This window comes from Zootoca vivipara, chromosome 6 (genome assembly GCF_965207765.1).
Source record: "Zootoca vivipara chromosome 6, rZooViv2.hap1.1, whole genome shotgun sequence".
Lineage (NCBI taxonomy): Eukaryota > Metazoa > Chordata > Lepidosauria > Squamata > Lacertidae > Zootoca > Zootoca vivipara.
Window position 1 is genome coordinate 95193147 of NC_142589.1, and position 141676 is coordinate 95334822.

At 46.2% G+C, this 141676-nt stretch overlaps 6 protein-coding genes across 10 annotated transcripts in view; 3 read left to right on the forward strand and 3 right to left on the reverse strand.

Moving 5' to 3' along the window:
- Positions 1-5293: 5293 nt before the first annotated feature.
- Positions 5294-39502, reverse strand: ANKRD24 (ankyrin repeat domain 24). The gene is made up of 20 exons (XM_088673092.1): positions 39434-39502; positions 33571-33701; positions 33023-33111; positions 31706-31770; positions 31036-31093; positions 29419-29489; positions 27921-28027; positions 27534-27721; positions 26417-26445; positions 26205-26297; positions 23690-23800; positions 22664-22771; positions 20270-20308; positions 19387-19479; positions 18053-18125; positions 16132-16253; positions 13808-15325; positions 12663-12827; positions 9884-9949; positions 5294-7880 (listed from the first exon to the last, which is right to left on the reverse strand). Exons 1-20 carry the CDS (start codon positions 39500-39502, stop codon positions 7803-7805), a joined length of 3273 nt encoding a protein of 1090 aa, XP_088529218.1. The 3' UTR covers positions 5294-7802.
- Positions 39503-46031: 6529 nt separating this feature from the next.
- SIRT6 (sirtuin 6) lies at positions 46032-59676 on the forward strand. 2 transcript variants are annotated; one of them, XM_088673094.1, is made up of 8 exons: positions 46032-46195; positions 47812-47939; positions 48118-48300; positions 49501-49560; positions 50216-50311; positions 51700-51780; positions 53138-53261; positions 58896-59676. In XM_088673094.1, the coding sequence occupies exons 1-8, from the start codon at positions 46130-46132 to the stop codon at positions 59010-59012; spliced, it is 855 nt and encodes a 284-aa protein (XP_088529220.1). In that variant the 5' UTR covers positions 46032-46129; the 3' UTR covers positions 59013-59676. The 2 variants fall into 2 exon arrangements, with proteins under 2 accessions (XP_088529220.1, XP_034972902.1); XM_035117011.3 differs by having other exon boundaries at positions 58952-59676.
- Positions 59677-71751: 12075 nt separating this feature from the next.
- LOC132592243 (vomeronasal type-2 receptor 26-like) lies at positions 71752-78831 on the reverse strand. The gene is made up of 4 exons (XM_088673095.1): positions 78044-78831; positions 75412-75630; positions 74491-74617; positions 71752-73393 (listed from the first exon to the last, which is right to left on the reverse strand). Exons 1-4 carry the CDS (start codon positions 78668-78670, stop codon positions 72486-72488), a joined length of 1881 nt encoding a protein of 626 aa, XP_088529221.1. The 5' UTR covers positions 78671-78831; the 3' UTR covers positions 71752-72485.
- An 11196-nt stretch (positions 78832-90027) lies between these two features.
- On the forward strand, positions 90028-103153 carry LOC118085919 (procathepsin L-like). Of its 2 annotated transcripts, none has more exons than XM_035117014.3 (8): positions 90028-90132; positions 91294-91428; positions 92676-92798; positions 97265-97423; positions 100141-100362; positions 102224-102383; positions 102716-102833; positions 102963-103153. In XM_035117014.3, the coding sequence occupies exons 2-8, from the start codon at positions 91300-91302 to the stop codon at positions 103054-103056; spliced, it is 1005 nt and encodes a 334-aa protein (XP_034972905.3). In that variant the 5' UTR covers positions 90028-90132; positions 91294-91299; the 3' UTR covers positions 103057-103153. The 2 variants fall into 2 exon arrangements, with proteins under 2 accessions (XP_034972905.3, XP_060132484.1); XM_060276501.2 differs by lacking the exon at positions 90028-90132 and adding an exon at positions 90310-90417.
- A 6033-nt stretch (positions 103154-109186) lies between these two features.
- LOC118085920 (procathepsin L-like) lies at positions 109187-121814 on the forward strand. 2 transcript variants are annotated; one of them, XM_035117016.3, is made up of 8 exons: positions 109187-109325; positions 110136-110266; positions 111267-111392; positions 112686-112844; positions 113808-114032; positions 117081-117240; positions 118545-118647; positions 121531-121814. In XM_035117016.3, the coding sequence occupies exons 2-8, from the start codon at positions 110138-110140 to the stop codon at positions 121622-121624; spliced, it is 996 nt and encodes a 331-aa protein (XP_034972907.1). In that variant the 5' UTR covers positions 109187-109325; positions 110136-110137; the 3' UTR covers positions 121625-121814. The 2 variants fall into 2 exon arrangements, with proteins under 2 accessions (XP_034972907.1, XP_034972909.1); XM_035117018.3 differs by having other exon boundaries at positions 109222-109325; positions 110106-110266.
- Positions 121815-130578: 8764 nt separating this feature from the next.
- Positions 130579-141676, reverse strand: part of ELAVL1 (ELAV like RNA binding protein 1) — a 25577-nt gene continuing 14479 nt past the window's right edge. For both annotated transcript variants that reach the window (XM_035117020.3, XM_035117019.3), the window contains exons 4-6: positions 140271-140424; positions 139173-139398; positions 130579-132211 (exon numbers count right to left, since the gene is read on the reverse strand). In XM_035117020.3, the coding sequence (XP_034972911.1) occupies positions 131887-132211; positions 139173-139398; positions 140271-140424 (705 nt within the window). In that variant the 3' untranslated portion in view covers positions 130579-131886. The remainder of the gene's footprint in view (positions 132212-139172; positions 139399-140270; positions 140425-141676) is intronic.

The following is a 141676-nucleotide window of genomic DNA, read 5'->3' on the forward strand; positions in this document are numbered from 1 at the left end:
TTTTTTCTTGGGGGGGGGGTAGAGACCGGAGAGGGAATTGCTCACATCCCCAATAAAGAGGAGCAGGTTTGCCGTAGGATAATTTGCAGGAGAGTAAATGCCAGAATTCGCTTCTGACTGATAAGCCAGAATCCCGCAGAGTCAACCAGGTAAACAGGATGTTCGTTCTGACGGCGAGGTGATTCATGAATTAAAAGAAGATTGACGCAGGTGTTTATGGCAATGGAGTCACCGGGGGCCAATAAAAAGCTTGCCCCCCCCAAAAAAAGAACATGAGGCCTCCAAGAATGGGGAAAGGGTCTGTGGAGTTCTCAGCCGGCTCCCAGGTCCTGTTTCGTAACCTAGAATCATAGAATCATAGAGTTGGAAGAGGCCACAAGGGCTATCCAGTCCAACCCCCTGCCAAGCAGGAAACACCATCAAAGCATTCTCAACATATGCCTGTCAAGCCTCTGCTTAAAGACCTCCAAAGAAGGAGACTCCACCACACTCCTTGGCAGCAAATTCCACTGCCGAACAGCTCTTGCTGTCAGGAAGTTCTTCCTAATGTTTAGGTGGAATCTTCTTTCTTGTACTGTAGTTTGAATCCGTTGCTCCGTGTCCGCTTCTCTGGAGCAGCAGAAAACAACCTTTCTCCATCCTCTATATGACATCCTTTGATATATTTGAACATGGCTATCATATCACCCCTTAACCTTCTCTTCTCCAGGCTAAACATACCCAGCTCTGAACCTCAAAGCACATTCTTTCTTGGGCGAATTTAAGAAGACAATGAGAAGATACAGGGGCGTATTTTAAAAAACCTTTAAGGGGGCTAGTTATAAGAAAAAACTGCTCCTTTATCCCTTATAGAGACCCAAGAGCCCGTATAGAGTCCTTATGTAGGTTTTCTATCAGTAGGAGAAAAATAGCAGAGGCCAACCGGAGAATTTTGAGAAGCAAAGCAGCTAGTAAGCCTGATCTTTATTAAACTGTTGCAACAGGGTCTCCCGCTCACCCCACGCAGGAGGGAGGAGGAACCCAAAACATTGGTGTGCAAGCTCTTATATAGACATTTGAAATTGCCCACCCTGTAGCCCAAGACCGCCCCCCCCCAAAAAAAACCATCTTGCAATATATCACAGGAGGCAGGTCTGCAGCAGAAATTGGAGTGTCTGCCGGGATACCTGATCATGCCTTATCAATTGCCTTTTCTGGGTAGCCTGGCCATTCCTTAGAGATGGTAAATAGTTTCTGAATCTCTTATGCAGGCATCCCCAAACTTTGGCCCTCCAGATGTTTTGGACTACAATTCCCATCTTCCCCAACCACTGGTCCTGTTAGCTAGGGATCATGGGAGTTGTAGGCCAAAACATCTGGAGGGCCGCAGTTTGGGGATGCCTGCAAGAGATCATCTAGTACAACCACCTGCAATGCAGGAATCCCAGCTAAAGCACCCCGGACAGACGGCCCCCCAACCTCTGGTTATAAAAGATTCCTGCTTTGCAGGAGGTTGGACTAGATGCCTCATGGGGTCCCTTCCAATTCTACGAATCAATGAAATCATGTCATTATATATTATAATATGTTAAATTGTAATGGAGGTGTAATTTTTTTGTAATTTTCTTTTTTATTATTTTTGTGTATTATTGAAATATTTAATAAAATCTTTTTTTATTTTTTTAAAAAAGAAATCATGTCATTATTATCCATTATTTTCTGCTTGGAGCAGAATTAGTGTCGGGCGCACCCTCTCCTCTCCCATCCCACCCGAACAAAAGCAAATCTCCTTTTTCATAACAGGAAGGAACGCAGAGTCTTGGTCAGTTTTTACTTCTGCAGAAACGGAGGCCTCGGTTGAGGAGAAGACATAAATAAAAGGAATCTGGCTTGGGACTAGTAGGCAATATGAATTCAGAGGAGCCCGTGGCGTTCCCACCCAAAGCCAGACCATCTTCCTTTCCCAAGCCGAGAAGCGAGGAGGTCAAGTCTTCTGGGAATTCTCGTTCCTGGCAGGAAAGGGTCTTTGTGACCTCCATTGTTCCCTGTCCAAATTGGGGGCTGGTGTTGCCAGCAGATAAGGGACGCAAAGAGCCCACAGCTTCTTGGAATTCTGACGTTGGAGCGTGATCGATGGCTCCCGTCGACGGATCGCCACCACTTTCCTGGAAGCCGACACAACACACCTAGCCAAGATCACCCTCTGCCAACTTAAGGACCCGTCGAAGAACAAAGCTGGACACTGGGAGATTCAGGACGGACAAGGGGAAAGGCGTCTAGTTATGGAATCCGAGCCCTCCAACATTTATCCGGTGGAAATAGGGACGTCGTATTCCATCCCCTCCAACATTTCTCACATTAAAATAGGGACGTCCTATTCCATCCCCTCCAACGTTTCTCCTATGAAAAGAGGGACGTCCTATTCCATCCCCTCCAAAATTTCTCCCATGAAAACAGGGACGTCCTATTCCATCCTCTCCAACATTTGTCCCCTGAAAATAGGGATGTCATATTCCATCCCCTCCAATGTTTCTCCCAAGAAAATAAAGGTAAATGGACCCCTGACCGTTAGGTCCAGTCATGGACGATTCTGGGGTTGCGGCGCTCATCTCGCTTTACTGGCCAAGGGAGCTGGCGTACAGCTTCCGGGTCATGTTGCCAGCATGACTAAGCTGCTTTTGGCAAACCAGAGCAGCGCACGGAAACGCTGTTTACCTTCCCGCCGGAGCGGTAGCTATTTATCTACTTGCACGGCATGCTTTCAAACTGCTAGGTGGGCAGGAGCTGGGACCGGGAAACGGGAGCTCACCCCATCACAGGGATTCGAACCACTGACCTTCTGATCGGCAGGCCCTAGGCTCTGTAGTTTAACCCACAGCGCCACCCGTATCCATGAAAATAGGGACGTCCTATTCCATCCCCATTTCTCCCATGACATTTCGGGATCAAATCAGAAGATTTCTCCTGATATACACAATTCTGTTTGCAGTTTTGACTTATAGATGCATTTTGGCAAGTGGTTTTTCCTAACTTGATTTTCACTAATACAGTTGCAATTGAAATTATTAAAAAAAAACCCATTGCAAATCAGGCTGATAATCAAAATTTGTAGACTTTCAGCTGTTTGCAAGGAGCAAACTGAAGTTGCGTTTTCTGCTGAATTTGGGGGAACTGCTCAAATCATTTGCTGTGTTGAGCTATTTCAACGGCTTTCATTCAATTTGATCACTGCAAACAGCTGAAAGTCTACAAATTTTGATAATCAACCCTGATTTGCAATGGAGGTGCAATAGTTTCGATTGCAACTCTACGTGCCTTTTTTGCACACTTTCCCATGATTATAGGCATTTTCAGGACATATTTCTTTTTTCGAGAAAAGTGCGCAACAACATTAGAAGTGTGGATTTCGAAGGCTGCCTGCCTTTCCTTTTGCACATTGCTTTGGAAAGCACAAATTAGGTATTTAGGTCTTTAAATGCAGACAGATTCAAATCCTCAGCCCTGCCTAGCACCAAGTTAGACAGGACTGGAAAACTTTATAATTTGCTCCACCCAGTAGCCCTGAGCCTCCACCTAGTGGCTGTCTGGGAGAGGGCATGTAATTGCAGAATTGGAAAGGGACCCCGTTGGGTCATCTAGTCCAACCCGCTGCAATGCAGGAATCTCAATTAGATCATCCATGACAGGTGTCCATTCAACCTCTGCTTAGAAACCTCTAAGGAAGGAGAGTCCGCCTCCTTCCATCCCACCATCGAACAGCTCCGACTGTCAGAAAGCTCTTCCTGATCTTGAGTCGGACTCTCCTTTCCTGCAACTTGAAGCCACGGGTTCAAGTCCTACCCTCTGGAGCAGAAGAAAACAAATATGCTTGCTCTTCCATGGGACAGACCTTGAGATACTGGAAGGTGGCTCTCCTGCGAAATTTGACATCTTTCCGCAGGGCCTGCAAAATAGAGCTGTTCTGCCAGGCCTTTGTTCGGAGTTCAGCCTGACTTATTTTCTCTTTGTATAAGAACAAGCACGAAGGAGGTTCCCAGCCCAAGTATATTAAAGGTAAAGGGACCCCTGACCGTCCAGTTGCGGACGACTCTGGGGTTGTGGCGCTCATCTCGCTTTACTGGCCGAGGGAGCCGGCGTACAGCTTCCAGGTCATGGGGCCAGCATGACTAAGCCACTTTTGGCGAACCAGAGCAGCGCACGGAAACGGCGTATACCTTCCCGCCAGAGCAGTACCTATTTATCTACTTGCACTGCATGCTTTCAAACTGCTAGGTGGGCAGGACCTGGGACCGAGCAACGGGAGCTCACCCCGTTGCAGGGATTCGAACCGCTGACCTTCCGATCGGCAAGCCCTAGGCCAGGCATCCCCAAACTGCGGCCCTCCAGATGTTTTGGGCTACAACTCCCATGATCCCCAGCTAACAGGACCAATGGTCAGGGATGATGGGAATTGTAGTCCAAAACATCTGGAGGGCCGAAGTTTGGGGGTGCCTGCCCTAGGCTCTGTGGTTTAGGCCACAGCGCCACCTGCACCCCTCCTGTTTAGGCCCTATTTAGGAAAGCTTTTAATGTTTGATGTTTATCATGTTTTTAATATTCTATTTTCACTGAAGAAATGTTGAAGGGGATGGAATAGGACCTTCCTGTTTTCATGGGAGAAGTGTTGGAGGGGATGGGATAAGATGTCCCTCTTTTCATGGGAGAAACGCTGGAGAGGATGGAATAGGACGTCCCTATTTTCATGGGGAAAACATTGGAGGGGATGGAATAGGACGTCCCTATTTTCACAGGAGAAACATTGGAGGGGATGGAATAGGACGTCCCTATTTTCACGGGAGAAACGTTGGAGGGGATGGAATAGGACGTCCCTATTTTCATGGGAGAAATGTTGGAGGGGATGGAATAGGATGTCCCTATTTTCATGGGAGAAATGTTGGAGGGGAAGGAATAGGACATCCCTATTTTCATAGGACCCAGGTGGCACTGTGGGTTAAACCACTGAGCCTAGGGCTTGCTGATCAGAAGGTCGGCGGTTCGGATCCCTGTGATGGGGTGAGCTCCTGTTGCTTGGTCCCAGCTCCTGCCAACCTAGCAGTTCAAAAGCACGCCAAAATGCAAGTAGATAAATAGGACCCGCTACAGTGGGAAGGTAAACGGCGTTTCCATACGCTGCTCTGGTTTGCCAGAAGCGGCTTTGTCATGCTGGCCACATGACCTGGAAGCTATACGCCGGCTCCCTTGGCCAATAATGCGAGATGAGCGTGCAACCCCAGAGTCGGTCATGACTGGACCTAATGGTCAGGGGTCCCTTTATCTTTACCTTTTATTTTCATGGGAGAAGCGTTGGAGGGGATGGAATAGGACATCTGACACCTGAAAGGTGTCTCTCCCAAGCCTACCCCGAGCCATCAATGGGGGGGGGGGGTTAAGAAAAAATTTCCCACACCGGGTACCACCTGACCTTGCTACGCCTCTGGGTCTATGACTCATGGTGCAAGGAGAGCGAAGGAGCAAAGATAGGAAGTCAGCATAGAATAGATGCTTTATTGCCATGGGTGGTAATAAGAGACAAGACAGCAACTCCGTGACTTTCTCAAAAGCTCAGGCCGCCCCCTGCCCATGTTCCCCCCATGCTTGTGACCCCGACTTCTGTCCCCCAGCCATGGCCCAAAGGCTAGATATACAGCTGCCCCGCTCCAAATAGGTTTGGACTCCAAACCGAGTTTATTTCTTTGTCATTTAATGCAAAATTTAAAAAAATCTATGAGGGTCTCCAACTATCCCAACTGTTTGAGTGCACAGGAGCAGAGCCAGGAAAGGAGTTGGCAACCTGAGTAGTAACACCGAACCTGTATTTTACTGACTCCGACAATCCGCCCATTAATCATACAGGAAACGAAACGAAACGGAAACTTTGGGGGTTTCCGAAAAGAAAAGAAAAGCTCAAACGCTCTTGTGGTGTCCTGGTTTTTACTTTTTGAAATATAGCAGCCCTACATTCCCGCCCTAGGCTGTGTGAATCGCACAGTTTAAAAGAAAAGGAGGAGGAAGAGGAAGAGAGAAAGAGAGAGAGAGAGAGAGAGGGAGAAAGAAAGAAAGAAAGAAAGAAAGAAAGAAAGAAAGAAAGAAAGAAAGAAAGAAAGAAAGAAAGAAAGAAAGAAAGAAAGAAAGAAAGAGAGAAAGAGAGAAAGAGAGAAAGAAAGAAAGAAAGAAAGAATTCTGTTTCCAGGAAAGCTCAGCCCTTTCATTTGTACCGTATGCAACTAATCAGTTTCAAATATATTTCCTTGTTTCGTGCACAGTTCCCTTCGCCGTTCCATTTAAACCTCTGGCGTGACCGATCCCGATTTCACTAGTGAGGGAGAGGGCGAAAAGCTACACACGCACACACACACAAACCGCTGGAAATCTTATTTACAGTGCAACGCCAGGTGTGTCTACTCACAAGTAAGCCTCGCTGAATTATTCCATCCCCTCTTTGCCGACCCTGGACAGGTAGGAGGTGCAATATTTCAGCCTCAGTTGCTCTTTCGGCCGCTGAGACTTCAAGAAGGCACCGCTCCTAGGCTTCCTAGCGTGTCTGCTCAGCAATGAGAACTAGTACCTTGCTTTTTAAAAATAAAAACTAAGGGAATTGGGGCTTTTTGTGGCCAAATCATGACATGTTCACAGCCCTGACCTACGCAAGCCAAGATTCCTTCCTTCCTTCCTTTTTCCTTCCTTCTCTTTTTTCTTTCCTTCCCTTTCCTTCCTTCCTTCCTTCTCTTTTTTCTTTTCTTTCCTTCCCTTTCCTTCCTCCCTCCCTCTTCCTTCCTTCCTCTTTCCTTCCTTCCTTCCTCTTTCTTTCTTTCTTTCCTTCCTTCCTTCCTTCCTTCCTTCCTCTTTCCTTCCTTCCTCTTTCTTTCTTTCTTTCTTTCTTTCTTTCTTTCCTTCCTTCCTTCCTTCCTTCCTTCCTTCCTTCCTTCCTTCCTTCCTTCCTTCCTTCCTCTTTCCTTCCTTCCTCTTTCTTTCCTTCCTTCCTTCCTTCCTTCCTTCCTTCCTTCCTTCCTTCCTTCCTTTCCTTCCTTCCTTCCTTCCTTCCTTCCTTTCCTTCATTCCTTCCTCCCTCCCTCCCTCCCTCCCTCCCTTCCTTCTTTCTTTCCAAACCACTTCCCCTCTTTACTCACTCTGACGTCTTTATCCCATTCCTCCCCACCAAAAAGCCCGTATCTGTCCTCCCCACCACACTTGTATTCTCACAACAACCCTGCGAGGTAGGTGGGATTCAGAGAGAGAGTGTGTGTGACTGCCCCAGTGAGCTATGCGACTGAAAGGCTCATTTGAACCCGGTTTCATCGGCCAGAGGCTCTAACCGCTACACGGCGCTGCTGCCCCTGGTGAGAAACGGCCTCTGCCCAAGCATGCAAGCACCTTTCCCATCTGCAGGATGGGCTATCACAGTGACGCGGCAGGCAGACGTTCAACAGGTGCAAAAACAGAAGGGAGATGCAGTGATGGAGGGCTGGTGGATTTCCGCCTGCCGGAATGGCCCATTTAAAGCCTTTGAAGGGGGTGGGGTGGTGCAAAGTGGGGGGGGGCATCGTCTTCCTGGCAGACGCTTCCCGAGGGTAGAAAAGGCAAAGTCCGTGAGGATAGGATAGGGGTTCAGGAAGACTTTTGAGCAGGCGAGGCAGCTTGCGTTCGAGGGGAAGGGAGTCCGGACGCAGGAGACGGGCTGCCCTGCAGGGCTGGTGGCCAGTTGGAGGGAGGGGAAGGGAGCTCTCCAGGTAGCAGTTCTCCAATACGAAAAAAGTTTGGAGTCAGCGGTCCTCTTTTCCCGAATCTCATCTGCCTTGATCCTGGAGTCTTTGCATCTTCAGAATCTGGAAGAGGATTCTCTGAATGTCTTCATCCATGTGTCCCTGGGGAGAGAGAAACTATTAAAATTATTATTATTATTATTATTATTATTATCATCATCATCATCATTATTATTATTAAAATTATTATTGTTGTTATTTAAATTATTATTTAAAGTTATTATTACTATTATTTACAATTAGTATATTATTATTTAAAGTTATTATTATTTAACATTATTATTATTGTTGTTATTTAAAGTTAGTATTTAAAGTTGTTATTATATAACTATTATTATTATTTAACATTATTGTTGTTATATAAAGTTATTATTTAAAGTTATTATTATTTAACATTATTATTATTGTTATTTAAAGTTATTATTATTTAAAATTATTATTATTACTATTATTTAGAATCATTATTATTATTTAAAATTATTGTTATTGTTATTGTTGTTTTTGTTGTTGTTATTATTTTGCATATAATCTCTACACACAGACACATGCTGGAAATCTTATTTACAGTGCAATTCCAGGTGTGTCTACTCACAAGTAAGCCTCGCTGAATTATTCCCCCCACCTTGCCGACCCCGGACAGGTTAGAGCGGGTGCAATATTTCAGCCTCAGTTGCACTTTCGGCTGCTGAGGCTTCGAGAAAGCACCGCTCCCAGGCTTCCTAGTGTTATCTGCTCGGCAATGAGGACTAGCCCCTTGCTTTTTAAAGCAAAGACAAAAACTGGGGGAGTTAAAATCCTTTGCCCTGTGGCTCAACAACCATTGTGGCGTCATGGTTTTTACTTTTTGAAATATGGCAACCCTACATTCCTACCCTGGGTTGTGTGAATTGCAGTGTTACAAAAAGGAGGGGGGGATTCGGTGTCCAGGAAAGCTCAGGCCTGTGATTTGTGTGCAACTAAAGAAGAAGAGAACAGAGGTCCTGAAATATCTTTGATGGCACCCAGGACATTTCCAAGAGCAACTCAAAGGACTCATACTGATCTCACCGGAATCCCTTGGACCTAGACAGGAGGATCCATCCGTTCCAGAAAACCCTTTCGCCCGTTCAAAGGAGGAAGGAGGATGGATGGCGGTTAACAGATTGAGGTTGAATCCTGACAAGACAGGAGGACTGGTTTTGGGGAGACAGGGGGCGGGCAGGTGTGGAGGACCCCCTAGTTCTGAACGGGGCAACTGTGCCCCCTGAAGGACCAGGTGCGCAGCCTGGGAGTCATTTTGGACTCACAGCTGTCCATGGAGGCGTAGGTCAATTCTGTGTCCAGGGCAGCTGTCTACCAGCTCCATCTGGTATACAGGATGAGACCCTCCCTGCCCGCAGACTGTCTGGCCAGAGTGGTGCATGCTCTGGTTATCTCCCGCTTGGACTACTGCAATGCGCTCTACGTGGGGCTAACTTTGAAGGTGACCCAGAAACTGCAACTAATCCAGAACGCGGCAGCTAGACTGGGGACTGGGAGCGGCCACCGAGACCACATAACACCAGTCCTGAAAGACGTACATTGGCTCCTGGAAGTTTCCAAACACAATTCAAAGTGTTGGTGCTGACCTTTGAAACCCTAAATGGCCTAGTATCCCTGAAGGAGCGTCTCCACCTCCATCGTTCAGCCCAGACACCGATGTCCAGCTCCGAGGGCCTTCTGGCAGTTCCCTCCTTGTGAGAAGTGAGGTTCCAGGGAACCAGGCAGAGGGCCTTCTCGGTGGTGGCACCTGCCCTGTGGAACGCCCTCCCATCAGATATCAATGAAATCAGCAACTATCTTATTTCTAAAAGACATCTGAAGGCAGACCTGTTTAGGGAAGTTTTTAATGTTTAATGCTGTATTGTGTTTTTAATATTCAATTGGTAGCCGCCAAGAGTGGCTGGGGAAACCCAGCCAGATGGGTGGGATATAAATAAATTATTATTATTATTATTATCTGTATGGACAAGGTCTCTCGCCAGGTTGTCCTCCAAGCCTCTGCCCGCCCTCATATACCCAGCCCCAACCCCCACAACCTGGCAGGTAAACTCCAGGTAAACTCACCTGGATCCAGGTAAACTCACCTGGATGGCATAGAGAAGGTGTCCCCTGTACAAAGAAACGATATTGCCATGCCGTCGCTCAGTCTCCTGGAAGCAGAGAGGGGAGACTGTCAGAAGGGCTCGGGAGATGGATCCTATTTGGTTGGCATTTAGAGGCGAAATTCCCTGGTTTCAAACAAGGGAACTACGCCCCCCAAGCCATCGTTGTAAAAATTCTAAGGTCTCAAATATAAAATCAATGTTTGTAGGTGCACAAGGTGAAAACATACACGCATAGGTCCAGGAATGAGCATGTTTTTACATGAGTAGAATGTGCCCTTTTATTTAAGATGCATATCTGGGTTCTTTGTGGGGCGTAGGAATTCGTTCACACACACACACCCAAATATAGTCCGGCCCCCCACAAGGTCTGAGGGACAGTGGACTGGCCCCCTGCTGAAAAAGTTTGCTGACCCCTAGTATAGGACGTCCCTATTTTCACGGGAGAAATGTTGGAAGGGATGGAATAGGACGTCCCTATTTTCATGGGAGAAACGTTGGAGGGGATGGAATAGGATGTCCCTATTTTCATGGGAGAAATGTTGGAGGGTTTGGAATAGGACGTCCCTATTTTCATGGGAGAAATGTTGGAGGGTTTGGAATAGGACGTCCCTATTTTCATGGGAGAAACATTGGAGGGGATGGAATAGGATGTCCCTATTTTCATGGGAGAAACATTGGAGGGGATGGAATAGGATGTCCCTATTTTCATGGGAGAATGTTGGAGGGGATGGAATAGGACGTCCCTATTTTCACAGGAGACATGTTGGGGATGGAATAGGACGTCCCTATTTTCATGGGAGAAATGTTGGAGGGTTTGGAATAGGACATCCCTATTTTCACGGGAGAACTGTTGGAGGTGGATGGAGTTATCTGCCCCCTGAGCTGTCTGAAGGTAGCCCTGTATAGGGAAGTTTTTTTTATTAAAAAAATGTTTCATTTTGTTATGTTTTTTATACAGTGGTACCTCGGTTTATGAACACAATTTGTTCCGGAAGTCTGTTCATAAACTGAAGCGTCCATAAACTGAAGCGAACTTTCCCATTGAAAGGAAAATGGATTAATCCGTTCCAGATGGATCCGCGGCGTTCGTAAACCAAAAATTGGTAAACCGAGGTGTTCATAAACCGAGGTTCCACTGTATATATTGGAAGCCACCCAGAGTGGCTGAGGCAACCCAGTTAGATGTTGTTGGGGGGGAGGGTATAAAGAGTAAAATTATCATTATGGAATGGGATGTCCCTATTTTCATGCAAGAAATGTTGGAGGGCATATTTTTGCGACGTGCGTATGATACTTTGGGGGCTATCTCAGGGCTGGGCAATTTAAAAAGTCTTTAAAAAGACCCTAGCTCTGGGTCTTCACCTCCTTGCAAGAGGGGGGTGGGCGGAAGTCAGTTGAAACAGAAAAATAAATATCTTCCTTGCTTTCACTAGATTCTGCCTCCATCCATTCTTCTGTGACTTAGGGGGCACTGGGGAGCTGGGGTACGAAAGCCGACCCCGAATTTTTCCTATAACAGGAGACAGGGGGTGGCGTGTAACGATATTCTGGGAACGTTAGCGAGAGATGAACTCCGCTTGGCTCGCTCCGTAATTAATCCCGTAAACCCAGATTACTTTCCCCAAACACTGACTCATCATGAAGGAATTAATCTGGATCGGCCAGGATTAATTACAGAGCCAAGCCTTTTGGCAAGAGGTCTGGGGGCTGCGACGCACCCAGTGACATCACAAGCAAGGATCCGCCGCATGGATTACTCAGGCAGGCGGCTGAAGCCCGCCGTGTTCTCGTTAAGACTCCGTGCGCCGAATTTCGGGGAAGGAACTGGTCGTTTTCATGACGGGCTAGCCAGCGGAACTCACTGCCACAAGGCGGTCGAGAATGAATGAATGAATGAATCTTTATTTACGTCGGCCATAGCAATAAATCAGCAATACGATATACGAAGAATAGAAAGAAAAAGTCAATTATATAAATACATTTTAGGGTTTTGAATCAATGGTCAAATAGTGGGTCTTATTCTGATTGCCCCAGCTGCAAACCTTGCCGCCTTTGCTGTCCCCTGCTCCTCTTGATCTGCCCAGAGAAAGGACACTGGGGCAGTGGCTGGGCGACCCAGAATGGACAATAAAAGAGGAGTAATAATCTCATTCCTCAAGTATTTAGCCAGAAGGGCATGCGCCACCGATTCGGGACTGCCGTTTCCACGGGGACGTTTTTCATGTGGAATCTGTTGGAATCGTCCCTCAAGTCCAGCCGAGGGCAAGACATTCAATCTTGCGAGAGTCAAAGCACGTCTATATTTTGGAATTGCTCAGTTATGCAGATTGGGGGCCGGAGAGTCAAAATGGGAAGGTGGAAAATAGTCACGCCATGGGCAAAATCTCCTTATTGTGGCCAAGTTGTTCCGACGCTTGATACCATTTAGGCGCTGACAAATTAGACTGTTTGCTTTGCTAAAACCCAAAGTGAGTAGCTGTTGTGGTGATAAACCACAAGAGTGGAATTTTTGATAGACAACTTTAGTCCAGGCACTTTTGGGATCTTGCAGCACGAGGGATATTAGACCGGGGGGATTTGAGTTTGGGCGAAGCCAAGAGTTAAGCGTCCTGCGCCAGATACGTCATTCTACCGAGAGAAGATTAGCCTCTAGGTGCAATGACAGCTGAGAGCTTAGGTGGTGGGGGGTTTAACCCTGCCTAGGGGGTGACCCCCATCGTCCCCTTCCTCAACAAGCCGGCCCCCATAAGATACTCACGGCCAACTGCTGCTCCAGATCTCGGATTCTGCCCTGAAGAGTGGTCACCTCCTGCCGCGACTCCATCTTGGGTGAGGTTGCTTTGGCTGAAGCCTCGCCCGACAGCTCCGAGAGGTCATTCAGGGCTTCCTTGAGCTTGAAGACTTCCTTGGAAAGTTCCGTGATCTGCAGGGCAGCCAAGAGGCAATTTATTCTCCCGGTGCCCGCCCAATTCGACATTTCCCCCTAATAAAAGAGCATCGCAAAACCAACGGGCTTTAGGTGTTTCCTCCTCCGCCCAAGCCCATTTTCCTTTCGTGCTGTGTCTGCCCCGCCCCCACCGACTGCGAATCCATAAACTGCTGCAAATATTTAGCAAGGGTTTTTGGGTGCAACTTTTTGCTGACTTTGGTATGAAAACTGTGCAAAATTGTGTACAGGATATTTGATTTTTCCGTAGTTATAGCCAAAAGCTGCCGCTGTTAGGTTTTCAAAAGCTGTTGATTTAAACTGTTTTTTTAAATGTTAATTTTGATTTCTGCATTTGTGGGCTAGGGAATTGGTTTCGTTGGGGTGTCTGTGTGTATATTTTTCATTCGATTGTATACATTTGTATACACCAACATTGCTAACTGTTTAAATTATGAACCTTTGTGCTTTTATACTGTCAGTTTGCGCTGCAAACCGCCTGAGGCCGGCAAATTTAACAAATAACAATAATAATTCCAGACAGGAAGTGGGAGAAGCCAGGCTGTCATCGCCTCCCCAACCAAAAAAGGCTCACCTGACACTTTCATTGTGAAACAGGGATGTCCCGGCTTTGAGAATTGGGGGGGGGGTGTTGGATGGTGGGTTTTTTAAAAAAATCATTTTATATATATTTCCAAAAATAAAAACAACAATACAAAAAAAATTGACCTACCTCTAGTCCCTTCCTTGATTCTATTGTTTATCAACATACTGCATGCCCATTGTTAAATTTGAAACATATTTAAATTACCTATTATTTGGAATGCTTTGGTTTTGGAACAGACTTCCAGAACTGTATTTGTAAAATTTCAATTTGAAAAACCAACCCAACCAACCAAATAAATAAATATTGGTGGGCTTCTAGAGAAGCCCTCTGATTTTATTTCCCCAACCCAAAGAGATGTTTTTGCCCTCACTTTGCGGTCCTTCTCCTTCACCAGCTTGGCCGAGTCTTCGATGTGCTTGTGCAGCTCTCGGATCCGTTCCGACTCGGCCCGCAGGCCCTGCAGCTGCTTCTCGGCGGCCGCCAGTTGCGCCTCGGCCGCATGCTTCTCGCTTTTCATGAAGAGCGCCTCCCGCTGGACCTGGAAGACCTCCGTGCAAGTGCGCTCGTGCTTGCGCCCCAAATCGGCCAGCTTGGCGCTCAGGGCGTCCGCCTCGCCCTGCAGCCGGGCACGAAGCTCCTCGTGCGCCTCCTTAGAGACGGCTCCCTTGAGCACCACCTCCAACTCCGCCTTGAGCCCCACGGCCTCCTCGTCCTTGGCCTTCAACTCCTGCTCCAGAAGCTTCGACTTGGCCTTCAGCTCCCAGAGGGTGCCCTCCAGCGCCTCCTTGGCCCGGGCGTGCTCAGCGAGGGGCACCGACCCACGCCGGCAGCTCTCCGCCGCCTCCCGCGCTTCCACCAGCTCCTTCAATGTGCCATTGTGGCGCTCCTTCAGCTCCGAGAGGCTCTTTTCCGCCTCGGAGAGGGAGGTCCTCAGCTTGCCCGCCGCGTCCTCCTGCTCCCGCCGAGAGGCCAGCTCCTCCTTGGCAGACCTCAGCTCCTCCGCCAGCGCCTCGCGGCCTTTCCGGAGCTGCTCCGCCTCGGCCTTGGCCGCCTTGCGCTGCCCCTCGAGGGTGTCCAACTGGCTCCGCAGTTTGCCGGCCTCCTCCCTCAGGCTCCGACTCCCTTCCTCTTCCAGCTGGCGGGTCTTCTCTTTCAGCTCCCTCACCTCAGCCTCGGCGGAAGCGCACCTTGCCAGCAGGGCCTCCTTCTCCCTGGAGACCTCATCCAAGGAGGCCTTCCTCTCCTTGTCCTCCTCCACGGAGCAGCCTGCGGCAGCTGCTTCCTCCTGAGCCCTGAGACGTCCCTCCAGATCCTTCATCTTCCGATCTCGCTCCTCGAGGTCCAACCGAGCCTGGTGCAAGGCTATCTTCGTCGTCTCCAGCTCAGTCCGGCAGCTCTCCAGCAGCTCCTTTTCCTCCACAGACAAGATGCCCAGCTCCATCTGTTCCTGAAGGAGCTTCACTTCTGCTAGGGCCGCCTGGTACTTTTCCCGGGTGGTGCTGAGCTCCTTGGCCAGCTCGTCCATCTCCTCCTTCCTGGCTTCCACCTCTGCTCGGCTCCCATCTCCTTCCGTCCCCAAACCGGAGCTTCCCTCCGCCCCCGGCCCACCGCCACCCCGAAGGGCTGGGAAGCTGCTCTTCTCCAGAGCCAGTTTGAGCGCCCGGATTTGCTTCTCGTGGTCGGCCTTCAGCTGCTCGTACGCCTCGGCCGGGATGAGCTTGCAGGACGGCTCGCCAGCTCCGTCGACAGACTTCAGGGCCTCCTGGGCCTCTGTGTGTTGCTCCTTCAAGCGGTCAAACTCGGACCGGAGCGAGTCGTACAGGATGATGGGGATGAAGTCCGCTGAGATGTCGGCGTCGCTCTCATCCTTCTCGTAATTCTCCAGGACCTGCAGGAGATGGGAAGTTAGTAGGCGTGGAGGACTCCCTGGTCCTGAATAGAGTAACTGTGCCCCTGAAGGACCAGCCTGGGAGTCATTTTGGACACACAGCTGTCCATGGAGGCCCAGGGCAATTCTATGTCCAGGGCGGCTGTCTCCCACCTCCATTTGGTATGCAAGCTGAGACCCTCCCTGCCCGCGGACTGTCTGGCCAGAGTGGTGCATGCTCTGGTTATCTCCCACTTGGACTACTGCCATGCGCTCTCTGTGGGGCTACCTTGGAAGGTGACCCGGAAACTGCAACGAATCCAGAACGCGGCAACTAGACTGGGGACTGGGAGTGGCCACCGAGACCACATAAGACCTACATTGGCTCCCAGGATGTTTCTGAGCACAATTCAAAGTGTTGGTGCTGACCTTGAAAGCCCACAACGGCCGCGGCCCAGTAGACCTGAAGGAGCGTCTCCACCCCCATCGTTCAACCCGGACACTGAAGTCCAGATCCGAGGGCCTTCTGGCAGTTCCCTTCCTGCGAGAAGCGAGGTTACAGGGAACCAGGCAGAAGAGGGCCTTCTCGGTGGTGGCGCCCTCCCTGTGGAACCCCCTCCCACCAGATGTCAAAGAAATAAACAGCTATCTGACTTTTAGAAAAAAAACTGAAGGCAGCCCTGTTTAGGGAAGCTTTTTAATGTTTGTAGTTTTATCGTGTTTTTAATATTCTGTTGGGAGCTGCCCAGAGTGGCTGGGGAAACCCAGCCAGATGGGCAGGGTATAACTATGTTGTTGTTGTTGCTGTGAGGGAGCTCTCTGTTTACCTGAATCTTCTCCATCAGCTCCTTGTTCTTCTGGGTCAGGGAATCGACCTGTCCTTGCAAGGACGCCAGGAGTTCCTCAGTGGAGACGCTCAAGCTTTTTTTGGACAGAAGAAGCTCGGCCCCTGTCAAAAGAGCAGCAACTTTAAAGAAAAGTCGACATCCCGTGGCAAGGGAACCAAATCATAAACAAGGGTTCTTGCAGGGCCGGATTTAGATGGAGAGCGGCCCTTGGCTACTCCACTTGTGAGGCCCCTCCGAATCCCCAACCCTCACAACTAGAAGAAAACAGAAGAGAGTTATAGACCAGGCATAGGCAACCTTCGGCCCTCCAGATGTTTTGGACTACAATTCCCTGACCACTGGTCCTGTTAGCTAGGGATCATGGGAGTTGTAGGCCGAAACATCTGGAGGGCCGAAGGTTGCTTGTGCCTGTTATAGACAAAACCGAGTGAAGCCAAGGATGATGGCGGGTATTTAAAATTCTGCAGCTCACAATTTCTCCTCTAAAGGACATTGGAAAATGCCTTTCTTCAAAATTTGTTTCTCTACATTTGTCACCTTCGATGTACAGAATGCTTAGTGCGGACAAGCTCTCTTGAGACATTGTGGCCCTTAGTTCATTTTTAATTCTTTGGAGTCTCGAAAAACTCCTCTCTCCCGAGCCGTTAGTGACCTTGAAACTAAGAAATAGCCGCAAGATTGCTTCCACATTAGGAAAGGCCATCTGATTTTTTTCCCCCTTCTACAGTGGTACCTTGGTTTGCAAATAGTTTGGTTTGCAAACTTTTGGGGGGGGGATTACAACCCATATTTTTGGGACGATGAACAAATTTTGGGGGGAGGCCCCACCGGCAAAAGCGCACCTTGGGTTACAACCTGTTTTGGTTTACGAACGGACCTCCAGAACAGTTTATGGTTATAAACCAAGGTACCACTGTATATCATTTGATCAAGGTCTGTATGAGACAGAGAGGTGGCTTTGTCTCACGTACAGGTTGAAAGTGCCAAAGTTCATCAATAAGTTTCAGGTCAATATCTTCCATCAACAGTTCAACACCTTGCTGAATTTCTTGCTTAGATGCTGTCAGAATAGCAAGAACAGAAAAAAACAATTGTGCAACATCACAGTAGAATCATAGAATCATAGAGTTGGAAGAGACCACAAGGGCCATCCAGTCCAACCCCCTGCCAAGCAGGAAACACCATCAAAGCATTCTTGACATATGCCTGTCAAGCCTCTGCTTAAAGACCTCCAAAGAAGGAGACTCCACCACACTCCCTGGCAGCAAATTCCACTGCTGAACAGCTCTTACTGTCAGGAAGTTCTTCCTAATGTTTAGGTGGAATCTTCTTTCTTGTAGTTTGAATCCGTTGCTCCGTGTCCGCTTCTCTGGAGCAGCAGAAAACAACCTTTCTCCCTCCTCTATATGACATCCTTTCATATATTTGAACATGGCTATCATATCACCCCTTAACCTTCTCTTCTCCAGGCTAAACATACCCAGCTCCCCAAGCCGTTCCTCATAAGGCATTTCTTGCTTAGATGCTGTCAGAATAGCAAGAACAGAAAAACAATTGTGCAACATCACAGTACTTCTTCTTTTTAAATTGGCTTTAAGTGCGTCTAATATAGGAATAAAGGGTTTTATCCTAAACTTATCTCTTGAAGAAAGTATACATAAATCCAGCGCTGGGTCCTTGCAACTCGCTGTGCAACGCATCGCGCTGCAGAGTCCGATTTCGATTAGTCACATTTCACATTTCAAATGAATCCCAATAAATAACAGTAACGCGACAGAACGTAATAGAACATCGCAAACACCTGTTATCTTTGCCAATTCGGCATATTCATATAATATTCAAATAAGGTACTCAAGAGGGGGGGGGAACCGTGATGATTAAATACTAATAACAACCATACCCGGGAATTCGAGGAGGTCTTCCTCTTCGTCTTGCAGGGTTTCGATGCCATAGCTGGTGTTTTCCTTCTCGTTCTGCATGGGGGGGGAAGCAGAAAAATTGGGGTTCAGGCAGCGCCAGATCACTCCCAGCTGTCCATGGAGGAGCAGGTCCATTCTGTCTCCAGGGCGGCTGTCTGCCAGCTCCATCTGGGACGCAGGGTGAGACCCTCCCTGCCCGCGGACTGTCTGGCCAGAGTGGTGCGTGCTCTGGTTATCTCCCACTTGGACTACTGCAATGCGCTCTCCGTCTGGCTACCTTTGACGGTGACCCGGAAACTACAACTAATGCAGAATGCGGCAGCTAGATTGGGGACTGGGAGCGGTCGCTGAGACCACATAACACCGGTCCTGAAAGACCTATATTGGCTCCCAGGACATTTCTGAGCACAAGTCGAAGGGTTGGTGCTGACCTTTAAAGCCCTAAATGGCCTAGTATCCCTGAAGGAGTGTCTCCACCCCCGCCATTCTGCCCGGACACTGAGGTCCACCTCCGAGGGCCTTCTCGTGGTTCCCTCCCTGCGAGAAGCGAGGTTGCAGGGAACCAGGCAGAGGGCCTTCTCGGTGGTGGCTCCCGCCCTGTGGAACACCCTCCCGTCAGATGTCAAGGAAATAAACAACACTCTGACTTTTAGAAGACATCTGAAGGCAGCCCTGTTTAGGGAAGCTTTTAATGTTTGATATTGTATCGTGTTCTTAATATTCTGTTGGGAGCCGGCCAGAGTGGCTGGGGAAACTCAGCCAGATGGGCAGGGTATAAATAATAAATCATTATACAATTAGTAGTAGTAGTAGTAGTAGTAGTAGTAGTAGACCAACGAGGTTCCCTAGCCTGACCAAGACTATCAGGGGTGCTTTCCCCTCTGTAAATCCGGACATCGCGCCTATCCCACCACAGATCTTGGCCCGTAGGGAACAAAGCTCTTCTCGGGGTAAACCCACGAAAATGACGCCCGTTGTTTCCACGAGTTTGCTGTGTATTTCAAACCCAACCGAAACGGGTCCCAATCCACATGGCCTGCGGTACCTCCACAGAGGAGGAGGAGGAGGAGGAGAGGAGTTTGGCTTTGTTATCCCGCTTTATCACTACCCGAAGGAGTCTCAAAGCAGCTAACATTCTCCTTTCCCCTCCTCCCCCACAACAAACACTCTGTGAGGTGAGTGGGGCTGAGAGACTTCAGAGAAGTGTGACTAGACCAAGGTCACCCAGCAGCTGCATGTGGAGGAGCGGAGATCCAAACCCAGTTCCCCAGATTACGAGTCTATCGCTCTTAACCACTACACCACACTGGCTCACAGATGACAGACGGCACCGCAAAGTTTCCAACTCTTTCCGGAGATTTTCCTTTTCCCCTGCTTTCTCCTCCAGCTGCTTCTGAAGCTCCTCCACCTGGTGGGGCACAGAGAGAGAGAGAAATAATAATAATAATAATAATAATAATAATAATAATAATAATAATAATTTATTTGTACCTTGCCCATCTGGCTGAGTCTCCCCAGCCACTCTGGGCGGCTCCCAATCGAGTATTAAAACAGTACAGCAATAAATATTAAAAGTTTCCCTAAACAGGGCTGCCTTCAGATGTCTTTTAAAAATAGGATAGCTGCTTAGTTCCACAGGGTGGGTGCCACTACCGAGAAGGCCCTCTGTTGATTCATTCATTTAAACGTTTAAATATCTTGCCTTTCTCCCAAATCAAAATTCATATTTTTTAATTTTTATTAAAGATTTTATTATATTACAAAATAAACTAATAATCAAAAGGAAATACTTTCAAAATTATTTGATTGCTATTACATAGTATTAGTATTCAATGCAAGGTTCTTTGTCTAACACAACGTAAAATATTTCCTTATCTTACAAAACGTGAAGCGATAGAAGCAAAAAGCCGAAAGCAGAGGTTGGAGGGCCATCTGTCCGGGATGCGTTAGCTGAGATTCCCACATTGCAGGGGGTTGGACTAGATGACCGCTGGGGGTCCCATCCAACTCTACGATTCTAGGATCAGCACGGGGGCAATGGGTTCCCTTTTCTAAGAAACGGCATCTTTTAAACTTAAGCATTTCTCCACCCCTCTCCCCGCCATCTCAATTTGCTGTGGTGTTTAATAAATGCGAATTTTTTTTTGGTCCATTTTAAACCATCCTCGAGTATTATCTCGGGCAGTTAATAGGCTCACCTGCTTCTGCAGAGTATGCAAAGACCCATCGTCCAGTTGCTAACGGAGACACAAAAAAAGGGGGAGATGGGCAGGATTAATACAGCCTTGGAAAATACACACACACACACACACACACACACACACATTTATAATGCTATTTTTTCATATGTACAAAGGGACCCTAACCATGTTTACTGTGACATGAGTCCTACTCAATTCAACAGGGTTTTACAGTTAGGTAAGTGGGGTTTCTTGCAGCCGTATAAGGCTGCCTGCCATCTCCCCATCACAGCTTTTGCTGTTATTCGGACGTGCTCTGCACATGCACTGGCTCCCGGTGGGGTACAGGATCAGGTTTAAGATGTTGGTTTTGACCTTTAAAGCCCTATGCGGCTTAGGACCCTCGTACCTACGGGACTGCCTCTCCCGGTATGCCCCTCAGAGGACATTAAGGTCCACAAATAACAATATTCTGGAGATCCCGAGCCATAAGGTGGCTAGATTGGCCTCTACTAGAGCCAGGGCCTTTTCAGTACTGGCCCCGACTTGGTGGAACACTCTTTCAACGGAGACCAGGGCCCTGCGGGATTTGTCATCTTTCTGCAGGGCCCGCGAGACAGAGCTGTTCCGCCTGGCCTTTGGGTTGGATTCAGCCTGACCCCTGTGTTTTCCTCCCTCGTGGTTTTGATTTATGGACTACTTAAAATGAGGCTGCATTTTAAAATTTAATATTGTATTTTAATCTGTATTTGAATTAATTGTTTTCTTTTCTTTTATGTCTTATTGAAATTTTATTGGTGTTAGCCGCTCTGAGCCTGGTTTTGATTGGGGAGGGTGGGGCATAAATAAATTATTATTATTATTATTATTATTATTATTATTATTATTATTATTATTATTACCCTCGCTCCCAGCATTCATGTGTAAACGTAAGCTACTTACTCATTATGCACCGGCGTTTAATTGTACTGTTTACTATGGGATCCTAATGGGTTATTGAACATTGCTTTATTTCAGGCATCCCCAAACTTCGGCCCTCCAGATGTTTTGGACGACAATTCCCATCTTCCCCGACCATTGGTCCTGTTAGCTAGGGATCATGGGAATTGTAGGCCAAAACATCTGGAGGGCCGCAGTTTGGGGATGCCTGCTTTATTTGATATGAGCTGTTTATTTCAAAGCAATTGTGACCGTTTTTAATATTGGACCAGATTGTCGCTATTAGCGTTTGACGTTTTATCATTACAGTGGAACCTCGGTTTTCGAACGCCATCCGTTCCGGAAGTCCCAAAATGTCCGAAAACTGAGGATCGAAGGGATGGTCGGCAAGTTCAATGGGGGAAATTGAGAAACACGCCTCGGAAGTCAAACATTCCTCTTCCGAGGCGCGTTCGAAAACGGAAATGTTCCTTTCTGGGTTTTCGGCATTCGGCTTCCGAAACCTTCGGCAGCCGAGATGTTCAAAAACCGAGGTTTGACTATTTTTATATGTGTTGGAAGCCGCCCGGAATGGCTGGGGAAACCCAGCCAGATGGGCAGGGTATAAATTTAAATACAGTGGTACCTTGGTTCTCAAACACCTTGGTTCCCAAACGCCAAAAACCCGGAAGGAAGTGTTCTGGTTTTTGAACGTTTTTCAGAAGCCGAACGTCCAATGGGGCTGTCGGCTATTTCTGGGGCGCCTGCACCAATCAGAAGCCGCGCCTTGGTTTCCGAACACTTTGTAAGTCAAACGGACTTCCGGAACGGATTAAGTTTGGCGCTTTTGTTTTTGCCATTTATTTGGCGTTTTTGTTTTTGAGGCTTTTTCATTTCTTTTTGTGACTGTGTGGAACCCAGTTCAGCTACTGATTGATTGATTGATTGATTGTGTGACTGCGGAAATGAATAAAAGCCCCCCGTCCAAACAATGACCGTCAACAGTGCAGGTAAGAAGAAAATAATAATAATTTTAATTGTTATCATCTACAAAACGGTCTTATTTTATGGGACGGCACATTTTGCTTTCATTTTATGGATCAATGGTCTCGTCAGATAGTAAAATTCATCCAAAGAAGGAAATGGTGTCTGAAGAAGTGTGCATGCACACGAAAGCTCATACCTATGCCAAACTTAGTTGGTCTCTAAGGTGCTACTGGAAGGATTTTTTTATTTAGTAAAATTCATGTTAAGTTGCTGTTTTAAGGGTTGTTTTTGAAAGTCTGGAATGGATTAATCCATTTTGCATGACTTTCTATGGGAAAGAAACACGCCTTGGTTTTGGAACGGTTTTGGAACGGACTTCCGGAACGGATTAAGTTTGGGAACCGAGGTACCACTGTGTGTGTGTGTGTGTGCCGTACAGCTGAGGGACGGCACGGGAGACAGATCCCGGGGTTCACCGGGAGCAAGTTCAACCCTGGATCGCCTCACTTTCAGCTTCGACGTCTCTTGCCGCTGCTCCAAGTTTCGGATCTTTTGCAGGAGCTGAGCTCTCTCCTGACGCAGCCGCACAATTTCCTCGTAGGCCTCTTGGTCCTCCTGGGGGTGGGGATGGGAGAGAGAATAACCCAAAGCTGAGCGACGGGGCGCTGGTCCCCTTCCCCACCTTGAGGGTGTTATAGGAATTCTAAGGTCTTTTATATATATTAAAAAATGTTCATAAATGTACAAGGCAAACGCATACATAAGTGTATAAACCATGTGTCTGCAATGGCACAGGAGAGGAATCCTGAAGCGGTTTTGACTCTCCCAAATTGACCTCAAATATTTCTCTGCAAGGAGGAAGGAGATGGGGAAAGCTTTCCAATGGGCTTTGGACTGTAGGGGCTTAAACCTCCTTTTTCAAATACAGTCTGGCAAGTATCTGTGAAGCTGAGCACACTCTCAATATGCCTAAGAAGAGATTCAGGAACTAAGTATTGACCATCACCAAGGAACGGGCAGGCTACCCAGAAAAGGCAATTGATAAGGTATGATCAGATATCCTGGCAGACAGGAGAGAAGCAACACGCTCCCATTTCTGCTGGAGACCACCTCTTTCTGTGATGTATGTATGATGTTTTGGGGGGTGGTCTTGAGCTCCCTTGGTCAGTAAAGCGAGATGACCGCCGCAACCCCAGAGTCGTCATCGAATGGACCTAATGGTCAGGGGTACCTTTACCTTGAGCTATAGGGGATGCAATTTCCAAAGTCTATATAAGAGCTTGCACACCAATGTTCGGGGGTCCTGTCCTCCCTCCCTGCGTGGGGTAAGCGGGGGACCCTGTTGCAACAGTTTAATAAAGATCAGGCTTACTAGCTGCTTTGCTTCTCAGAATTCTCTGCTTGGCCTCTGTTATTTTTCTCCAACCGATAACGAACCTACATAGGGATTCTATATGGGCTCTTGGGTACCCCATAAGAGAAAAGGAGCAGTTTTTTCTTATAACAAGGGCATCGCCACTAGGAGATCCTCACCGTCGGAACCAGAACAGGATGGTCATTGTGGTGGGTCCGGGCCGGCTTGGCGGTGATGACTCGGTTGCCCCGTTCAGCAGGAGCTGGGTTGTGGTCCGGCGGGTGGGCATCCTAATAATAATAATAATAATAATAATACGGTAATAATAATTTATACCCCACCCATCTGGCTGGGTTTCCCCAGCCACTCTGGGCAGCTCCCAACAGAATATTAAAGGTAAAGGGACCCCTGACCATTAGGTCCAGTTGTGACCGACTCTGGGTTGCAGCGCTCATCTTGCGTTATTGGCCAAGGGAGCCGGCGTACAGCTTCCGGGTCATAGAATCATAGAATCATAGAGTTGGAAGAGACCACAAGGGCCATCCAGTCCAACCCCCTGCCAAGCAGGAAACACCATCAAAGCATTCTTGACATATGCCTGTCAAGCCTCTGCTTAAAGACCTCCAAAGAAGGAGACTCCACCACACTCCTTGGTAGCAAATTCCACTGTCGAATAGCTCTTACTGTCAGGAAGTTCTTCCTAATGTTTAGGTGGAATCGTCTTTCTTGAAGTTTGAATCCATTGCTCCGTGTCCGCTTCTCTGGAGCAGCAGAAAACAACCTTTCTCCCTCCTCCATATGACACCTGTTATGTACTGAGCTGAATCCTAGAACAATAGGATTCAGAATCAGCGGGAGCTACCCAATCCAACTCCAGGTGGAAGTGAATCCGCAACCTGATTGGCCTGCTGGAGCAGCCAATCAGGCGGCTGGCAGAAGTGAATCTGCTACCTGATTGGCCTGTAGGAGCAGCCAATCAGGCTGCAGGCAAAAGTCAATCCACAATATAATTGGCCCACAGGTGTAGCCCTGAAGTAGCCAATCACGCAAGGCCCATTGTGTAAATAATGTATATAAGCAGATGGTTTTGGGAAAAGAGCCATTCGTCTTCTCTTCTCCTCCTTGATGACTATGAGCTGAATAAAGAGCATGAAATTCACTCTTGACTCCGAGTATATCACTCCTTAACCTTCTCTTCTCCAGGCTAAACATACCCAGCTCCCTAAGCCGTTCCTCATAAGGCATCATTTCCAAGCCTTTGACCATTTTGGTTGCCCTCTTCTGGACACGTTCCAGCTTGTCAGTATCCTTCTTGAACTGTGGTGCCCAGAACTGGACACAGTACTCCAGGTGAGGTCTGACCAGAGCAGAATACAGTGGTACTATTACTTCCCTAGATCTAGATGCTATACTCCTATTGATGCAGCCCAGAATCGCATTGGCTTTTTTAGCTGCTGCATCACACTGCTGACTCATGTCAAGTTTGTGGTCTACCAAGACTCCTAGATCCTTTTCACATGTACTGCTCTCAAGCCAGGTGTCTCCCATCCTGTATTTGTGCCTTTCATTTTTTCTGCCCAAGTGTAGTACCTTACATTTCATGTGACCAGCATGACTAAGCCACTTCTGGCGAACCAGAGCAGCACACAGAAACGCTGTTTACCTTCCCACTTGGAGCGATACCTATTTATCTACTTGCACTTTGACGTGCTTTCGAACTGCAGGAGCAGGGACCGAGCTACGGGAGCTCACCCTGTGGCGGGGATATTAGAAATATTAGAATATTAGAAGGATGATAAAACATTAAAAACTTCCCTAAACAATGAACTGGTATATATTTAAACTGAAATTCAGTAAGCAGGACTTATACAGTCGTACCTTGGATCTTGAACGCCTTGGCTCCTGAACAAATTGGCTCCCGGATGATCGAAACCCGGAAGTGAGTGTTCCAGTTTTCAAACGTTCTTTCGGAAGCCGAACGTGCTACGCGGCTTCCGATGGGCTGCGGAAGCTTCCTGCAGCCCATCGGAAGCCAAGCTTTGGAAGCCGAACGTTTGGGAAGTCAAACAGACTTCCGGGATGGATTCCGTTCAACTTCCAAGGTACGGCTGTATAACAGGTCTATTTCCCAAACGCCATACACTAGGATAATAATTAGAAAATCATAATATTCTATAACGCAGCTGTGTCCTGACTAAGTGCAGTTTGGGTCACTGGAAAGAGAAAAAGCATAATTGTTCTGAATAAAAAGAGGGGTATCAGTAAGTAGAGGGAAAATAAGACACAACTGAGCAGGTGGTACAATTAATAATAATAATAATAATAATAATAATAATAATAATAATAAACTGCCACCTGCAACCCTCGGTCCTAAATCAAAAGTGACCCAATTTTACGTGGCTGTTGGCTCAATTTCATGTGGGTGGCAAATATGAAAAATGGGGGGGGGGAATCAGGTAGAATCCTAGAATTGTAGACTTGGAACGGACACCCCAGGGGTCATCTAGTCCAACCCCCTGCAATGCAGGAACCTCAGCTGAAGCATCCATGATGATTCGCCCCACCCATTTCCCGCGTGCCACCCTCAACAGAAAAAATGGTTTCCCCCCTCTGCCCTGCACATTTCTTTCCAAGGGGACATACAGCCGGGCCTCATTCTGCATGCCTTGGTTTATTGCCGTTTTTTTCCCCTACCTGGCTGGGGGCACTTCCTGGAGGAGGCGGGGCTTTCCTCTTTCTCGGGCTGCTGTTCTTTCCTTTGGTCAGAGAGTGCCGCGGAGAGGATGTCTGGTTTTTATTTTGAAAAAGAAAGAAATAGATGTAGAAAACGCAAATGAGGCAAGTGAAAAGAATGTGACCTCAGCAACATCGCCCACCATGCAAGGATTGTGGCTTGAAAATGTTACCTGTGAGGATGCGTCGGTTGATTCCTCTTCTGTTGGGAAGTAGGAGGAGAGAGAGAGAGAGAGAGAGAGAGAGAGAGAACACAGATGGAATTCAATTAGATGGTTAGGGAACGAATCACTTGCGAGGTCCAGGGACGTCACCCTGTTAACAACTGAGATGGCTTAGATGCTGTGATACACAGTTACAGACTCACATTTACGTGCATGAAAGGGTTAACCTGAGCCCTGAGCTCAAGTTGCCAAACTGGGTCTGGCTTAGCATGCCCCACCTTTCTCAGTCTTCCCTGCTTCCCGGAACAAGCAAGGAGCCATGCAGCCAGTGGCGGAGCTTCATGCTCTGGCACTGGGGGGGGAGCAGGCGGGGAGGGGCTGGCACACATCCTGGGGGCGTGGCACATCACCTGCAGAGGTGTGGCGCCCAGTGCGGGTGGGGGGGGCAGCTACGATGGTACCCCATCTGGATCGCGCTGCCGGGGATGGTGCGCTCCCCCCGCACTCCTCTTCCTCTACCAGTGCATGCAGCCATGGCTCCCTGCAAGTGAACCAAATCTCTCTAAAAGGAGATTTCACTGCCTGCATCATTGCTAACCCAAATATTATTATTATTATTATTATTATTATTATTATTATTATTATTATTATTTTATACCCCGCCCATCGCCACTCTGGGCGGCCTCCAACAGAAAAATGAAATAAAATAATCTATTAAACATTAAAAGCCTCCCTAAACAGGGCTGCCATATTGCATGACCCCGGGTTTTTTTTTTTGTAGGAAACCAACTACCCCGCCCCCCCTTAAAGTCATTTTGAACCTTTTTCTTCTTTGTTTTATTGCCGGCGAATGGAGACTTGTTTGCTTTGGCATTAGTTCTGGAAACGAGTAAAGCTATTTATATTTGCAAAGCTGAGCATCTGTGATTTATTCTAGCCTAAGCATTTTCACGGGGAGCATTTGTTTAAAGGAAGACGAGGGCGGGTGTAGAGCTAGCCAAGTGTAAACGTGCTTGGAGCCTGTCTCCTCCTTCTGCCTACAGTTCCTCAGGAACGTGCAGACGCAGAGATGGCTTTCGATTCCCATCAGAAAAAGCCCAGTTCAGCGGAGGGAAGGTATCCTTACCGCTGGCCCAGGAGTAGCGCTGGGCAGCTTCCTGCAGGTAGTGCTGGATGAGGGCGTTGCCCACGGCCGCGCCGTAATGTGCCGCGTCGTGACCCGTGGCGTCAACGAGGCCGACCCGCGCCCCGCCGTGGACGAGGACTTCCACCGTCTCCACGCTGCCGTTCTCGCAAGCCACCATCAGGGCTGTTCTGAAGCAAAGACGAGGCCAGTTAAGTGAAGAGGGGCAGCTTTGTTTGGGACAAGCAGCGGGGAGGCGTTGTGGAAAGAGACAGGAACAGCGGAGGGCTTGATCCAGTCTGCTGTCCGGTGCCGCAGGGGGAAATGGAGAGGTGGAGAGGCAAGAGGCAGCCCAATGACACACACACCCCGGCAGAAAAAGGCTCTCACCGTCCACGCTGGTCCCTGGTGTTGACGGCCGCTCCCCGGTGGAGCAGGTACCGGCACAGCTCAGAGTGGCTCATCTTGGCAGCGAGCGTGAGAGGGGTCGCGCCATCCTGCCGCAGGAAAGGAGGTTTGACACAAAGTTAACAGCTAAAACCAGAGAACTTAATGACGACTCTTTCATGGAAACAAAATAAAAAAAACTCCTTCCAGTAGCACCTTAGAGACCAGCTAAGTTTGTCATTTTTTATATGCCTGTTGTCTTTGTCCATGGAGTTTTCTTGGCAGGGATACTGGAGTGGCTTGCCAGTTCCTTCTCCAGGTGGATCACGTTTAGTCAAAACTCTCCACTATGACCTGTCCATCTTGGGTGACCCTGCACGGCATGGCTCATAGCTTCTCTGAGTTGTTCAAGCCCCTTCGCCACGACAAGGCAGTGATCCATGAAGGGAGGCAGTGCAAGACAGGAGTGCCTGGCGTGCTATGGTCCATGGGGTCACGAAGAGTCGGACACGACTAAACAACAACAACAAGTTTGTCATTGGTATGAGCTTTCGTGTGCATGCGCACTTCTTCAGATACACTGAAACAGAAGTCACCAGACTTTTTCCTGTAAGACCAATCAGTTGTTAACAGTCATCCACAGGTTTACCCCACCTATCAGCCAATCCCCCATTCCCACCACCCTTCTGAGTAATACCCCTCCCCACCCTCTCACTATATATAAGGGTCTGGTGACTTCTGTTTCAGTGTATCTGAAGCAGTGTGCATGCACACAAAAGCTCATACCTATGACAAACTTCGGTGGTCTCTAAGGTGCTACTGGAAGGAATTTTTTAAATTTTGTTTCAACTACGGCAGATCAACACGACTACCTACCTGTAACTGTTCCATGGAATAATGGAAGCCTTTTTCCTGGAATGTTTAAATAGCATAATACCAGTGGTACCTTGGTTCTCAAACAACTTGGAACCCAAACACTGCAAACCCGGAAGTAAGTGCTCTGGTTTGCGAACTTTTTTTGAGAGCCAAACATGCTCCGTTTTGAGTGCCACACTTCTGATTTGAGTGTTACACTAAGGTCTGTCTGTCTCTGCTATTTATTTTGTTTTTGCAGCTCTTTTTCATTTTTGTTTTTGTGACTGTGTGCAACCCAGTGTGTGACTGCAGTATATTGTTTATTGCTTTCGTTTTATGGACCGATGGTCTCATTAGATAGTAAAATCCATGCTAAATTGCTGCTTTGGGGTGGTTTTCAAAAGCCTAGAACGGATTAATCCGTTTTGCATTACTTTCTAAGGTAAAGGGCGCCTTGGTTTTGGAACGCTTTGGTTTTGGAACAGACAGAATGGATTAAGTTTGAGAACTGAGGTACCGCTGTATTTGTAAAAACCAAATAAAAATGATTAAAAAGAAAAGAAAACGGTGCGTTCCTGCATCCCTATCCAGCAGCAGGGGAAATAAACACAGAGGGAGGTTTTCGTGAATTTGGATCGGAGGTTACCTTGTCCTTGGTGTTCAAGGGAGCCTTAAAGTCACAAAGGATTTCGAGACAAGAGATGCATCCGTTGACAGCTGCGGGGAAAGAGCAGGGGGAAACAGAGTAAAAGGTAAAGGGACCCCTGACTATTAGGTCCAGTCATGGACGACTCTGGGGTTGCGGTGCTCATCTCGCTTTACTAGCCAAGGGAGCCGGTGTACAGCTTCCAGGTCATGTGGCCAGCATGACAAAGCCGCTTCTGGCGAACCAGAGCAGCGCACGGAAACGCCGTTTACCTTCCCGCCGGAGCGGTACCTATTTATCTACTTGCACTTTGATGTGCTTTCAAACTGCTAGGTTGGCAGGAGCAGAGACCGTACAACGGGAGCTCACCCCGTCGCGGGGATTCAAACCGCCCACCTTCCGATCGGCAAACCCTAAGCTCTGTGGTTTAACCCACAGCGCCACCCCTACTAAGGTGCAAACAAGACGTCTTGCAATTCTTGCAATCGGCAACAGCATGAATTCATCTCATTAAAACCAGGTGTTGGAAATGCAAAGGACTATTCCTTTTCCCCCCTTTTTTTGGTATCTCCCCCCCCAATCTTATTGCCTTATTTTTCTGTGTATAACACTCCCCTGTGTATAAGACGCCCCCTATTTTGGGGGACTCAATATTAAGAAAATGGGCAGAGATTGCCCAGAGTTGATGAGCTTTTAGGGGGGAGGATTGCTCAAAGTTGTTGAGCTTTTGGGGGGGGGACCATTCCCCCTTCCCCCCTCTGCACTACCCGTGTATAAGACGAGCCCTATTTTTCAACATTACTTTAACGGGGGGGGGGGGGATACTCGTCTTACACACGGAAAAAATACTGTATTTTCAACGTGGAAATTGCTCAAATTGGCCGTGTGTTATTTTTGAGATTTTATCTATTGCTGTAATTGCTGTAATCGTGTGTGTTTTTACAATAATAATCTATTATTTATACCCCACCCTTCCAACAGAATATCAAAATACAATAATCTATTAAACTTTGAAAGCTTCTCTAAACAGGGCTGCCTTCAGATGTCCTCTAAAAGTCTGGTAGTTGTTTTCCTCTTTGACATCTGATGGGAGGGCGTTCCACAGGGCAGGCGCCACCACCGAGAAGGCCCTCTGCCTGGTTCCCTGTAATCTCGCTTCTTGCAGGGAGGGAACTGCCAGAAGGCCCTCAGGAGATGGACCCTGGTGTCCGGGGTGGAGATGCTCCTTCAGGTATACTGGAGCATTTAGGGCTTTCAAGGTCATCACCAACACTTTGAATTGTGCTTGGAAACGTCCTGGGAGCCAATGTAAGTCTTTCAAGACTGGTAATATATGGGCAGCCACTCCCAGTCACCAGTCTAGCTGCTGCCATGTTGAGCATGGCTTGAACTAGGGAGAGGCTGTACGCAATAAAATTAGGCAGGCAGGCATGTATGTTCTGAGCTTCGGGTTTGCCCCTGTGAGAACAGGATGATGGACAGGCCATTGGTCTGATCCTGCAGGCAGACTCTTCTGATGGTCTTATCTGAATAAACTCCGCTTGATTTTTTCTCTCTAAAAAAACTGATTTTGCTGTTTCGTAAAGGGATGAACATTTGCTGTGGAAATATACTGACCTGCATGGTGGAGAGCCGTCCGTCCGTGGCTGTCGGCCACGTCCACAGGGCAGGATGCCTGAAAGAGAAAGAGAAAGAGAGGGGGAGAAAGAGAGAGGGAGGGAGGGAGGGATAGAAAGAGTGAGGGGGAGAGAGAAAGAGGGGGGGAGAGAGAGAGAAAGAGAGAAAGAGAGAAAGAGAGAAAGAGAGAAAGAGAGAGAGAGAGAGAGAGAGAAAGAAAGAAAGAAAGAAAGAAAGAAAGAAAGAAAGAAAGAAAGAAAGAAAGAAAGAAAGAAAGAAAGAGGGAGGGAGAGAAAAGAGAAAGGGAGAGGGGAGAGAGAGAATGAAAGAGAGAGAGAGAGAAGAGAAAGAAAGAGAAAGAGAGAAAAGAAATAGAAAGAGAAAGAGAGAAAGATGGAAAGAGAGAAAGAGAGAGAAAGAGAATGAATGAGAGAGAGAGTTAAGCAGTGAAAAGGAGCTGAGCCCCCAATACTACGTGCACCTTCCCGGGAAGAAAACGCCACCCCAACACAGTGGGAAGATGCCCAAGGCGGACCCGGCTGTTGCCTTGCCTCTCCTTGCAAAGCCGTCTTGAAAACCCTAACCCACCCAGTTCAGTTTGGGATTCGGCCAAATTCAGTGCACAGCCGTAGTTGAAAGCTGTGCTTGAAGATGCCGGTGCGAGAGTTACCTGCAACAGCTTGCTCACGCACTGCGGGTGTCCATGCTTAGCCGACAGGTGCAACGCTGTGTAGCCTGCGGAGAAGGAAGGAACGTGAGATCGGGGTTCTCCCCCCCCCCCCGGCACCGACCATTGTCATTATAAGAGGACAAGGGAGGGATTTCACAGTGAGCTCCAGAACCTCTTTCCCCAGAAAAATAGCACTGCGTAAGATGATCACAGAATCTTAACAGTTGGAAGAGAACCGAGGGTCATCCAGCCCAACCCCCTGTAACGATACACGGCTTCAAACCAGACTCGAACCCACAACCCTAAACATATAGGGAGAGGCTGTCCAGGGAAACTGTACCCCTAGCTTTTGCTAAGCAAAATTGCGCTGGCTGACTCTTGAAGGCCAGCGGTGTGGGGCTCGCGGAACTACACGTTTTGATGATGAGAGAAACAATGGAAAGAGTTTTTGTTTGTTTGTTTGTTTGTTTGTTTTTATATATACGCCACCCATCTGGCGAGGTTCCCCCAGCCACTCTGGGTGGCTCCCAACAGAATATTGAAAATATGATAAAACTTCAAACATTGAAAACTTCCCCAAACAGGGCTGCCTTCAGATGTCTTCTAAAAGGCAGGTAGTTGTTTATTTCCTTGACATCTGATGGGAGGGCGTTCCACAGGGCGGGAGCCACCACCGAGAAGGCCCTCTGCCTAGTTCCCTGTAACCTCACTTCTCGCAGGGAGGGAACCGCCAGAAGACCCTCGGAGGTGGACCCCAGCATCCGGGCTGAGCAATGAGGGTGGAGACGCTCCTTCAGGTATACTGGGCCATTTAGGGCTTTCAAGGTCAGCACCAACACTTTGAATTGTGCTCGGAAACGTCCTGGGAGCCAATGCAGGTCTTTCAGAACCAAGATTATTGGTCTCTGCGGCCGCTCCCAGTCCCCAGTCTAGCTGATGCATTCTGGATTAGTTGCAGTTTCCGGGTCACCTTCCAAGGTAGTCCCACGGAGAGCGCATGGCAGTAGTCTAAGTGGGAGATAACCAGAGCATGCACCACTCTGGCCAGACAGTCTGCGGGCATTGAGGGTCTCATCCTGCATACGAGCTGGAGCTGGTAGACAGCCGTCCTGGACACAGAACTGTCCTGCACCTCCATGGACAGCTATGAGTCCAAAATGACCTCCAGGCTACTCACCTGGTCCTTCACAGGCACAGTGACCCCATTCAGGACCAGGGAGTCCCCCACACCCACCCGCCCCCTGTCCCCCCAAAACAGTGCTTCTGTCTTGTCAGGATTCAACCTCAGTAATAACAGGTTTTGCACCATAAACCCACCTGAGCCGTCGGTCGTCATGGCATCCGCTCCATGCGCCAGCATGACTTCCAGGCAATCTGTGTTTCCTTTCGTTGCAGCCAGGTGGAACCTGCGGAACAGACCAATGCTTGATCTGCGATTCCTGCATTGCGAGGGGTTGGACTAGATGACTCAGGAGGGTCCCTTCCGATTCTACAATTCTAGGATTTCCCTGTTAATCTGGGGTTCTCAGGGACGGATGAACCAGTGGTCTAAGCACCCGGCGGATCAAGTTTTTAGAAGCCCCTTTGGCATTGCTTGACAGCAGTGGTTTCCTAGTGGCTAGTGCTTTAGTTTAATTTTAATAAAATGGTTTAGAACTTTGGAACTCCCTGAGATTGATTCTACGACTTTGCAATAGCTCGGTCGGTAGAGCAGGAGACGCTTTGTCTCGGGGTCATGGGTTCGAGACCCATGTCGGGCAAACGTTTCCTGCGTTGCAGGTGGGGTTGGGCCGGATGACCCCACGGGGGCCCCTGACGACGGTGCGATTTCCCGACTCTGCGAAATCCCAGGTATTTGGGCTTACGCCGATTTCCCTTCCGAGTCCAGCTTGGTGGAGACCAGGCTCTTCCGGACGAGGAGGGAGGCGACGCGTTCGGCATCGTTGTATTCCACTGCCTGCAGGAGTTTCTCGTCATTTTTGCTCCAGTCCTGGCTCTGTAAATGCCAAAAAAAAAAAGGAAGAGGAAGAGGGGGGAAAATAGCAAAACGGTCAAGCGCCGTTTGGAGCAACATGCCTAGAATGAGAGGTTTGCGGAACATGCCAAATTTAACAATGGAAAGCGGAGATTGAGAAGAGGCAGATTTTAGGCAGGGCTGGAAACGTTTTGCAGACGATCTAAAGAGTTATTTTAAACATTTAGAAACCGGTTGAAGGGATGGAGGGAAGTCACGAGCTCAGTAGAGCAAAGAATTGTTTATTTGTTTTGTTATTGGCATGCTGAAATATTGTGTTAAAAAAGAAATATATAAAAATCACATTTAAAAAAATAAGTAAACAGGGGGGGCGCAAGGAGGATTCGAACGGAGAACAGCAGTCAAATATGCCTTTGGGAATAAGCAGGAAAGATGCAGGGTGGAATAATTATGTGGTGATATGCAATGCAGTACTATGTGATAATATATAATTATATGATACTCAGCAATATTAGAAAATATGTGGGGAACCAAGCTGTTTGAGGAGCGGTTGAAGGAGCTGGAAATGTTTTTAGCCTGGAAAAGAGGAGACTGAGAGGAGATAGGAGAGCCATCTTCAAATATCTCAAGGGCTGTCCCATGGAGGAGAGAACAAGCTTGTTTCCTTGGGTAGGACTCGAACCCATGGCTTCAAGCGGTAAGGAAGGAGATTCTGACTCAACATCGGGAAGAACTTTCGTAAGTGAGATGGGAGGTGGCAGACTCTCCTTCCTTGGAGGTTTTTAAGCAGAGGTCGGATGGTTGATTTGAGATTCCTGCATTGCAGGGGGTTGGTCTGGATGACCCTCGGGGTCCCTTCCAAGGTGGTTTGTGGCCACACACCACCTTGGCAATCCATGTGAAAAGGCCGCCACGCTTTGCAGAATTGCCCGCGGCTCCTCCTGGCCTCCAGATTGCGGATTAATCGCTCATATTCCCTGTAAATCACCTGGTTTCCACGACAACATCGGTTAATCCAAAAGGACCTGGTTTTCAAAGTGACAAGGTCGCTTGACCTCAGCAGCATGGCAAAAGCTTTCCAAGTAGCCTGAGCAGAGGAATCTCTAAATCAGCTCTTCCCCTCCCATGCACACGCACACCCCTGGGCCGTCTCAGGAACAGTTTCTTCTCTAGAGCGATTTTGGCCTTAAATGGAAAGCCTGGACTTTGAAGTCATCTTACTTTACTTGTTATTTTGTATTATATTTACTGTTTTTAATTGGGTTTTTGTAATTTTGGATTATGCGGAATGCTTTATCAGAGTTGATGTAGCAACCGAGTAATTTCGTTGTTCCCGCAAGGGGACAATGACGATAAATATATCTTTGGGGTGCTGAAATGTTCCCTGTGCTGCGCTACAACTCCCAGCACCCGGCACGGCCAAAAATTAGGGATGAAGGCAGCCAGCGTCCAACACCGGGAGGGTGCCTTGTTGGTTGCTGTTGGCTTAGAGCATCCAAGGATACAGCGATTGCCTCGACTAACACAAATGCTTCCTTGCCCCAAGACAGATTTGAGAGTTTTTTTCTACTTCCCTGCTCGGCTCACGCCCTCCAAGTGCCTCTATTTTCTAAGGAGGGTCCCAGATTCACAGAAGCTGTCCCGGTTTCTGATCTGATCCCAGAATGACCCGCTTTTCCTTAGGACGTCCCTATTTTCACGGGAGAAGTTTTGGAGGGGATGGAATAAAAGGTAAAGGGACCCCTGACCATTAGGTCCAGTCGTGACCGACTCTGGGGTTGCGGCGCTCATCTCGTGTTATTGGCCGAGGGAGCCGGCGTCCAGCTTCCAGGTCATGTGGCCAGCATGACTAAGCCACTTCTGGCAAACCAGAGCAGCACACGGAAACGCCGTTTACCTTCCCGCCAGAGTGGTATCTATTTATCTACTTGCCCTTTGACGTGCTTTCGAACTGCTAGGTTGGCAGGAGCTGGGACAGAGCAACAGGAGCTCACCCCATCGCGGGTATCGAACCGCCAACCTTCTGATCGGCAAGCCCTAGGCTCTGTGGTTTAACCCACAGCGCCACCTGCCTCCCCTCCAAATGTTGGAGGGGATGGAATAGGGGGTCCCTATTAGTCTGCAACTAATCCAGAATGCAGCAGCTAGACTGGTGACTGGGAGCCGCCGCCGAGACCATATAACACTGGTCCTGAAAGACCTACATTGGCTCCCAGTACGTTTCCGAGCACAATTCAAAGGGTTGGTGCTGACCTTGAAAGCCCTAAACGGCCTCAGTCCAGTATACCAGTACCTGGAGGAGCATCTCCACCCCCATCGTTCTGCCCAGACACTGAGGTCCAGCGCTGAGGGCCTTCTGGCGGTTCCCTCCCTGCAAGAAGGGAGGTTACCAGGAGCCAGGCAGAGGACCTTCTCGGTGGCGGCTCCCGCCCTGTGGAACGCCTTCCCATCAGATGTCAAGGAAATGTACAACTACCTAACTTTTAGAAGACATCTGAAGTGGGAAGTTTTTAATCGTGTTTTTAATATTCTGTTGGGAGCCGCCCAGAGTGACTGGAGAAACCCAGCCAGATGGGTGGGGTATAAGCAATAAATTATTATTATTATTATTATTATTATTATTATTATTATTATTATTATTATTTCCCTTTCTCTGTTGATTTATAGGGTGGCGGGGCAGGAGTCAGCGATGTGCGAGAGCTGCACTCTCGATGGCCACCATCCGGCGAGCAGGGGAGTAGCAGGGCTCTCTTGGTGTTGTGTCCTTAAAATATCCTAAGCCAGGGCTTGCAAACTAGGTCAGATGAGAGAATCCAATCAGCCGGTTGGCGAGGAGGCTGGCAGAAGGACACCTGTCGGAGAAGGGAAAACTTAGGACGCCTTGCCTCCCCAAGGAGGTGGAAAATGTTGTACAGTTGGGGGGTGTTGGGGGGTCAGTGCAACGGCAGAGGGAAGATTCCGGCAGGCAGCAAACCCCTTTTGCGGAGCTTTTTGAGAAATGATTCTCTCTTCTCGCGTAGGTCGCACCGGCCGTCTCCTTGCAACGACCACCTTGCGAGGCGGGCCAGTCTTAACGCTTCTCCCCCTAGAGAGAAGCGGGGGGGGGGGCGGCGGACTGCGCTGTGAAATATGCAGCCAGAACAAGAATACAACCCGGGGCTGTCATGATTCAGGGCATCTGGATAATAATAATAATAATAATAATAATAATAATAATAATAATAATTTATTTATTATTTATACCCTGCCCATCTGGCTGGCTTTCCCCAGCCACTCTGGGCAGCTTCCAGCAAAATATTAAAATACAGCAATAAAAATGCTGCCGCTGAGATTCCTGCATTGCAGGGGTTGGGCTAGATGACCTTTGGGGTGTCCCTCTCAACTTTACGGTTCTAGTGGGTCCCCAGCCATAGGGCCTCTTTTCCCAGCACACGTCCTCTTTTCCAGGCAGGCGAAATCGGAGACAAATTGCATTAATTTGTTTGGAACAGCTTTTCAAAACATTTTAATAATAATACTAAATCCATGTTATATATGCAAACACACTCAGGGTTTCCAATAGCAGCCAGCGCATAAACAGAAGGGTTTTGTGGGGTTTTTTTGCAGGGTTAGAGTAATTCACCGAATTACACTTTTCAGCCTTTTCCTCTCCCACTTCCACTATTTGACTATTGATTCAAAACCCTAAAATGCATTTTATGCAATTTACTTTTTATTTCCATTCTTTGTATATCATATTGTTCCTTCCTTCCTTCCTTCCTTCCTTCCTTCCTTCCTTCCTTCCTTCCTTCCTTCCTTCCTTCCTTCCTTTTTCTCTCCCTCTTGCACACCTGTTCCTTTTAAGTCTGGCCTATCTCGCAGGGTTGGAATGAGGATGAAATAAGATAACTCTGCCACATTCATAATAATATGAATTATATTATATGCAAACTAGGATTCCAGAGGAAAATGTGATGTCTGCTTCATCTAGTCGTTTATTTGCCAAAGGGGCATAAGAAGATGATTGGGAGGGTGCGGCTATAAAAAAAAATATGTAGGTAACTATTATTATTATTATTCACAAAATTTCCAGTCCGCTTGAAGATTCAAAAATAATTAAGGAAACCATGTTTGAAGTTTGGGGAGGGGTGCATGACATTCTTTATGTTAGCTAAAAAGGTGGTATCCTGGTTCCCAAACTTGATCCGTTCTGGAAATTCCGTTCCAAAACCAAAAGTGTTCCAAAACCAAGGCGCGCTTTCCCGTAGAAAGTCATGGAAAATGGATTAATCCGTTACAGACTTTTAAAAACAACCCCCAAAACAAGCAATTCAACATGGATTTTACGAGGCCACTGATCCATAAAACAAAAGCAATAAACAATGTACTGCAGTCACGCAATATATCGGTAGCTGAACTAGGCTCTTCCGCACAGTCAGAAAAACAAAACAAAAAAAAAAGAGCCGCAAAAACAGAAACGCAAAACCAATAGCAAAAATATAGAGACTTCAGCGTAACGCTCAAAACGGAAGTGTGGCACTAAAACGGAGCACGTTCGGCTTCCGGAAAAATGTTTGGGTTCCAAGTTGTTTGAGTACCAAGGCGTTTGGGAACCAAGGTACCACTGTATCCGTTTATTTGCCAAAGGGGCATAGGAGGGGGGGTCTGAAAAAATATGTACAATGTAGTAATAATAATAATAATAATAATTCACAAAATTTCCAATCCACTTGGAAATTCAAAGATAGTTAAGGAAACCAGGTTTGAAGGGTTTTTTGGGGGGTGGGGGCGTGCATGAGATTCTTTTATGTTAACTAAAAAGGTATAAGAAACAGCAAACATTGGGAAAAGGAGAAACAGTTTTCCTTCCACAGGATAACTTGACTATAAATGAAATAAGGAGCAATTAATCTGCATTCAAAGGTTTATCTCGGGTGTCTATCCTTGGAAAGGGTGAGGGGTGGAGGTCAGGGATGTTGCAAATGGAGAAAAGAAATGCAGAAAAGGGCACATTATTGAGTTTTTTAAAAATAAGACAGGTGGATTTAATAACGGAGGAGATTTGCTAACATAGGTAGAAGACGGAAACCGCGAGACACGGGTACGAATTCCGGCTCAGCCTTCAGGCTCCCGAAGCTGACCTTTGGGCTGGTCGCCATCTCTCAGCCCTGCAGGGTTGTTGTGAAGCTGTGGGAAGGGAGGGGGGAAGAATATCCCTGGAAGGCAAGGAAAGCTAAAATAGAGCTGTAACGAATTAAATTAAATGAGAGAGGGGGGGGGGAGGGAGAGAATTATACGTCCCCGACTTCCTTGGTGGATGAAAAAATTAGCCAATTGCCCAGTGCAACAAAGAAGGATTTTTTCAGGGAATACTGGGGAAAGGAATATTTATTCAGGGAATACTGCGATAAGAAATAAGGGACAAATTCAACTCTTATCTTCCCTGCAAAAATATATATAAAAAATCACGCAAAAAACACCAGCCCTATTTCTTTCTCTCCCTTGCTAAGGCTCTATAAATGGAGGGGGGGAAACCTTACACAGCACATCTGTGTGTGCCCAGCCCCCACCACCACCGAGCATGTACAGAGTGCATCTCCCTAAAGGCTGGATTCCAACAACCCCCCCCCCCGCTCCCCAGGCAGCCTCTTTCATCAAAAGGGCAGAGGGGGGACAGTGCAATTGCAAGGGGGAGTCATCGGAGGAGGAGAAAAGGGAGGGAGGGGTACCCAAAAAATGCAGAGTGGGGGGGGAGAGAGAGAGAAAGAGCCTACCGCGAAGGAGGAGGCAGCGCAGAAGCAAATCTGCTTCATTGTCCCTCCCAGGAAGTACCGAGTAGCCATCCATCCGATCTCAGCCGGGCACCTAGCGCAGGAGGAAGGGACCAGGGATGGAGGATGCAGGAGAAGATGAAGGATGCTGGCTGGCGGTCCTGATGTTGGGATAAGGGGCAAAGCCGGCTTGCAGCAGGAGATCAGAGCCCACAGCAGCAGCAGGAGGAGGAGGAGGAGGAGGTGGAGGAGGAGGGAAGCGTCTCCCCCCAGTGGCTGGAGAAGGCATCCCTCCCCTCCGTCCCTGCAAGGTCCTAAACCCCCACGGCAACCGGAATCCGTTCGAAGGGACCTCGGGGACCAACTAGTCCAGGCATCCCCAAACTCGGCCCTCCATAGAATCGTAGAGTTGGAAGAGACCACAAGGGCCACCCAGTCCAACCCCCTGCCAAGCAGGAAACACCATCAAAGCATTCCAGACATATGCCTGTCAAGCCTCTGCTTAAAGACCTCCAAAGGAGGAGACTCCACCACACTCCTTGGTAGCAAATTCCACTGCCGAACAGCTCTTACTGTCAGGAAGTTCTTCCTAATGTTGAGGTGGAATCTTCTTTCTTGTAGTTTGAATCCATTGCTCCGTGTCCGCTTCTCTGGAGCAGCAGAAAACAACTTTTCCCCCTCCTCTATATGACATCCTTTTATATATTTGAACATGGCTATCATACCCCCCCTTAACCTTCTCTTCTCCAGGCTAAACATACCCAGCTCCCTAAGCCGTTCCTCATAAGGCATTGTTTCCAGGCCTTTGACCATTTTGGTTGCCCTCCTCTGGACACGTTCCAGCTTGTCAGTATCCTTCTTGAACTGTGGTGCCCAGAACTGGACACAGTACTCTAGGTGAGGTCTGACCAGAGCAGAATACAGATGTTTTAGGACTACAACTCCCATCCTCTCTAGCTAACAGGACCAAAGGTCAGGGATGATGGGAATTGTAGTCCCAAAACAGCTGGAGGGCTGAGTTTGGCCACCACTGCTCTAGATCAGGCATGGCCAAACTCAGCCCTCCAGATATTTTGGGACTACAACTCCCATCGTCCCTAGCTAACAGGACCAGCGGTCAGGGATGATGGGAATTGTAGTCGCAAAACATCTGGAGGGCTGAGTTTGGGGGTGCCTGGACTAGTCCGACCCCCGGCGATCTTTTGCCCAAAAGTGGGGCTCGAGCCCATCACACCCTGAGATGGAGAATGACCCCCAAGTCCACTTTGCAAAACCCTGAGCGAACATTTCTCCTTACGTGATGACAACAACAACAACAACAACAACAACAACAACAACAACAACAACAACAACAACTCACATCAGACTTCTTAAACCTGGCCTTGAGACTCTTCATCTCAGGTGTGCTCTTGATTTCTGAAACAGACAGATAAGAGATCTTAAGCATGTAGTTCTGGTTACAGGTAGGTAGCCGTGTTGGTCTGGGTCGAAGTAAAATAAAAAAAATTCCTTCAGTAGCTCCCAAGTTAAAACAGTACAACGCATCATCAGAGATCTACAGCCTCTCCTGAACAATGACCGCTCCCTTTCTCAAGCTCTGGGAGGAAGACCTTTCATTGCCTACAGACAGCCACCCAATCTTAAACAACTCCTCACCCACAATAATACAACCACCAGACTTAACATGGACACTGGTACCAGAGCCTGCAATAAACCCAGATGCCAACTTTGCTGCCACATACACCCGGACAACATCATTACTGGCCCCAACAACATCCAACATACCATCTCAGGACTATTTAATTGCTCATCTTCTAACATTGTGTATGCCATCAAATGCCAACAGTGCCCTTCAGCTCTCTATATTGGACAAACAGGCCAAACCCTACGCCAAAGGATAAATGGACATAAATCTGACATCAGGAACCATAAGACTGAAAAACCAGTAGGAGAACACTTCAATCTCCCAGGACATTCTATACAAGATCTCAAAGTAGCTGTCTTACTACAAAAGAATTTCAGAAATTTTACTTAGTTGGTCTTTAAGGTGCTACTGAAGGAATTTTTTTATTAAGCATGTAGGTAATTCTTCAGAAATAAGTACAACGGCCTTCAAGTTAAGCGTGCCCCCTTTGGGACAGAAATAACTTGGCCCCTGTCCTCTGCAAACACCCCGGCTGGATTGCTGCCATGAGCTAGGGGCTGCCCTGGAAAACAACCCAAAACCTCCATCTGCCCCCAAAGGCTTCCTGGCAGGGTTCCATTAAAATCCCATATTTTGATACAGACAAATGGGCTGTATGGGCAGGATATACAGTAAATAATAACCTTATTATTATCATTGGGCCCTGGATATAACGCCCCCCCTTCCCGGCAAACTGGTATTAAAAGGGTCAGAAGAGACCCCCTCGGCTGCTTCGGCTGCCCTCAGAAGCTCAGGGGGGAGAGCAGGGCCTTCTCTGTGGCAGCTCCAGAGGGGATACCACAAGGAAGGACCCGCCTGCCGATCATAGGGTCTGAGGTGGATGGTACTGGGGAAGACGTTCTTTGAGGCATTTGGGTCCCAAGCTATTTAGGGCTTTTATACACTAGGGACTCAGCTGCAAACAAAACATTTAAAATTATTATTATTATTATTTGAATTTATGTGTTGTTAAAGTGCAATATAAACAGCAGCACTAGATGGTGGTGGCGAGCTATGGAAAATCCAATGTCTTTTTCAAAACTTTTTTTCAAAAAAGCAGGTTTTTTAAATATACGGCTATAGATTCCACCTAGGACTATACCTAGCAGAATTGTGATCTCAGCTCCGAGGCCTTTCGTGTTTCACACCCAGGGCCCAGAAGCAGGCAGTTGCTTGGGGGATCCAACCCACTTGGGACGCGAAACCAGGACTCGGTTCTCTGGATACGGCCGGCCCAGCCTGTTCCACATCCCCTAGTGGCCTAATTAGAGGGCATCTAATTAGGGGACAGAGACGAACACCGCACTGCTTTGCAAGTTTATTGGTTTATCCAGGGGAACTCAGCCATGGGATAATGCAACAGCTACAGCGGGCTGGTAATTCCCTGTAACTTCTGAGAGTAAACTCGGGGTAAGCTGGGCTCTAAAAAGAATCTTGCAGAGCTGGAAATGCAACCTCCTGTGAAAATAGGGATGTCCTATTCCTTCCTTTCCAATGTTTCTCCTGTGAAAATAGGGACGTCCTATTTCATCCCCTCCAACATTTCTCCCATGAAAATAAGGACGTCCATTCCATCCCCTCCAACTTTTCTCCTGTGAAAATAGGGACGTCCTATTCCATCCCCTCCAACGTTTCTCCTATGAAAATAGGGACGTCCTATTCCATCCCCTCCAATGTTTCTCCCGTGGAAATAGGGACGTCCTATTCCATCCCCTCCAACGTTTCTCCCGTGAAAATAGGAACGTCCTATTCCATCCCCTCCAACATTTCTCCCGTGAAAATAGGGACGTCCTATTCCATCCCCTCCAACATTTCTCCAGTGAAAATAGGAACGTCCTATTCCATCCCCTCCAACATTTCTCCAGTGAAAATAGGAACGTCCTATTCCATCCCCTCCAACATTTCTCCAATGAAAATAGGAACGTCCTATTCCATCCCCTCCAACATTTCTCCAGTGAAAATAGGAACGTCCTATTCCATCCCCTCCAACATTTCTCCAGTGAAAATAGGAACGTCCTATTCCATCCCCTCCAACATTTCTCCAATGAAAATAGGAACGTCCTATTCCATCCCCTCCAACATTTTTCCCGGGAAAATAGGGACCTCCTATTCCATCCCCTCCAATGTTTCTCCCGTGAAAAGAGGGACGTCCATTCCATCCCCTCCAACATTTCTCCTGTGAAAATAGGGACATCCTATTCCATCCCCTCCAACATTTCTCCCATGAAAATAGGGACGTCCTTTTCCATCCCCTCCAACATTTCTCCCCTGAAAATAGGGATGTCCTATTCCATCCCCTCCAACATTTCTCCCCTGAAAATAGGGACGTCCTAAGGAAAAGTGGGTCATTCCAGGATCAGATCAGAAACAGGGACAGCTTCTGTAAATCCAGTACTACTTCCTGGATCCTTGGAGGGTCTGAAGTAGTCAGAGAAAAATTTCCCTCCCTAGCCATCCTCTGAAGCTGGACCATTCAAGATAGTCCAAACGAAAAGACATCTTTACGCGACGCATTGGGTAAACCACGGAACTCGTTGCCACAAGATGCTGTGGTGGCCGATGGCTTCAAACGAGGGTGAGACAAATTCCCAGAGAAGGAAAAGGCTGTCTTCAATTTTATGTTTTCCCCTCCGCTGTCCAAGGCAGAAAATGCCTTTAGATTCCAGTTGTTGGAGGGGAGAGTTGCTGTTGTCCTGCGTGCGAATTTCCCCCTAAAGGTGGACCTCTGCACAGAGAGGATGCTGAGACAGATGGGTCTTGGGCCTGATCCATCTTCAGCACCCTTTTTTGCAAAACTTACGGTAGGTGGTCTCCTGGGTGGGAGGCCCTTTGCCTCAGTCTCTTCCTTCGTATGTTGACGGGCGAGCGCCTTGTGCTCTTTCCACGAAGGCAAGGAAAATAAAACAAGATCAGAGGGATATCCTTACAGGAGCCTGGCTGAAAAGCGGTTTCGACATATCGGGATCCATTTTCGCAGCAGCTGGATGTCGTCCCCGCCAATGAGCGGCGGATCCCAGGGGGAACGGCCTCTCCTGCCAGCGGAATTGAGTTACCACCTTAACAGGTAAAGTTACCATCCCAGCCTAAGCAGGAGCTTAGGAGCAGCCACCTTGCTCCATTAAAAAGGGGAAAGAGGAGGGGGTCGGAAAGGGAAAACAATTCCTTTCAATTGGGGTTTTTAAAAGGCAGGGTTGTCAGCTTTTGGGTAACACAGGGTTCTGAGACATGAAGGTATTGGAACATCTTTTTTTAAACAACATTTTATTAATTTTCCAAAAACAAAAACAACAATACCAAAACAAATAAAACAATGTAACTTGACTTCCCTCTAGTCCCTTCCTCGGTTCTATTATTTATCGACCATACCGCACGTCCATTGTTAAATTTGAAACATATTTAAATGACCTATTATCCATTCATAACCAAATTACAAGTACAGTAGTTTTAAAACCCTGCTAATGTATTGACCTGTGTACAATGCTTCTGTATATATGCAATAAACACCTCCCAATCTTCCTTAAATTTGTTATCGTCTCTTCCTCTTAGTTTCATTGTCAATTTTGCCATTTCAGCATATTCCGTTAGTTTAATTTGCTAATCTTCTTTAGCTGGGACACCTTCTTTTTTCCAATGTTGTGCTAATAAAGTCTGTGTGGCCGTAGTTGCGTACATAAACAAATTCTTTTGTGATTTTGGTAAGTCCACTCCAAGGTATTTGAACATCGAGCAGGAATGGAAGCAGGCAAGACATACTTAGATACCCGCCAACATTTCTCCGAGGGGAAATAGGGACGTGCTGTTCCATACGAACAATAATAAGGATAATTTTATTATTTCTACCCCTTGCCCCAGCCACTCTGGGCGGCTTCCAACATATCTAAAAACGTGATGAAGCATTAAACATTTTGTTTAAAAAAATCATTTCCTATACAGAGCTCATAATTCCATAGCCTCCAACATTTCTCCAATTGAAATAGGGACGTCCTAAGGAAAAGCAGGACATTCTGGGATCAAATCAGAAATCGGGACGGCTTCTGTATATCCAAGGCTGTCGCTGGAAAATAGGGACACTTGGGAGGATCTGTGTGTTATACAGTGGTACCTCAGTTTACAAACACAACTGGTTCCGGAAGTCTGTACTTAAACTGAAGCGTATTTAACCTGAAGCGAACTTTCCCATTGAAAGTAATGGAAAGTGGATTAATCCGTTCCAGACAGGTCCGCGGAGTACTTAAACTGAAAATACTCAAACCGAGCGTACTTAAACCGAGGTATGACTGTACCAAGGAAGCAATCAGCAAATGGGGAGCAAAGGAGAATACTCTTGCCATTGTCGAAATTTCCTGTGAAATTTTCTTTTCACAACACTTGAGTAAGACTGCTGTTCTAACCCCGCTTTGCCTGGGAAAATCAGCCCCATTGAATTCAATGGGTCTTGCTTCTGAGTAGACATGGTTCTCACTGCATCTAAGCTGGCTGTTATTTAATTCTGGTTCATGTTTACAGCGATTAATTCTGCTTTTTAATTGCACGGATTAAAACGATTGAGCAATTAATAACACTAATACGATTTAGCAATTAATAACGTGCATCATGCTGTTGATTTTAAAAAAAAGTCATCCAGGTGGCAGGTAAGCAGAAGAGAACATATTGCAGAATTTAAAAAAAAAACCACTCAAAAGATATCTCACAACGTAACAGAATAAAAAGCTTTTGGACAGTTCTGCAAGAAACAAACGGTGCAGCTACGATGGCGCCCGCTAGATGGCGGCGGCGCTAAAGCAGGAAGCGGCTCCATCCGCCAGGAACAAAGATGGCGCCGCCGGCCTCGCCGCCCTTCCGAAACGAGCAAGAGGGCGTCTCGGAGGAACTGCGCATGCGCAGAAGGATGCTTCCCCGTCTGCAGTCCTCGGACACGCCCTTTCCGCGACGTCATTACCGGAAGCTCCTCAACAAGCGGCGGCGAAACTTTATTGGCAGAGGGGAGGGAGAACAGTCCGCCCGCCGGCGAGGGGATGTCGGCGAACTACGCGGCGGGGCTGTCGCCTTATTCGGACAAGGGCAAGTGCGGCCTCCCGGAGGTGAGCGGCGGCAACGAGGGAAAGGGTTTCCATGGACACCGAGGCTCCCCCTCCCCCCGGACTCTGCGCGGGGGGGGAGGGGCGAGGGCGCCTCAGGGGAAAGGCCTTTGAAGGACCCGGATATTGAGGCCGAACGGGAAAGACCCGGATGTTAGGAATTCCATGTTTCCAGTCTGTTTTGCTTTTATGTATTTCACTGCATATTCATTCATTCATTTCATCTGTTCTTTTTGTTTTTTATTTCCATTTATTTTTACTTATTTCTATTCATTCATTTCATTTTTTAGTTTTACTTCCGTTTATTTTATTTTTATTAAATTCATTTAGTTTCATTCATTCTTTTTTTAATTTCCATTTCCGTTTATTTTATTTTTATTTTTATCCATTGATTTCATTTTATCCACATCAAACTGGTTTACAAAGAAAGACAAAATGGTAGAAACCGAGAAAAGGATTCACAACCTTACATTTAAGCATGCAAAAGTTAACGTGCTAAAAGTGGATCAAAAACTACCTCCGCTTCCTAAGCATCTTTTCTAGAATCCGTTTATGTATATAGCAGACATGTCCAACTGGCCGGCCGGGATCGACAGGTAGATCCCCGTGTGATCCTGGTCTATCACGGGATCTTTATTGATCGCTGAGCGACTCTGGGAAATACTCCCCCAAAAAGCTCAACAACTCTGGGCATTCCTTCCCTTTCACCCATCCACCCCACGCACGATTCTGCTCCCTCCAAGGACAATGGGTAGATCACGGCCAGTTTTTCAATACTGGGAGTAGATCGCATTCTCTTGGGAGTTGGGCATGCCTGGTATATAATATTAAGTTCTGTTGTTGTTTAGTCGTGTCCGCCTCTTCGTGACCCCATGGACCAGAGCACGCCAGGCACTCCTGTCTTCCACTGCCTCCCGCAGTTTGGTCAGACTCATGTTAGTAGCTTTGAGAACACTTTCCAACCATCTTGTCCTCTGACGTCCCCTTCTCCTAGTGCCCTCAAGTCTTTTCCAGGGAGTCTTCTCTTTTCATGAGGTGGCCAAAGTATTGGAGCCTCAGCTTCAGGATCTGGCCTTCCAGTGAGCACTCGGGGCTGATTTCCTTCAGAATGGAGAGGTTTGATCTTCTTGCAGTCCATGGGACTCTCAAGAGTCTCCTCCAGCACCATAATTCAAAAGCATCAATTCTTCGGCGATCAGCCTTCTTTATGGTCCAGCTCTCACTTCCATACATCACTACTGGGAAAACCATAGCTTTAACTATACGGACCTTTGTCGGCAAGGTGATGTCTCTGCTTTTTAAGATCCTGTCTAGGTTTGTCATTGCTTTTCTCCCAAGAAGCAGGCGTCTTTTAATTCCGTGACTGCTGTCACCATCTGCAGTGATCAGATGGTGATCTAATTCTATTAAATTAAGTTATATTAAATTCTATTGATGTTTAATTATTCCCCCACCCCCCTGCATTATTAGCTGCCGCTGCTCTTTTCTGTAAGCTTCCTTGTGTCCCTGATGGGGAAAAGTCAGGTTATATAAATAAACAGAGGATAATAATTGCAACTTTCCCAGCTGACCTATACTGCGCTTCCTCTGTTTCTCTCTCTTCCCAACCTCCCATTCAGTTTTTTGACCCTCCGGACGAGCTGGACAGGAAAATCACGCAGCTGGCCCACTTGATCCGAGATGCTTCCAACGTGGTTTTCCACACCGGGGCTGGCATCAGTACGGCTTCAGGAATCCCAGACTTCAGGTGAGCGGAGCGACAGGTACTTGGGACTTGGGAATCCCCTCCACCACCACCCCTCCAAGGCTGCTGACGTGTTAGACAAGCCTTGCCAGACCAGAGCGGTCAGCTCTGGCCCACCTCACCCAGCCCTTGGGTAACAGCCTCTCCGTCCAGTGAAGATTTACTTCTCTTTTTCCCGCAGAGGCCCCAACGGTGTCTGGACCATGGAGGAGCGGGGGCTGTCCCCCAAATTCGACACCACTTTTGAGAATGCACGGCCGTCCTTGACCCACATGGCCCTCTTGGGGCTGCAGAGAGCGGGCGTCCTGCGCTTCCTGGTCAGCCAGAATGTGGACGGTCTCCATGTGCGCTCAGGATTCCCCAGGTAAGGGGATGCCTCCCGTGGCTTTGTGCCATATGCTTTTGTTAAGCTCAGGGATGGACAGCTCGGGTGGTAGAGCATGAGACTGCTGATCTCAGGGTCGTGGGTCCAAGCTATCTGTCCCACCCAGCTGCACGATTCTGCAATTCCACAAACATTTTAAAAAAAGGCAGAAGTAAATTGTTATCTAAAATGTATCATTTTTTATTAGAAGGGTTTACAAAAGATGACGAAAGAAGGGATGATAAAATGGGCAATGGATTTTGGGTACAATATTGGCTACAATATTGAATATGATGCACGGTTGAAACTATGGAATATTCACAGCATGTGTCACCTTAAAAGAAAATGTTATAAAAATGATGTATAGATGGTCCCTAACACCGGTGAAGTTGGGTAAAATGTACAGGATGAGTAATAGATTATGTTGGAAATGTAAAGAGAAAGAAAGGGGTATTCTTCATATGTGGTGGACATGCGAGAAGGTAAAATGTTTTGGGGAAATGATTTATGACGAATTGAAAAAGATGTTTAAATATACCTTTCCCAAAAAGCCAGAAGCACTTTTGCTAGGCTTGATGGGAGAGGAAATAGCAAGGGCAGATCAGAGACTATTTACGTATGCAATGACTGTGGCGAGAACTTTACTAGCCCCAAAGTGGAAAGTACAGGAGTTACCAACGATGGAGGAGTGGGCAAGCGAAGATGATGGACTATGCGTAACTGGCATAGCCGACCTGCGGGATCTGAAACCAGGGCAAGACAAAATCCCAGAGAGATTGGAGTAAATTTATCAACTATATTAATAATAACTGTAGAGGTTTGAAGACACTAGCGGGATTGAAATGAACCCTGCGGTGTGAACTTGATCTATAAGATGGAACTGTGAGATTTAGATTGGGAAAGAAAGCCGAATGGCGGGAGGGAAAGAAGTCACAAGCTCAGCAGAGTGAAGGGAATGAGATGAGTGAATATATGTTGGAATGTATGATGTTTTGTTTAATTGGAAAAGTTAATAAAATATTTTTTTTAAAAAAATCAAAGCCTCGGGTCCAGTCTTGGGTCCTTTTACAGCATCAAGCATACATCATACATACATCACAGAAGGAGGCAATCTCCAGCAGAAATCCTATCTGCCAGGATACCTGACAATGGTCACTGATTGCATTCCGCCTGTCAAAGTTTTCTCCTCCTTTTCCGCAGGGACAAGCTGGCAGAGTTGCACGGGAACATGTTTGTGGAGGAATGCATGAAATGCGGAAAGTAGGTCCCCTCTCTGGCGATGCCTCAGCTTCCTGCGGGTGGTGGCGGCGGCGGCAGCAGCAGGGCCGGGGGGTGGTGGTGGAAGGAACCTCTCCCGGGTGGGTCCCTTTGAGAGATTCTTCCTGGTGGTTCCAGCTGCCTCCGTTGCAAAATTAAATGCGAGGGTGTGGCGCAGCAGGGAAAGGGGAAATCGAAACGACTGAGGTCGGGGGAGGGGAAGGAACAGCCGCCATATTTGGGGCCTCAATGCAGCTGTGGGGAACCTTTTTGCCGCTGCCCAAGAGGCTGCTGAACCGCAACTCCCACAATCCCCAGCCATTGATCATGCTTCCATGCAGGGGGGCCTGATGGGAGTTGTAGTTTGGCGGTGCCTGGAAGGCCACCTCTTGTATCCGAAAGGCAGCTGTCGCCAGCCCGGTGCCCTCCAGATGTTTTGGGAACTGGTAGGACAGTTGCCATCCCAAGCAACTGGCCTGGGAAGGTGGGATGGGGAGCAGGGAAGAAAACCCCCAGACTCGGATGGGCCCTTGCTGCAAGGTCTGAATTGCAGCGGCAAGCAGGGGAACAAAGACGGGAGGGATTCCACTTCTCATGGCATGCTCCTCGCTTGCTCCCAGGAGACCTCCACCCCTCCCTGTGTGTCTTTGTGTTTAAGGCAGTATGTGAGGGACGCCGTGGTGGGGACCATGGGCCTAAAGCCCACCGGCCGGCTGTGCGACGTCTCCAAGCGCAGAGGCCTTCGGTCCTGCAGGTACGTGGTGGGGGAAGGTTTTCCCTCGATGGGCTCAGTCCAGCCAGCGTGGTTAAGAGGGTTGGACCAGGACCTGGGAGATCAGGGTTCGAATCCCCACTCGGCCACGAAGCTCGCTGGGTGTGTGACCAAGGTCACTGTCTCTCAGCCTAAATCAGGCATTTCCAACAGGTAGATCATGATCTACTGGTAGATTGCAGGGTGTTCCTGGTTGCCTTCTGGCCCCTCAGCGATCTCCTTACAAAAAAAGCTAAACAAAAAACCAACTAAAAAAAGCTCCACTGTGAGTAGATCGCAGTCTATCGGGAGTTGGACATCCCTAGCCAAAACCAATTCACAGGGTTGTTGCAAGGATGAAATGTGGAGGGCGGGAGAGAACTTTGTACGCCACCTTGAGACCCTTGGAAGATAAGGGTGGCATATGAATGTAACAAATAAATTTTAAAAGAAAGAAAAGGTGCCGGGGGGTGGGGGATCAAACCACTAAGAGCTGGGAGGCAGGGTACAAAATTGTTTCTGCTTTATACAAATTTAAACTGCCCTTGCTTCAGTCCCCAAATCTTAGGAATCTTGGAAATTGTAGCTTGGAGACGAAGCCAAGAATTCTCAGCTTTTGGTGTGAGTCGGAAGGTGTTTTGTTCTGGTTTTGCTCAGGGTTTCCCTCAAACTTGGGTCTCCAGCTGTTTTCGGACTACAACTCCCATCGTCCCTTAGCTGGCAGGGCTTAGTGGTCAGGGGTGGTGGGCGTTGTAGTCCCCCTAAAAAAAAAAACAACAACTGGAGACCCGTATCAAAATGAAGACACAAGCTGCAAAATTTTAACAGCTCAAGGCAAAATAAAATAAGGTAAAATCACGTCTGCTTGGAAGAGCAGCTCTGGGTGGACTTTTATCTGTCAGAAAGGAAACCCTTCTAACCTAGGAGTGCCCCATCGGTCGACATGGGTGCTAGTCATTGTAAGTTGTATTTTAATAGGGGCGGCACAAAATTTTGACCCCCCCCTTGCGAGTTATACCATGGGGTTGTTATCTAGGAACAGCAGAGCAGCAAGAAAATCTTCAGAACTTGCAGTGAATTATGAGGGCCTTCTGAGCTTGAAGTATTGGAAGCCCCCCCCCAAATGTATAATTTGGCAGAATATTTGGAATATTTGATATGTATATGTACAATTTGGAATATTTAATGTGATTGGATTGGGTTGTTAAAGTGGGAAATTTAATAAAAATGATTAAAAAGAAAGAAAAAAGAACTTGCACTGCATTTGTGGGGTATTGCACTTAGCCGAACAATATTAAGCATTTCAAATGAAACCCACAAGTGTCGTGTTTTTTGTTTATCCATCTAAAACTCTTTCCCCCCCCCCACAACCCACTTTTTTCCCTCAAAAGAGGGAAGCTAATGGACACCATCTTGGACTGGGAAGATTCCCTCCCTGATCGGGACCTGAATCTGGCAAGTGAAGCGAGCAGGTAAGGGTCTTCTTCCCCTTTCAGGTGTTTTTTGGATCAGGTCATCTAGCCCAGCCTCTCCTCCTCCTGGAGGGTCAAGCAAGAATTCTAGCATTAGGCAGCTAGGGGGTTGAACTAGATTCCCTTCCAACTCTGCAATGCTGTGGTTCTGCGGGAGAATACATTTTTCTCCTTCCACTTTCAGCGCACCATGCATCATTTTACACGATGCTCTCATCCTGCCTCTTGCCTTATATATCTATCCCAAGTAACCTTTTCCAACTTCACAAAATAATAAGAATAATAATGAGAATAATGAATAACAGGATGAAAGATTAAAAAAAATTATTAAAAGATGATCCAAAAAGAACTCCCTTAAGTCTTTTTTGTCTTAAGACAGTCTTTAAAAGAATCTTTCCCCAATTTTTTTTAAATAATCCCAGTAGCACATTAAAGACCAGCTAAGTATAAGCTTTCTAGGTATGAGCTTATGTGTGTATACACACTTCTTCAGATACTCTGAAACCTTATTGTTGTTGTTATTATTGTTCTTGTTGTTGTTAATTACTTACACCCCGCCCATCTGACCAGGCCTCCCCTGCCACTCTGGGCGGCTCCCAACACAATATTAAAAACACGATAAAACATCAAACGTTTAAAACTTCCCTAAACAGGGCTGCCTTCAGATGTCTTCTAAAAGTCAGGTAGTTGTTTATTTCCTTGACATCTGGTGAAAGGGTGCCACCACTGAAAAGGCCCTCTGTTTGGTTCCCTGTAACCTCACTTCTTGCAGGGAGAGATCCACCAGAAGACTCTCAGAGCAGGACCTCAGTGTCTGGGGTGGATGATGGGGGTGGAGATGCTCCTTCAAGTCGACTGGGCTGAGGCCACTTAGGGCTTTCAAGGTCAGCACCAACAATTTGAATTGTGCTCAGAGGTTCGCTCTGCACCTGACTGGAAAATCAGAGGACCAGTCAGAGTTTCTTCCTCCTCCTGGGGCAAGGTGTCAGATGGAGGATGAAGTCGTCAGTGACCATTAGCCGTGATGGCTTCACTCTGCGTCTACTTTCACAAACGGGAAGCCCAGATGTTGCTGTTGCCCTCAGATCCTGCTTGTGAGATTCTCTTTGGGGGCTCTGGCTTCCCCTGCGAGAAAAGGGTGCCGGACTAGTTGGCAAGGGAACTCTTGCCGTTACCTAAGGTTGGCCAGCTTCAGCAAACCAGTGACGTGCATCCCAGTTGGGGCTTAGAAAATGCTTGCTGCTTCCCCTCCCCTTCAAAATAAGGAATGCTAGCTGGCATTGGCTTATATTATATTATATTATATTACTTTTATTATATTATATTATATTATTTTATTTTATTTTTGCCCCTGCAGGAGAGCTGATTTGTCCATCACTCTGGGGACATCTATGCAAATCAAGCCCAGCGGAGACCTCCCTCTGTTGACAAAGAAGAAAGGAGGCAAGCTGGTGATTGTGAATCTGCAGCCAACGAAGCACGTGAGTTCAATTTGGGCCCCCACCTCAGGCTCATAGCTGCCAAGTCTCCCGTGTTCCCCGGGAAACCCCCGTTTTTCCAGCTGTTCCCAGCCGGAAAAAAACGGATTTTGGGGGGGGGGTTCCCCAGTTTACTCTGGCACGACGGCCATTTTGGAACTGGGCGGAGCATGCTCAGAAGCTGCTCCGGCCAGTTCCAAAATGGCGGCAGCACTACTTCCGGCCTGCTACTTCCGGTCCGATCCCTTATTTTTCAGGCAGGAACTTGGCAGGTATGCTCAGGCTCTGCAACCAGCCTTAGAAACTCAAATGCAGCATATCAGCTAGGCACCAAACAGCTCCTTAAACCAAGGTTGCAGTCGCCGAAACAGAATGTCTAGTTGTCACTATTTAAATCATTGAATTTGGTGTTCACGATTTAAATCACTAGTCAGGAAGACTTGATTTAAATATTTTTTTCTTTTCTTTTATACAGAAAGACTCATTCTTGCTGGTATCATCTTAATATTTCCAAACAGAGGAAGGGTTTCAGTTTTTGGAATAATAAATTTCCAGAGTAGTTTTTACAGTTATATCAAAAAATTACTGATTTGGTTATACTATTAGAAATGCATAGACCGAACCTATACACCTCCCATAACCCCCCTGAGAAGGGAATCAAAAAATTCCTAGCAGGACTGACCATGCCTAACTTAACCGACGAGGAACAGGAATTCATGGACAGTCCTATCACCCCTGAGGAAATAGACACGGTCCTCAAAAACTTGAAACCACACAAAGCCCCGGGCCCAGATGGCTTCACAGCAGAATTCTATAAAAAATTCCAAGAACCTCTGATGCCCTACATGACACGCCTATTTAATGACATCATGAAAGGGGGGCCCATTCCCAAAACCTGGACCCACTCCAAAATAGTTTCCATCCCAAAACCATTGAAGGACAAGGACAATCTCAAAGTAGAATCATGCCGCCCGATCTCATTAATAAACCAAGACTACAAGATATTCACAAAAATCCTGGCCAATCGCCTAAAATTTTTCTTAGGCAAGTTAATAGCCCCAGATCAGACCGGCTTTGTCCCTGGTCGCAATATTACAGACCCCATCAGGAAACTACTGAACCTAATCGAACACAACAAGGCAACTAAACTCCCACTGACAATTATGTCCCTAGGCATCCTCAAAGCTTTTGATTGCTTAGAGTGGAAATACCGTATATACTGGCGTATAAGACGACTTCCTGACCCATGAAAATCGTCTCAAAAGTTGGGGGGCCGTCTTAAACGCCGGGTACTAGAATCAGCAGTCTCCGCATATGGTGGGGGGAGCTCAAAAACGGCCGTGGGGCATGGCACAGTTTCCCTAAAGGAGTCCCTGAAGAAGCGCGTGCTCGGGAGAGGGCTGCTCTACGCACGGGCGAACGGCTCCCTCATGGCTTTGACTGGATTAGCGCCTCTTCATCGGCACACAGGGGTGCCTGAAGTGAGGACGATAGCCCGCTCAGCCCAGCCCAGCCGTCCGACAAACAAAAGGGAACAAAAGGGGGGGAGGGAGCAAAAGGGAAAGCTTTCTTGCACTGTCGGCTCCTGCTTTAGAGAGGGAGAGGGAGCTGAGCTGGGTGTGCTCGGCTTGCTAGGGGTTAAAAGGAACTGAGCAGGAGTCCTAGAGAAGATAGCCCGCTCAGCCCAGCCACCCGAAGCCACTTGCAGGAACAAAAGGGAAGGCTTTCCTGCAAGGAAAATGCTGTTGCCTCTCTCCTCTGCAAGTGCTGCCTTCTGGGTGGGTGGAAGGTGCTCTTGCTTTAGAGAGGAAGAGGGGGCTGAGCTGGGTGCGTTCGGCTTGCCCAGCCACCCAGGAAGGCTTTCCTGCAAGGAGAAGGCTCTTGTCTCTCTGCTCTGCTACCTTCTGGGTGGGTGGAAGGAGCACCGAAACGGGGGGGGGGGGAAGCGGTGGTGAAAGGGCAGCTCTCCCAGGAAAGGATGTGGAGAAAAGGCCATCAAGTTTCAATGAAACCCAGTTCTCCCCACAGAAGCATAGGAAGTTGCCTTATAGACCACGATATGTCATTGATATACTTATGACATAAGATGATGAACAGGAGGATTTTGAAGGCTTTTAAAGGGAAACTGTCGAATTAAAATTACCATATTGGAATCAAATCTGGTGTTTCTTTAATTTTTATTTGGTGTGCGGTGCGGTGGAAGAGGGGTAGTCTTACACGGCGAATATATACCAAACTGTATATTTTAACTGGAAAAGTTGGGGGGTCGTCTTATACGCCCAGTCGTCTTAAACGCCGGAATATACGGGACCTATTAGCAGTATTAACCAGCATGAACTTTGGCCCCAATTTCCTACAAATCCTCAAACGAATATATTCCCAAGCCTCAGAAAAATGCAGAATTAACAATATGGACTCAAATACCATAGCAATCCAAAGAGGCACAAAACAAGGATGCCCACTATCTCCCTTCCTATTTATTTTGGCTCTAGAGCCCCTAGCAATCCGAATCGGAGCATCCACAGACCTCAAGGGAGTGGAAATAAAAGGCAGGACATATAAATTAGGGCTCTTTGCAGATGACGTAATGGTCACAACATCAGACCCCTTGAACACAGCAATCTCCCTGACCAGAGAACTCGACACATTTGCAACGGTGTCAGGCCTACAAGTAAACTTTGGAAAATCCGAAGCTATGTGCTTCAACACCCCTCCTCACCCCCGAAAAGAACTTACTAATATCACCAAGATAAAACTTTGTCACACCAAGTTCAGATACCATGGGGTACAAATAACCAAAAACCTCCACAATATACCTTCATAATTACAAGCCCCTGTGGCGGCAAATAAACAAAGACCTAAAGAGATGGAACAAAACGAATTTCACTCTCTCGGACAAAATGGCCATGATCAAAAGGGTCACCCTCCCAAAACTAACCTACCTATTCCAAACCCTCCCAATCTGGATCCCCCCAACCCAACTTCGCAGATGGCAGGGAAAATTACACGCTTTTATCTTCTCACATAAAAAACCAAGAATAAGCGCCAAATACCTTCACCTCCCCACCTCAGCAGGAGGATGGGGAGTCCCCAGCATAGATACATATTGCAGAGCCAACCAAACACGCCATATAATCCCATACATACTAGAAGACGAGGCAAAACAATGGATACACCTGGAGAGGGACTCAATCGAAAATACCTGTACCACAGCATACCCATTCCTCCCGAACAAACTAAGGAAAATTCCCATAACAGTAGGTACACACAAACCATGCTCAAAGCATGGAAAGCAGAAACAGGCAAACTATCCCCAACCCCATCCCCACTAACCCCCCTGGCTTACCACCCATTATTCCACCATGCAGCACAAAACCTCCAGATAAAAACCTGGCAAACAAAGGCTTATATCGCCTAGCAGACTGGAAGCCTGGAAGCAAAGGCCTGGAAACAATGCCTTATGAGGAACGGCTTAGGGAGCTGGGTATGTTTAGCCTGGAGAAGAGAAGGTTAAGGGGTGATATGATAGCCATGTTCAAATATATAAAAGGATATCATATAGAGGAGGGAGAAAGGTTGTTTTCTGCTGCTCCAGAGAAGCGGACACGGAGCAATGGATTCAAGCTACAAGAAAGAAGATTCCACCTAAACATTAGGAAGAACTTCCTGACAGTAAGAGCTGTTCGACAGTGGAATTTGCTACCAAGGAGTGTGGTGGAGTCTCCTTCTTTGGAGGTCTTTAAGCAGAGGCTTGACATACATATGTCAAGAATGCTTTGATGGTGTTTCCTGCTTTGCAGGGGGTTGGACTGGATGGCCCTTGTGGTCTCTTCCAACCCTATGATTCTATGATCCTATGACTTTTATAAAAATAACAAACCTCTGTCAACACAGGAAATCCAGGATAAACTAGAAACCACCCAAATACCCTGGTTAGCACAACACCAACTACATGCCCTCTTAAACAATCCAGCAGTAAAATCAGCAGCAACTAGGCCCCTGACAACCTTTGAAAACCTCCTCCTAATGACAAAGGGACACGGCAAAGGGATGGTATCTGCAATATATAAAATACTGCTCCAAAATCCCACGAGTCTCCTAGACACAATCAAAAGACAATGGGAAGACGACATAGGTTACGAGATTAATCCCACTCAATGGACCAGAATGTGGTCTAAACCCCCCTTTAAATCCATATCAACAAAAAGGAAAGACCTCAGTCTGAAACTCACCTACAGGTGGTACCTAACACCAAGAAAACTAGCGCTAATATGCCCAGGAACCTCACCAAAATGCTGGAGAGGGTGCACCTTAACAGGCACATGTTTCCACATGTGGTGGGAGTGCCCCAAAATCCAACTATTCTGGACAACAACCATACGGGAAATAAGTAAAATAACCAAGCAAACATCAGAAATGACCCCAGAATTGGCCTTGCTAAACATCTTCCAAGACAATAATGCCCAAGTACACTACAAAGAACTCATGACCCACTTGCTCTCAGCAGTCAGAACACCATAACCAGACACTGGAAAGACCTGTCAGGAGTAAGCATGGACCAATGGTACCAAATAGTATGGGAAACAGCCCTACTAGAAAAACTAACCAATAAGCTGAAACTGACACGGGGACAAATAGAAGACGACGACTTCACCCCGGTATGGCTCCCCTTTATCACATACGCAGCCCAACAAGACAATGACAAAAATCCACCAACAGCATACAAATCAATATGGCTAACCTGATCCAAAACACCCACCCACCCCACTCACACATGAAACAAAGACCACTACAGCCAACCACAAATGAACAACCATACCCTAGGCCAACCCCAACCTCTCTCACCACCAAAGGAACACAAGGGAACAACAGAGAACCTGCGCAAGCGACGCTGACAACCCCCCCCCCCAATATATTAAGTAAAATAAAAAACATCGTCACCTGACCCCCCTATCTCCTTCTATCCCCCTCTTTCTTCCCTATGTCTCAACAAATGAAACTGATTTGTAAAAATGTTACGAGAGGCATTGCATATATTTCTGTAAATCAAGAAAACCTTTAATAAAAAAAGAGAAAAGAAATACATAGACCGGTAATTATGAAATTATGGTGAGGTTTAATAAGTTAACTGTTTATATTTGGACAACTTTTCTGCTGTACTTTATTGGAAGGAGAAAAATAACCATTTCTTTAATAACAATTTAAACAATTTATTTAACTAAAACAATGACGTCATAGCATATGTATCCATGTTTTTTAACTGATGCAGTTAAACAATTTTAAAAAAAATAAAACTTAGACTGAGTTTCAGCACGCATGGAAAACTTAAAACAAATCCTTATTTCCTGACGAATAGCCTTTGACTATAATGTAACTTAAATAGAAAATCTTTAGAAAGATTCACTCCCCCCCCAAAAAAGCATTTTATTTTAAAAATCTGATTTAAATCAAATCCAATTTAAATTTTTAAAAGTCTTGATTTAAAAAATCCAATTTAAATGAAAAAAAATCCAATTTAAATGAAAAAAATCCAAGTTAAAATTTTAAAAATCCAATTTACTGTAAATTTTCAAAAATCCAATTTTGAATTTATTATTTTTTTAAAAAAAAATGATTTTTATCCACCCTGCTTTGTAGGCCGCCTCGGCACTGCCAACCCCCGTTCCCCACCTCTCTCTTTCCCGCCCCTTCAGGACAAGCATGCCGACCTGCGGATCCACGGCTACGTGGACGACGTCATGGCAAAACTCATGAAACACCTCGGCCTGGAGATCCCCGAGTGGACGGGGCCGCGGGTGGTGGAGAAGGCGGAGCTTGCCGAGTCCAAAGCGTCCGCCAAGCCCAGCACGGACTTTAAGTACCTGGCCAAGACGGAGCCCCTCCTCCACCGCATCGGGGAAGACCCGGAGGGCGGCGCCTCTCTGAAACAGGAGCCCTGCACGACTCCGGACAGCGACTGCATCACAGCCAAGCGTTTGAAATTGGAGCCTCTGCCCACCTGATGGGTCCTGTGCGCGCTCGTCTGTGTCGCCTCTGTATGTCTTAGAAGCATTTTTTGTACTTGTCTATAGGACTTCTCGAAAGACCACCCGCCCTTGTTTGTGTCAGAGGTTTTTTCCCTCCCTGGGGAAGTTTGCGGACACACTTGTCTCCTTTTCACAAGACGACTTGTACGCTTCAGGCACGCTCTGTGCCCACAAGATCACCTCTAAGACTTCATTTGTACCTAACGAGGCAGCCACAATTTCCTACTCTGGGTTTTTTCCCTCCACATTCTCCCCTCCTTCCCATGCCGGCGGAGAACTTTCATCCACATACGAACAAACTGCATTTCCTCGTCTCCTTGGATTTGAAGAGGCTGGTTGGGTTGGTTTTGCCCAAGGTCAATAATAATAATAAAGATCAAGCCAGAATCAAACTATGATTTCATCTATACCAGGGGTGGCCAACTCCCAAGATAAAAAAAAATCCTTCGGTAGCACCTTAAAGACCAACTAAGTTTTTATTTTGGTATGAGCTTTCATGTGCATGCACACTTCTTCAGATACACTTGAAACAGAAGAGTCAGACCCTTATGTATATACAGAGGGTGGTGGGGGTGGGTGGGAATGGGTGATGGGCTGGTGGGAGTGGTAAACCTGTAGATGGCTGTTAACGACTGCTGATGACTGCAATTGGTCCTGCAGGGGAAAAGCAAGGGCTGAGGCGCTAAAGAAAGCTTGATCATGCATAATGAGATAAGAATCCTATGTCTTTGTTCATCCCAGGTGGCCACCACCCTCTGTATATACATAAGGGTCTGACTCTTCTGTTTCAAGTGTATCTGAAGAAGTGTGCATGCACACGAAAGCTCATACCAAAATAAAAACTTAGTTGGTCTTTAAGGTGCTACTGAAGGAATTTTTTTATTTTGCTTCGACTCAGACCAACACGGCTACCTACCTATAACTACAACTCCCAAGAGACTGTGATATACTCACAGTTAAAAACTGGCAGTGATCTACCCCCTTTTTGGGGGGGTTCAGGTCTTGTTGAGCTTTTTTGAGGAAGGAGGGACACCCATTGGGGGGGGGGTTGGGTCAAAGTTGTTGAGTTTTTTTCAGGGAGAAAGTAAAATGTTGAGCTTTTTTTAGGGGAGCCACAGTTGTTCAGCTTCTTTGGGGGAAGCCAATGATCTACCACAGACGTCCAGTGATCTACGGGTATATCACTATCAACCTAGATTTCTTGTCCTCTAGCTCTTTATTCCTGAACACTAAACAGGACTAAACACATTTTAGGGGAAATTGCTTGCAAGGATGTGTATATTGGTCCAAACGACATGCAAAAAACCCCCATGTTTATTAGGAGAAATTCATACTAAAATGCTGGCAGGTTTTCACGAAGTTAAAAATAAACAAATCACCAAATTGCTGGAGAAATGAATTTGCCGTATTTTTTGCTCCATAACACACCCTTTTTTCCTCCTAAAAAGTAAGAGCAAATGTCAGTGCGTCTTATGGAGCGAATGCATGGTCCCTGGAGCCGAATTGCCCAGGGGCGAAAAGCAGATTGTGCTGGTTGTTGTTGGGGGTTTTTTTTTAGGAAGAGCTAAAGGCTAACAAGAGGGAAAGAGGGTGTGTAAATCAGCTCAACAGCTGATTGCAAGAGATCGGGGAGGGAGATAAGGGATGCTAGCTTCCTTCCTGGCCTGCCCCCTTGCCCCGCCCTCCATTGTTGAATGTTCTGCAAAGGGAGGCTGTTTATTTCCCCAGCACATGTGACTGGCTGATTAGATTATCTGTCTGGAAACTGTAGAAATGGCTCTTTTTCCTTTCCTAAAGAAGCTGCAGAACTGTGAGTTGAACCCCATAAAAACAGGATTTTTTCCCTTTGCAAAGTAAGCTCAACAACTTTGAGCTGATCCTCAAAAATGGAGCTTTCCCCCTTTGCAAAAGAAGCTGCACAACTGTGAGCTGATCCCCCCAAAAACGGGGCTTTCCCCCTCTAAAAAAGTAGGTGCATGTTATGGTCCAGAAAATACGTTAAGTTCGGGGGGAAATGAGCAACTGGGAGAAGCCAAAAGTGGCAAATTGTCCATCTCTAATCCAAAATAAGTTTAACAGGAGTGGAAGAATCAGTGATGATTTCACAGAAGCAATTTCCCTTGAGCTACTGGGTCTGATTCATGAATTTTTGGTCAAGTCAGTGGTTCTTTGAAGCCTTAACTCAAGGTATATTCTTATTCTTCTTATACAATGGCACTCATCTGACTGGGTTGACCCAGCCGCTCTGGGTGCTTGGTGCTCGGAATAAAGTTTATCTGCGTTCCCTTGGCGAGCAAACCCCTTTTGGAATTCTTATTTATTACGATTCTGTCGAAACCGCCTCTCAGCCCAACAAACAAATTGGAATCTGACCAGGTGTGGTTGTGCAAACATGTTTGCACATCCTGCTCAGAGAGCAAGCTCAGGGAGGAAAAGAGCTCTGTGCCGTGGGTCGTCCTTGAGCCTCCCCTCTGCAATTATAGAAGCAGCAGTCATTGCAGCAATTACTTTGCCGAATGATGCCCGGAGGGAGCAAAGGACAGGACCAGTTTTACTTCGCTCTGTGCAACGTTTGCAGCTGGTCTCTCTGCAGCTGGTGCTCCTCCAAAACGCTTCCTTTCCCTGGGTGCAACCGCAAATAGGGAGGGGGGCACTTAACTCTTGGCTTTGCCTAAACTCAGATCCCTCCGGTCTAATATCCCCAGCACTGCAATATTGCCACAAGAGCACCTGGACTAAAATTGTCTATCCAAAACTCCACTCTTGTGGTTTATCCCCACAACAGCTGCTCACTTTGGGTTTTAGTAAAGCAAACAGTCTAATTTGTCGGCGCCTAAATGATATCGCGCGTCAGAACAACTTAGCCACAATAAGGAACTTTTCCCCGTGGCATGACTATTTTCCACCTTCCCATTTCGACTCTCCGGCACCCTATCTGCATAACCTAGCAATTCCAAAATATAAATGCGCTTTGACTCTCGCAAGATTGAATGTCTTGCCCTCGGCTGGACTTGAGGGACGATTCCAACAGATGCCACACGAAAAACGTCCCTGTGGAGATGGCAGTCCCGAATCAGTGGCGCATGCCCTTCTGGCTTGCGCTCTTGATAAAGACTAGAGGAATGAGATTAACCCCCTTCTTTTATTGTCCATTCCGGGTCGCCCAGCCACTGCCCCAGTGTCCTTTCTCTGGGCAGATCAAGAGGAGCAGGGGACGGCAAAGGTGGCAAGGTTTTTAGCTGGGGCAATCGGAATAAGATCCACTATTTGACCATTGATTCAAAACCCTGAAATGTATTTTATACAATTGACTTTATTCTTTGTATATCGTATGGTTTTATTGCTATGGCTGGCGGCTGACGCAAATAAAGATTCAGTCAATTGGGGGGGGGATGAGAATCGGTTTGCAAAGAGGCGTCCAGTTGCGCTCAACATGGTGTGGGTGGGGGCATCATGTATGTGCCAGTTACATTGGGGGGGGGGAGGCCGAGCAAAACAGTGGTTTGCATGCCCGCTAAGGAAAGATAACGCAATAAGCTACGAAACACCTAACAATTGCCTCATTTAGTCAAAATCCAACCGCAACCGTTAATGCAAAATGGATGGGCTTGGTCCGGATTTGCAAAATCTGATAGGCGTTTGCACCCTCCAGCCCCTTGCTGTTCCCTTGCCTCTTAGCCACCCCCATGGTAACCCCAGAGGGACAGTAACACCCACTTCCAGAGTCTCTGAAATAGGCAGTAAGTTTGTCTTCTTGCAGCTGAATCAATCTTGAACCCTCTGGCCGTCATCTTTGCTGTCGTGTCTCCTTAACTCTGAATGGAGCTGAATCTTGGTTGTTCTGGAATGGACGGCGAAGAAGGGTGTGTTTTTCCCCCTCGCCATTCGCAAACATCTAATAAAAATAAGTTTAAAAAGACTCCGTTGGACTGGTCATGTTGTGCGGATGCCTGATGATCGTCCTCCAAAGCAACTCCTCTATTCTGAACTTAGAAATGGAAAGCGTAATGCTGGTGGTCAACAAAAGAGGTTCAAAGACGCTCAAGGCAAACCTTGAAAAAGTAATATAAACACTGACAATTGGGAAACACTGGCCTGCGAGCGCTCCAGCTGGAGAACAGCCTTTACCGAAGGTGTCGTGGGTTTTGAAGACACTCGGACTCGGGACGCAAGGGAGAAACGTGCTAAGAGGAAGGCACGCTTGGCAAACCCTCACCAGGATCAACTCCCGCCCGGAAACCTATGTCCCCGCTGTGGAAGGATGTGTGTATCCAGACACTTACGGACTCGCTGTTAAAACCATGTTTATGGAAGACAATCTTATTCAGCTATGAGGAATCGCCAAAGAAGAAGAAGACTGGCAAAAAAAAACATTCCTGTGACCCTCACTTTCATGGATACCAAACCAGGAAATGTGGCAAGGAACGTTTTGCAGAGAGAAGTAGCAAACACCATTATGTATCCGAGCTGGTAGTGTCTGGCTGGTAACCTCTTCTCCATTCCCAAACCTGAACTTCCATTCCCTAGCGGGAGAGATTGTAGCCGATTGCAATGAAGGTTCAGTCATGTTTTACACTGTCCTGGGGTATAATAATAATATAATAATAATTTATCATTTACCACTCTGGGCAGCTCCCATCAGAATATTAGAAACACGAGAAAACAACAAACATTCAAAACTTCCCTAAACAGGGCTGCCTTCAGATGTCTTCTAAACGTCAGATAGTTGTTTATTTCCTTGACATCTGATGGGAGGGCGTTCCTCAGGGAGGGCGCCACCACCGAGAAGGCCCTCTGCCTGGTTCCCTGTAACTTGGCTGCTTGCAATGAGGGAACCGCCAGAAGGCCCTCGGACCTGGACCTCAGTGTCCGGGCTGAACGATGGGGGTGAAGATGCTCCTTCAGGTATACAATAGAACATTAAACATTAAAAACGTCCCTATACAGGGCTGCCTTCAGATGTCCTCTAAAAGCAAGATAGTTGCTGATTTCCTTGTCATCTGATGGGAGGGCGTTCCACAGGGCGGGCGCCACCACCGAGAAGGCCCTCTGCCTGGTTCCCTGTAACCTCGCTTCTCGCAGGAAATCTTCGCCTCTGCAGCTCTGCTCTTTCTTATTACCTCTAGTCCTGGCAACCTTCACTAAACACCAAGACACCCCAATTGTCAGGGTGTCTCATAAACTCTATCGTGCTGGCCTGTCCCCTCATCCATGTCTTTATCTGTATGGCTGGCGACTTCTCCCCTGTTCCCAAACCGGGACTTCCGTTCTCTGGCCGAAGAGGTTGTAGCGGAATGCAACGAAGGTTCGGCCGCCATGTTTTACACCGTCCTGAGTTACCTGGGTTTCCTGGCCCTCGCCAGCTTCATGGTGGCTTTCCAAGCTAGGAAATTGCCGGATAGTTTCAACGAAGCCAAGTTCATCACCTTCAGCATGCTGGTCTTTTGCAGTGTCTGGGTCTCCTTTGTCCCAACTTACCTGAGCACCAAGGGGAAGTTCATGGTGGCTGTGGAGATCTTCTCCATCTTGGCCTCCGGCGCTGGTCTCCTGGCTTGCGTTTTCTTCCCCAAATGCTACATAATCCTCCTGAGGCCCGATCTCAACAATACAGATAGTCTGAAGAGAAACAAAATAACCAGGGAATTTAGCACATCGAAGTTCTCACTAAATAAATCGCAACTTATCTACATGAAGAGGCCAGTCGAATCCACCGGTTCTAATGTGACCAGCTTTCTTCGCTTTCTGAAAGTCTAATAATAATAATAATAATAATAATAATAATAATAATAATAATAATAATTTATTATTTATACCCTGCCCATCAGGCCGGGTCCCCCCCCCCCCGCCACTCTGGGCGGTTTCCAAGACACATTAAAATACATTAAAATATCACAGATTAAAAACTTCCCTAAACAGAGCTGCCTTTAGGTATTTTCTAAATGTCAGGTAGTTTAGGGAGGCTTTTAATGTTTAATAGATTATTTTATTTCATTTTTCTGTTGTAAGCCGCCCAGAGTGGCTGGGGAAACCCAGCCAGATGGGTGGGGTATTAATAAATTGTTGTTGTTGTTGTTGTTGTTGTTGTTTATCTCTCTGACCTCTGATGGGAGGGCGTTCCACAGGGTGGGTGCCACTACCGAGAAGGCCCTCTGCCTGGTTCCCAGTCTAGAAAGCATTTGTTGAATATTAGTCCTGCTAGACTGGGGACTGGGAGTGGCCGCCGAGACCATATAACCCCGGTCCTGAAAGACCTACATTGGCTCCCAGGATGTTTCTGAGCACAATTCAAAGTGTTGGTGCTGACCTTGAAAGTCCTAAACAGCTTCAGTCCGGTATACCTGAAGGAGCATCTCCACCCCCATCGTTCAGCCCGGACACTTGAAGTCCACCTCCGAGGGCCTTTTGGCGATTCCCTCCCTGCGAGAAATGAGGTTACAGGGAACCAAACAGAGGACCTTTTCAGTGGTGGCACCCGCCCTGTGGATCGCCCTCCCACCAGATGTCAAGGAAATGAACAACTATCTGACTTTAAAAATAAATCTGAAGGCAGCCCTGTTGAGGGAAGTTTTTAATGTTTGAAGTTTTACCTTGTTTTTAATATTCTGTTGGGAGCCGCCCAGAGTGACTGGGGGAACCCAGTCAGATGGGCGGTGTATAAATAATAAATTATTATTATTATAGCCGGATTTATTTGATTTATAAATCTGCATGCTACCTGTTGGGAGACTGCGCAGTGAAAGGAGGGCTGCATAGATGCGCACAAAAGAAATGCAAAAAGAAGAAAAGACTTTCTACCCAGCCACAGTAGGGTAGTGTTTCTTGCTCTGACTGGCAGCACCTTTTATGGCCAGAGAAGAACCACCTGCTACTGATTCTTCTCTCCTGCGAGCGGAGAAAAACATTTCCACTTGCCTCAAGCCACAATAATTGTGCCATTGTTCGTGGTCTGTATTGTTGTTACCCAATTTCGCATCTTCTTATACAGAACAGCTGCCTCATGCTAGGATGCGTTAGACAGACAATCTTCCCTTGTTTTTCTCTATTCAACCACAAAATCAGTGCATCGGATCTTGAACCCCCTTGGCTACTTTCCTGCCTTGCAGCCAGGCATTGCTAACCTGCCGCCCTCTGGGCAGTCTGCGCTACAACTCCCAGCAGTTGCAGCCAGCGCCTGCTTAGTGAAATTCCCAGGGTGGCTTCTAGGTCAGATGTTGCGGAAATGGCAGAACATTTTATCTCTAGGGTAGGGGAGAGCAAATGTGGATTATACAGGTGAAACTCGGGTAATTAGAATATCGTCGGAAAGTGCATTTCTTTCAGTAATGCTGTTCACGGGGTTCAGTAATGCTACTAAGGGTTCTTCAGTTGCGCCCAGGCAGGGACAGAGACAGCCAATAATGACACAGTGGGTTGAATCCAGAGGAAGAATTTAATTCTTAAATTTAAGAGACTCTTGGTGGTCAGCTCCACGACAAGAGTAAAGAAACACAAATTTGCAAAGATTCTTATACACTTCTTTGGGCTCCTTCCCCCTCCTCTGTAAGAGTGCGCACGCAAGGGGGTCATGGGTTACAAATCCATATAAGGAAAATCTGTATCCTGTCCTTCTCATAAACACATGCTGACTCATGCTACCCCGGTAGCATCCTCAAGCAGCCTTGAGTGGGGGGCTTGAGTCCCTGACTGTTCTGTGCGTCAGACTGATAGCGTTAGACAAGGCCAGCCATCCGGCCTTGATAGCAAGCTGGGCATCCTGTTCCTTTTGCTTACATTACACAGAGAGAGGCAAAGAAAAAGCATTTTAAGCAAGCCATCCCAGGGATATGGGGGGGGGCTATGCCATACAATCAGAATTATACAATGCAACTATATGATCAGATTTAGCTCAATAATACAATTGGCAAACCTCTCTCTACAATGCAATTTAAAAGGTGTAACCAATATATGAGATAGATGCATGACATGCAAAGCAGAATATGTCAAGCCTTTATTTGTTGTAATTGTAATTATTTGTCGTTCGGCGGGTCAATTATAAATGGAATGTAATTAATGAAATGTCATAGCGATGTTTATTTTTGTATTATTGTAACTATATGTTTAATTACTGTGGGATTTCCAAAAGAAAGCATTTGTAAAAATTAAAAAGAAAAATAAATAATAATAAATTGCAATACTGAAATAGATGCACTTTTCGACGATATTCTAATTTTTCGAGTTTCACCTGTATCTGCTTCTCATTTTTACAATTCTCCGTATTTTATAACAACGTACATCTGAGAATTCATTGGCACTTTTAGTCAAAAGATTTCTCAATGTGCTCTATTTTTTTTGCAAAGCAATATTGCAGAATGGAATTCATTTTAATTTTCACTAATACGAACATGAACCTGCCTGATTTGCACTTTCCAAAACAATACACAAACCAAACCACAGACTTCTTTAGAAATTCACACATTTCTGAATTTTGCAAAGGAATTTTGTAATAACCTGCAGTTTTGTAAGAGTCTATATTTAAAGTAGATGAAGAAATGAGCTGATTAAGTTAATTTGGATTTGCAGAACATATTAAAAATAAATGTAAAGAACCGCAGAAAGAGGGGGAAGGAAGTTAAATTTTGAAATGTTAAAATGATTGTAAAATAGGTGAAATGTATAAACTTGAAAAGCATAAATAAAATTTAAAGAAGAAGACGAAGACCTCCACTACTCTGTTCGTTCTTTGCCTGCTTTACATCTGACCAGCTAATAGTGTATTCTTCCTGATGCAGGCTGAGAACAGAGACATTGGGATCTAGGCTAACTTCTTTTTCCACCCCAAGACCACACCTGGAAGACTGTGTCTCATTGTGAGCAACATAATTTAAGAGGAGGAAGGTTCTGGAAACCAAGCCTGATGAGGAACAGTTGAAGGAGCTGCGATAAGACATCTTCCGATATCTCAAAGGGAAGAGGGAGCAAGCCTCTTTTCTCCTGCTCCGGAGGGCAGGACTCGAACCCATGGCTTCAAGTGACAAGAAAGGAGAGTCCAACTAAACATCAGGAAGAACTTCCTGACAATAAGAGCTGTTCGGCAGTGGAATTTGCTGCCAAGGAGTGTGGTGGAGTCTCCTTCTTTGGAGGTCTTTAAGCAGAGGCTTGACAGGCATACGTCAAGAATGCTTTGATGGTGTTTCCTCCTTGGCAGGGGGTTGGAGTGGATGGCCCTTGTGGTCTCTTCCAACTCTACGATTCTATGATTCTATGAAAACAATAAATTGTGTTGTGCCTTGTCTAAAGCTAGGCTGACTCTCCTTCCTTGGGGTTGGATGGCCATCTGTCAGGGATGCTTTAGCTAAGATTCCTTCAACGCAGGGGGTTGGACTAGATGACCCTTGAGGTCCCTTCCAACTCTATGATTCTATGAAAAGTCTTGATAAAATCATGCTTCAGATGCTGACGCGTTACCACAAACCCAAGAATTTCTTAACCGGTTTCCAGATAACAAATTTGTATTTTGTAACAGAATCTACTAGCTGTTTCAACATCGCCAGATGTGCACCGATATCACCAGATGCTTATTTCAGATTTGAAAAGGGAGGTATGTGAGCCCATTTTTAATCTGGTGGAAGAATAACAAGGGACAATGTGCTCATTCAAATGAAATTTGTTCCTGTTAGCAGGTGGTAAAGCAAACTTACGCTCTGCTTGGGGCTCCCTTTGAAGGAGACCCGGAAACTGCAACTAATCCGGAATGCGGCAGCTAGACTGGTGACTGGGAGCGGCCGTTGAGACCATATAACACCGGTCCTGAAAGACCTCCATTGGCTCCCAGGATGTTTCCAAGCACAATTCAAAGTGTTGATGTGGACCTTGAAAGCCCTAAACGGCCTCGGCTCAGTAGACCTGAAGGAGCATCTCCACCCCGGACACCGGAGTCCCTCTCCCGAGGGCCTTCTGGCGGTTCCCTCCGTGCAAGAAGTGAGGTTGCAGGGAACAAGGCAGAGGGCCTTCTCGGTGGTGGTGCCAACCCTGTGGAACTCCCTCCCACCAGATGTCAAGGAAATCGACAACTATCCAACTTTGAGAAGACATCTGAAGTCAGCGCTGCATGGGGAAGTTTTGCAGTTTTATTCTGTTTTTAGTATTCTGTTGGGAGCCATCCAGAGTGGCTGGGGAAACCCAGCCAGATGGATGGGGTATAATAATAATAATAATAATAATAATAATAATAATAATAATAATAATAATAAGCTGGGTAGCTCCTCTCTGAACTGTGCAGCTTCGCCTGTCTCTCTGCTTCTGGAAAAGCTGGAAGCAGGGAGGGAAAATATTCCCCTTCTCTTCTGTTAGGAACTGATCTTCCTGCAATTGCATTCCCCAATCTTCTGATCCAGATCAAGCCCTGACGAAATCCAGGACTGGGAAGAGGCTTTCTCTACTTCCAGCCTTCTTGGCCAGACCAAACAAAGAGAGCACCAACCATCGAAACAGGTCCCTCTCTGGAATCATGGATGTCACAAACTCCTCTCTTCGTCTACCGATCCCACAAGTGACGGGCAAACATTAATCTATCTAGAAAACACCTGGGATTCCGTTGCCACTGGACACAGTTCCTTCCCTCGCACATTTTTTCTCTACAACATTCCTGCGAGGTAGTTTCGGCAGACAGGTTGTCATTGGATCAAGCTGACTGATGTGTATCTGACATCTATGTGTGCAGGAGATCAAACACAGGAAAAGCTTTCTGGTGTAGAATAGGATGTCCCTATTTTCATGGGAGAACCGTTGGAGGGGATGGAATAGGGCGTCCCTATTTTAAAGGGCGAAACGTTGGAGGGGATGGAATACGACATCCCTATTTTCATGGGAGAAACGTTGGAGGGGATGGAATAGGACGTCCCTATTTTCATGGGAGAAACGTTGGAGGGGATGGAATAGGATGTCCCTCTTTTCATGGGAGAAACCTTGGAGGGGATGGAAGAGGACGTCCCGATTTTCATGGGAGAAATGTTGGAGGGGATGGAATAGGGCGTCCCTATTTTAAAGGGAGAAACGTTGGAGGGGACGGAATAGGGCGTCCCTATTTTAAAGGGAGAAACGTTGGAGGGGATGGAATAGGGTGTCCCTATTTTAAAGGGAGAAACGTTGGAGGGGATGGAATAGGGCGTCCCTATTTTAAAGGGAGAAACGTTGGAGGGGATGGAATAGGGCGTCCCAATTTTAAAGGGAGAAATGTTGGAGGGGATGGAATAGGGCGTCCCTATTTTAAAGGGAGAAACATTGGAGGGGATGGAATAGGACGTCCCTATTTTCATGGGGGAAACGTTGGAGGGATGGAATAGGACGTCCCAATTTTGACAGGAAAAATGTTGGAGGGGATGGAATAGGACGTCCCTCTTTTCATGGGAGAAACGTTGGAGGGGATGGAATAGGACGTCCCTCTTTTCATGGGAGAAATGTTGGAGGGGATGGAATAGGACGTCCCTCTTTTCATGGGAGAAATGTTGGAGGGGATGGAATAGGACGTCCCTCTTTTCATGGGAGAAACGTTGGAGGGGATGGAATAGGACGTCCCTCTTTTCATGGGAGAAATGTTGGAGGGGATGGAATAGGACGTCCCTATTTTCATCAGAGAAATGTTGTAGGGGGGTGCGTATGATATCAGCAAACAATAATACATATTTTTTGCCAAATCCTTTTTATTGATTTTCCAAATTTTACCAAATCAGCCACAGATTAAAACAAATTTAATACAATGCTTCCAGAAATTAGTTTCCCACACTTTGATCTTGAAGTTTGTCCAAGGTTCCCCTATTGTTGCTGCTTTTGTTTTCCTAGTTTCCCACATCTGAAGCACCACAAAGTTGATAAAAAGATGGCCTTTCTCAGCTCTTCAGTCCCCCCCCCAAACAAACTGAATGATTAGGGAGGGAGAAGGAACATTTTGCAAAATGTGGAAATATGTGCCTAGATCTTTTTTCTGCTAGGTTTTTTTGAGACAGAATATATAGCTGTAAATATTAAGGTAAAGGTAAAGGGACCCCTGACCATTAGGTCCAGTCGTGACCGACTCTGGGGTTGCGCGCTCATCTCGCATTATTGGCCGAGGGAGCCGGCGTACAGCTTCCAGGTCATGTGGCCAGCGTGACAAAGCTGCTTCTGGCAAACCAGAGCAGCACATGGAAACACCGTTTACCTTCCCGCTGTAGCGGTTCCTATTTATCTACTTGCATTTTGACGTGCTTTCGAACTGCTAGGTTGGCAGGAGCTGGGACCAAGCAACGGGAGCTCACCCCGTCACAGGGATTCGAACCGCCGACCTTCTGATCAGCAAGCCCTAGGCTCAGTGGTTTAACCACAGCGCCACCTGGGTCCCTATTGTAAATATTAAATGACCACCCTATCTTAACTTTCCCCCTATGTTCTATATTTTATTGATACCGGTACATTCGAAGTAATTTACAATCAAAGGGGGAGCAGAGAAACACCAGAAAACCTTATTTTTATTTTTATTTTTGTATTGAATTGAAATACCACCCTATACCCAGAGGTCTCAGCGTGGTTCACAAGATAAAATCAGAATATAAAACCTCAGAATACATTATCAAAACAACAACAACCCAATAGCCCCCCCACACACATATTAAATTAGCCATTGAATTTGAAATTCAAATAGCAGCAATAGCTTGATCAAGCTCCTCTCAACTCAAATAAAACCACAATGCTAATAAACAACAGAACAATAGTCAGGGGGGGGGGGAGAAACAGGTATAGAATAGAATTTATTTATTTACTGTACAGAATAATCAGGCTGAAGGCTGATCGCCAAAGAATGGATGCTTTTGAATTATGGTGCTGGAGGAGACTCTTGAGAGTCCCATGGACTGCAAGAAGATCAAACCTCTCCATTCTGAAGGAAATCAGCCCTGAGTGCTCACTGGAAGGACGGATCCTGAAGCTGAGGCTCCAAGACCTCATGAGAAGACTCCCTGGAAAAAACCCTGATGTTGGGAAAGATTGATGGCACTAGGAGAAGGGGACAACAGAGGACGAGATGGTTGGACAGTGTCCTCGAAGCTACGAACATGAGTTTGACCAAACTGCGGGAGGCAGAGGAAGACAGGAGTGCCTGGCGTGCTCTGGTCCATGGGGTCACCAAGAGTCGGACACGACTAAATGACTAAACAACAACAGAATAATTTAACTTAAAAATTCTGTTAAATTATCTTACTTTTCTTTTCCTAACTAGATGATCTTTGCTGTTGAGACTTGGCCTCAGGAGAATAATGTAACATTTGGGGAAGAAAACGCAAGCCAGGAGACCAGCGCCGGAGGCCAAGATGGAGAAGATCTCCACAGCCACCATGAACTTCCCCTTGGTGCTCAGGTAAGTTGGGACAAAGGAGACCCAGACACTGCAAAAGACCAGCATGCTGAAGGTGATGAACTTGGCTTCGTTGAAACTATCCGGCAATTTCCTAGCTTGGAAAGCCACCATGAAGCTGGCGAGGGCCAGGAAACCCAGGTAACTCAGGACGGTGTAAAACATGGCGGCCGAACCTTCGTTGCATTCCGCTACAACCTTTCCAGGCGTGGAATGGAAGTCCAGCTGTGGGAACGGAGGAGAGTTCATAAGCCAGATGGCGCAGAGAACGGCTTGGATCAATGGGCAGGCCACCACGATGGAGTTCGCCAGTTGCCTCCGTGAAACGTTTCTCGCTCTGTTTCCTGGGTGGGTGGCCACGAAGGCCAGAACAACCGTGACGGTTTTTGCCAGTACGGAAGAAACGGTGACGGAGAAAACAGTGCCGAAAGTCATTTGCCGGAGAAGACAAATGGTCTTCTTGGGCCGGCCGATGAAGAGGAAGGAGCAGAGGAAGCAGAGCAGGAGGGAGGCAAGGAGGGTGTAGGTGAGGTCTCGGTTGTTGGCTTTGACAATGGGCGTATCGCGTTGTTGGATGAAGATCGCCAGCACTAGGGAGGTTATGAGGAAGAGGAGGAGGGCCAGAGAAGTTAAAACCTTTCCAAGACTATCTTGGTATGAGAGGAAGTTGGTCTTCTTGGAAATGCACTGCTCTTGGTTCTTGTTGGGGTATTGATCTTCGGGGCACGGGGTGCAGTGAGCTGCGTCTGGTACCAAGAAACAGAACGGAGATACTTCACACATGCGATGAAGTTTCCTTTTGTGTTGTTAACCCACTGAGATGGCGTCGTTTATCCAAACGTTTCTGGAAAACTTCTCTCTTTAAATTCACCAGAAACTATTCCCCTTCCCCTCACCCCAGGTTGGAGGATGGATGGCGGCTAACAGATTGAGGTTGAATCCTGACAAGACAGAAAGACTGTTTGTGGGGGCAGGAGGCGGGCAGGTGTGGAGGACCCCCTAGTTCTGAACGGGGCAACTGTGCCCCTGAAGGACCAGGTGCGCAGCCTGGGAGTCATTCTGGACTCACAGCTGTCCATGGAGGCACAGGTCAATTCTGTGTCCAGGGCAGCTGTCTGCCAGCTCCATCTGGTACGCAGGATGAGACCCTCCCTGCCCGCAGACTGTCTCGCCAGAGTGGTGCATGCTCTAGTTATCTCTCGCTTGGACTACTGCAATGCGCTCTATGTGGGGCTACCTTTGAAGGTGACCCGGAAACTACAACTAATCCAGAATGCGCCAGCTGGAATGGTAACTGGGAGTGGCCGCCGAGACCATGTAACACTGATCTTGAAATACCTACATTGGTTCCCAGGATGTTTCTGAGCACAATTCAAAGGGTTGGTGCTGACCTTGAGAGCCCGAAACGGCCTCGTCCCAGAATATCTGAAGGAACATCTCCACCCCCATTGAGGTACAGCTCCAAGGGCCTTCTGGCGGTTCCCTCCCTGTGAGAAGCGAGGTTACAGGCAACCAGGCAGAGGGCCTTCTCGGTAGTGGCACCCGCCCTGTGGAACGCCCTCCCACCAGATGTCAAAGAGAAAAACAACTACCAGACTTTTAGAAGACATCTGAAGGCAGCCCTGTTTAGAGAAGCTTTTAATGTTTAATAGATTATTGTATTTTAATATTCTGTTGGAAGCCTCCCAGAGTGGCTGGGGAAACCCAGCCAGATGGGCTGGGTATAAATTATTATTATTATTATTATTATTATTATTATTATTATTATTATTATGTCTCTCTCCAAGCCACTCTTGTCTAAACCACTTCTGCGCTTTAATTTGGGTGTCTAAGTTGTACCTACCTGTCTGGTTAGAGAAGGTCCCTTCCGGGCAAGCAACACATTCATAGCAGCAAACCGGCTTCCCCTCTGGAACTTTTCTGCTCTGTCCCGGAGGGCAACTTTCTACACACCTGGAGAATGGGGTCTTCTAAAATGGAAAAAATAATAACAACATTGCTGGATTTTTCTCCGCACGAGATGAACGTTTCTCACTTGCTACTTCGAAGAACTTCCTTCTTGCTGATAACGGGTAGACAACTTGTGGGGTGAGTGAAACATTTTGGTAGGTTATTCGGCTCCACAAAAACAGAAACCCAGATCTATTAATATTAATAATAATATTTTGTATAGTGTCATCTATGCACATAGCTCTGGACAGAACTAAACAATGAATACAATCAATACAATACAAATTAATAATTTTAACATACATCGTTCAGAAGCCATTTCATTACATATCATAAAACCAGCTAGCCAAAACAGCTATTGCAATTCTAGGCTGCATCAACAGAAGTCTAGTGTCCAGATCAAGGGAAGTAATACCGGTAGGTAAAAGTAAAGGGACCCCAGAGTCACGGACGACTCTGGGGTTGCGGCGCTCATCTCGCTTTACTGGCCGAGAGAGCCGGTGTATAGCTTCCAGGTCATAGAATCATAGAGTTGGAAGAGACCACAAGGGCCATCCAGTCCAACCCCCTGCCAAGCAGGAACTAAGCCGCTTCTGGCGAACCAGAAAGAAAAAGAAGTCAACTAAATAAAGGCATTGGTTTGATTCGGCAAAGGATGCTGTTAAATTGTCAAAGGCTTTGGCAGCAATTTTTCAAGTAAGGGGTTCGATAGCGTGAAACCCTCCGCAAGTTGCCATGCTCTTGTCTAGGTTGTCTTCTGTCTGCTCCAACCTAAGAATTGGACATGAATATAGAGTATTCCGATTGTCTGCACCTGGGTGACCCACACGATTGCATCTGGGTTAATGCTGAAGTCCTCTCCCGGAGGTGCGCCAGGATCCAGGCCTCCAACTTTTACTTCAGCCCACGATTCGTTTGGGAAGAAGACGGCATTCAGAATATCATAGGCTGCCCGTCTCTTGTCATGTTCCGTAAAATAGATCTCCTCCCCAGCAGTGTTGTTAAACCGAATCTTCCTCAAAGAGGCCAGCATCTGAAATTAAAGAGATGTGATAGTATTTGTAACGCCTGATAAATTATCTAAGACGTATAAGAAGGTTTCTAATAACCGCTGGAAGTGCAAACAGGTGGGTTTTTTTTTCCATATGTGGTGGACTTGTAGAAAAGTGAGGGTATTTGGGAAAATGATATATGATGAGATTAAAAAAAGATGTTTAAACCGAGTATATAAACAGCAACAACCCACCCTGAAGCTTTTCTTCTAAGGATTACAGGGATAGAAATTCCAAAAAAGATGGTAAAGTTGTTTATGTATATAACTACAGGGGCTAGTATTCTTTATGCTCAGAAAAGGAAGAAGGAAGAAGTTTCCAGTAGAGAAGAATGGATCAACAAAGTTATGGACTATGTTGAATCAACAAAGCTAACATTGGTGTTTTGCTTCTACTTCTTTTTTGAACAATAGAAGCATTTTTTCGGATTATTTGAAGAAATACCACGGCATGAAGAATCCGTGAGCAGGTGTTGAACTATGAGCAACAGAACAATTAAAGATGATTGCGTTACGACTGTGTTTCAAAAAAATAGGGAAGACAGGGTTCGGCAAAGGGGGGGGAGAGATGAGAAAAACATGGAAAATGTGGGAAGTTGATAATATAAAATAATGTGTTTAAAATACGTATTGGAGTTTTTACGAAGAACTTTTGGAAATTTAATAAGAAATGAAATGAAATAGGTTTGGCAAGTTGCGGTTGTGAAACGGGTCTGGAGACTTGCGGTGACGTATTGTGAGACATGCAGATGACACAACCTTGATGGCAGAAAGTGAGGAGGAATTAAAGAACCTTTTAATGCGGGTGAAAGAGGAGAGCGCAAAATATGGTCTGAAGCTCAACATCAAAAAAACCAAGATCATGGCCACTGGTCCCATCACCTCCTGGCAAATAGAAGGGGAAGAAATGGAGGCAGTGAGAGATTTCACTTTCTTGGGCTCCTTGATCACTGCAGATGGTGACAGCAGTCACGAAATTAAAAGACGCCTGCTTCTTGGGAGAAAAGCAATGACAAACCTAGACAGCATCTTAAAAAGCAGAGACATCACTTTGCCGACAAAGGTCCGTATAGTTAAAGCTATGGTTTTCCCAGTAGTGATGTATGGAAGTGAGAGCTGGACCATAAAGAAGGCTGATCGCCGAAGAATTGATGCTTTTGAATTATGGTGCTGGAGGAGACTCTTGAGAGTCCCATGGACTGCAAGAAGATCAAACCTATCCATTCTGAAGGAAATCAGCCCCGAGTGCTCACTGGAAGGACAGATCCTGAAGCTGAGGCTCCAAGACTTTGGCCACCTCATGAGAAGAGAAGACTCCCTGGAAAAGACCCTGATGTTGGGAAAGATGGAGGACACAAGGAGAAGGGGACGACAGAGGATGAGATGGTTGGACAGTGTTCTCGAAGCTACGAACATGAGTTTGACCAAACTGTGGAAGACAAGGAGTGCCTGGCGTGCCCTGTCCATAGGGTCATGAAGAGTCGGACACGACTAAACGACTCAACAACAACAACAACAACATTGTGAGACAACTTTGGGCCTGCCCTCTGTTTTCTTAAAGAGAAAAGATTGCTGTGGGTCGAATTCAAGTGGAGCTCAGAGTGTAGAATGTTGTCCAATTATCCAATTGGGAAACATCAATAAACACAACCTTGTGAGGCAGAAGGATAGCAGAGAAACCGATCTGCCTACGACAACTTTGGCTGTGTTCTAGACACTTGCAAAAACTCCTTGCCCACTACACTTCCGTCACGAATGTCAAGCCTTGTTTCTAAACGCCTAGAAACTTTTCCTCCTGAGTTCAGGTAACAGTCTGTAGCAGCGGAAACTTTCATCTAGCTTTCTGTGCCTCTTCGTGCCTGTGAAAAATAACTCGCGTCGTCTCCTTGTTCATTAAAACAAAGAAGATTTATTAAGGCTAACTCCAGCCGGGGGAGTTCAGGTCCATCTCGGCTGGAAACTGCGACACGAACGGAAGAAACAAACATACAATCCCATATATGACAGAAAGTTTACAACAGTACACATACAGGTCCTGTTTCCTGTTTACATGACACGTCACAGGTACTTCCTGTTTATATGAGAACAGCCCCCGTGATACAGGACGACTGCTGAGCTGTTAACCCTCTCAGCTCACACAGAGATGTGGTCGGGGTGGGGAGGCTGAGCAGCCTTTTTTAAAAAGCCCCATGGCAACTCTGGGCTCTTTGGGACTTCCTTGACCCTCGTTGACATCTTCTCAGGACTCCAGGGAGGGTCTTCTCATGAGCCAACTCCCCAACTCTCTCTTGCCATTCCCAGTTTCGAACTGGCGCCACATGGGCATGCAGTTGCGTGCGAGTCGATCGTATGGAAGTGGGGAACACACCTGTACTTGGTTCCGTGGAGACATTACCTGCCAAGGCTGGAGATTCAGAAGTCTCTTGTCACCTCTTTTGGATCCGGTTGAATACATGGCATCATGCAATGTGTGGGCCACAGAATAGACAGCATTGTAGATGCTGTAACTGTAGTCCGTCATCTCTGTCGAAAACACAAAGGCTGGGAGATCCTCCGGCTTTTCCTGCCCTGTACAGTTCCGCTGGTTCTTCGAAACGTTTTGGCCTGGTTTTAGAAATTCACAGCCAAATGTCATTTTCCACCAGCCACGGAGAAAGACGTCTTCCGGAGACCGATATGGATCTAAAGCGGAGAGAAATTCGACGAATCCAGGCACTTTTCTCGTGTGGATTTTGAAGGAAATGGACCCGTGGAAATGTTTTAGATGCTTCAAAGTTCTGGAGTAACTCACAGCAGCAAAATCCCAGCGGGAGGTCAGGACCCAAACTTTCCCAACTGAGGTCCCCTTGTTTTTTTGCAATTGGGTGATGGGCCCCATTAAATATCTGATGGAATTGGCATCTACAAAGAAAACCACCACCCGAGCCTCACTTTTGTAAACATTTGAAACTTGTTTCGCCCATCGTTTCAAATGCCCCAAAATGACGTTGGTTTCTGGGACAGCCTTTTCCGCAAACGCCATGCAGATGTCGTTTCGGGCGAGGAGCGGCGCCAAAGTCCGGATGAAAATTTCACCGCCGTCATCCTCCGAAGTGATGAGTCCCACCCAATTCCAGCGGAAATGCAGGAATAGTGAGACTAAACCCTTGAACTGAAGGATCTCGTTGGGGTCGATGCGATAGAAGGAAGGAGATGCGAATTCCAGTTTGGATGAGCCATAGCCGAGCTGAAAGAAGGAATGGCTTAATTTTTTTAACATGCAGTTTTGAAGCTCTGCAGTGCCTTCTTTGCTTCCTCCATAATGCTACCATTCCTCTGACTAGAATCATAGAATCCTAGAGTTGGAAGAGACCACAAGGGCCATCCAGTCCAACCCCCTGCCAAGCAGGAAACACCATCAAAGCATTCTTGACATATGCCTGTCAAGCCTCTGCTTAAAGACCTCCAAAGAAGGAGACTCCACCACACTCCTTGGCAGCAAATTCCACTGCCGAACAGCTCTTACTGTCAGGAAGTTCTTCCTAATGTTGAGGTGGAATCTTCTTTCTTGAAGTTTGAATCCATTGTTCCGTGTCCCCTTCTCTGGAGCAGCAGAAAACAATCTTTCTCCCTCCTCCATATTATTATTTACTACTATTATTTGCAGCAATCCTTCTACTCAGCTCGATGGGACCATGCATGCAGTCCCATGAAGATCTCTGCATCTTCTGCTTCAGCCTTTAAGGTAAGCAGGAGATGTTCTCCGTGGGGTCCTACCAGTGAAAATTCCTTATATCGCCACCCCCATCATCATCATCATCATCATCATCATCATGGGGCTACCTTTGAAGGTGACCCGGAAACTGCAATTAATCCAGAATGCGGCAGCTAGACTGGGGACTGGGAGTGGCCGCCGAGACCACATAACACCGATCTTGAAAGACCTTCATTGGCTCCCAGTACGTTTCTGAGCACAATTCACAGTGTTGGTGCTGACCTTGAAAGCCCTAAACTGCCTCGGTCCAGTATACCTGAAGGAGCGTCTCCTCCCCCATCATTCTGCCCGGACATTGAGGTCCAGCGCCGAGGGTCTTCTGGCGGTTCCCTCGCTACGAGAAGTCAAGTTACAGGGAACCAGGCAGAGGGCCTTCTCGGTAGTGGCACCCACTCTGTGGAATGCCCTCCCACCAGAGGTCAAAGAGAATAACAATTACCAGTCCTTTAGAAGGCATCTTAAGGCAGCCCTGTTTAGGGAAGCTTTTAATGTTTGATGGATTTCTGTATTTTAATGTTTTGTTGGAAGCCGCCCAGAGTGGCTGGGGGAACCTGGCCAGATGGGCGGGGTATAAATAATAAATTATTATTATTATTATTATTATTATTATTATTATTATTATTATTATTATTTATACCCCACCCATCTGGCTGCGTCTCCCCAGCCACTCTGAGTGGCTTCCAGCAAAATATTAAAATACAATAGCTCATCAAACATTAAAAGTTTCCCTAAACAGGGCTGCCTTCAGATGTTTTCTAAAAGTCAGATAATTGTTTATTTCCTTGACATTTGATAGGAGTGTAGGAGTGTGTTCCACAGAGAGGGCGCCACCACCGAGAAGGCCCTCTGCCTGGTTCCCTGTAACCTCGCTTCTTGCAGGGAGGGAACCGCCAGAAGGCCCTCGGGAAGTGAACCCCGGGGTCCGGGGTGGAGATGCTCCTTCAGGGATACTGGGCTGTTTAGGGCTTTTAAGGTCAGCACCAACGTTTTTAATTGTGCCGGGAAACATACTGAGAGCCAGTGTAGGTCTTTCAGGACCAGTGTTCTATGGTCCCAGCGGCCGCTCCCAATCCCCAGTCTAGCTGCCACAATCTGGATTAGTTGCAGTTTCCGAGTCACCTTCAAAGGTAGCCCCATGGAGAGCGCATTGCAGTAGTCCAAGCGGGAGATAACCAGAGCATGGACCAGACTGGTGAGACAGTCTGCGGGCAGGGAGGGTCTCATCCTGCATACCAGATGGAGCTGGGAGACAGCTGCCCTGGGCACAGAATATATCATGGAAATAGGGCCGTGACCCCAGTTGGGAAAACTCCAATCTCAGGATGTGTGCCCATCAAAGCCACTGGGGTCTTTCCACAGCAAATATACATTTATTTTCTCTTGACCCTGGGCAAACCAGCCTTTTTATTAACGTGAGCTGGTCTGCAGCTGCAGACGCTGTTGATGAATTTCCTCTGGAGCTTTGCTGAATGTTAGTGGCTACATTTCCTGGTTTTAATACGAACCACCCTACGATCTATTGACCAAAGATGGCCTGCAAAAAGCCATGTTTGATCAATACATCAACAGTGCAAAGTAGGTGGGGAAGAAGATGTCAATGAACCAAAACGGCTAAAAGTTGTGTATCACACTGAACTCCCTGGTTCTGAAATAAGATTTGGAAATTTGTATTTGTTCCTCTGGAATTCAGGAGAAGTGGGAGGTGGGACAGAGCTAACATGAGGAGCAGTCAAGGAATGCAAGGAAGATTCACACACACACACCCTCCATAATCCTTCCATGACAACCTGTTCAAATCAGCTGAACTCTCCCCCTGTATTTGTATTTCGTATGTTATTTGTATAATCATAGAATTGTAGAGTTGGAAGGGACCCCGAGGGTCATCCAGTCTGACCCCCTGCAATGCAGGAATCTCAGCTAAAGCATCCACGACAGATGGCCATCCAACCTCTGCTTGAAAACCTCCACCACCTCCCAAGGAGGGAGACCGTTCCACTGCCGAACGGCTCTTTACTATTTTTATTATCTGGAGAATTCCTTGCGGTCGTGACCCCCTTTGACAATCCCGTAGAAAAGGTGGCCCACACACACCCTGGAACTGTTTTGCAGAGCATGGGTTTTGTATCCCTGCGTCAAAGGAATCTGGAACCCTGGCCAGTTTCTCTTCTTACCTGTGGGATCTTGAAGGCGCTCAAAATTGACGCCATCTGTCTCGATGTCTTGGAGTCGAGGCTCCCAAGGACGGAGAGCAGGTTGTCCTGCTTGTCACAGCTGTAGTTTGGGACCATTTGTCTCCGCGTGGAGATCAGAGCAAGGCTGGCCTCCGTGGGCTTGTTTGCAAAACTGCTTTCCTGGTAGATACGGAAGCCCAGAGTGACATTGGGTAGAAGCATCAAGTCCTTGTTGAGTTCCTGGATGGCGAAACCCAATGCCAGAATATACTGGTAGTTTTTGGGCACAGGGCTACAACGAGAGGAGTACAATACGATACAATAATCTTTATTGTTATTGTCCCATGCAGAACAACGAAACTGAACATCCACATCAAACTTACACCACCATCAGCATAATTACCCCCTAGAAAAACCTCTAATACCCCTTCTGATTTACCCCCTAAAACTCTGATGCCCCATGGCTGAATACAGACCCTCCCTCACAGACTGCCTTTCGTTGCATTCAAAACCAAAATCGCTCTTGGGTAGAAGCTAGTAAGAGTGCTGAGTGTATTTATGTGTATAATAGGGGTTTAACTTTAAAAAAATAATTATTATTTCCTGTATCATAAAAAGATGAACTTCTGCTTAGAAACTCTGAAAAAGGGACTAATTCGTCTCAGTTACAAAGTAAGTTAAGAAGGACCCCTAACCATTCGGTCCAGTCGCGGACGACTCTGGGGTTGCGGCATTCATCTCGCTTTACTGGCCGAGGGAGCCGGCGTACAGCTTCCAGGTCATGTGGCCAGCATGACTAAGCCGCTTCTGTTGAACCAGAGCAGTGCACGGAAACACTGTTTACCTTCCCGCTGGAGCGGTACCTATTTATCTACTTGCACTTTGACGTGCTTTCGAACTGCTAGGTTGGCAGGAGCATGGACCAAGCGACGGGAGCTCACCCCGTCCGTTGCGGGGATTCAAACCGCCGACCTTCTGATCGGCAAGCCCTAGGCTCTGTGGTTTAACCCACAGCGCCACCCGCGTCCAGATGCAAAGTTATTTCCCCCCCCCAAAAAAAACCCAGAGTCCTTTCTGTTTGGGGATAATTGTGTACAGCTGAAGACGCTGGCAGCATGAAGATAAATTCAACCGTGTGAATAAGTTTTGATGGATGCCACAATGGAATACTGAATATTGTTGTTTTTGTAAAATATGTAAAATGAACCATGGAAAGAGAAGAAGGGAAGTCATTGATATCTTAAGGAGTCCTTTGAATTATAACACAGGAAATTTAATAAAAATTGTATATAAAGGTTATTCTGGAAAAGACCCTGAGGTTGGGAAAGATGGAGGGCACAAGGAGAAGGGGACGAAAGAGGACGAGATGGATGGACAGTGTTCTCGAAGCTACCAACATGAGTCTGACCAAACTGCGGGAGGCAGTGCAAGACAGGAGTGCCTGGCGTGCTCTGGTCCATGGGGTCACAAAGAGTCGGACACGACTAAACGACTAAACAACAACATAAAGCACTTTTTTTAAAAATGCCAATTTCTGCCTCTCCGAGAACTTACATGAAATGGGGAAGGTCCCCTTCTCTGAAATACTGTGTAAAGGACAGCTTTCTGACTAGAGCTCTGAAGAGAGGCAAATTCCCACCGACCATGAGATCACCTGGGCTATAGTAGTCCTCCTGGAGTCGCAGAGGTCTGATGAATAGTCTTCCAATCGCCAGCAGCCCGCAGCTGTCCTGCGGCAACAGCCAACACAAAAACAGCAACCACATCCTCTGCAGCCAAGAAAATATTATCCCTCCAAAAGCAATGGCACTTTTGCAGAACCCGATTTCCGAACCGCCCCATTTCAGCAGGGGTTTCAGATAATAGGATAAACACACCCATCTCAGCACCGCCAGGAAAAGCACGGAAGATTATTATTTGTTTTTAATCGCAGGCATTCCTTATTGCGTTTTTCATTTTCTTTATTATTGGTATTTAGAACCCCCCCCCCCTGGGGACGAAGAGGAATGGTGACAACTTTAAAGAAAAGAATTAACGCCATCTGCATAATTCTAGGTTCTCGCCACAATTTGGCGAGAAGTGCAGGGGGAAAAACATGTTTTTGTCACTCTTAGGGCAGACACATGCAGGGATTGGGCCGCTGTTGTCAAGTTGTGGTTTTTTTTGGGCGGATGTGAAATGGAACACCTAAATTCAAAATGGCAACCAAAGCAGCTCATAAAAAGTCCCTTAATCCAGAATGAATGGTTTGGAAAAGATTGGGGTATGGTTGTATACAGTGCCGGATTTATGTATAAGCTAATCAAATGATAGTTTAGGGCCCCACTCTCTTGGCCCCCCCCAAAAAAAAAATTAAAGGGGAAAAAACTGGATGTACATTTCCAAAATATAAGTTGAAAAACAAATAAAACCTACATCCAGCGTTTGGTGTTGTGTCAGCTCCAAGGATGTAAGTCATGGGCCCCGCCTACTAGCCTGCTCCCTAAAATATCCCTGGTCTGCTCCTTTCTATATATTTGTTGTTGTTGTTGTTTAGTCGTTTAGTCATGTCCGACTCTTCGTGACCCCATGGACCAGAGCACGCCAGGCACTCCTGTCTTCCACTGCCTCCCGCAGTTTGGTCAAACTCATGTTCGTAGCTTCGAGAACACTGTCCAACCATCTCGTCCTCTGTCGTCCCCTTCTCCTAGTGCCCTCCATCTTTCCCAGCATCAGGGTCTTTTCCAGGGAGTCTTCTCTTCTCATGAGGTGGCCAAAGTATTGGAGCCTCAGCTTCAGGATCTGTCCGTCCAGTGAGCACTCAGGGCTGATTTCCTTCAGAATGGATAGGTTTGATCTTCTTGCAGTCCATGGGACTCTCAAGAGTCTCCTCCAGCACCAGAATTCAGAAGCATCAATTATTTGGCGATCAGCCTTCTTTATGGTCCAGCTCTCACTTCCATACATCACTACTGGGAAAACCATAGCTTTAACTATACGGACCTTTGTCGGCAAGGTGATGTCTCTGCTTTTTAAGATGCTGTCTAGGTTTCTATATATAGAGTGCCTACATTCTGCTATTTATCATTCTTAGTAGTTTGCACCATATATTTACACCTCTTATTATTTCATGTAATGATTAAGCTTGTTATGAATAAAAAATATTTTAAGTTAGAGCTTAATGATCATTTTTAAACTATTAATCTACTTCTTCTTCATTGTATTTCACTATTCATATACTTCTTCTTAATTGTATTTCAGTTCAACCATTACTTTGATAAAATACATGTTTTGCTATGTGCAAATGGCTTTGGATACCTATTAAGTCCTTAAACGACCACCTAGCATAGATTCAACACACAAAAAACAGCAGCAATTTGTTGTTGGCGAAGGACAGCTGGACATAGAAAGGACCCCATGACCTTCAGGAGCTGAGGGCCGCATCAAACCTCAACCCGGCCCTGCTAAGCAGACAGAAACATTAGCAAGATTCCAGTAACACTTGTAAGGTAACAAACACTATGGGCAATATGGATAGATACAACATATAAATTATGAAATAATATGCAGTTGAAAACGTTGACAATAGGACCCATGGAGGGGATGGAGGGGAAGAGTGGAGAGATTCAGAGAAATCTATATACAGCCATACTTCGAGTTACAGCTGCTTCAGGTCATGTGCTTTTGGGTTGCGCACCGTGCCAAACCCAGAAGTCCCGGAACAGGTTACTCCTGGGTTTCGGCGCTCGCGCATGCGCAAAACCACTAAACCACGCTTTGCACATGCGCAGAAGTGCCAAATTGCGACCCATGCATGCGCAGATGCGGTGCTGTGGGTTGCGAACATGCCTCCCGCACGGGTCACTTTCGCAACCCAAGCATCCATTGTATATATGGATAGGTATTTGGCAGGGTTACAACTCGACATTTGTAAAATCAGATAGAATATTCTGTCATTTCCACAACATCTGTCCTGCGATCAACTCTTGGGAATTTCACTAAGCAGGCGCTGGCTGCGATTGCCGGGAGCTGTAGCGCAGAGGGCGCCAGGTTAGCAAGGCAGGAAAGTAGCCGAGGGCTCCGAGATCTGATGCACCGATTTGGGGGTTGAAGAGAGAGAGAAGAGGGGAAGGAACGTCAGTCTACCGCATCCTAGCACGAGGCAGCTGTTTTGTATACACAGATGCGGAGTTGGGTAACGACAAGACAGACCACGAGGACTGACATAATTGTTGTGGCTTGAGGCAAGAGGAAATGAGTTACTCCACTCCGAGGGACTGGCGTGCTTAGCGGAGGGGGGGGGCATTGTTTGGACTCCAGGACACAGTGGTCTGCATCCATCTCCTTCTTGAAATGTGATATCCTGATCTCTGCTGAGTCTACATTGCAGGGTTGTTGTTGCGATCACCCATGGAGGGGCTTGGGGTGCCGTGAGCTCCTTGGGGGAGCTCTGGGCCGAACATGAATGACTAAGTAAAGAAACACAGAAGATGAGGATAAAGAGGGAGATTCAAATGAGGGACGTTCAGCCAGGGCCGTCTTTACCCGGGGGTGCAAGGGGTGTGGGGTACCCGGGCGCTGAATTCTGAAGCCACCTAAGCTCTTCACTATCTACCTGTTATGAAATACAGCGTTACCTTGGGTTACAAACACTTCAGGTTACAGGCGCTTCAGGTTACAAACTCCGCTAACCCAGGAATAGGAATAGAATTGCTTCAAGATGAGAACAGAAATTGTGCTCCGGCGGCACAGTGGCAGCGGGACGTCCCATTAGCTAAAGTGGTGCTTCAGGTTAAGAACAGTTTCAGGTTAAGAACGGACCTCCGGAACGAATTAAGTTCTTAACCAGAGGTACCACTGTAATAAATAATTTTGATCAAGCTAGAAAACAAAATACATATACAGTGGTGCCTCGCTTAACGAATGCCCTGCTTAACGAAATTTCCGCTTAACGAAAGGATTTTTCGAGCGGAGCTTGCCTCGCTAGAAGAATTCGTTTTATGAAAAATTCGTCTAGCGAATCGCGGTTTCCCATAGGAATGCATTGACATTCAATTAATGCGTTCCTATGGGCAAAAAAAAAAATTCAAAAAATTCAATGCATTCCTATGGGATTCGCTAGACGAATTTTTCGCTATAAGAAAAGACCCGTGGAACGAATTAAATTCGTCTAGCGAGGCACCACTGTATACCTAAGTATTACCGAAATGTATACCTACTGTTTCACTAAAGGATTTTCGACTTTGTGCACTTATTTACCAAAGACACGCCACCGTTTGTCATTCACAATGGCGGCGCTTGTCATTCTCTTTATTATACATTTTTATTAGTTTTTACATATATTTTCCAAGCAGAACATCTAATCTCATCTTATACAACATTTTGGCTATTTTTTAGCCTGAGACTTCCATCAACCACGTCTAATGATTTTCAAACCTCATCTCTTAATCTTACATTTGTTATCCTAACTATTCCTTTTAATAGTCCATAACTTAAAATCCATTCTCATAAATCTTTTCTGCAATATTTCATGTAGTTCTCCTTACAAAACTTATTGTAGTCCTACAAGTGTAGTCGTTGGTTACAATTGTCTTTCAGATAACTCTGATATTTACTCCAATCTTTCAAGAATTTCTGGTCCTTCTGGTTTTGAATTCTCCCTGTCACCTTATCCAATTCTGCGTAGTCCATCAATTTCATCTGCCATTCCTCTTTCATCGGTAGTTCTTCCTGCTTCCATATCTGTGCCAATAATACTCTTGCTGCAGTTGTCACATATAAAAACATTTTTTTTAATCTTGTCTATTAATGTCAGTGCCTACAATACCAAGTAAAAATGCTTCTGGTTTTTTTTATATAAATGTATATTTCAACATCTTTTTCATCTCATTATAAATCATTTCCCAGAATCCTTCCAATTTCTTACATTCCCACCACAGATGATAAAAAGTACCTTCCTTTTCCTTACAATTCAAACATTTATTACTTATATTATACATTTTAGCTAATTTCACTGGTGTGATATACCATCTCTACATCATTTTCATTACATTTTCTTTCAAAGCATTGCATGCAGTAAATATTGTTCCTTCTTTCCATAATTTCTCCCAGTCTTTTAGCTTTTCTTGCCATCGTTCCTTTGATGGTATTTCTTCCATCTTCCAATATTGTGCAATCAAGATTCTTGTCGCTGTTGTAGCATACATAAATAATGTCCATTTTTCTTTTGTTAGCTCTTGATTTGAGATACAGTGGTACCTCGGTTTAAGTACACAATCATAGCTGCCAAGTTCCAGCCTGAGAAAAAAGGGACTGGACCGGAAGTAGCAGACCGGAAGTAGCGCTGCCGCCATTTTGGAACTGGGCGGAGCATGCTCAGAAGCTACTTTTGATGCTGCTCTGCCCTGTTCCAAAATGGCCACCGCACCAGAAGTTGCGCTGCAGCCATTTTGTAACTGGGCAAAGCAGCATCAAAAGTCGCTTCTGAGCATGCTCCGCCCAGTTCCAAAATGGCCGCCGCGCCAGAATAAACTGGGGGGAAACAAAAAAAATCCATTTTTTCGGCTGGGAACAGCTGGAAAAACGGGGGTTTCCCAGGGAATATGGGAGACTTGGCAGCTATGTACACAATTGGTTCCGGAAGTCTGTACTTAACCTGAAGCAAACTTCCCCATTGAAAGTAATGGAAAGTGGACTAATCCGTTCCAGGCGGTTCGCTGAGTACTTAAACTGAAAGTACTCAAACCGAAGTGTACTTAAACCGAGGTATGACTGTACCTAACAAAAAAGGCCTCAGGGTGTTTGACAAAATTCATTTAAAACTATTTTTTCCAATTCATTGTATATCATTTCCCAATATTTTTTTAATGCATTTGCATTCCCACCACATATGTTAAAATGTTCCGCTGGGTGGATCTTATGCACCTCGGCGGCGCTTATGCGAAAGACTACGCCGCTTCCAGCACATGTCCTTTAGGAGTCATTGCTTCAATCTCTGACATCGCCAGCGAAAAGAGGGATCAAGTAGCAGGTGCTGCCCTAAAAAGATGCTGCCAGTCAGAGCGGGAAACACTATCCTACTATGGCTGGGTAGAAAGTTGCTTCCTCTTTATGCATTCGTTTTATGTGCCTCTTCTATGCAGCCCTCCTTTCACTGCGTGCGCAGTCTCACAGCAGGCAGATTTATAAATCCACTAAATCCAGCTAGCGTACAGGATGCAGAATGCAACGATCAAACCCCTCTCATGAACCAGTTCCTGGGGGAAAATGTTCCTCCTCTGCTGAGAGAGTTGCACAGGCTGCGTGTTTGCTATTGTTCCAAAGTTTAGGATTCTTGCGTTAATCCACAGAAATATAACCAACATGGGGCTCAAGTGCCTTCACGACCTGTTTCCTGTGGCTCCACTTCAGATACGGACATCCTGATTTTTATTATTATTATTATTATTATTATTATTATTATTATTATTATTATTATTATTTACTTAGTTTTCCAATTTAAAGCTTTCCAATCAATTGGATTCCAATCGATTGGAATCAATTGATTCCAATCAATCGATAGCCATGTTCAAATATATAAAAGGATGTCATATAGAGGAGGGAGAAAGGTTGTCTTCTGCTTCTCCAGAGAAGTGGACACGGTTGTAGAATGTTGTCCAATTATCCAATTGGGAAACAACAATAAACACAACCTTGTGAGACAGAAGGATAGCAGAGAGATCGATCTGCCTACGACAACTTTGGCTGTGTTCTAGAAGCGTTGCAAAAACTCCTTGCCCCAGTACACTTCCGTCAAAAATGTCAATTTTCCTTCCCAGTTTAGATAACAGTCCGTAGCAGCGAAAGTCTTGTCCAGACGACACCAAATTGGGAGGGGTGGCTAATACCCCAGATGACAGGATCACACTGCTTTTTAAGATGCTGTCTAGGTTTGTCATTGCTTTTCTCCCAAGAAGCAGGCGTCTTTTAATTTCGTGACTGCTGTCACCATCTGCAGTGATCAAGGAGCCCAAGAAAGTCAAATCTCTCACTGCCTCCATTTCTTCCCCTTCTATTTGCCAGGAGGTGATGGGACCAGTGGCCATGATCTTGGTTTTTTTGATGTTGAGCTTCAGACCATATTTTGCGCTCTCCTCTTTCACCCTGCATGGCATAGCTCATAGCTTCTCTGAGTTATTCAAGCCCCTTCGCCACAACAAGGCATTGATCCATGAAGGGGATGCCTGGTCTAAACAATGCCAATAAAGGCTGAACGAATATTTTGCAAATAACAGCAACGGAAACAATTGAACTGATTTCTGCTCCGCCCCCAAAAAACGTTTCTTTAGAAAAGTTGTGCAATCTGAGAATTGGGAAAGGTTAAACCAGATCCCGGCACTCACAGTCACGGGTTTTCTGGACTTCTGCAAAATCAATGAGGCAAGAATGTCGCAAGGAATTGTTGCCAGGAAAGGTGTTCAGTGGAGTCTCACCTACAAAAAGAGGACCAGCGATGCTTCTTACTACAGAGAGAAGTGAGACAAGGACAGGCGGACAAGGACAGACAGACAAGACCACAAGACACTTTTGGCTGGAAGAGAGGTATGTTGCATGCTTGGAAACTGAAAGCCATATTGGAGAGAGTTTGGGAACACGAGGAAAAAATACTGGTGGGGTATCTGGGATAATAATAATAATAATAATAATAATAATAATAATAATAATAATAATAATAATAATAAGGTTAAAAGATTCTCACCCTTTTGACGTCAGACTCTCCCTGGGTGTGCATTTGGCAAAGACTTCATCTTCCAACATCAGCATTTCTTCAGATATCCAAAGTGGTAAATTTCGGTTCTGTTCACTCAGACACAACCCTTTAAGCAGGTGAGTTGGGGCGACCCTCACTTTTGATGTCGGCATTTGAAACGAGGAGCTGAGTTCTGGACGGAGGCGTTCCGATTTAATTCTTCAGAATCAGCTATTTCAAAATAGGGGGTTGAAAAGAGGCGGAAGGAGTTGCCTCCTGAAATTTAAGCCCCTCCTCCTGCGGAACTCCCTACCACATGATATTTTTATTGACCAACTAAGAAGCAAACAAGCAGATACTGGTAAACAAAGGACATGGTGCATTGATTCAAGGGGGGGGGGAGGTTATCTGGGATGAGGTTAAAATTGAAATGATCCCCCCCACACACACCCAAAGAAAAGACTCTCACCCTGTTGCTATCAGACTGTCTCCGGAGTGTGTTTGGCAAAAACTTCATATTAAATATTAGCATTTGTATCCCAAGTGGTGGATTTTTTTTTCATTCACTCAGAAACAACCCTTTAAGCAGGAGAGTGGGGGCTATGCTGACTTTTGACGTGGGCATTTGAAACGACGAACCCAATTCTGTGGCCATTAGTCAGAATCCCATTATTCAGAATCGGCTGTTTCAAAAGAGGGGGTTGAAAAGAGGCAAAATGAATATCGCCCCAGTCTTTTTAGAGAAAGTGTGTGGTCCGCATGCTATGAATGGAAATTGTTAGGTAAGGGAGTGGAAGAAGAATTCCTTCTCCTTAAATGCACAAGCCAACTGTGGAACTCCTTGCCGTAAGAAATTCCAGCGGCCCATTAGCAAAATAAATGAAATCGACAGGGATGATTCTAGAGGAGGCAAACTGGCTTTTGGCTTTTGACTTTTCTCACTGCAAATAACTAGATGAATGGCTCCTACTGGGGAAAAGCAAACATTGAGAGACGATGCTTTGGTCCCCTAGGTAAAGATGCTTCATCTGTCAGTGGCGGCTCTGACCGGCCTGGTCTTCCTGACACCCCTCGTTGCAGCGCAGGATCCTGCCCTCGACAATGCCTGGAATCTCTGGTGCAACACCCATTCCAAAGTATACGCCAAGGTGAGTTTGCTCCCTACTTCTGCGTCGGAACTTATGCAACCTGAACCGTGTTCCCCTGAGCATGTACAGAGTACCATTTTGGGTATCAAATTAGGGTAACTAAGTATTTGCACCAGATTTGAAATTGCCTTGCCTGCTGAGGTTGAGGCCCATTTAGGGGGGAAGCCTCCAGAGCCCCAAAAGACCCGCTGACTTCAACAAAGCGATCCCTCTGGGATCTATAGGGAGCACAGTCCCTAGGCAGAAAGATGCCCCTTGCAGTAGCCAGAAAAGGGAGCTCAAAGGGAACTCTCCTGCCTTCTAACGCAAGGCGGGCTGGAGGTTGCAAAAAAAACCTGTGCATGCTCAGAGGCACTCTCTTCTCCAGGCCTACTGCATCCCAGCACAGCGAAATCCTGGCCATTTCCTAGCGCTCAGTTCCAGTGGCCTTGTGGTGGTGGCTTTCAAACCGGGGAGTGGATGGATGGATGAATGAATGAATCTTTATTTGCGTCAGCCATGTTCTCGTTAAGACTCCGTGCGCCGAATTTCGGGGAAGGAACTGGTTGTTTTCATGACGGGTTAGCCAGTGGAACTCACTGCCACAAGGCGGCCGGGAATGAATGAATGAATCTTTATTTGCGTTGGCCATAGCAATAAAACAACAATACAATATACAAAGAATAGAAATAAAAAGTTAATTATATAAAATACATTTTAGGGTTTTGAATCAGCAGTCAAATAGTGGATCTTATTCTGATTGCCCCAGCTAAAAACCTTGCCACCTTTGCTGTCACTCACCTGCTCCTCTTGATCTGCCCAGAGAAAGGACACTGGGGCAGTGGCTGGGTGACCCGGAATGGACAATAAAAGAGGGGGGATAATCTCATTCCTCAAGTCTTTAGAAAGAGGGCAAGCCAGAAGGGCATGTGCCACCGATTCGGGACTGCCATCTCCACAGGGACATAAGCATTTTTCGTGTGGAATCTGTTGGAATCGCCTTCAAGTCCAGCCGAGGGCAAGACATTCAATCTTGCGAGGGTAAAAGCGCGTCTATATTTTAGAATTGCTCGGTTATGCAGATAGGGTGCCGGAGACTCAAAATGGGAAGGTGAAAAATAGTCAAAACATGGGCAAAATTTCCTTATTGTGGCCAGGTTGTTCTGACGCTCAATATCATTTAGGCGCTGACAAATTAGACTTTACTAATGTTTGCTTTACTAAGTCGTATATGATGCACGGCCTTAACAATTTCGGCTTCTCGTCAGGGTGAAGAGGGTCACCGCAGAAGTTTGTGGGAGAGCAACCTGGAAAAGATCGAACAGCACAACCGCGAGGCCGCCCAGGGAAAACACACCTACAGGCTGGCAATGAACCGCTTTGGGGACTGGGTAAGCAAACTCATATCGTGGGAACTGCGGGCGGCTAATTCTCCCTCGGCCCAAACTGGCTGTGCCCAAACTCTGACATTCTGCTTGTCGTCTGCTCCAGCTTGCAATCAGTCGAATTCTAAACATCTCCATTCTCTCAGGGACTATGACGTCCCTTTTTTTAAAAAAAGCAATTTATTAAATTTTCCAATTAAAACACATTAAAAAACATTACACAAACAAACATTACAGAGACGATCACACACATACATATACCTTTTTAAACAATTCATTCCCAAACTCTCTTAAACAATGCTCCGCCGAGCTTGACTTCCCTCCCTCCCCTCATTTGGTTTTCTATTCAGTTCTTATCTCGCAGTTCCTTTTTACTTCCCATTTAATGTCAGTTCGTAGGATTTATTTCAGTCCGGCAAGTGTCTTTAAACTTCTACAGTTCTTTTCCATATAGTCCACAAATTTACTCCAGTCTCTTTGGAACCTTGCTTCCCCCTGGTTCCGGATCCTGCTAGTCAGTCTCGCTAATTCCGCATAGTCTATCATTTTTGTCTGCCACTCTTCAATCGTCGGTAAGTCCTGAGTTTTCCATTTTTGGGCTAACAATGTCCTAGCTGCAGTTGTCGCATACAAAAATAGTGTATAGTCCTCCTTTGTAATCTCTTGTCCCATAATTCCTAACAAAAATGCTTCTGGTTTTTTGGGGAAAGTATATTTTTTAAAAATTTCAGTTCGGGACTATGACGTCCCTTGATCTAGACACTGGACTTCTGTTGATGCTGCCTAGAATAGAGTTAGCTTTTTTTGCTGCTGCTCCTGCATTATTATTATTATTATTATTATTATTATTATTATTATTATATTTATATCGTGCCCATCTGGCTGGGTTTCCCCAGCCACTCTGGGCGACTCCCAACAGAACACTAAAAACAGAATAAGAACTTCAGGCATTTAAAGCTTCCCTAAACAGGGCTGCCTTCAGATGTCTTCTAAAAGTCAGATACAGTGGTACCTCGCTAGACGAATTTAATTCGTTCCACGGGCCTTTTCTTATAATGAAAAATTCGTCTAGCGAATCCCATAGGATTGCACTGGGGGGGGTTGAATTTTTTTGCCCATAGGAACACATTAATTGAATTTCAATTCATTCCTATGGGAAACCGCGATTCGCTAGACGAATTTTTCATAAAACGAATTCATCTAGCGAGGCAACCTCCGCTTGAAAAATCCTTTTGTTAAGCGGAAATTTCGTTAAGCAGGGCATTCGTTAAGCGAGGCACCACTGTAGTTTGTTTATTTCCTTGACATCTGATGGGAGGGCGCCACCACCGAGAAGGCCCTCTGCCTGGTTCCCTGCAACCTCATTTCTCGCAGGGAGGAAACCGCCAAAAGGCTCTCGGGAGAGGGACCCCGGTGTCCGGGGCAGAGATGCTCCTTCAGGTCTTCTGGGCCTTTGAGGCCATTTAGGGCTTTCAAGGTCAGCACCAACCCTTTGAATTGTGCCCGGAAACGTCCTGGGAGCATCACACTGTTGGCTCACGTTGAGCTTGTGGTCCACGGAGACTCCCAGATCCTTTATCACACGCCCTGCTAGTTAGCCAGGTGTCCCCCATCTTACATTTGTGCAGAACCTGACATTTTTCCCTATTGAAATTCGTTTTGCTAACTTGCTTCGTTGTGCCGGATTGCCAAGTCGGGTGACCAATTTGGATGGGTTTGGGTCCCATCAGCTCGGTCTCCTCCAACAATTCCCCTAGAGCAATGGGATAGCTCAGTCAGTAGCTCATGAGATTCTTAATCTCAGAGTCTCAGAGTTGTGGGTTTGAGCCCCAGGTTGGGGAGAAAGAGTCTTGGACTTTTCGGCTCTATTATTCTATGATGAACACACATTTTTCAGGACTTTTGCTGGCTGGGGACTTAGGTAATTGTGTTTCCAGCTGAGCTGGGAATCTGATGACTGAGCGGGAGAACTGCCATGTGGTCAGGATTTGCAGAAATGACTTCCTCTCCACCCCCACCCCCCTTTGGCTGAGCATCAGCAGAACAAAGCAATTAGAGTCCCTTACCAGTTTAAGAGTGTTTAATGGCCTTGGTTCAGTATACCTGAAGGAGCACCTCCACCTCCATCGTTCGGCCCGGACACTGAGGTCCAGCACCGAGGGCCTTCTGGTGGTTCCCTCGTTGCGAGAAGCCAAATTGTAGGGAACCAGGCAGAGGGCCTTCTCGGTGGTGGCGCCTGCCCTGTGGAACGCCCTCCCATTAGATGTCAGAGAGAAAAACAACCACCAGACTTTTAGAAGACATCTGAAGGCAGCCCTGTTTAGGGAGGCTTTAAATAGATCACTGTGTTTTATTTTTCTGTTGGAAGCCGCCCAGAGTGGCTGGGGAAACCCAGCCACATGGGCGGGGTATAAATTATTATTATTATTATTATTATTATTATTATTATTATTATTATTATTAAAATGTCAGGATATCCCACACACGAGTAGAACCTTGGCAGAGACACATGCCCGGCTGGCATGTTCTCTCCCTCCCGGTAGATCGTTTGGGAGCTTCACAAGCAAGCTTTCTCCAGCCCCAACATCACAGCGACTGATGCCAGAAGACATCAGCACACTTTGCGCAATCGCGTAACAGAACTCAGTAGCACAATAGTCCCACTTCAGGAACACAGTAAGACAATCAGAGAATCAGAGAATCAGAGAAACGGTCTTCCGGAACGGGTTACGTTCGGAAACCGAGGTTCCACTGTATACGGTTCAACAGTGAGCATGCAGGTCAGTTTCGTGGGGACGTGGCTTTAGGATAGAAACAAGGAAAACAGGAAGGAAGGGGAGGATAGAATCATAGAATCATAGAGTTGGAAGAGACCACAAGGGCCATCCAGTCCAACCCCCTGCCAAGCAGGAAACATCATAAAAGCATTATTGACATATGCCTGTCAAGCCTCTGCTTCAAGACCTCCAAAGAAGGAGACTCCACCACACTCCTTGGCAGCAAATTCCACTGCCAAACAGCTCTTACTGTCAGGAAGTTCTTCCTAATGTTTAGGTGGAATCTTCTTTCTTGTAGTTTGAATCCATTGCTCCGTGTCCGCTTCTCTGGAGCAGCAGAAAACAACCTTTCTCCCTCCTCTATATGGCATCCTTTTATATATTTCAACATGGCTATCATATCACCCCTTAACCTTCTCTTCTCCAGGCTAAACATACCCAGCTCCCTAACAAACATTCTGTCTACGTCACTTCCCATTCCTGTGGAAAGTGAACCCATATGCAGTCATGTGATAGACAACAAACCCATGACTGCACACGGGGAATGAATCTCCCACAACCTCCCCCGATTCATGAACTGTGCTGCAGTCATCAGTGTAACTGCAAGAACCATACAGATGTCATGCACATAGTATACTTCTGTACCACCAGTTCCACCCTTGGAACTACCTGCCACTGGATTAGCCTTGGGCCTTACCATCTGTCACTTCTGACTAGTCTTGGCGTCATAGCCCTTCTGACGCCAACATAATAATCACAGCAAAACAGTTTACATAAAACAGCAAAGACCAAAAAAAGAAAAAAGAACAGTACATGAAAAACAGCTACACACACACACACTAACAACAAATCTTCTAACTTCACACACACTTTTGACTTATACATATTCTTAGCCTATACACACTTCCTGTTATATCTCTTGCATACCAAGAAGATATTTCTAAGTTTCTAGCATTCCTTAATATCCAAGATTCAATCTAAACCTGTCAGGAGATCTGCATTTTCACAATACCATTTGATATATTCTTTAAATATTGCCCATTCTTTACTCACTTTCTGATCTATGTTTCCTCTTATTCCCCCAGCCATTTTTGCAAGTTCCAAGTATTCTATCATCTTCACCTGCCAGTCAAGCTTCGTGGGAATTAAGTCACCTTTCCAGTTTTTTTTGCCATTAGGATTCTAGTCGCCATAGTCACGTACACAAAGATGGTTCTGTAAAAAATGTGCCTAAATTTTTTGCCTAACAGAAAGGCTTCTGGGGGGGGGGGGTTGTTGTAAGGAGAATTTTAAAATCTTTTAAAGTTCATTGTATATTATATCCCATAATTCTCGTATCCTCACTCAATTAAGAAATAAGGGACCGGACCGGAAGTAGCAGACCGGAAGTCGCGCTGCAGCCATTTTGGAACTGGGCAGAGCAGCATCAAAAGTGGCTTCTGAGCATGCTCCGCCCAGTTCCAAAATGGCCGCCGCGCCAGAATAAACCGGGGGAAAAACAAAAAAAATCATTTTTTCGGCTGGAAACAGCTGAAAAAACAGGGGTTTCCCGGGGAATACGGGAGACTTGGCAGCTATGCCACTAAGGGCTCAACTGGCTCATTGCTTGATGCGTGACACAGGAGGAGTTCTTTGGTGGGGAGGGGGGACAATTCCTGATGACTTTGCACTGGTGACTTTGGTCTCCTCCCCCAGACAGATGAAGAGTTCAAACAGAAGATGACCGGATTTCGCTTTAACCAGACCAGACAATGCAATGACAACGCAGCAATCTTCAGAAAACTCTCTGAACGGCAGTCTCCCGATTTTGTGGACTGGCGCACAAAAGGTTATGTGACCCCGGTGAAAGACCAGGTGGGTTGAAGGCCACAGGTGAAGATTCAGGTGTCCAAGTCACAGGCTTTGCAGTTTGCTACTGTGATGAGAATTGTATTGATTTGCTTGTTTCTAAAATTTGACGGATCGGTTTTCAAAAGTAGAAATGTCTGCAGCTCCCCCCCCCTTTATTGGCATACATATATATCTATTACAGTCATACCTCGGAAGTCGAACGGAATCCATTCCAGAAGTCTTTCCGACTTCCAAAACATTCGGAAACCAAGGTGCGGCTTCCGATTAGCCACAGGGAGCTCCTGCAGCCAATCAGAAGCCGTGTTGGACTTTCGGGTTCCAAAGAAAATTTGCAAACCAGAACACTCACTTCCAGGTTTGTGGCATTCGGGAGCCAAAATATTCGACTCGTAAGGCGTTCGACTTTCGAGGTACGGCTGTATATATATACTGGTAATCTTTTTGGCAGAACTTGACAAAATTTGCAGACAATGTTTACTTCACCTCTGAACAGCCTAGAATCCCTACAAGGCACCTTACTTCAGAATGGGATCCATGCACATCCCAAATAATAATAATAATAATAATAATAATAAATAATAATGATGATGATGATGATGATGATATCTTTATTTATACCCTGCCCATCTTGCTGGGTTTCCCCAGCCACTCTAGGCAGCTTACAACACATATAGAAACATATAATAAACACATATAATAAAAACACATATAAAAACACAACAAAGCATCAAAGATTAAAAAAAACCAAAATGTCCTATACAGGCAAAAAACAAACCAATAAATGAATAGAAACCAACAACAACAACAACAACGAACAGTTTACAGTTATACCCCAATTAAAATAACTGCCAACCCCAGCTAAAACTTTATCCAACATCAACCCAACCTAAATATTTATCCAACATCTAAATATTTATCCAACATCAACCCAGCAAAAACAAAGCAAAGGAACCAAAATTAGAACCATTTAAATCAGGCATCCTCAAACTGCGGCCCTCCAGATGTTTTGGCCTACAACTCCCATGATCCCTAGCTAAGAGGACCAGTGGTCGGGGAAGATGGGAACTGTAGTCCAAAACATCTGGAGGGCCGAAGTTTGGGGATGCCTGATTTAAATGGTTCTAATTTTAAATTTTAAATCATCTTAGCCAGTGGGGTTTTTTTTTAGATCTGAATAACGAATGACCTGAAGAATTACTTCTTCCCAGTGCTTTTTTTTCTGGGGTTATGCAGGGGTATGCATACCCCTAAACATTTTGTGAATCTTTCTGATTTTGTCCGTTTACTGTATTTATTTTCCCCGATGGTGATTTTCTTGAGTCAAAATGAGAGTACTGTACCCCTAAACATTTTTTAAGGAAAAAAAGCACTGCTAAGGTTTACTTAGGAATATATATATATATATATAATTCTGTCTGGCAATCCATCACCATATTGAATGAATGAATGTAATCCTTATTTGCACCAGCCGCCAGCCAAAGCAATAAAACAAACAAAATTCAGCATACAGAGGATAAACGTAAAAAAAATCAATTATATAAAATACATTTTGGGGGTTTGGATCAATAGTCAAATAATGGATCTTATTCTAATGGGCCCGGTAAAAACCTTGCAACCTTTGCTGTCACCTGCTCATCTTTTTGAAGTCGGTGTTCTCCTCCTCCCTTTCCCCATTTTGATCTCTGCACCGGAAAAATTGGGAGCCATCTTTGGTTTTTCTCAAGCGATACACAGACTGTTGTCTTGCCATTCTCTCCCTTTCTGGCAGAACTGAAATTACTGCAAATTTTCTCTGTCCCACCCTGTGTCCCAAACGCATCATTGCGCCTAGAGGCTAATCTTCCATTGCTAGAATGACGGATCTGGCGCAGGACGCTTAACTCTTGGCTTCGCCTAAACTCAAATCCCCCCTGGTCTAATATCCCTCATGCTGCAAGATCCCAAAAGTGCCTGGACTAAAGTTGTCTATCAAAAACTCCACTCTTGTGGTATATCCCCACGACAGCTACTCACTTTGGGTTTTAGTAAAGCAAACAGCCTAATCTGTCAGTGCCTAAATGATATCAAGCGTCAGAAAAGCTTGGCCACATTAAGGAAATTTTGCCCATGGTGTGACTATTTTCCACCTTCCCATTTTGACTCTCCGGCACCCTATCTGCATAACCGAGCAATTCCAAAATATAAATACGCTTTTACTCTCGCAATATTGAATGTCTTGCCCTCGGCTGGACTTGAGGGACGATTCCAACAGATGCCACACAAAAAACGTCCCTGTGGAGATGGCAGTACCAAATTTGTGGTGCATGCCCTTCTGGCTTGCGCTCTTTCTAAAGACTTGAGGAATGAGATGATCCCCCCTCTTTTATTGTCCATTCCGGGTCGCCCAGCCACTGCCCCAGTGTCCTTTCTCTGGGCAGATCAAGAGGAGCAGGTGACAGCGAAGGTGGCAAGGTTTTTAGCTGGGGCAATCAGAATAAGGTCTACCATTTGACCATTGATTCAAAGCCCTAAAATGTACTTTATATCATTGACTTTTCATTTCTATTTTTTGTATATCGTATTGTTGTTTTATTGCTATGGCCGATGGCTGACGCAAATAAAGATTCATTCATTCATTCATTCATACTGCCCTCCCCACCCCCTTCTGCAAATGGTGGTATTTCATTTTCAACCACAGCATTTGACACCCAATGACCCCTCTCCGGTTTATTTCCCCGCAGGGCCATTGTGGTAGCTGCTGGGCGTTCAGTGCCACGGGAGCTCTGGAAGCGCTGCATTTCAAAAAGACCAAGAGGCTGGTGTCTCTGAGCGAACAAAACCTCGTGGACTGTTCCAGGAACGGGGGCAACGAGGGCTGCCACGGAGGGCTCCCGAGCAACGCCTTTGAATACGTGCAGCAAAATGGCATCAACTCTGAGTGCACCTATCCCTACGAGGCAAAGGTCAATAACACAGGCAAGGCCTGTCCTTTTTGTAATCACGGACGCAAGGTTAAAGGAAACCAGATTTCTTTCGCCTTTCCTTTCTCCTCCCCTTCCTTCCTGTTTTCCTCGTTTCTATCCTAAAGCCACGTCCCCACGAAACTGACCTGCATGCTCACTGTTGAACCGTATACAGTGGAACCTCGGTTTCCAAACGTAACCCGTTCCGGAAGACCGTTTGGCTTCTGAAACCCGAAAACGGAAAACAGAAGCCTCAATACAATAGGGAAACTCAAAACGGAAGCCGCACGGCATGTTCGGCTTCCAGAAAACCGTTTGAAAACCAAAACGTCCGACTTCCGAGACGCTCGCAAACCGAGGTTCCACTGTATGATTATTTTCCAGCCTTCCTCGTTGAGGCGAACTGAAACAGAAACAGGAATCCAATTTGAGCCCAGGCTCTCTTTCTCTCTTGCCTCTCAAAAGCTGACTGACAGCTATCAATCACAGGATGGAAGGGGGGTCTGGTCTAAGGTTCGGGACTTAGCGGGGGTCATAGAATCATAGAATCATAGAGTTGGAAGAGACCACAAGGGCCATCCAGTCCAACCCCGTGCCAAGCAGGAAACACCATCAAAGCATTCTTGACATATGCCTGCCAAGCCTCTGCTTAAAGACCTCCAAAGAAGGAGACTCCACCACACTCCTTGGTAGCAAATTCCACTGCCGAACAGCTCTTACTGTCAGGAAGTTCTTCCTAATGTTTAGGTGGAATCTTCTTTCTTGTAGTTTGAATCCATTGCTCCGTGTCCGCTTCTCTGGAGCAGCAGAAAGACAGAGGGTCTGTCTCCGGACTGCCTTTGGCTCTGGGTGTGCCCATCTCAGCCTGGTTATCCTCTCCGCCAAAGGTTTTATTTACTACACTTAAACTTCTATCTCAGCAAGTAGAGCATGAGACTCTTAGCCCCAGGGCTGTGGGTTCGAGCCTCACATTGGGCAAAATATTCTTTAATATCTATATTTGTATTGGTTTTACAAAATTTTATACCTTTTAACTTTAGCCATTTCAAACATTGAAAGAAAAGGTTCGTTTGAACCTTCGGAGCTCCTTCCCTCCCTCCACGGGTTCCTTATTTAAAATGATATTTGCTACATCTTTTACCATTATCGATCTGTTACATATCCATTGTTACTACAGTATAGTTAATTCCACATTACAAGTGTCATTACATTCCCGCCAATGATTTTAACTGTTTACAGTGGTCTTTTAAGTGAATTAAGAATTTATTCCAGTCTTTTAAGAATACTAGATCTTCCTGGTTTCTGATCTTCCCCGTCAGTTCCGCCATCAGTTTAGTTTTCCATTCTTCTCTTGCTGGTACTTCTCCTCGCTTCCATCTCTGGGCATTCTGGCTGCTATTGTTGCATACATAAAAAGTCTTCTATTCTCTTTTGGGATCTCTTCACCTGTTATTGTACCTAACAAAAAAGCTTCTAGTTTTTTAACAAATGTATTCGTGAATGTTTTCTTTAGTTCATTATATATCATTTCCCAGAAAGCTTTTACCAGTGTACATATGGTAAAAAAGTACCCTTTGCATTTCCAACACAGATTTGAACTCGTTTTGTACATTTTTGCAATTCTACTTGGTGTTAGATACCAACGACACATCATTTTCATATAATTTTCTTTCAATGAACAGCATACCATCAATTTCCTTTCCTCTTTCCAAGATGAAAGTTGGACATTATACCCAAAATCTCTAGCCCAACTCTGTGCCAACTCTGTGATTCCATTATTCTTTCTCTATCTCTCCTGCGCCGTTCAGATAGAGAGCAATTCCCAAAAAGAGTTTAAGCCTTTTTCGTTGTTTATTTGCAGACCGGAACCTGTCGTTTCAACGGATGGGACAGAGCAGCAACATGCAAGGGCCATAGAAAGATTCCACCAGGCAATGAGAAGGTCCTGGAAAAAGTGGTGGCGTTTGTGGGCCCAGTTTCTGTTGGAGTAAACACTTTTGACTTCCAGTTTTACCATGACGGTAAACAGCCCTTTTGGGAAACGATGAGACTGTTGTTCCTGCAATGGAGAAGGGGGGCTGGATCTGGCCCAATCACCTTCTCAATCCAGCCCGCAGACGGTCCGGGAATCAGCGTGTTTTTACATGAGTAGAATGTGTCATTGTATTTCAAATGCATCTCTGGGTTATTTGTGGGGCATAGTAATTTGTTCATTATTTTTTTTCCAAAATATAGTCCGGCCCCCCACATGGTCTGAGAGACGGTGGGCCGGCCCCCTGCTGAAAAAGGTTGGAATAGACGCTTGTTCCACAACGTGCCAGAGCAATGTTCTCTGTTTTTCCTCCTCTGCCAGGAATCTATAATCATTGCCAGTGCGGCGACCATCTAGACCATGCGATGTTGGCCGTTGGCTACGGGTTCGAGAGGCGCGGCGGCCAGAGACTGGTTGACTACTGGATCCTAAAGAACAGGTGAGAAAGAGGAGCTTGACGCTCCCCACAAGGTCTGAGGGACAGTGGACCAGCCCCCTGCTGAAAAAGTTTGCTGACCCCTGCTTAAGAGGCTCTCACCATCTCCCGATTCCTATTTCCCTCCCTCAGCTGGGGCTTGGCTTGGGGTATCCATGGCTACATGAAGATGCAGAAAGGAGTCAACCGCTGCGGGATAGCAGAGCAGGCAAGCTATCCCTTCTAACCAGCCCTCGTCTTTCCTCGTCTTCCGGATCCATGAAGTGCAGAACAGCGAAACATCAGCATTTCTTGATCCCCTTCCTTCCTTCCTTCCTTCCTTCCTTCCTTCCTTCCTTCCTTCCTTCCTTCCTTCCTCCCTCCCTCCCTCCCTCCCTCCCTCCCTCCCTCCTCCTCCTCCTTTCCCCATGGCTTCCAGACAGAGTAAAAAATCAAGTTCTCCAATCAAGCTCCATAGGCTGCATGTCAAATTTTCAAATTTGGTACTTTTCAAAACAATAAAAAAACCACCTAACCATGTACAGTGGTGCCTCGCTTAACGAATGCCCTGCTTAACGAAATTTCCGCTTAACGAAAGGATTTTTCGAGCGGAGCTTGCCTCGCTAGACGAATGCGTTTCACGAAAAATTTGTCTAACGAATTGCGGTTTCCCATAGGAATGCATTGAAATTCAATTAATGCGTTCCTATGGGCAAAAAAAATTCAAAAAATTCAATGCATTCCTATGGGATTCGCTAGACGAATTTTTCGCTATAAGAAAAGACCCGTGGAACGAATTAATTTCGTCTAGCGAGGCACCACTGTATTTGGTTCTTTTCAAAACAATAAAAACCACCTAACCACGTATTTGTGCACTTTGAGCGAATGTTTCTTACTTTGTTCCGGTGCTGTCAATGAAATAGGCTCAACTACAGGTCTTGCTGTGAAAAGGTATTCAATCGACCTGAGTTTACTAATTTGCTTGCTTGTTACCCAGTAATTTGGTTTGATACACGGCAGTTTAGCGTTCTAATGTATTCTGGATGTGATATCTTCTTGTAAGACCACTATAAACTTTTCTTTTTCTTTATGAGGGCCGGTATAGAAATGGTTTAAATAAACCTGATAATTTTTTTATTTTATTTTTAAAATTAGCATTCTTAAAAAAAAACCAGAAGCATTTTTACTTGGAATCCTGGGCAGAGACATACCATAAAATGTAAAAGAATTTTTTTTGTATGCAACAGCTGCTGCTTGATTGTTAATTGCAATGAATTGGAAGGGGGAGAGGGTTCTGGCAAAACTAGAATGGCAAAATAAATTACTAGAATATGCTGAAATGTTTTCTGCTGCTCCAGAGAAGCGGACACGGAGCAATGGATTCAAACTTCAAGAAAGAAGATTCCACCTCAACATTAGGAAGAACTTCCTGACAGTAAGAGCTGTTTGGCAGTGGAATTTGCTACCAAGGAGGGTGGTGGAGTCTCCTTCTTTGGAGGTCTTTAAGCAGAGGCTTGACAGGCATATGTCAAGAATGCTTTGATGGTGCTTCCTGCTTGGCAGGGGGTTGGACTGGATGGCCCTTGTGGTCTCTTCCAACTCTAGGATTCTATGAAATAGGCTGAGAGGAAACACAAAACAGACCTTTCCTCAAAAACAGGACATGTTTAAGAAATATTTAGAAAGAAAAGTAACCGTGGTGTGGCCTCTATGGTAGTGTTTGAATGACTCCTGTGTAAAATAGTACCAAAAAACAAGGAAAACTGGCACGATAAGTTGTAATGAAGGGAGAGATTTGCCAATTGTGTTATTGAGCTAAATCTGATCATATAGTTTGCATTGTATAATTCTGATTGTATGGCTTAGCCCCCCCCCCCCATATCCCTAAAATGCTTCTTAAAAGGCTTCCCTGTGCACCAAAGTGGGCCAAAGTGTAATAAAAACATTCAATAGCAAGACAGAATGCCCTGCTAAGCTACCAAGGCCGGATGACTGTCTTGTCTGATGCTAGCAGTCCGACGCAAAGAGCAGGCAAGATAGATAGGAATTCAAGCCCCCACTCAAGGCTGAGTGAGGATGCTACCGGGGTAGCATGAGTCAGCATGTGTTTATGCACAGGACCGGACACGGATCTCCCTTATATGTACTTGTGACCCCCTTGTGTTTATGAGAAGGACAGGATACGGATCTTCCTTATATGGATATGCAACCTGTGACCCCTTGCGTGCGCACATTTACAGAGGAGGGGGAAAGGAGCCCAAGAAGTGTATAAGAAGCTTTGCAAATTTGTGTTTCTTTACTCTTGTCGTGAAGCTTGATCACCAAGAGCCTCTTAAATTTAAGAATTAAACTCTTTCTCTGAATGGAACTCAACCCCCGGTGTCGTTATTGGCTGTCTCTGGCCCTGCCTGGGCGCAACTTAAGGACCCTTTATTAGCAAATAAGGCTACAGTAAGAAAGTGTTAGATAATATAAAAAGATTCAAGTAATAATTATAAGAACATTCGATAACAGAAATGGGAAGTGCACTGGAAATTGATGGGAAGCCTTTTGCAGTTTAGTAAGAATGATGGATGAAAAAGACTGCATAAGATTGAATTAATTTTTATTTGTATATTTACATAAGACCATACACACAAGATGATTATTATTTGTTTGCATAAGATTGTTTTTTGTTACCAACGAATTTCAATAAAGTATTTAAAAAGCAAAAAAAAATTTTTTTTAATCAATCCATCAATTCGATGGTTGCGTCTCTTCAGTGTCTCTCGAAACAATCTGGGGAAGTTGACATCCAGCTTTAATTTGGGCCGCGTTGGACCAGGACTTGGGTTCGGATCCCCCGTTGGCCAACAAGATCACTGGGTGTTCTCTGGCCAATTACTCTCTTTTCACATATCTCACAGAAAGCAGCCAGGGCAGCGCCTGGAGGACTGGGGTTATAATACCCTCCAGCGGCGTAGCGAGCTGCTCGGTCACCGGGGGCGGCAACCCGCTTGCGCTTCGAAGCGGGTTGCCGGCAGCGGCGCTAGGACCTCGGCACCACAGATCCGGCAGCCCGCTTCGGAGCACGCTTTGCGGGAAAAAGCAAAGCAAGCAAGCTCCAGAGAGGGTTGCCGCTGGCGGCGCTAGGAAACCCAGCCAGGTGGGCAGGGTATAAATATATTATTATTATTATTATTATTATTATTATTATTATTATTATTATTGTCCCTATCTATTCTGCCTTGGTCAGCCCACACCTGGGATACTGTGTCGAATTCTGGGCACTACACTTTGGGAAGGATGTTGAGAAGCTGGAAGGTGAGCAGAGGAGGGCGAGCGAGATGGTCAAGGAACTGGAAACCGAGCCTGATGAGGAACGGTTGAAGGAGCTGGGGATGTTCAGCCTGGAAAAAAGGAGCCTAAGAGGAGATTTATTAGTAGTAGTAGTACCGGTAGTATTTTTAGCCATGGCCTCGCCGGAAACATGAAATCCCAGGCGTACCTCACCCCCAAGGCTGGCTGGTTAAAAGTGTGGGAATTAATGTTATCAGAACGGCTGAGCCGTCCCAGTAGGCTTTCCTGAAAAATTGTGCAAGGTGATAAATTTATTGACTTGTGGTTTCCATTTACAGCGATTGCTAACAAAACCAAACAAAAATAACCAAACCGCTTCAACCTTCCGCAATTAATAATTACTTCCTGAAGGACTTGTTGAAGTGAGTGGCACAAACTGGCACGTAGCAGAAATTGCCAATGTGCTCTGGCTTGTGTGTTGAAGGAAACCATGGCACTCTTCTCTGAAAGCAGGATCCAGTTTTTTAGCTGGAGTCCTGGGTGTCAACCCTTTCTTGCTTTCCTTCAAGTAGGTTGGGAGAAACGGCTGGTGCTACTCTCAGTGAAGAATCTCAGGCCATGAAGCTCCTTGAGGATTTCAATTTGTCAATATCTGGATGTGATTCTAAGAAGATGTCATAGCAGAGAGCTGCCTTTCTCGCCAATGGCAACCTATTAAGTGCTGGGCAACCTGCGTGATTCATCTGATGAAACTAGGGACATCCTATTGCATCGTAACAATGATAATAATGTTATTACAGTATTTATACTCCGCCCATCTGACTAGGTTAGCCCCAACCACTCTGGCTGGCTTCCAACATATATAAAAATATTATATATATATATATATATATATATATGAGAAGACGTGTCTTCTATGGGTTGCACAGTTACTTATCTCCTTGGTTGGGGGGGGGGCACATAACTCCATACTCTCCAACATTTCTCCCATGAAAATAGGGACAGCCTCTTCAATCCCCTCCAACATTTCTCCCATGAATAAAGGGACGTCCTATTCCATCCCCTCCAACATTTCTCCCATGACTAGAGGGACGTCCTATTCCATCCCCTCCAACATTTCTCCCGTGAAAATAGGGACATCCTATTCCATCCCCTCCAACATTTCTCCCCTGAAAATAGGGACATCCTATTCCATCCCCTCCAACATTTCTCCCCTGAAAATAGGGACCCAGGTGGCGCTGTGGTTAAACCACTGAGCCTAGGGCTTGCTGATCAGAAGGTCGGCGGTTCGAATCCCTGTGACGGGGTGAGCTCCCGTTGCTCGGTCCCAGCTCCTGCCAACCTAGCAGTTCGAAAGCACGTCAAAATGCAAGTAGATAAATAGGAACCGCTACAGTGGGAAGGTAAACGGCGTTTCCATGCGCTGCTCTGGTTTGCCAGAAGTGGCTTTGTCATGCTGGCCACATGACCTGGAAGCTGTACGCCGGGCTCCCTCGGCCAATAATGCGAGATGAGCGCGCAACCCCAGAGTCGGTCACGACTGGACCTAATGGTCAGGGGTCCCTTTACCCTTTACCTTTTTATTCCATCCCCTCCAACATTTCTCCCCTGAAAATAGGGACATCCTATTCCATCCCCTCCAACATTTCTCCCCTGAAAATAGGGACATCCTATTCCATCCCCTCCAACATTTATCCTGTGAAAATAGGGACGTCCTTTTCCATCCTCTCCAACGTCCCGTCCCCCCCCGTGAAAATAGGGACATCCTAAGGAAAAGCGGGACATTCCAGGATCAAATCAGAAACTGGGGCGGCTTCTGCAAATTGGAGACTGTCCCTGGAAAATAGGGACATGGGGAGGCGGGGGTCCGCTGATGGGAGCACAGCTTAGCCGGCTGGGGAGGCAGAGCTCATGGGAGTTCTAGTCCGAGACATCAGGCTGGCGGTAAGTCTGCTTCTGTCATGTGCCTATAATGCGGCTGTGAATGCGAGAGGCTGCTCCTTCGCTTGAGAAACGGCTCTCATCACCCCCCATATTCTTCCTTGGTGTTGGCAATCCGAGGCTGAGCTAAACAGTACCATGGACTTTGCTCAAAAAGCACACAGCGTCCCCCCAAAACCCTGGGAACTGTAGTTTGCCCCTTGACAGAGCTGCAATTCCCAGCACCCGTAACAAGGAAGAGTTCCCAGGATGCTTTGGGGGAAGCCACGTGCTTTAAAATTTCATGGCGTGGATTTGACCTACGCTCCAAACAGGAGGAAGTTGAAACCGTCCATTTCTGCATTTGGGGAGAGAAGGGACTTTAAGTCGTGGCGGGTCCCCTCTGGGACTGCTAGCCAGTGCCGGATTTATGAATGAGCTAAACAAGCTCTAGCTTAGGGCCCCACTCTCTTGGAGTCCCCCCCCTAAGAATTAAAGGGGGGGAACTGGATGTACATTTACAAAACATAAGATAAAAAACAAATAAAACAAAGCCTACATACAGCAACCGTGTTTTGTGTTGTGTAGGATCCTATGATGTAAGTAATGGGCCCCGCCTGCTAGCCTGCTACCTAAAATATCCCTGGTTTGCTCATTTCTTTATCAATTACTTTGAGAAAATACATATTTTGTTATGTGCAAATGGCTTTAGAAACCAATTAGGTCCATAAATTACCATATAGCATATATTCCACACAAAAAACAGCAACAATTTGTTGTTGACAAAGGACAGCTGGACATATAAAGGGGCCCATTACCTTCAGTAGCTTAGGGCCTCATCCAACCTAAATCTGGACCTGATCAGGACATTTATCATATGTAATTATTCCTAAATTATTTGTAAATCTGATCCAAGAGACGCGGCCGTCATCTGCTCCCACTGGTCACGGTGAAGGCATAGCCTGCCCTACGACAGCCAGACATCTTCTACCCATTTCACAAGGCATTGCTAACAACCTGCAAACTTTGAAACGACTGTAGAAACACAGGATGCAGGGAAAAGAAATTGAGCAAGGTGAGATTTTGGGCCCCCACAAACTCCCGGCTGCAGCTTTTCCCACCAAGTCGTGGCAAAATAAACAGGCACCCTCCGTCCTTTGACCTTGAAACGCCACTTCCACTCAGTCCCATTCCCAAGAACTTAAAGTGAATCGGACTCCCTCTCTATAAAAAGGAAGTTCTGGCTTCTTCTGAACCGAGACGGGTTGAGAGGCAGACAAGATCCTAGTCTCTAGATCTTTCGATTCGGGCAAGAAGGTAAGGCTTGGCGGGAAATGTTTTGGGAGAGTGGCTGTGAACATTATTATTCTTATTATTTATTGAATTTAAAAAGGGGTGGCTGCACCGTGCATGGTGGAGACAGGGGAAATAAGACTATTTTAGAGCCAAACTAGGAGGAAGAGCATGGATACTACAGCATGTAATAATAATAATAATAATAATAATAATAATAATAATAATAATAATTTGTTACTTATACCCTGCCCATCTGGCTGGGTTTCCCCAGCCAATCTGGGCAGCTCCCGACAAAATATTAAAGGTAAAGGTAAAGAGACCCCTCACCATTAGATCCAGTTGAGGACCACTCTGGGGTTGTGGCGCTCCTCTCGCTTTACTGGCTGAGGGAGCTGGTGTACAGCTTCTGGGTCATGTGGCCAGCATGACTAAGCCGCTTCTGGCGAACCAGAGCAGCACACGGAAACACCGTTTACCTTCCCACCGGAGTGGTACCTATTTATCTACTTGCACTTCATGCTTTTGAACTGCTAGGTTGGCAGGAGCAGGGACCGAGCAACGGGAGCTCAGCCCGTCACGGGGATTCGAACCACTGACCTTCTGATCGGCAAGCCCTAGGCTCTGTGGTTTAACCCACAGCGCCACCCATGTCCCTAACAGAATATTAAAAACACAATAAAACATCAAACGTTATAAACGTCCCTAAACAGGGCTGTCTTCCCTGAGCGCCACAACCCCCTAGTCGCCTTTCAGGGGGTCATTTACCTTTTTACTCCAGCCCCTTTGACCTTTTTCTTCTAGTGGCAACTGACTAGATTGTCCCCTGTGTAGACATGCATCTGATCTCTTTGGTGGCCCTGACCGGGCTGGTCTTGCTGAGGACCTTTGCTGCAGCGCGGGACCCAGCCCTGGACGAAGCCTGGAGAGATTGGAAGATCACCCACAACAAGGTTTACCGCGAGGTGAGTGTCCAGTCTTCGTACATCAACCCCCAACCCTTCTCCAGCGGCTCGTGAAATTAGGAAATCGTCCGTGTTGCAAATACAGAAAACTCAAGCAACACGCGGCTGATAAGGTTCTAACAAAACATTGACAACATTCTATCGTTTCACAATTCATAAGCAGAAAATATGTAATCCTTCTCCATAAAGTCACAAATAATAGGAGTCAAGTTCCATGAACAGGATTAGAAAGGGAGGTCAGTCCGCATCAAAGAACACTGGGATGAAGGCAAATTGCCTTTCAACAGTCAAAATCCTGCAGGGGTGCTTAAACAGGTGCTCCGAATGTAGAATGTTTTTCTTCCGGATAATGAACTGTTTCAATGAATCTTTGTCAGCTGACAATAATATAAAAGACAGTCCATTACATTCAAATACAATACAGAAATTGAAATGACTGACCTGTATACATACTACTAATGTAAAGGTAAAGGGACCCCTGACCATTAGGTCCAGTCGCGGACGACTCTGGCGTTGCGGCGCTCATCATTGCTTTACTGGCCGAGGGAGCCGGCGTACAGCTTCCGGGTCATGTGGCCAGCATGACTAAGCCGCTTCTGGCGAACCAGAGCAGCACATGGAAACGCCATTTACTTCCTGCCAAAGTATTTATCTACCTGCACTTTGATGTGCTTTCGAACTGCTAGGTTGGCAAGAGCTGGGACCGAGCAACGGGAGCTCACCCCGTCGCGGGGATTTGAACCGCCAACCTTCTGATCGGCAAGCCCTAGGCTTTGTAGTTTAACCCACAGCTCCACCCGCTTCCCTACATACAACTAATAATAAATAATAAACACATACCAAATAAGTTGTCCCTACAGGTACTTCAAATAGCAATGGATCAGCAATCACTTAAGAGTGTAATAAGCTCTTCTGGCCTCAAGGTCCCCTAAGGTCCTTTTTGGGGAAGTTGTGGTCCTGGACTGTGTCCATTATTATTAGCCAAGTGTCTTCCTTGCAGAGGAACTCAGAAGACCACCGGAGAACCATATGGGAGGAGAACTTCCGGATGATTGAAGAACACAACCGCGAAGCTTCCCGGGGGAGACATTCCTATCGGATGGCGATGAACCACTTGGGCGATTTGGTAAGCCGATTCAGAGTCCGGCTCGTATCACGAACTTCAGTGCTACTTAATCCTCTCTTGGTGCCTCAAATCACCAAAGGATTCACGACAGAGGGAGGCGACGTTTGAACTCAGGGTTTGCCAGCTCACTGATCAATTCATGACATCGCAGGTGTGTTGAGCTCAAAAGAGCTGCACCAGGGGGCAGCCCTGTTTGGGGACGTTTTTAACATTTGACGTCTTATTTGTGTTTTCATATGTGCTGGAGACCCAGCCAGATATGTGGGATATAAATACTAAAATTACTACTAATAATAATAGTAATTATTTAGTACCACTCTGGGTGGCTCCCAACAGAATATTAAAAAGACTATAAAACATCAGACATTAAAAACTTCCCTAAACAGGGCTGCCTTCAGATGTCTTCTAAAAGTCAGATAGTTGGTTATTTTCTCGGCATCCGATGGGAGGGCGTTCCACAGGGCGGGAGCCACCACCGAGAAGGCCCTCTGCCTGGTTCCCTGTAACTTCGCTTCTTGCAGTGAGGGAACCGCTAGAAGGCCCTCGGAGCTGGACCTCAATGTCCAGGCTAGACGATGGAGGTGGAGACACTCCTTCCAGTATACTGGGCCGAGGCCGTTTAGGGTTTTCAAGGTCAGCACCAACCCTTTGAATTGTGCTTGGAAACATCCTGGGAGCCAATGTAGGTCTTTCAGGACCGGTGTTATGTGGTCTCAGCAGCCATTCCCAGTCCCCAGTCTAGCTGCCCCATTCTGGATAAGTTGCAGTTTCCGGGTCACCTTCAAAGGTAGCCCCATGATGATGATGATGATGGGGGTGGCGATATAAGGAGAGAGCCCCACTTAGAGCGCATGGCAGTAGTCCAAGCGAGAGATAACTAGAGCATGCACCACTCTGGCCAGACAGTCTGCGGGCAGGGAGGGTTTCATCCTGTGTACCAGATGGAGCTGGGAGACAGCCGCCCTGGACACAGAATTGACCTGCGCCTCCATGGACAGCTGGGAGTCCAAAATGACCCCCAGGCTGTGCACCTGGTCCTTTTGGGGCACAGTGACCCCATTCAGGACCAGGGAGTCCCCCACACCTGCCCACCCTCTGTCCCCCAAAGCAGTACTTCTATCTTGTCAGGATTCAACCCCAATCTGTTAGCCGCCATCCATCCTCCAACCGCCTCCAGGCCCTCACACAGGACATTCACTTTTATTATTATACATATTATTATACATTTTACACTATTATTATTATTATTATTATTATTATTATTATTATTATTATTATTATTATCCTCCCCAGACTAAAGAAGAGTTCATGGAGAGGCTGAATGGACTCAGCCCTGAACTGCCCAGAGAACATGGCCGGAGAACAACTTTGTTCCAAAAATCCAACAACCCGTCGCTTCCTTCCTCTGTGGACTGGCGCACCAAAGGCTATGTCACCCCAGTTAAAGATCAGGTGAGTGCAGCATCGCCACTTGGGAAGGCTTAAATGACCAAAGCCAGGGATGGGATTCAAAGTTGGCTACAATTATGAGAACTTCCTGACAGTAAGAGCTGTTTGACAGTGGAATTTGCTACCAAGAAGTGTGGTGGAGTCTCCTTCTTTGGAGGTCTTTAAGCAGAGGCTTGACAGCCATCTGTCAGGAATGCTTTGATGGTGTTTCCTGCTTGGCAGGGGGTTGGACTGGATGGCCCTTGTGGTCTCTTCCAAGTCTATGATTCTATGATTCCCTCCGTTGGGGGGGGGCTGAAAGTAGACGCCATTTCTCCACCTGCCCCCAATGCATCCCATCCACTGCCTGCTTCTAGCCTGCTGTGATTCAACTTGTGCCAAAGAAAATGGTTTTGTCTCACTTCCCATGAGCAGGAGGACAGTATACATTTGTAACAGTGTTTTGCAGAGGGGCATAGTTCAGAAGGCAGAAGCTGGGAAATACTGGATGGGGAACAGCTAGGAGAAGAAACCCTTTTAGAGAGAGGGTTAACAGATTCATCAGGATCAGACTGTGTTTTTACCAGGTTGCCAAATGAAGAACAATATAAGGAATATAATAGGTATTATTGAATATCTGGAAGTAATAAACAAGAAACAAGCTGCCTTAATGTTTATAGATGCTGAAAAGGCCTTTGACGACGTTTCATGGGCTTTTATGAAACAGATGATAGAAAAAATGAATTTTGGGGAATCATTTGGGAGAGAAACAGAAGTGACGTGGGTTAATAGGGATGGAAGGGGGTGTGATCCTTAATTGGGAGCACCTCCATTCCTATGAGATGTGTTCATTGTTCTCTCGCTGTGATTAGTAGAGTTTCGAACTGGTAAGAAGACTCCTTTTCCTTTGCTCTGCTTATCTACTGCCATGGGGGGAGGAAGCTGATTCCCTGAAACCTGACACAAATTGCTTGTCCTTTTTCATAGGGTAGCTGCGGGTCTTGTTGGGCTTTCAGTGCCACCGGAGCCCTGGAAGGTTACCTAGCCCGGACAACTGGCCGGCTGGTCTCGCTGAGCGAACAAAACCTGGTTGACTGCTCCTGGCAGCAGGGCAACCAAGGCTGCAATGGAGGTTGGCCAAGCTGGGCTTTCCAATACGTGCTGGATAACCAGGGACTCGACTCCGAAAAAAGCTACCCCTACGTCGGACAGGTAACCTCCAGACGAAACCTACTATTCTGTGATCCTGTGGCCTGTTTGTCACACTCAACAGAATCTCTTTTCTTTCTCTGTCTTCACTCCTTTGGGGCCAATCAAACTTTAGTTAGGGACAGAGGAGAATGCTTTTATTAAGTTTGAACTTAATACTTAACTTAACCACTTGCAGAAGTAATACAGGACCAGAAACACTGCCATTCTTCAACATTCTCCTTTATTATTAAATTTTTATTCCATTTTCTTTTTCAATCATTACAAATGTCACATATCCATAACATTCATATTACCTTCCCTCTTCCCTCCCCTCCTGGACTTCCCCCAACTTCCACTTCTGAATTCCCCCCCCCCCAATCACACACTGCAATCTCTAAAAAAATCTCTTAAAAAGCAGAGACATCACCTTGCCGACAAAGGTCCGTATAGTTCAAGCTATGGTTTTCCCAGTAGAGATGTATGGAAGTGAGAGCTGGACTAAGAATTGACTAAACGACTAAACATGACTAAACGACTAAACAACAACAAAATCTCTAAAAAATACATGGCATTATTTCCTTGTTTTCTACATATTTCTTTACTGAAGATGAGTGTTTATTTAAATCCTGCCATCAAGTCAATAGTCTTTCTTTGTTTCTGCAAGTATACAACGAACGGTTCCCATTCTCTTTCAAAGTCACTGTTCTCTTTTTCCCTTAGTCCAGTGGTTCCCAACAGGTGGTCCGCGGACCCCCAGAGGTCCGCGAGCTATGCCAGAGGGGTCCGCAAGATGCTATTAGAATAAAAAATATATTAAATATATTTCGTATGATAACAGATTTTTTGTTTTGGCCGCTTCCTGCATGAGCAGAGTCTAGCGCAAAACTAGAATTAGATAGAGGCAGTAGTTCTGCTGTATGCCGTTAGGTGGTGCTTTACAAACACTACTGTTTTGCAAAGAGGCAGTGCGCGCATTCTACTAACGCTCACCTCCCCAAGATGCTTTGCACGCGTCGGCTTCATTTGTGCGCTACTGCGCAGGTACGCTGTCTTTTCCATTCCCCTCCCTCCTCCCTGGCGCGTGCTGCCTCTTTGCAAAACAGTAGTGTTTGTAAACAAAGCGTTGTTTTTTGCGGAATTAATTAGGAATTAATGGGGGTCCTTGTCACAATAGCGGCTCGATGAGGGGTCCTCAAGAAAATTTTGTTGGGAACCCCTGCCTTAGTCCATCAGTTTTGCCATTTCTGCATAGCTCGTCAGTTTTTCTTGCCATTGTTCTTTAGTTGGTACTTCTCCGGTCTTCCAATTTTGTGCTATCAACATTCTCGCCGCTGTAGTGGCACATATAAATTGCGTCCTCTTCTCTTCCAGTAGATCTTGGCCTAAAATGCCTAACAAGAAAGCTGCTGGTTGTTTAACAAAATGTTATTTTCAACATTTTCTTCAATTCATTGTATATCGCTTCCCAGTACAATTTTACCGATTCTTCAACACTCTCAGTTCCCTAAATATTGCAGCGTGGTCGCCCCCTCAAACGAGTAATGTGCCCGAGGTTGAATGTACTGTGTTAGTATATTGGTGGAAATAGAATATAGAATTTGTACTGTTAAAACGGAAAATGGTCAAACCATTGCAAGAGGTGTTGAAATATTCGAAGGTTGGATAGTTACGATAGGAACGTTCTCGGTGGTGGGGTGCACAATTTTTATTCTTATTTATTTATGATTATTACTTTTTGTCAAAATAATAAAAAATAAATAAATAAGGATTGTATGAAATGTAAATAAATGTATAAAACTATAAATAGAAGGGAGGAGGAGGAGGAGGAGAAATGCAAAATTGCATTACATGAGCGAACATGGCTGTGCAAAAAATGTGAATATTAGGCTAAATTCCATGCAGAAGTGTGTATGTTAGGAGAACTTCACACTAAAGGGTGGCTGAATTTTAATTTTTTAAAAAAAAATGATGAGGAATTGTGAAGAACTTACTAGAAGAGAAATGAGAAGTAGTGAGAAGGCAGAATTGACAAATTTGGCCATTGCTAACTGTTGTTTAAGGACAGAGTCACTCTGTAACCAGCGGAACTCTCCACCACTGTACAAGTGGCTCAGGACTGCCATTTGCCAGCCACCTACGTAGCCTGATGGTGGCTTGACCACATCCAAAGAAACTGGAGTACCCCGTTTGGACGGGAACCTGTTTCTGCCACTACACTACATTCTGACGGGGCGAAACGAGAACTTTTAAGGACAACATTTGTAACCAAACCCGTCTGATTTCTAATGCGCCGTGCGCTGTTCTGTTGCTGAAGTGTTTTCTTAAATAGGCGGGGAGCTTTAAAGAACAATGTATGCCACAGCTGTGGCCAGAATTTTAGTTGCAAAAGGTTGGAAGGGAGAAGACATCCTGCAAAGTAAGTTAAGTGAATACGCAGAGTTGGCGAGATTATCAGCAAGGTTATGAGACGTTACAGATGAAAAATTTACCAGAGAGTGGGATATCTAGAGAGAATTGATGTAAAAGAACATGGTCAAAGTATTAATCCATTGGCAGGCTTTGATTGAACTTCTGTGTGTAAATAAATAAGATAATTTTACAAAAATTTAAAGCATAGCTGCCAAGTTTTCCCTTTTCTCGCGAGGAAGCCTATTCAGCATAAGGGAATTTCCCTTAAAAAAAGGGATAACTTGGCAGCTATGATTTAAAGTAAGTAATGTAACATGGAGAAAATAAAGCTAAGTGCGAACTCAAAAGAATTCAACCTGGGAACACAATGGGAAGATCGGAGGTCATGTTAAATTGAATTGCAAAATTATGTACAAAACAAGTATCAGTTAAGGAATGAATGGCTGTTTATTTTTGCTTTCTCTTTGGCATCTATTGATTATTTCTATTACGCGGCTTTTCAATCAATAAAGCATAGAAAGAAAGAAAGAAAGAAAGAAAGAAAGAAAGAAAGAAAGAAAGAAAGAAAGAAAGAAAGAAAGAAAGAAAGAAAGAAAGAAAGAAAGACGTTCTGCCCTTCCGAATAGAAAATGCAAACAATTGCTTGCTATTTCTTTGCAGGATCTATCTTGTACGTACAAATCTGCAAACCTCGCCGTCAGGATCAACGGCTACGTGGATATTCCGAGTAACGACGAGGCTGCCTTGCAAGAAGCCGTAGCCACTTATGGGCCAGTTACTGTGGCCCTGGACGCCTCCGACTTCCACTTTTACAGCTCAGGTAAATTTATGGAGAAATGCAGCAATGAGTCAGCTCCCTGGGTAGTATTTGAAAAAGTCGTCCATATGGGGAATCTGGAAAGTTGGGGTTGATGATCCACCATAGGAAAATAATGAGAGCTCTGTTAGATCGGCTCATTGCCCCTTCTGGCCCAGCTTCCTGTTCTCACAGTGGCCAAGCTGATGCCCACATCAGTATCCCGAACCCAGGACCTGAGGCCAACAGCCCCACTCCCCAGTTGCGATTCCTAGGAACTGGTTTTTGATGACAGTAGAAGCAGAGGACAGCAGACCCTTCAAGTGTCCCTATTTTCCAGGGACAGTTCCAGATTTAGAGCCATCTGGTTTCTTATTTGACCCCGGAACATCCCACTTTTCCTTAGGATGTCCCTATTTTCACAGGAGAGATGTTGGAGGGGATAGAATAGGACGTCCCTATTTTCATTGGGGAAATGTTGGAGGGGATGGAATAGGACGTCCCTATTTTCACAGGAGAAACGTTGGAGGGGATGGAATAGGACGTCCCTATTTTCATGGGAGAAACGTTGGAGGGGATGGAATAGGACGTCCCTATTTTCATGGGAGAAATGTTGGAGGGGATGGAATAGGACGTCCCTATTTTCATGGGAGAAACATTGGAGGGGATGGAATAGGACGTCCCTATTTTCATGGGAGAAATGTTGGAGGGGATGGAATAGGACGTCCCTATTTTTATGGGAGAAATGTTGGAGGGGATGGAATAGGATGTCCCTATTTTCATGAGAAATATTGGAGGGGATGGAATAGGACGTCCCTATTTTCATGAGAGAAATGTTGGAGGGGATGGAATAGGATGTCCCTATTTTCATTTGGGGAAATGTTGGAGGGGATGGAATAGGATGTCCCTATTTTCATTTGGGGAAATGTTGGAGGGGATGGAATAGGACATCCCTATTTTCATGTTCTCGAAGCTACGAACATGAGTTTGACCAAACTGCGGGAGGCAGTGGAAGACAGGAGTGCCTGGCGTGCTATGGTCCATGGGGTCACGAAGAGTCGGACACGACTAAACGACTAAACAACAACATTTTCATGGGAGAAATGTTGGAGGGGATGGAATAGGACGTCCCTCTTTTCAGGGGAGAAATGTTGGAGGGGATGGAATAGGACGTCCCTATTTTCACGGGAGAAATGTTGGAAGGGATGGAATAGAACGTCCCTATTTTCATCAGAGAAATGTTGGAGGGTATAAGGTTATGCAACACACACCCCGAGCTGAGGAAATAAGTAATGATATGACCTTAAATTTGTTTCCCCTCCATCCAGGAGTCTTCGACTACCCCAGCTGCGGAACATCCTTGAACCACGCCGTCCTGGCCGTCGGCTACGGGACTCAGAATGGGACTCCTTATTGGATCATAAAGAACAGGTAGGGCGGGGAGCCCGGGTGCCAGAAAATGACGTGAAATGCTGTGGCCCTTGGGGGCTTATTGGCCGTTGTCAGGGTGGGTGAAAAGACAGGTGCTTTGCCTAGCAACACGGGGGAAATGGGGTACCTGTCTAAAATCCTGGATCTGCCACTGTAACCAGTCAGAATGGAGAATAGTGAGCTAGACCGGCCAATGCAAGCTTCCTTATATCCATCAGTGCCCAACTGGTGGACGTCTGGCTAGCATCCGAATCTTGTTGGGGGGCGGCGGCAGGACTTGCCTTCATGAAACCAGGGGCCCTGAACTGCAGCGCGTTCCTATTCCCCAAGGGGTGGGTGGTGTTCCTTCGGTTTAGGGAATTATTGGGCGTGCGCAGCTCCCAACAGAATAGTAAAAACATGATATGGCGTGATACAGCCAATGTGATTCAGGGCCATTGGCATTGCAAGAAAGAACGGGGAAAGTTTATAACTTACTACTTAGGAGACCACTGTAAGCAGATGAAAACATTAGCAGGATTTTAATCCCACTTGTAAAGTCCACAAATATTATGGACAATCTGGATCGACACAAAACATAAGACTATGAAATAACTAGCGTCTTCAGCCCGTTAAAAAAACGGGCGCTAGAACGCATGTGAGCGCTGCACGGAGCACCGAATCGAGGAGCCGGTCTGCAGATCAAGGAAGCGGCCTGCCGGGTCAGCACCCAGCAGCGCTGCACAAAGCGCCGGGGGACTGGCAATGGGGAAGGCAGGCAGGCAGGCAGGCAGGCAGGCAGGCAGGCAGGCAGGCGCTTGCTCTCTTGCCTGCCTGCCTGCATTCCCCACCGCCTGTCACACAAAGATCGGCGGGCGCTGCTTGCCGGGGTTTGTCAACCCCGGCAAACAGTGCCCGCCGATCTTCGGCTCTGTCCCCCGATGCGCTACGGCTCGGGGAAGCAGGCAGGGAGACGCAACAGCCCGCAGCTTCCCGGGCTGTTGCCGTCTCCCTGCCTGCTTCCCCAAACCAAAGCGCGCGGGGGACGGGCTTTTCGCCGTTTGCCTTCCCCGAGCTAAGGGGGAGGCAAACGGCAAAAAGCGCCCGCCACGCCGCAATTCGGCTCCAGGACTGGCTTGGCGGTGGCGGGAAGAAGGGGAGGAATTCCTCCCCTTCTTCTCGCCGCCAAGCCAGTCTGCAGCGGGGGCTTTTCGCCGTTTGCCTTCCCCCCAGGGGGAGGCAAACGGCGAAAAACCCCACCGCGCCATACTTCGGCTCGGGGAGTGGCTTGGCGGCGGCGGGAAAAAGGGGAGCAATTCCTCCCCTTCTTCCCGCCGCCGCCAAGCCAAAGTCGGCTTCCCTCGGCGCCCGCTGCCGCTTCGCCTTCCTCGGGGAAGGCAAGCAGGCGGGCTGTCTGCCTGCTTGCGTTCGCCGAGGAAGCGCCGTCCCATGCCAGCGGTGCGCGGCAAGGCTGCCAAGGGGGGAGAGCTTCGGAGCGGGGGTTGGCGGAGCGGCGGTTGGCAGTTGTCTCTGCTGTCCAATCCCTGTGTCCCTGGGGCACATGCGCATTAGCGCGCAAAACAGGACACACGGAAAACTTGGACGCAGAGACACTTGCACTTTATTATATAGGATATGCAATAGGACCCATGGAGGGGATGGGGGGGTCTTTGGTGCTGTCATTAATTTGCATTCATAAAATCAAATAAAAATGATTTTGCAAAAAAAGAGCCATTGGCATTGCAAGAGAGCTATCCACCCAACTTGCCCTGAGGTGTGAACAGAGACTGGGGGTTTGGGAGGCTGCCAGGGTAACTGGGTGTGAAGTAACCGGAAAAGAGAGTTTTTAGCAGGGTGTGCTGGGGAGGAGGAGGAGGAGGAAGCAAAAAAAGAGCGGGATCCATCTTGGGCAGGATGGCTGAAGGCTGGCTGGGAGAGATGCCTCAGACTCCAGGGCTGCATGACTGAAGGACCATGAAGACTGAAGCTGCTGGGATCTGAACCAAGGATGGCGAAACATGAGAATGAACTCAGGATGGGGGGAAATTAGACTCAGTTTGCACTTTATGAACTTTCCGAGCACAATTCAAAGGGTTGGTGCTGACCTTTAAAGCCCTAAATGGCCTCAAAGGTCCAGTATACCTGAAGGAGCATCTCCACCCCCATCGTTCTGCCCAGACACTGAGGTCCACCTCCGAGGGCCTTCTGACGGTTCCCTCCCTGCGAGAAGCGAGGTTACAGGGAACCAGGCAGAGGGCCTTCTCGGTGGTGGCGCCCACCCTGTGGAACGCCCTCCCACCAGAGGTCAGAGAGAAAAACAACTACCAGACTTTTAGAAGACATCTGAAGGCAGCCCTGTTTAGGGAAGCTTTTAATGTTTAACAGACCATTGTATTTTAATATTTTGTTGGAAGCCGCCCAGAGTGGCTGGGGAAACCCAGCCAGATGGGTGGGGTAATTATTATTATTATTATTATTATTGAGGCAAAACGCAGCCGGTCCTTCAAACTGGGCGCCATCTCTGATTTCTGTCGTCTTGTAATGTCTGCAGAAACGCCCACTCTAGGACGAATCGTACATTAAAATGCATGTGTCAACCATAGTAACAGAGAGATGCAACATGTCGGGAGATTGCTTGCACCAATACGTAGATTAGACCAAATCTCATACAGATAGGTGAACTTTCATGAAGGGTTTCAAAGTAAAAAAAAAAACCAATCACAAATCGCTGCAGAAATGCGGAGAACTGAATTTTAGACTGGAAGGATGTGAAACTGAGAGAAGCAAAACTAACAGGTCGATGCATCCTTCGTCTGACCCCACTTGGGAGTCATCCCACTTCTCCTCTCATTGCTTTCTGAAACGACTTACGAGACTGTCTCCCCCTTTATCTTCCTTTCACAGCTGGGGTCCCGACTGGGGTGAAGGTGGCTACATTCTGCTGAAGAGAGGATCCAATCAATGCGGTGTAGCAGAGGTGGCTAGTTACCCGGTGTAACCAGCTATGGGTCCACAATCGTTCTTTCGGGGAATTTCCATCAATCAGAGCAACAAACCATCAGGAGTGCCGGCCTTCCCCCGGCATCTCTTATCTAGTGCTTACCAAACGGAACAGAAACGACATTTGGAAGTCAAATCATACTGAGCCCCCTCCTTGAAACTTTTAACAATAAAGATTTGAGCATGTGGTTTGGCTGTTTGGAGCGAGTCCTTGCATAAGCGACTGCATTTCCTGGAGGTTGCATTCGGTTTGAACGGGGGTCCCTCAGTTTACCCTCAGGAACACAGCTTCCCCTGAACTACAGTCAAACCTTGGTTGTCGAACGTAATCCGTTCCGGAAGCCCATTCGGCTTCCGAAAAACGTTCGACAACCGAGGCGCGGCCTCCGATTGGTCGCAACAGCTTCCTGCACTCAAGCGGAAGCCTCGTCCGGCATTCGGCATCCGAAAAACATTTGAAAAACGGGGTATTTACTTCTGGCTTTTCGGCATTCAGGAGCCGAAACGTTCGAAAACGGAGCCATTCAGGAGCCGAGGTTTGACTGTACCTCAAGTTCCCCCTCCTTGAGGCAGTGGTGGACTTTGGGCTTCAAAATCTCAGCGGTGCCCTGTGAAAAATCCGCCTTCCATTGTCCATCATTTTTTGCGGTGCCCATGGCACCTTCTTGGCTCGGTGCCCAGTTTGGGCGAACCGGTCCTGGCACCTTGAATGAAGAGAGCACAAGGGCCATCCAGTCCAACCCCCTGCCAAGCAGGAAACACCATCAAAGCATTCTTGACATATGGCTGTCAAGCCTCTGCTTAAAGACCTCCAAAGGAGACTCCACCACACTTCTTGGCAGCAAATTCCACTGCCGAACAGCTCTTACTGTCAGGAAGTTCTTCCTAATGTTTAGGTGGAATCTTCTTTCTTGTAGTTTGAATCCATTGCTCCGTGTCCGCTTCTCTGGAGCAGCAGAAAACTTTTCACCCTCCTCTATATGACATCCTTTTATATATTTGAACATGGCTATCTTATCACTCCATCTTAAGATCACGACGTCATCATTCCCACAAAGCTCCCCCTTCCATAAGTGTCCCAATACCTCCCCACTCCAACCCACCAGACCATTGTCTGTCCCATCAGCTGGTTCCCCACCTGTCCGCACGCACCCCCGTTTCTCTCCCTCTCCCTCGTGTGTCAGGGAGACTTCACTGGATGTGGGGCTCAAGGGCAAGGCAAAAGGACGGCGAGCCTGATTCCTCACCCCCTCTTTCCTACTGCCTCTGTAGATTGGATATTGAGCGAGGAAATGTGCAACCAGCCAGCCAGAATTTGGATCATCTCTCATGGGATGAAGCCATAACAGAAGGGCAGCATTACCCCCAGAAAAAGATTGGGGTCCACATTTTTCTTTATTAGATCCACTTACCTCTGGTGGTCAGGCGGTGTTGGACGTCCAAGATCTGGGGATGTCGACTGTGGGGTGTGTGTGTGTTGCAGCCTACCTGTGGAATGGCCAATGATCGGCTGGACCTAGGAGCAAGGATTCCCCAGGGGTCGGACCAAGCTGGCAAAAACTCATCGCTTTGGTCCGTTCCCGGTGTTGGGTGTAAAATGAGGCCTCCCCCAGCCTCCTTGTGATTTAATTGCTGGCTCTCCCACCGTCCCTTATTCATACATTTTGCCTTCATGCTGGACCTTGCTATGGTCTTCGTGTCAGCCGCCATATTCGGGGCCAGGCAGGATGGTTTTTCCCCCACTTGGAAAATCAGCTCATGGTTTTTGCCTACATCATAGCAATCATCACAACCGCGTGTGGTTATGCATTGGGAAGAAAGGTTTTCATTGCCTTCCACACGACTGGGCACACGGAGCCACTTGTAGTGTGTCGTTGAAATTATTGGGACTGCCGCTTACCCGCCTGAAATTGATAACAAACTTGCCTCTTTCATCCTTTGAGAAATGGGCCTGCTTTTATTTGTTTGGATGAGGGACCAAAATGCAATTCAGTTAATTTTCTGGGAATTGGTATACCGTGATAATTGCCGTTTAGCATTGGGGAATATGTGCAGCTTTGCAGATTTGGGATACAAAAACCTACCTCTTCCTCAAAAAAGAAAAAAAAGTTAGGCTTGTAAGGTGGGGGCAACAGCTAAAACTGGAGCAGGTCTCAAGGGCAGAGCGTTCTCTGCTGGAAAAGGTATTTTATTTGAAGGGAGAGAAGAGGGAAGTTTCTAGTGTTAGTTGTAGAGCGCTGGCTGCGATTGCCAGTTGCAACGGTACAGAATTTGGCTCGGGAAAAAGATTCAAAAATGAGTATTAAAGGACTTTTTAAAAGAGCAAGGCACTTGCTTTCAGGATAACCTCACCTACCAAGTTATTGAAGGTTGGACTGGTTGTACACGAACTGACGCACAAAGCATTGTACTGTGATCCTCAGTGTGGCACTTTGCAACCCTCTGCCCACCGGTTCCTCCTATGGCATCCGGAAAGGGTTTCGGCAAACCATCTCCTCAAAACTCAACGATGCACGAGTTAGCTCTCCCTACTCAATTCCTCTTTCTGTGGCTCGGCCTCTCCCGCCCTGAACATGCCCCCTTAAAGATGCCCATGTTTCCCTGGGTGCCAGGGCTGGGCAACCCTCCCCTTTCTGAACAGGGGAGGTACAAAAAGCTTCTCTGTGCCGCCATGGCTGAGGTGGGAGCCTTGCTGCCCAATGACTGGGGGGGGGGAACACCTGTATCATTTGGTCTGCTATCTTCCTGCCACACCTGCCCCCCGAAAGGTTGTGGCAACCCCAAGCCCAGTTCTACCTTGGCAGAAACCGCACTTCTCACAAAACTGAAATTCAAACTCCATCTGGACTGCACGTCTACAAGTGTGCTAAGCAGGGGATGTGGAATTGGCTGCAGAATTTGTTTTTCTCTCGAGAGAAAAGAAGAGGTTTGGGGCAGGGGGCAGCAAGCTCAGGGCTAGGCCCCAAAAGCCAGAGGCAGGTTAAGTAAGGTGTGTTTTGTGTTTGCGGCATGTAAAAGGGCTTCAGCAGCCCTGCACTGCTTACCTTTCTTGTGACGACAAGCAGTCTAGGATCTATTTTATACAAAGTCAGAGACGTTATAAAAGCCTGTTCAATGTGTTCAAATTATGCCTGGCAGTAGCTAGTGTCACCATTTTTAAAGACACAAGTATTGGGACACACACACACACACACACACACACACACACACACAATCCCAACCAGGGCTGTGTTCACGCTCAAAAATATACTTTGGGGGGTGCAAAAGTACAGGAACAAAAACCCGCAGTTGTTCTGGAATCAGCTGCGAATCCTGCATGCAATTTGGTTAGTTGCAAGCAGGATGACAAGTGCTATGGATTCGGGTTAGAGAGAGAGAGCAGGTGCTCATAGCTTCAGCACTACTCCAGAGGTGTCCAGACTGGAAACTTTCTCGTTTTTTTGTGACATGGGCTTCTCAACATGTGATGGTTGAAGTTTCCTTTTGGGGGTGTCAGACAGGGCCGATCCAAACCATTTCAGCACCTAGAAGAACGGAAGCCCAGCGGATACCCTCCACTAAATAAGAACAGGGTGCAAGGGGGAGCGGTGAGGTATGCTTGTCATTGTGCGAGAACCTCAGGCTTTATTTTATTTTATAAAAAAGAGGTTTGTAGGCCTAATGGCTGCAGAGCTGTAACATCACCGGTGAGGTCTGCTAAAATAAATCAGAATCTAGACAGGTGGGCAAGTAACTTTCAGAAGTTGAGGGTGAAGTTCTGTTGACTTAAAAAAAACAAACCAACAGAATTATGCAAATCCACCTGTCGGAATGCAAAATTCATCTTTCTTTCGCACAGGTTTTTGTTTTCGGCAGATTGCACGCATCTCCCCTCACTCTTGCCCAGCTGCCAAAGGTTTCAACAGGACTTCTAAATAAAGGAATTAATGGTGTTGTGTCATGAACAAATTGCAGAATGTTTCCGCTCCTGGTTCTCGGGGGATGTCGTGTGTGAGAAGCCTAGCTCTAACTTTCCCTGTGACGAGACCCCCCAACTTTAAATGCCCAACCAAGCTAGCAGGAGGCCTTGGGTGTAATTTTCTGAAAACGCCAGGGGCACTTGAAAGACAACGAGGGGAAAATTCAACTGCGGCTTAGACATCTGGATAGCAGCGTCATACTTTATTTAAATTAAACCCATGTTAAAAACAAAGTTAAAATGAAAAAAGTGGTACCTGAAAAATAAATTATTTGATATAAAACAAAATCAATAACTTAAAAACACGCTAAATATACAAAAAAATGTCTTAAGCATATATACTGTACAGTATGGGGGTGGGGTGGGAACCGATTAAAAGCCTTCTGTTTGCACAGGCAGACGACTTTATTAGAAAAAAAAGGAAAAAGAAAGGAAAAAATAAGGTTACACTAGATAAAAGGGAAGCCGAGGGAGAGTGCCATTTACAGCTCATTGAAGTCAATCGCAAAACTGGCGTTAACAGTTGTAGATGGCACCCGCCCTGAACGTACACGGACAATTTCAACTTACGGGCAAAAGGAGAGCTGCTTCTCAACATAAAAGCTCCGAATCTCTTTCCACCGTTCCTTCTTAAAATGACCTTGTGGGGTGGGAAAGTTGCTCAATAGGTTGAAGCGTTTTTTAAAAAAAACCAAAACCAAAAAACAGGGGAAACCAAAACCGTTCTCAGCGAGAATTCTTTTAACCTTCCTTCGGAAACGTTAGCACAAATAAAGCAATGGTGTTTGTTTTGTGTTGTTTTTAAAAAGGAATTGAATCTGGCTGGGTTTTCGTTAGCATTAGATGTAAGTATAGAACCTCCACTCAACAGGGAAAAAGAAAACCAAACCCAAAAAATAAATAAATTAATTAAAAACAGAAACGAAATGGAAATTTTCAGTGAACCTATAAAAGGAAGTTGTCAGTGGGATGGAACAAGGGTCGGCAGCCCGGGCCACTGCGTGTGATGTGGGTTCACACTTTCCTTGCCACACTAATAATAATGCTTCTTTGTTTTTAAATCATGCACTGGGAGAAATAAAGGAGCTCATGTTACTCCGGAAACAGATCGTTTACACTACACAAAAAATGCTACAGATGAAAGACGTGGCAGATAAAAGTGTCATGTACCTGATTTTGGAACTTTTTTTTTTTTTAAAAAAAAGCAAGCAACATTGATCGTGAGCTGTGATTATTTTTTTAAAAAAACCACAACAAAACCTTCTATATTACACCAAGCACCCTTAAAAAAAAAAAGCAGGAACAGGGTTAAGATAATGAAATCCACAAATTTTCATTATGCCTGGGGAGGCGGGGACGAGCACTCCCGCAGCAAATTTCCATATATGCAAAACTTTTCGCTCTTAGTTTTGATCCTTCGGCTTGTGACTTTCCCTTCAGTGGGATTTCTGAAACTGTGGCGGGACCGCGGGTCACTTTAAAGCACTGAAGGAAGCGGTGCAGCTATGTCCTGGCTCAGTGACTCTTGCGGCTGGACGCAGGGGGAGGTAAATCAAGATGAGTTTTCTTATTCAAGAACTCCTCGTCCGCAAGAAGTTGGGAGAGGAAGATGCAATGTATTGGTTTGAGAGTGATGGGCTAACCTATTATGAAACGAAATCACACACAAAACACCCGTAATTTGGCAACATTATAGGGGGAACGTGGAAATCACTGCCTATCGTTCCTCTTGAGTTATGCTTCACGACATGGTTTCAGAAAAACACACAAAGGGCTCGATTCGTTTTCTTTAAGTCAGGGTGGAATGATGGGGTATCCTCAAGGACATTAAAATAAGAGAATTGTGCAAAGCTTAACCCTGAGAGCAGAACAAGCCCTTTGAAGCAACTTGAGATCCCCATCTTCTTAGCCCAACAGTGGGAAACTCTTCAACTGTTAATGTAATAAACCAGGGAAATGTTTGCACTGAATATTTTCGATTTCCCTCAGGGAGGGAGGAAAACTTGGGGCATTTAGTTTGCACCAGTCAGCTTAGGAGTCTTCTACAAAATAGTTGCGGTCTTGTTCCCCAGCCACCAAAAAAAAGAATTGCAATGATACGCAAACCTGTTTTACCTTTTCTTTTCTTTTTTTAAGGGAAACCAAATCTGTCCCTGTACAAATTTGCAATCCTTAAAAAAATAAAGGGGATCCAAGACAGCTGGCCAACCTGAGATTATGTAATAGGCTACCACATGCGGGAAGTATTCCAATTACACAAATGGATTTTCCCTGCCATCTTTGCATTCTGACCCGAGAAAGTGGCGGCTTTTGCCAACTTTGGGGGCGGGGGGGGGAGCCTTTTACTGCTGCAGCTTAAGCCAGCGATTCTGAGAAACGCAGCGGTTCGGGCTCCCTCTACCCAGCTCAGAATGCGCTGGTGGGCTTTGCAGAATTGGGTATGGTACCGGGAGGAAGCTGTGGGGTGACACAGGCTTGCGGGTCTTCGTGGATTAAGAGACTTCTGCGCCCAGGGCTGAGAGCAGCTCTTCCCCAAGAGAGGAGGCATGTAGAAGAAATGAAATTCAATGATTTGCGGTCTTCTCAAGAACAGTCCCTAATCCACTTATTTGACTGCTGTCGATTCAATATTGATTGAGCACACCTGTAGCTCTCGTCGAGATCTGCATGAAGGCAACTCTGGAGGGTTAAGAGGCAAAGCTGCCATATTCGCCCAAGAGGAAACCCCGTCCTAAACTGGGACTCAATGAAGAGCAAGAGGATGCTGTTATTTCAGGATGAGGCAAACACAGATATATTTGGCACCTTTTGCAACTGATTCCATTTCTTGTGTGGGGAGGGGGGGATGCTGTTTTATTGCAACCACCTTTTCATTGGGGGGGAACAATCTAATAAAAATATAGAAAGTAACTGCAGCCATAGAATAGCCATATGCTAGGCGAGTCCAATGCTGTGATTACTTAGGGGCTTTGAGATAACCCTCCTTTTTTGGGCCTACATCTGCTTCGGAAATGGACTTTCAAGGCAGTTCTGCCCTTTCCAGGAGCCCGTCCAAGCATTTCCTGGAAATTTCCTTCTGCTGCAAAACCTGCCAGGATGAACACAGCATAGGAGAATCTGAGTCCTGGGAAGTAGGTTTGGGCAGGTGGCAACCAGGAAAAGACTCCGGGAAGACGCAAAGTGAAGCAGAGAAAAAGTTAGAAATGCAAGGACCACAAGAACCTACAAGATCCAAAACTGAGCTACCAATCAGACTTGCGAGCAGATGCTTCCTGATCGGACCAAAAATTCCATTATCTGAAAGTCAGAGGGGCACAGAGGAGGAACAGAAGCAATTCCTGACAAGCTACGACCACCCAGCATATAAAGTAGAGCGCTTTCCATACGAAGCGGCATTAAAAGGGGAGCAATGAAGGAAGAAACATTAGAGGAGTTCTTAAAAAGAGAAAACAGTGATGCCACAAGGACATTTGCTGCTCAAGACTTCCGGGTGATTTAAGAGGGCTCTGTAAAAGGGGCTCTGAAGAGCTGTCTTTAAATGCTGGCAGACATATCTAAGAGCACAATCCATTGGAAAAGTGTGCCTGGATGCCAACCCCACTGAAATTAAAGGGTGGCTTCCACAAGAGGGTAACTCCAAACTGAATTGTGCCCTCTTAACTCTTGCGAGATCCCCAGGGACTGCGACAAAGAGAGCATTTTACCTAGCGAGAGTCCGCAGCTGGTGCCACACCCTTGATTCCAAACAGCTGGACTGGGCCTGGACAGGGTATCAGGTCAGTTCCCAGTTTACAACCCCAATATCCCCTGTGGGAATGGCAAAGGGACACTGGCAGGAGGAAGAGGAAAGGAGCCTGCTCAGGAAGCAAAGGCTGAACGAATGCTGTCTGTGATCAACTGATATTATAAGACGGGCACACAGCAGAGATGTGGATTGTCTCAGGACTTTTGAGAGGTCCACGGCAACGACGGCAAAACACACCAAGTAAACTAGCAAGGCAGCTTTATAGTTCACGCTGTTCTGTAACTCCATCTTGCTGGATTATTTCCATAGGCCAAAGACTTCTTAGCCAGAGCATTTCCAGAAAGATGCCAGAAATCACAATGAAAACCACCAAGAGGATGGGTAATTAGGGAAGCCGTTATCTAGAGGGTCTGCCGAGTTTGCAAGGGAAGAAGAACATCCTATATGTGCGATGTACATTTGAGACCTCAAGAAAATGGTTAATGAGGTGAGGCACTCTCTCAGAAGACCGTGGAGGTTACTTGATGAAGATACGCAAGCACATCATTTCCTACAAAGAACTTGCCTTTGCATAACAAAGGAACAGATGTACAAGAAATGTCATTGGGTGCACACACAAAAAGCAGGGATGCGACGCATCTTAAGAATACAGAAATCCCCACTCCTGTGAGCAGGCTGGAGCAGCGCTGTTATGAAAGAGGGCCACTCAAAGCCAGGAAAGGGCCCCAAATCTCCCTCAGAATTGCAACTCGCAGGCTTTGCCAGCAAGACCTTTTTCTGATGGTGTGCTAGGGCGCTGCTCCAAGTCCCCCTGGCCAGTCCTCAGTGGGGTGGCTGTAGATGCAGGCAGCCTTGGGGCAGGCTCGAAAAGGAAGGAGACTGGTGGAGCAATGAACGGGCCCATCACCTGGCGTGCACAAGGTGGCTTCTCAAATGTGATATGTGGCAGACTTAAGTCATTCTTAGGACTGGATCGGGGTTCCCTTGGGCAAAATCTTTTTGCTTTTTGCACACTACATCTGCAGGAAAATTATTGTGCCCTTACAAACCCTCGCTATGTCAGAACTGATCGCAAAGGATTCATATATGTAAGCCTTCAAGTCTCCTAACTGGTCGGGTTTATCGTTGTGGTACTTTAGGAACAACAGGTCGTTCCTACTGGGGGAAGGAGCGGCTGTTAATCTTTCATGTCGGACGCTGTGTAATATGGAGTGGGGGTTAAAAATTAAAATAACAAACCAAAACAAAATTCGAGCAAAACCAAATCAAATTTAATTGGTCTTAAATGCAAAAGTAAAAACAAACAAAAACACAAAAAAGCAAAAGAAAATTAACAGAAAACAGAACTCAAAGTTTCAAGGCAGCTGCAGAAAACTCAGGGGATTAATTAAAATCGTATGTCTACCCCCCCCAAATTCATTTATTTTCTCTCTTAAATCTCTACCTTCCAAGTTTTAATGTACTTTTCTGCTGAGAGTTCAAATATGTAAAGCTATTGTCAGAACAAACCCCTATTAAAATAGTGGGGGAAATCATCTAGTACTTATTAGAAGGGATGCCAAAAAAATGACAATGCTCAAATGTTCATTAACAGCTTTATATATATATATATATTTTAAGAAAAAACCTAAGGATGCAAGAATTCGAACTAAAAAAATTATATTTGAAAGGAAGTTAATGTTAGATCGTGCCACATTTATCTGACCAGAACGTAACACAATACGATGTGCTACTTGGAGGCAAGAACTCAAAGGAAGTGACAATGCTGGGCTTGGAGTTTCGTTTTAACTCTGAAATCTTCCCAGAGTTTCTCTGAAACTCTTTGGTCCATTCTTATTGGAAACTGGGCTTTTAAAAGTGGGGGCAGAGACGGGCTAAAAAAGCTGTTCCAATTTGACCCCCCAAAAAATAATGTGCCTATTGATCAACGAGCTTGGTCAATGGCGTTAATAGAACGCTGGCACACTCTCTTATACCAGAGGCTTTCCTTCTGCGGATTAATGATTAACTACGGAGTTACTTGGCAAAACAAACTTTTCCGCTAACTAAAACTTCCACTTTCCAAGCTTTGCCCTCGGCTACCAGGGGCAACATTATGCTGAAGCTTGGCTGAAATGGCCCTGTCCTGGCAGTGAAATCAACAGCTAACCTTTTAAAGGAAAGCAAGCCTGACCGTTTTCAGGGCTGGTTTGGATTCTACTTGGTAACTGTTGATATATGTATGTAAATTTTTTTTGGCTCAGGGACAAGGTCATGAAGCAGAACCATCTAAAATTAAAAACCGATAAAAACAATTGCAGGACTTTTTTTAAAAAAAGAAACAACCCAAAACATTTGAACATGTTGGTGGCATCCCAAGAATATATAAAACCCTTTTATCCCACTTCTCATTTAGACTCAAGACAAAACAACTTTCTTGGTGTGAAAACTGGTGCAAAACAAAAAAGAGAAGAATCGAGTTGTACACTAACGGAAACAAACAAAAAAAAAGGTTTCAAACTTTTTCCGTCACTCGGTTATCTATTCCATACAAAAAAAAGAAAAGCCACGAGCGAAATTATTTGTGGGATTTGTTGGTTTTGAAGGAAACCTGCAAGATTTTGTCCCCCAGCCGGTAGCCGTTAAGACTCGCTATGGCCATGGCGGCTTCTTCATAGTTTGTCATTGTCACAAAGCCAAAGCCTTTGCACTTGTTGGTGTTGAAGTCGCGGATGACTTTGACATTAGTCACCGCGCCAAAGGGGCCAAACATCTGCCAGAGGATTCCCTCATCGGCATCTTGGCCGAGGTTGTAGATGAAGATGCACCATCCCGAAGAGGAGTTTCCTGGGACATTTACACCAGAAAGCCCACTCATGTGATCTACACCCATAGGAGAGAACCTACCAAATAAAAAAGGACATAAAATAGTTCATGTAAACAAAACAACAAAACAAAAAAAGTCAGTTTCAATCAAGTCAAAAAAAAGAAGAAGCTCATCAGGGGAGTTAAAAGGTTAGGAGCGCTGGGGGGGGGGAATTCAGAGCACCTGGGCGCTGCGTTTTTGCAGTAAGGCAGTGTCTCCCTGGGACGCCTTAAAGGCTGTCAAATTTGGTGCGGTGTCAAGTGTTTTGTGGACTAGGCCCTGCTTCATCAGATGCGCTGGGGTTTTTTTTTTTTAAAAAAAAAATGATTTATTTGCTTTTACTTCGGTTTAACCGGTTTACATACAGCCCTTTTAGGGATACAGTGGAACCTCGGTTTTCGAGCGCCTTGGAAGCCCAACGCCAAAAACCCAGAAGTAATTGCTTCTGTTTTCGAACGCACCTCGGAAGTCAAACGGCTTCCGCTGCATGTTTTTAAAATTTCTCAATGGATTTGGCCGACTACTCATTGCTCCTTGGTTTTCGAACGTTTCAGAAGTCAAACGGTCTTCCGGAATGGATTACGTTCCACAACCAAGGCTCCACTGTATAATCATTCATAACTGTGAAACATCAAAACACAGAAGCATCAGTTAAAAACCAGCCTATACACCCCCCCACCCACCCCCAAAATTGAGCAGCAATAATTAATATAAAGACATTGAATAAAAGCAGTACATAAAAAAGCAATGGACTAAAAAGTGGCCTGAAAGAAGAACCTTACGCTTTTTCTAAAAACATCTTCTCTAAAAAGATGGGGTTAGGAGGTGTTGTCCAATCGACCAAGGAATTCCTTCTCTCACACACAGAGCTACATTATGCTAGAAGTGTGAAAGAGACCCACAATCCTGATTGTGAAACCCACAATCCTAGGACTACCCAATGGAAATCCACGATTCAAATTAGGGCCATAGATCTCTTTCGCATTACAGGCATTCAGTTAGCATTGCAGGCTGCCAACATAACCAAGATTTGCTGTTTTATAAATAGGGCGCTTTATTCTTCACCTAAACACCCGTACTTTTGCTTCTGCCCCATGTATTTCATGACTTTTTTGCATCTTGTTACGCATCTGATGAAGCAGCGGCTCTAGTCCACCAAAGCCTGGCCGCAGTAAATTTACTTGTCATCTTAATGATGCCGCGAGTCCCTCTGCTGTGTTTTACTGCAACAGACCGAGGCAGCTGCCCCTCTAGAATTTGCCAGGCTGAAGGCCATCGATCTACCAGGAATGTCTCCTGCGCAGATCCCAGCAAAATGAACCAGAGCGGGCTGGGCACAAGTTGCACTCGAGCTGCTCCCATCCACACCAGCAGGGCTTGCACAGACATTTCTCAGAGACTGTGCCCTGTGCATTGTCAGGCTTACAGTCCCGTCAGCGATGTCAGAGGCTGGTGCGGAGACGCCCTTGGCAAAGGGCTTGGGCCTTGCCCCCTGCGGGACCCCAGTGGTCTGTATCCTTCAGTGGCATTAGGAAAGGGCCCACAAGGAGCACTCAATATTGGGCAAAAGGGCTTTGGGTGGACTTTCTGGCCCCTTCTACACCATACAATTCTACGACTTAGATGTGCCTGTACAAGGATGCCATTGGAGCCAAGTGAGTGTTCAGTAGTCGGGAATGAGGTCGGTGGAGCTGGATGCACAGGGCTCTCATCCTCCTTCCCTAATAACTCTGCCCTACTCGCAACCCCGTTCCCAATAACGTGAAAGGAAACCCTTTGCTGTTAGGGCCTGGCATCTTTCTAGCGCACAGCACAAAGGCCTCTTTCCCCTTTCAGTTCATTCGTGACTTTCTCACCGCTGCTTCTTCTCCCTCCCTCCCTCCCCGTGACCTAGGTTATCTGCAAAGCGACCCCCTGGGCTTGGCCGCCTGAACCTGCAGAGCGTATGATCGCTGTGTGCTTTTCCAAAAACAAAAACAGGTTATTATTTTTAAGACAAAATAATGCATCCTTTATGAAGCAAAACCAAAGGGCACAGCGGCTAGCAACTATTTGGTTGTGGAAGAGGGGGGGCAGTGCTACACACTTTGTTCTTAAGAGGAGCACAGAGAATTGCTTAGCCAAGTGATTATTCAAGGCCCCAGGCCCATACAATATGGCCACCATTTGCCACTAAGGATCAGCTCAGATGATCCTCCAACCCTTAGCCTGGAGGACTGTGACTGAGCCACTGATAGACACGATCCCTTCTCCCCTCCCTTGGGCGGATTCCCTTCCGTTTCCCATCTGGGGTCAGCCACGACACGAGGAGACACTGACGCCGGCAGGCTGTGGTGAGCGCTTCCCCTCTAAACCCAGAAATTGGCACTTTCGGAACGAGGCTCGGGAGGAAAGCTCTAACCACCGCCCCCCAGATTCAGACATCGTGGCAAACACGAGAAAGGGAAGGTTGCGTTTAAAAGCGTTTCGTTCAGGGCCTGCCACGCCATAGCTTGACATATCATCTGGATTGAGCCGCTGGTTCCGACCCTGAGCCAGTTACAGTCAACGTTTAGGGCTGTAGTACTGTCAGAAACATTAACACAGGTTGGTTGGGTTTTTTTCGGGGGATGGGGACCATCACCTTACATGGAAGAGGCTGAGTACAGGCAGATAGAAGAACATGTATTTATTTAACATGTGACAAGAATTCTACGACAAGAATTCTGAAAGATACCCATCTGACTCTACACTTTTGGAGAAATTAAAAAGAAAAACATGCAAGGGATTCACTGAAGAAGCAACTACTAAGAAGGAATTTACAACAAGCATCGTGTGAAAAATGAGTAAGGACTTTAAAAAAAAAAAACCAACAAAAAGGACACATAAGCAAGTGAAGTAAGAAATCCAAAAAACCAGAGGAACAGTAAGTTAGGAGGGGGCCATCTTCACAACACAACTAGTGTTTTGTTTTGCTCTCAAAAGTGTGTGTATGCCTAAGTTGTGGTCAATGAGGTTCTCAAAAGGCAACTGCTGTAGATACAAAGGATATAACTAGCTTTCCAGGGAAAAATTATACCCCAAACAGAGCAAGTTATGAATTGAAGTGTTGCTTATTAACTGCTACTATTAAGCCTTTAGGGAAAATGAACTTCGTATTGATTTAAAAAAAAAAATTAAAGTTCTGATTTAGTGGTGCTGGGTGGGACTTAATAGGCAAAGAGGCATGAGAGATCTTGCTAGCTCATTTCCCACTCAACAGAAGGAGTGACTTGTCTGCATTATTATTGATTTGTCCTTTCTGTAAGAAACTCACAGGTTGCAGGACTTGGCCCGTATTACGGGCTTGAACTTTAGTGAACGGGACTTTCTGATGGGTAAAAGCAAATACTCACATTGTGCTCTTAAGGAAGCCTAGCGCCGCTTTAAAGATTCCCATGGCTCCTCAAGAAATCAGTAATCATGAATAAGATTCCCAGGAAGTCCAAGAGTGCCCACATTGAGAGGCACACAAACAGAAACCGGCTCATAGTCAGCCTGTTTGTACTTGCTATCTCGTCACTTTCCTCAACTACTCTGATGTGCAAAGGGGGCTTGACGCAGAAACAGCAACTGCTCTCATTTGTACTTGGATGTGGTTAAATTTTTTTGGGGGGGGGGGAGATGGCCAACACTGCATGCTTCGAACACACTGGGTTTCAGGGTCAATCCCCGCTTTAGTTAACTCAGGTAGCAAGAGTTGGACGTGGTCCCTCTCTGCTACAGCCACTGCCAGTCAGAGTAGAGAGTGCTGGACTAGGTGGCAGCTTCGCCTATCTGCACTCTGGCTTATGCAAGGAGACAGCCAGCTCAAAGTGGAGGATTTGTTTTTTCTCTCCCAAATGAGGCTTCTGATCGATGACAACATAAAGGAGAAACGGAGGGAACTGCAACCCCATTCTGGACTGGAGAACTGCACTGCTACACACTGGGGCTAGCGCAACAGATTTTGCCAAATGAGAAAGTGATAGAAAAACCTTCAAGGGGTATTATGTACGGCAGAGATGACCGTATCAATTATTGTGAAGTTTCAAAGACAATGTAAAAGGTATTGAGCCTTGAGATACAAGATTATATACTCTTTCCACCAGCTACAAGGAATGTTCTATTCAAGGGATTAATTTTGCTTCTTAGATCGACTTAGATCTTTTGGATCAGGAACAGATGCAAATAAAGCACATAGTAAATTGTTCAGCAAGTAAAAAGTAGCAGCTAAATTTATGAAGCTAGTTAGACAGAAAAAATAATATATGTATATATCATCAAAATAGGAAACATTTATCAATAAGGGGAGCTTATCAATCTTTTAATTATGCAACGAGAAGAATGAGTGAAAATTTTATCTGCTATTTAAGAAGTGGAACTTTTCAAACACTATCTTTTTTTTAGAGGCAAGAACACCGATGTGTCGAGAACACTTTAAAAACAAAACCAGTAATCAAATAGATGGCTTTTGTAAGAACTGAATGGGAAATGAAAGTGGAAAAGTGTGAAGAATGGTTTAGGGGGGGGGGAATACCTATCGAAAAACAAACCACAGTACAAGGGTTGAGTTTGTAGCCTGTTAAAAGTATGTTATTCCCTAGACCTGGCCGGTAAGTTTAAGTTTCAGAAATATCTGAGCAGAATCCCAATTCCTAACACTACACAAGGCAAAAGAAGTTATGCTTCTCCAGCAGCTTCTTTTGGCGCGCAGGGCAAACCCAGCTATTAAAAAGATCTAGGCCTTAGGTTCTCAAGTCGCAAAAGCAACTGCCCAGGGAGGTCTGTGCCATATTAACCTGGCACATTCCATCATTCTGCTGCAGTTAAGTGCGGCTGAAGTAAGAGGGTCAGTTTTAGGCAGAAATACAATGCATGGAGCACAATAATATTATGCATTTCGCTTTGAATTCAACGGAACTTCTTCCCTGGTAGGTGTGCATCAAATGTGAAGCCCAGGCTATGTGAATCTCTCCTTTATTTCTATTTTAAACACACAACTAATATTGGAAAGATGAGAGCTTGGGCGTTAGTAAAGGAATGCCATTATGTGGCATGCCCAATTTGGACTTTTCTTCTAAGTAACTACGCACCGAAGGATTTGGGTTGTAAGCAGGGGGTCGGGAAAGGTTTCATAATTACGTCTGCCTTGCCAGACAAGGGGGTCCTATCTGTCAAAGCAGCAATGTGATCTTTTTTCATGGGGGGGGAGGGGAGGTCTCCATTCTACTTTTAAGTCGCATTCCTGTCTCCAACCTGCTTCCCCCAAAACTAAACATTTACTGATCTAACTTAAGTGCTCAGTATTCCTTCCTTGATTTGGAAGTCTAATATTAATAAAACTTTATTACAAAGGACACGTACACACGATTCCTGGGAAAGTGTCTTAATGGCACATCCTCTCCCCTTTTAGTGCTGTTCCGCATGGTATGAGCATTATAACCTTAACTGCAGAACAAACCATTGCTTTTGCTTTTTCATTGCCAGTCTGCAAAAACTGCCTGCAAACCTGCGGCTTTATTTGGGATGCTAACCCACAGGCAGACATGTGCAAAGTTCGTTTGAGGGTTCTTAAAAGATCACAAGTATTTGTCGCTCTCTTATTAGCCATAAACAGGACTGTCGGGCCAGGCATTTTAGATCTTGGAACCAGAGTTGAGATTACTGCAATCTGGTTTTATTTACAGTAAATTGCCTGCTCCTCCACCCCCAGCCTCACAATATGTTTTGTTTTGTTTTACTTCTATAAACTACCTGGAGCACTATTTTTAGTTAGGAAAGCAGTACCAAGTAGCAGAACAACTCTGGCCTAGCTTGAGAATGTTCCCGAATGAAGCTCTCTTTGCGCAGGTGTGGAACCCATTAAGCGCAGCTGCACAAGGCCATTAAAAAGTTTGTTTGTTTTTTAATGACAAGAAACCTTTTAAGCAAAACAAAAACAACTTGCTTCGGCAATTTTAGACTATGAGAAGGAATAGGTTTTTACATGCTTCAGAATACTGTTTTAGAGGTACTGGAATTGCACCATATGAGAAATAAGTTCCTTACAATCAAGTACCAGAACACCCCATTCTTGCAGAAATTTTTAAAAATGCCATCTTTTTGACACGCTGTTGCGAAGCATCAGATCAGACAGACAAATTTTCAATCTTTATTAACCGGGGTGGGTGGGGGCGGGTAGGACCTGGAAGGTTTTTTTAATCCTCTATTAAATTAAATTCTATTTTTGTGGGGGGGGGAGATAAGAAGAGAGAAATCTGATGGAACAGAAATAAGAAAAGAAATGGACATCAACAATGATTACTGACATAGCGTGGGAATACATATTCATTTGGGGGACAGAAGCACTCAACTGCCATTAATTTTGAAAGATCTTTTTTTTCAGAACTCTCTAACGTTATACAGAATGAACTTTAAAAATAAAAAATCTAATGGAAGAAGTTGGAGGTGCAATTGGGACCAAGCTGATGGGTTCCACGTGAACTGTCAAGAAATATTGGGAAAGAGTTGGTTAAAGTAATAACAGAAATCACTGGATACAAATTTTACATTGAATCCTATCGTGACCCCTCCTTTTGGGATATCCAATATAATGCTACCTACGGCTGATATCAAGGCTTAGCTAGCATGGAATACCCTGGTAATATAATTAGATAAAACACAATAGGATTAGGCTGTATGAAGGTAGGCAACAAGAAGTATTCCAAGAAAAGTGGTCTTTATTGACTAATTATTGGAACAAAAGCTCTTCACATACTGTTAACCCTAATATTTTGGAACGGATTAACATTTATGTCAGTGTTTTACTCCTCTCCCTTTAACTATCTACTGGAAGTGTTTCGCCTGGTGATGAGCAGTAATGATTTTTAAAACAAAAAACAAACAAAACAAAACAAAAACAAAACGAAAAAACCAAGAGAAGCAGAGGAAGAGAGAGAGAGAGAGAGAGAGCAACAGACAGCACAGGTCTCCAATCATGTCAACTCTTCCTAACCTACCTGAATCTCTGAGCCTGGTGATGGACGGGGCCCCCGAACCGCCTGGCCGGGGAGTGGTACAGCTGCGACAGCAGTGCCACATTTTTGTTCTGGTTGGGGTTAGCGGCAAACTTCACCGTGATCGGTTCAGAGGAGCCGGGGGGCTTGTGGCCGTTGAAGTTCGAAATGGCCTCTTCGGCTTCCGAGCGCTTGTCAAATCGGATGAACGCCACCCCTCTGGACAGACCTTTAAACCGAACCGACAAAAACGCAGAGTTAAGGGCGTCTCCTCCGCTCCCCCAAATGCGCCCAGGTTGCCTGGAACAAGGCTGCACAGCAACCGGGGGGGTGGGGGGTGGGAGAGAGAACAATCCAACCTCCACCTGGCTGTCTTTTGCCAGCCGGCAAAGACAATCCAACTGCCCATAAATGTCATGTTCTCTATCAGTAGTCAGTGCTTTTGATGCACTTCTTACAGTATTTTATAACGTGGTTTTAAAATGTTTTTCACCCTGAGCAGTGCATAGGTGCTAGAAGAGTGCTACAGAAATCTCTATACAAACAGAAATGTTAAACATGGCCCACTTGGTGGGCTTTAATGGGAGACACTTGCTTAACTTGACTTTGGCAGAGGCAAGTTCCTAGAGAGAGAGCGCATGTTGTCGTTTAGGATCTTGGAAGGCTCCCAAAACGAACAAGATCAAAGCGCTTGTTGAGCGAGGGTGGAATCGTATTTGGTGAACCACCTAATTTGGACAGGAGTTCAAAAGCTATGCAAAATCGTCTTAAAGAGGTTCATGGTTCAATACGTCCAACGGAGGGATCTCCGAAACAACAAATCTGTTCCAATCATGGAGGTTGTATTTCATGAGAGTCATCACTTAGGGAAATGCTTCCAAGCAGAGTGAATTATTAAGGGGAGCTTACAAGCAGCGTGAATTATTAAGGGGGTGCTGGCCACCTCCACAAACTGTAGCCATACCGCCCTGCTACCTATGGTAGGGGAGGGCAAAAAAGGGGGGGAGTTTCCAAGTGACACATGTGATAGCCACTCTTGCGCAAAAGGAGCCAGTCAAAACTCCAGAGCTTCTAAAACAAAACCATCGCTGCCTTTCACACCTGTAGTTTGGTCAACCAGCACACGCGAGTTGATAATGCGTCCAAACCGTGAAAACATGTCCTCAACATCTTTCTGTGTCATTGTCCGCGGCAGTCCGCTAATGTACAGGTTTGCGTCTTTGATAACCTCAGAGCTTGGGCGGGCATATGAAACCTAAAAGGAAAAGGAAAACCATTGATTGGGCATGTGAATTCATGAAGTGTCCCTCCAGATGTTCTAGAATCAATTCGGATTCCTCCTTTTGCAGTTGCTAACAAGATCATCCCTTCAGTTTGGCCCAACTTCTTCGAGGCAAGAGCAATGCAGTAACAAAATCAGCTGCCCTTTTTGGGGTAGCCATCTGTCCTGCAATAAGGACCTGGCCAGGGAGGTCACTTCCAACAACAGTGGCAGGCAGTATGATGAGGCCATTTCCCCCTCACTTGGCCAGTTGGACATGTTACTGCTGCTTATTGGGAGGGGCAAGGTGGGGCAGCGATGGTGGTTCAACGCAACAAACACATGGGCAGAACCACTCTGCTGCCCCTGCCGGTGGGTCTGCGACTGCAGCAACCTCGCCCCTCTACCTCCTAGTAAGCGCGGAGATCGGGTGAGTGGCACCATCCCACCAAGCTGTTCGAACTTGAGCGTTCAAATTTGGGGCAGGAAGAAAAGCAATTTCTGTGCGGATGGTATGCGCAGGGCTTCTAACTCTACCACAAAGGTAACCGCAATGGCGTAAATCTGAGCTGTACTGCAGGGGCTGCTTCTATCTTGCATGCCCCCTTACGGTAACCAAATGAGGAAGTTTCCTCTAAGGGACACGAGCAAGAATCGCATACCCACGGAATTACTCCTCCATACAATACTTGGTGAAGCAACAGACTGAATGCCTGCATAAATATGGGCGTGGGGACATAATGGCACAGAGCTATTCACAAAAAAACATGACCCCTGGGCACACCTCGAAGCACCTTCCTGGGTGTGCCCCTTTGGCCCTGTACACAATTTGTTTCCTATGCAGCTCTTGGAACACACTACTATTCAGAGGCAAGACTACAATGCAGCAATTAAAGTCAGGGTTAGATTTCTCATCTGACAACCTCCTCCCAACGAGGCTTTGGTAAGCCAAGAGAGAGAGCGAAGCTTGGAAGGATACAAGCAGCTCATTCATGGGTGCGCAGCCGCCAGCACGCAGTCACGCGATTCGACTCTCAAAGCAATGACAGCTGTGTTGCTCAGATTGGGAGGCAGGTCAGGCCACCCCCTCACTTATCCCCCCCCCCGCTTCTTCCCTGACCCGTGGCTTGTCCCTTTTGTCTTGTGAGCCATGCAGCTGTTAGAGAGCTAAGCCGGACCGCCGTGCTGCCTTACCGTCTCCCCTTCCACAAAGACGACAGGCGCACGCAACATAGATATCACTTTT

Coding starts and splice junctions, on each gene's coding strand:
- ANKRD24 (XM_088673092.1), bottom strand. CDS start 39,502: ATGGCTACTCGGTACTTCCTGGGAGGGACAATGAAGCAGATTTGCTTC. Junction 29,490..31,035: donor GACGGCTCTCCACCATGCAG/GTCAGTATATTT, acceptor CTTTCCCCGCAG/CTGTCAACGGATGCATCTCT. Junction 26,298..26,416: donor CAACCGACGCATCCTCACAG/GTAACATTTTCA, acceptor AATAAAAACCAG/ACATCCTCTCCGCGGCACTC.
- SIRT6 (XM_035117011.3), top strand. CDS start 46,130: ATGTCGGCGAACTACGCGGCGGGGCTGTCGCCTTATTCGGACAAGGGC. Junction 47,940..48,117: donor TCAGGAATCCCAGACTTCAG/GTGAGCGGAGCG, acceptor TTTTTCCCGCAG/AGGCCCCAACGGTGTCTGGA. Junction 51,781..53,137: donor CTGGCAAGTGAAGCGAGCAG/GTAAGGGTCTTC, acceptor TTGCCCCTGCAG/GAGAGCTGATTTGTCCATCA.
- LOC132592243 (XM_088673095.1), bottom strand. CDS start 78,670: ATGGCGTTTGCGGAAAAGGCTGTCCCAGAAACCAACGTCATTTTGGGG. Junction 75,631..78,043: donor TGAATCTCCAGCCTTGGCAG/GTAATGTCTCCA, acceptor CTTTAATTTCAG/ATGCTGGCCTCTTTGAGGAA. Junction 73,394..74,490: donor GACCTTCTCTAACCAGACAG/GTAGGTACAACT, acceptor TCTTGGTACCAG/ACGCAGCTCACTGCACCCCG.
- LOC118085919 (XM_035117014.3), top strand. CDS start 91,300: ATGCTTCATCTGTCAGTGGCGGCTCTGACCGGCCTGGTCTTCCTGACA. Junction 91,429..92,675: donor ATTCCAAAGTATACGCCAAG/GTGAGTTTGCTC, acceptor GCTTCTCGTCAG/GGTGAAGAGGGTCACCGCAG. Junction 100,363..102,223: donor CCTATCCCTACGAGGCAAAG/GTCAATAACACA, acceptor GTTTATTTGCAG/ACCGGAACCTGTCGTTTCAA.
- LOC118085920 (XM_035117016.3), top strand. CDS start 110,138: ATGCATCTGATCTCTTTGGTGGCCCTGACCGGGCTGGTCTTGCTGAGG. Junction 112,845..113,807: donor TCACCCCAGTTAAAGATCAG/GTGAGTGCAGCA, acceptor CCTTTTTCATAG/GGTAGCTGCGGGTCTTGTTG. Junction 117,241..118,544: donor CTTCCACTTTTACAGCTCAG/GTAAATTTATGG, acceptor CCCTCCATCCAG/GAGTCTTCGACTACCCCAGC.